General features: G+C 37.6%; 2 protein-coding genes across 4 annotated transcripts; both read right to left on the bottom strand.

Moving 5' to 3' along the window:
* Window positions 1-76,877: 76,877 nt before the first annotated feature.
* NUP35 (nucleoporin 35) lies at window positions 76,878-110,528 on the bottom strand. The gene is made up of 9 exons (XM_040227762.1): window positions 110,407-110,528; window positions 104,975-105,145; window positions 102,675-102,802; window positions 99,095-99,155; window positions 84,394-84,535; window positions 81,591-81,660; window positions 80,711-80,839; window positions 78,535-78,699; window positions 76,878-77,523 (listed from the first exon to the last, which is right to left on the bottom strand). The coding sequence occupies exons 1-9, from the start codon at window positions 110,444-110,446 to the stop codon at window positions 77,446-77,448; spliced, it is 984 nt and encodes a 327-aa protein (XP_040083696.1). The 5' UTR covers window positions 110,447-110,528; the 3' UTR covers window positions 76,878-77,445.
* Window positions 110,529-122,695: 12,167 nt separating this feature from the next.
* DUSP19 (dual specificity phosphatase 19) lies at window positions 122,696-143,951 on the bottom strand. Of its 3 annotated transcripts, none has more exons than XM_040227765.1 (4): window positions 143,530-143,949; window positions 138,275-138,321; window positions 133,958-133,992; window positions 122,696-122,763 (listed from the first exon to the last, which is right to left on the bottom strand). In XM_040227765.1, the coding sequence occupies exons 1-3, from the start codon at window positions 143,753-143,755 to the stop codon at window positions 133,960-133,962; spliced, it is 306 nt and encodes a 101-aa protein (XP_040083699.1). In that variant the 5' UTR covers window positions 143,756-143,949; the 3' UTR covers window positions 122,696-122,763; window positions 133,958-133,959. The 3 variants fall into 3 exon arrangements, with proteins under 3 accessions (XP_040083699.1, XP_040083697.1, XP_040083698.1); XM_040227763.1 differs by lacking the exon at window positions 122,696-122,763 and adding an exon at window positions 125,688-128,638 and having other exon boundaries at window positions 133,958-134,110; window positions 143,530-143,951; XM_040227764.1 differs by lacking the exon at window positions 122,696-122,763 and adding an exon at window positions 125,688-128,638.
* Window positions 143,952-144,179: the final 228 nt, after the last annotated feature.

The following is a 144,179-nucleotide window of genomic DNA, read 5'->3' as shown; positions in this document are numbered from 1 at the left end:
AAAAAGATCTGATGCACCAAATCCATGCTGAATACTCAGATGTGTAATCCAAGAGACACATCAGAAAGTAAAGGGGAGTAGAAAAAGAAGTAAAAGAGGCAAATGAAACAAAAATGGCACAAGAGCATTATTGTAAGGACGTTATTGCTCTAACTGCATCAACAGTCCTCAATCTTGCAAGATCCCAGCACATTAGCAATATGAATCAAATCTATCAGCCTAAGAAACAATACTAAAGGAGAGCATTTTTCCTTATGTTCATTGGTCACAAACAATATATTTAATCAGCTTAAAGGGATGTATCTGTACAAAGAAAAAAAAAACATTTGAACATATTCTAATTAATACTGTCTTGCAGCAACCAATCTCAGAACTTTTATTAACTTTTTTAATATAAATAAATCCTTAGGAGAAGAATTTCACAAACTAGTAATGTGAAAATAAGCCAGTAGCTTAGGGACCTACATGCAAAAACACATTTCTGGCAAGAGATGAATGGGCATTGCAGTCCACTGTAACAGCATAACTATGCTGAGGGCATAGTTGCCTAAGGCCTAAAAATGCTATAGAACTTAGCACTAGACTAATCAACTATTTTCAGAGAGTCTTCTATCCTGAAAGCTCAGTGATGAGTATCATCATGGTCATCATCTTTAATGCATCAGTAAAGGGTTCGGGCCTCAAAGAGGTCAGAACAGATCACAGCTAACTCTCAAGATGGTTTTAAGGATTAAGTAACATCATATACAATGTTTCTATATAAATCACACTTAGAGATACCAACATAATAGCTTAAAATTGTATAGTTTACACCTGGTTCAACACACCATAATGAAGTGAAAGTCACTCAGTGAGTCTGACTTTTTGCAACCCCATGAACTATAGCCCACCAGGATTCTCTGTTCTTAGGATTTTCCAGGTGAGAATACTGGAATGGGTAGCCATTCCCTTCTCCAGGGGATCTTCTCTACCCAAGGATTGGTCCCAGGTCTCCCACACTGTGGGAAGATTCTTTATTATCAAAGCCACCAGGGAAACTCAATATGCCATACGAAACACACATATTCCTCCTTCCTCTCAAATTCTCCTTGAAATAACTAGTAAAAGTAGATTTTTGTAAAAGAAGAAATCCATGGCACTGTAAAGTCAAGAAAGGATGCCTTCTACAGACATGATATACTGATGTACTAATGTTTTCACAAATTTCTGGAAGGTGGAAAGAGAAAGGAATTATATTTACAAACCCAGCCTTAAAAAGCCAAAACAGTTGGGCTTATCCACAGGAGAAGGCTGAATGGGGACGTTGTCTTTCTGTTGAAACTGATACACATTCAGGAGGGCTGTAGCATTCATCTCCAGCTGCAGCCCCAAGAAATTTTCATGAAAAACAGAATAAGATTTGTTTGGGAAGGATTATTAGTGTTAGTGTTTGGGCTGGGAGTACAGGCAGAGCACCCCTACAAGAACTCTGAAATAACTCAACGAATCCGAAGAGTAAAACAGGAATGACAGTTCCTCCGATGAGTAAAACTCACTAAAGATCGGTATTATGGGCCGAATCATGTCTTCCTCAAATTCATATGTTGGAATTCTAATTCCAGCACTTCAGAATGCAACTGTGTTTGGAGGCAGGGTTTTTAAAGATCTAATTAAGTAACAGTGAGGCCGTTAGGGTGGCCCTTCATCCAACATGACTGGTATCCTTATAAGAGGATATTAGGACACATCCATGGAGAAGGAAATGGCAACCCACTCCAGTGTTCTTGCCTGGAGAATCCCAGGGACGGCGGAGCCTGGTGGGCTGCCATCGATGGGGTTGCACAGAGTCGGACACGACTGAAGCGACTTAGCAGCAGTAGCAGCAGCAGCAGCAGCAGCAGGGGGACACATCCATAGAAGGCAAAACCATGTGAAGACTGAGGGGAAAGAATTCCATCCCCCAGCCAAGAGGAGAAGCCTCAGAAGAAATCAGCCTGGCTGACATCTTGATCTCAGAGCCTCCAGGAATGTGAGAAAACATGTTTTTGTTGTTGAAGTCACCCAGTCTGTGGTACTTAGTTATGGTAGCTATAACAAACTAACACAGTCACCTCCAGTAAAATTGCCTGCAATAAAATCTCTCCTACTTTGAAAATTGTGAGCTGTCCAAGCATTAGCCTGTGAAATGACACCAATGGAGCCGAAAGTCTGTGGACAATCATTCCATTCAAGAGAGACCTTTTGTAAAGAAGATTCCAAACTTGGTATTTCTATGAATCTGTAAACTCCCTGTTTCAAACATATGATTGCTCAGCCAAAACTCAACAGATGTCTAGTGAAAACTGACAGTGTGACATGGAAAGACTTACCCTGAACAGACAAAACAGAATACGTGGCAGAGATGCAACCTTAAAAAAAAAAAAGACAATTCTAATTAGTAGCCTCAGAGTGTTTTAAGAATCAGTCTCAGAATGGAGAGCTATCTCATCTGAAATTCCCTTTTCATACCCAGCATGCCAGCTAAGGCAGCCACCTGTTTCTTTAAACTCTAGAGAGTGAGGCACAATTAGTAATTAAGAGAGGAAAATATGATTACAAAAATAACTAGGTGGACAGGTTTTTCTTTGCTACATCATCCCAGAATTTCAAAATATCTGCTGAGAAGGATTTAACTAGTACCAGAACTATGGTATATTCTAATCACAGATAATAGTTGTATATCTGTAAATGAGTCACAAACTTTAAATCTCACTGTAAGGCTAAAGTGCAGAGAAAAAGTAGTTTCTTCATTTCATCTGTAATGACTAGCCTATTTTTACCTGTTGGTAAACAAAAAATATGTACATGGATAATGATGACAAATAGATAGACTTGCCAAATGTCCAGTCTCATTTTAATATATTAAAACAGTTTCTTGGCAGTCAATTCATATGACTGCATCAAACCGCTCTGCCACTGCAGTGCGTGGCTGGTCATCTCAGATGCGGATCCTCCTTGACGGCTTTGTGTTTCTTCATCCCTGGCTGACTACTGGCCCCAAACCCTCTGACTTATCTTCCACCAGGCTCCCGGTCCATGGAGCCACACCACCACAGAGGGTTCTTTGGCAGGCTGGCTAGAATTCCAGAGTCCTCATCACATGGGAAATTTATATTCCAAATCCTCACTCTATTTTAATCCATTTTTTTAATCAAGTTCACTTTCATGTGGCTGCCTCTCAAGTGTTTTGTGGGGGAACTTCAGAGACAGCCTTCCTGTAGAGCCCTAACAAAGAAAGGGAAAGGCAGTGTATTTCTAAGAGGCCCTCTGTCCTTGCTGTTCCCTCACAGATTTAAGCCGCTCCCTCCCTGGGACATCTGAGTTCAGCCATCACTACCCTCTTGCCTGAACCTTCCTTTCTTACCAGGGTGTGAAAGGACAAGCTCTGCCCACTTCCTCTTCCTACCTAAACTTCTTGCATGTAACATCACCTAGAGCAATCCACCAAGCCTAGACCATGATAAGCTAAAAGGAAAGATAATGGGTTTAGAGAATCCTTTCTGAAGACAGTAATCCTTCCGAACATGACCAGTTAAGTATTATCTTTGCTCTTCTTGCATCTATTCCTATTCTTCCAAAGCCAAACCCAGGGCTACAGATGCTCAAGAACAACCAAAATTATACACTCAAGAAAAGAAGGACAGACAGGACTTGGCTGGTGGTCAGTGGTTAAGAATCCACCTTCCAATGCAAGGGACTTGGGTTTGATTCCTGGTCGGGAAACTAAGATCTCACATACTGCAGGGCAATGAAGCCCAGCACACCACTGCCGTTAGCGGTATGCTGATACCACTTGCTGTTCCCCTGTGCTGCAACCCAGACCCGATGTAGCCAAATAGATGAAAGTTTTTTAAAAGAAAGAAAAACATATACAGACAATTTTTTTTAATGACCCCAGTTGTGGCCCATTAACATTGTGGAAATTTTTAAAATAAGCATTAAACATCAGTTTTCTAAAAAATTGTTTTTTGCTTTTCACAAGTTCAGATTCCCACTTTTCTACTCTTTTGTTCAACCATTTCACTCTCTATTCAAACTGCAGCACAACAACTCTAAAAATTTTATCACAGGAAGAATGCATCCTTGTCCAGCACTTACATCCAAATTCATCAACTGATGAATAGATAAATAAAATGTGATCTATCCACACAGTAGAATACTATTTGGCAATGAAAAGGAATGGACTACTAATTCATGCTACAACATACATGACCCTTGAAAACATAAGTTAAAGAAGCCAGTCCTGAGAAGATGACATATTATATGATTCCACTATATGGAACTTCCAGAACAGGCCATCTATAAAGACAGAAGGTAATGAGTAGTTGCCTGGGGCTGGGGAATTGGGAGGAAACGGAGAATGACTTTGGGTACACGGGTAAAGAGTTTCTGTTAAGAGGTAATGAAAATGTTCTGTGCACAACTCTATAATAATAAACTAACAACTGTTAAATTTTACACTTTAAAAGGATAAATTTATGGCATGTAAATTATATCTGAGTAAAGCTGTTGTGAAATGAAGAAGAAAGGACTTGTACACAGCATTCCCTATTGACAATTATAATTAATATTTTTTAATGGTAGACCTTTTTATTTTTTTAATTGAAAGATAATTACTTTACAATATTGTGATAGTTTCTGCCATACATCAACATGAATCAGCCATAGATATATATATGTCCCCTCCCTCTTAAACCTCCCTCCCATCTCCCTCCCCATCTCACCCCTCTAAGTTTAAATAAAGCACTGGCTTTGAGTTCCCATAAACTCAAATGGGAAACTCTTACGGGAAAGAAAATTCCCATAAGGTCAATATTTTGTGGCCATAGCGTGTGTAGCAAGTAAGCAACGCCTCCTACAGAAGGGTTGTGGACAGGGTTGTTTCCTCTTCAGGATTATGATATGCTATCGGGGCTCCCACATTGATTGATAGCTGTGATTTAGTAACATCATCGACCTTCATTTGGTGTACTGATGACACCATTCAGTACCACCTGTTCCCCACTTGTCTCTTGCTGTGACTCCTATTGTTCTGTTCATCCTATTATTAAATAAATCTGTTTTATTTCAGAAAGCTGTGTTTTGGCTCACACTGCACAACAACAAGCCCTTGGAAACTTGGCTCTTCACACATGTTCCTGATATCATTTTAATGGACTTTGGCACACACAGGCAAAGTACAGGTAGGTTATTTTCTAAAAGATTCTTTCTTTGGAATTGATGTAGAGACATTAAAATCTCAGAGAAGACATTTTACAGAGATTAACTTTCTCTTTAAGCTCTTCAAAACTGGAAGATAATGAGTACAAAAAAAAAAAAAAACTGGTAAAGCCAAAATTCTTCATCAGAGCAGTAGTGTCAATTGTTGAAGTAATACTTGAACAAATCTATTTTTTCTTAGTCATGAAAATTATATAATAAATACACTTTCAAACTTATGTCCATCTATGGAGTCTTATTTTGTGGCTGATATGGGCCCATAAGGACAAGGAGGCGGCGCAGGTCTTTGTTCCAGACCAGGGTTGCCAGAAAAGCAGAAATCTGAGTTCATGTGAGCTCAGGAGATAAGGGACAATTCTAGATTGCAGAAAGGGAAAGGACTGCACCTGGAGCAAAGGATCTGCAAAGGACAGGCAAAGTGGATGACTGGGTCCCGAGGCAGAGCCTGAAGAGGTTCCTTATGGGAATAAGATATAGAAGGTGAGACACAGCAGGAAAGAGCTTTATAGGAACAGCTCCTAGAACCAGCCTGTAAACAAGAGAAAATGTGAAGGATACTAGCATTCTGGCTTTTTTCAGCCTTATGTTTCTCTTGAGTTTTAAAAAGGCAGTAGATTCTATGCTCCTGCATATTTTTCAAAATCTTACATGAGATTTGGAAATGAAGCTCCAGCATCTTCAAACCTCCAAAAGGATTTGATCTCAAACCCATATTCATTCCATATACAAAACTTTTACCAGTTTCTTCCTGGGACCTTCATACCACTCAGAGCAGAAGGGAGACTCGAGTATCTCACTCAGACACAATTCACCACAAGTTCCCAAATGAACACTTCACAAATTCATGAAAATAAAACCTAGACAGGAGAAAGAAGAGAGCCAGGTTTAGCAGAGATGAGTATAGGTATTCAGTAAGTGTTTGGTGATTGAATATAGATGACTAAGAATATGCCCAAACTGAGTACCCATAGCAGAGTACATCATGAGAAACACTGGGCTGGAAGAAGCACAAGCTGGAATCAAGATTGCCAGGAGAAATATCAATAACCTCAGATATGCAGATGATACCACCCTTATGGCAGAAAGTGAAGAGGAACTCAAAAGCCTCTTGATGAAAGTGAAAGAAGAGAGTGAAAATTTTGGCTTAAAGCTCAACATTCAGAAAACTAAGATCGTGGCATTTGACCCCATCACTTCATGGGAAATAGATGGGGAAACAGTGGAAACAGTGGCTGCCTTTATTTTTTGGGCTCCAAAATCACTGCAGATGGTGATTGGAGCCATGAAATTAAAAGACGCTTACTCCTTGGAAGAAAAGTTATGACCAACCTAGATAGCATATTCAAAACCAGAGACATTACTTTGCCAAAAAGGTCCATCTAGTCAAGGCTATGGTTTTTCCAGTGGTCAAGTATGGATGTGAGAGTTGGACTGTGAAGAAAGCTGAGTGCAGAAGAATTGATGCTTTTGAACTGTGGTGTTGGAGAAGACTCTTGAGAGTCCCTTGGACTGCAAGGAGATCCAACCAGTCCATACTAAAGGAGATCAGTCCTGGGCGTTCATTGGAAGGACTGATGCTGAAGCTGAAACTCCAGTACTTTGGCCACCAGATGCGAAGAGTTGACTCATTGGAAAAGACTCTGATGCTGGGAGGGATTGGGGGCAGGAGGAGAAAGGGATGATGGAGGATGAGATGGTTGGATGACATCACCGATTTGATGGACGTGAGTCTGAGTGAACTCCAGGAGTTGGTGATGGACAGGGAGGCCTGGCGTGCTGCAATTCATAGGGTGGCAAAGAGTCAGACATGACTGAGCAACTGAACTGAACTGAACTGAAGCACTCTCAAACTCATGTAAGATAGACATTTTCAGACCCATTGGCAAAAGACTGCTGAATACTGTGTAAAGACACTGCTACAAAAACATTCATATTAATCCTTCAACCCCCAGAACAAAGGCCCCAACTGAAAGTCAGACACGCTCTATGCTCATCCTGATTTTCAATAAACTCCAAAGCACTGTAATGGATCACTGTAACCATTTAGTTCATATGCTGACTCTGAAGCTTCCATAGTAGATGGGAAACCAGTCATGATAATTCCATGAACACTCTACAATATTCCATGAAAGTTAAAACTGAGGACTGTTTAACTATGTTAAAGAATATTTGTCTTTCCCATTTTCTACATAGAAGTATTCAATATGTTCAAAACTATGCATGAAATAACAGAATATTTAGAAAAGAGAATTCAGGTACATTAAAAGAAAAGATTTATTAAATGAATGTGAGATAAAAATGCCCTGAAGAAATAGCTAAAATATTAATCCTATCAACAGGATTGAATACTTTATTAATTATTCTCACACAACATTCATTTGCAACATTATTCCAAATTTTAAGTAAATATAAGAAATCTTTGATGGAGGTCAACTTTATTGTGATATTGTCAGTAAAACCTACTACTTTTCTAATAAGCAATTGTTAGTCATGACCAACCTAGACAGCATATTTTAAAAAAGAGACATTACTTTGCCTACAAAGGTCCATTTAGTCAAGGCTATGGTTTTTCTGGTAGTTATCTGAAGGAGATCAACCCTGGGATTTCTTTGGAAGGAATGATGCTAAAGCTGAAGCTCCAGTACTTTGGCCACCTCATGTGAAGAGCTGACTCATTGGAAAAGACCCTGATGCTGAGAGGGATTGGGGGCAGGAGGAGAAGAGGATGATAGAGGATGAGATGGCTGGATGGCATCACGGACTCGATGGACGCGAGTCTGAGTGAACTCCGGGAGATGGTGATGATCAGGGAGGCCTGGCGTGCTGCGATTCATGGGCTCGCAGAGTCGGACGCGACTGAGCGACTGAACTGAACTGTTGTATGGATGTGAGAGCTGGGAGTCCCTTGGACTGCAAGGAGATCCAGCCAGTCCATCCTAAAGGAGATCAGTCCTGACTGTTCATTGGAAGGACTGATGTTGAAGCTGAAACTCCAATACTTTGGCCACCTGATGTGAAGAGCTGACTCACTGGAAAAGACCCTGATGCTGGGAAAGATTGAGGGCACGAGGAGAAGGGGATGACAGAGGATGAGATGGTTGGATGGCATCACCGACTCAATGGACTTGAGTTTGGGTAAACTCTGGGAGTTGGTGATGGACAGGGAAGCCTGGTGTGCTGCAGTCCATGTGGTCGCAAAGAGTCGGACACAACTGAGCGACTGAACTGAACTGAGAAAGAGGCATCTAAACTGCCACAGACCCATGTTCAATTCTTGGGCCAGGAAGGTCCCCTGAAGAATGGAATGGCTACCCACTCCAGCACTCTTGCCTGGAGAATTCCATGGACAGAGGAGCCTAGCAGGCTATAGTCCATGGGGTCACAAAGAATCAGACACAGCTGAGTGAAAAAAAAAAAAAAATCACATATTCTAATAAACAATCGGGTGCTTTATAAGTTCAGTGAATGGGAACAAGATAGTAAAGACAAGATGGAAAACCTTTTAAGCACATGAGAAAATAGAAATATGTAATTCTGAAGTGATTAATTCAAAATCAGATCAGCACTAACAATAAGAGTAATCCTAATCACAAACACAGTGGGAAATTTTTTAAATCACAGACAAAGTTCCAAGTCCATAAAGAAAGATAACTGAAACTCTTGGAGACACAATTTTTTTTAAACTATAGACAATACAATTGACCTACAAGAGCTATTTGAACACTTTGAGAAACTTAAAAAAAAAATCTAATTTTATTAGCTGCTGCTGCCAAGGAATGCATCAAGTTAAAATAAAAATGTCAAACGATGTGTCCTTCAACATAAAATCACCAAAGTGTTCTATGTTATTAACAACAAGCACCTTTATTATTCATAGAGAACTTCATCTCAGTGCCTTTGAATTCACAGGGGTTAACTTAGTGAACAGTGTCTTCCATTTATTGCATACTTTCTCTAAAGCTCTGGACATTTCCAGCTGACAAATACAGACACAGTTTTCATTTTCAGAAACAACATTAGTTTGCTGCACCATTGGGTGAAATCCAAGCATTTAGTCAGGCTTGTTTCCCTCGCTGCCTGGCTTAGCACATGTAATGAGAATTATGTCTTTCACTTCCATGCCAACTTGAATACATTAGAGGCAAAAATAACAGAGTCAGCACTATATCAAGATAGACATGACTGCAGAAAATAATCTAATATGTCCTTACCCGGGTGGCATTCAGCTTCTAAGCATTGTAACTAATGAACCACAGAAAACTAATGACAGGCTACAATTTTATATTAGTCTCATAAAATTTCATAATTTAAACCATTCAACCCATTTGTTCTTTTAAGCAGAATTATCTTGAGACTTACCAATAATCTACCCAAGTATTTTTTTCCCATTTTGAAAATAAGTATACAAGGAACACGAAAATATGACCAGCTTTTTGTTGAGAGGTTAAAAAGGCCTACACACTAAACGGAATATTATTTTCTGAAGAATAGTTAAAACCACGAAAAGTAAATCTGAATAACTGTTGGTTCGGTTTTTTCACTTATTTTTATTTGTACATTTTGGAATTTTTTTCCAGTAAAGTACTAGGTCCTACACTACATCATTTTACATTTTACATGTATTTTCTAGCTGAAGCTTTATATTCATAAATGGGGTTTCCCAGGTGGCACTAGTGGTAAAGAACCCACCTGCCAGTGCAGGAGACATAAGAGGGTTTGATCCGTGGTTTGGGAAGATCCCCTGGAGTAGGAAACGGCCACCAACTCTAGCATTCTTGCCTGGAGGATTCCATGGACAGAGGAGACTGGCGGGCTGCAGTCCATCAGGTCGCAAAGGGTTGGACGTGACTCAGCGCACACACATGACGTGACATGGACTCAGTGAACTCTTTTTGGCTGTGGTGGTGGAGACTATTAGCTAGCTATCCCCATGGCCACTCCCAAGACCCTTCCATGTTGCTTACCTTTGCTATAGCATTTGGATATTCTGAGTATTCACTTTTCAGACTCCCTTTCAGCTAAGAGTGGCCATCTGACATGGTTCTATTCAATGAGATATAAGCAAAAGTCACCTGGGGAATTTATGAACAACTCTGCTGCCTCAAGAAAGTGACAAGTGTTGCTAGTGTCACCTTTTTCCTCTTCATTCAGCCTAGACTCAAAACATAATGCGTGGTCTTCCATCTTGGACCAAGAGTCAAACAATATAAGGGCAAAAGAATCACACACCAAAGATGGCAGCATTGATATGCAGAAAAAGTTCTGAGATGCCACTCCCCCGTAACAGTTATACTGAGGCTTCTTTTAACATATCAGTATAGTTGAGGCTCTCTTGACTGCATTTTCTATAACTCAGAACCAAAACACAATTCAGCCTGGCTAGGTTCCAGGTCTTGGAATACAGCACATTTTTGTGGAACTCACATTCTCATGGAAAAGGCATTTGATAAACAAGAATTTCAAGTGCTGGGAAGAATAGTAAAGCAGGGTAATGGTAGAGACCATGACAAGATGCAGGGAAAGTTTCTCTAAAGAGATAACACCTAACCTAGGTAAAATTTGGAACAAAATTATGTTTTGGAAAAAGAATCATTGCAAGTTCAGGAAATAAAGGCCATGAGACAAGAAAATGCCTGACATACTCAAAAATCCACAAACGGTTGGTATTGCTGAGCCTGAATTAGGAAGAACAGAACATTGCCTCAAAAGTAAGAAATTCTGTTAATAATCATGAACTTCCACTTTGAAGCCTTTTATTTATCTGGTAGCATTTAACTTCTTAAAAAGTCATTCACTTGACTTTTGGCAATTAGCTGCCCAGCATTTAAAAGTTTTTGTAAGACATCGTGTGTGTGTGTGTGTGTGTGTGTGTGTGAGTTGCTCAGTCATGTCTAACTCTGCAATTTCATGCATTGTAGCCTGCCAGGCTCCTCTGTCCATGGAATTCTCCAAGCAAGAATACTGGAGTGGGTGGCCATTCTCTTCTCCAGAGGATCTTCCTAACCCAGGGATCAAACCCAAGTCTCCTGCATTTTTTAGGCAGATTTTTTATCATCTGAGCCCCGAAGGACACCTATGTAAAACATTATCCTATCTCAAATATCATTTATCCAAGGCAGTCTTGGAATGATTTCAAACACATACATTCACCTTTTCTTTTTTCTTTAAATCTATTTTTATCATTTTATTCAAGTTTTTACTTGTTATTTGTCATATTTTCAAACTTACTGATAAGGTGCAAGAATAGTACAAAGAATTTTCTTATATCCCTAATCAAGAGACTTCACTGGAATTTTATCAGCTGTCCAGTTTTATAAAAGGATTTGATCCTGAATCATTGCACTTAGCTGTCATTTCTCTTCAGCATCCCTTACTTTGGAACAGTTCTTTTGACTTTCCTAGATCTTCATGAATTTAACAATTTTAAAAATTTTAGGCCAATTACTTTGTAGAATTTCCTCAATTTGGATTAGTCTGTTTCCCCAAGTATAATTTCAGGTTATGCATTTTCTGCCATTCACCTGTTTTTAAGGATATTGGTGACACCAAGGAATGGGGAAGGTTCTTCAAAATTTGACAGTAGACATGGAAGGGATGAATAATAGCACTTGCTGGGATCATAAAATCAGGTCTCTGAACAGAGGTCTGACATATTTTTCACACTTCTTTCCCTCAGATGTCCTTAATACTATCCTACAACACTTTTTTTTAAAAAACTGAGATAGCACCTAAGAATAGAAAAAAAATGAACAATTTCCTCCCAACACGTTCAGAAATTTTTGACCTCCACATTTAATGATGAACTATGAGATCCTTTCAAGTCACCATCTGTTAACAGAGGTGCTTTAGGAGCAGCAGTGCCTTAAAGATGCTGGACAGTCGCCTCCCAAGGAGACAGCTAGTAAGCAAAACAAAATGATGGATGCTCAGCTAATCCATATATCTGATTTTCCTATCCCTTGGTATAAGCATTATGGCAATAAACTAAGGATAATTGCTTTTTACCTTGCATCTTAGAGGGGAAAAGCAATGGATCTGCAAAAAGTTAGAACAATTCTAAACACAGCATTAGAGGAAAACACCATGTGGCAAGCTGGGTAGCATTTTAATACATATTTCCAATTCTAATGTTAATGTGTAATTGAATGCATGATAAAGCAAGTCTCCAGGACTCCATCATGAGTCTAAATATTGAATCAGAAGATAAATATAGACATTGAAATAAACATCCATATAAATAAAAAATATTAAATTATGTTTTCTTCTCTCCTTGATTGAAATATTCATGAATGGTTGTACTCAGTCAGAAGAGAAATTTTGTCTTTATAGAAGAATTCCAGCAAATACATGTCAAAGAAATGATAACATTAGAATATCACCATTTTGTAACCCAAATGAAATCCCTGATTTAGACAATTTTCATCAATGAATGACACCTTTAAGTAACAAGTTGATGGTGAGCTTTTCAATGGGAGGCATCAGGCTGTCACTACCAGACACTTCCAAAAAAAACTCAGTCTTTCAGCATGTATGGGGCAACCTGACATCATGCATCCAGATGTGGTGTGATAAAATCACATAGATCATCCAGAAATAGTCTGCCCAAAAACAGATGAATGTGAATTTACTTAAACACCAGAACTAACTTTCACTCGCAGTGAATACATGTAAGAAAGGAGGAACAATTGTAACATCAAAAACAAGTGAATAGACAAATTCAGAATCTAGGTGATCAGTCAGGCTCTTAAGAGTCAATAGCAATACAGTATACTAACACATATATATGGAATTTATGTAAGATGGTATTGATAACCCTATATGCAAGACAGCAAAAGAGACACAGATGTAAAGAACAGACTTTTGGACTCTGTGGGAGAGGGAGAGGGTGGGATGATTTGGGAGAATGGCATTGAAACATGTATACTATCATGTAAGAAATGAATCGCTAGTCTAGGTTCGATACAGGATACAGGATGCTTGAGGCTGGTGCACTAGGATGACCCAGAGAGATGATATGGGGAGGGTGGTGGGAGGGGGGTTCAGGGTTGGGAACTCGTGTACACCTGTGGTGGATTCATGTCAATGTATGGCAAAACCAATACAGTATTGTAAAGTAAAAAAATAAAATTTAAATGAAAAAAAAAGGAGTCAATAGCAAAACCAATACAATATTGTAAAGTAATTAGCCTCCAATTAAAAATAATTAAATTTAAATTTTAAAAAAAAGAGTGAATGGCATGGGAGAGAAAGCTAATGAGGGGATTGCTTTATATGAAAAAAGACTGAAGGTAAACAACCATCAAATTTTAAAATGTGTAAAGAGACCTTTAAAAGTTAGAGGAATGTAATTATGAACTGCACAATGGGTGAAATTAATTTTTTAAATTATTGTTAATTTTGAAAATGAAACTATAAGAAAATATCTCTTTTATTTAACAAATGAATATGAAAGTTTATATGTCTCAATTGATATTATAATTGGAATCTGCCTTAAACTAAATTAATAAAGAAATATGGAAAAGATAGGAAAATAAAGTAAATACGACAAAATTCTGGTAATCTAAGTAATGGGTATAGGATTTTATTGAACTATTTTTCCTACTTTTTCATATTTGAAAGTTTTATTAATTTTTAGTATTTATTAATTAGATCATTAAGCAATTCATTTGAAAATGTCTCTTCTAGGACAAATAATAATAGCAAAGGCAATTAAAAAGAAAATATGTGATTACTGAAAGTACAATAACAGATACAAGCTCTTGTATATCCATGGTGTGCCACGTAAAAATAATTTATGTTTATAATAGCCTATTTTCATTATTTCTAAAATCTCTGCTCAGTAGGAAAAATATAAGAAAATTATGGAAAGGGGTTACAAAACTGATTCTGTTCTTACCACTCTTTAAGAAAAAGTCACATCAGAGCCTATATATACAAATACATTTACCAACCTAGGATTTCTCAGAGCCAGCTCAGTTCAGTTCAGTCTCTCAGTCGTGTCCGACCCTTTGCGACCCCATGAATCGCAGCACGCCAGACTTCCCTGACCATCACCAACTCCCGGAGTTCACTCAGACTCACGTCCATCGAGTCCGTGATGCCATCCAGCCATCTCATCCTCTGTCGTCCCCTTCTCCTCCTGCCCCCAATCCCTCCCAGCATCAGAGTCTTTTCCAATGAGTCAACTCTTCGCATGAGGTGTCCAAAGTACCTGAGTTTCAGCTTTAGCATCATTCCTTCCAAAGAAATCCCAGGGCTGATCTCCTTCAGAATGGACTGGTTGGATCTCCTTGCAGTCCAAGGGACTCTCAAGAGTCTTCTCCAACACCATAGTTCAAACCTATCAATTCTTTGGCACTCAGCTTTCTTCACCGTCCAACTCTCACATCCATACATGACCACTGGAAAAACCATAAACTTGACTAGACAGACCTTTGTTGGCAAAGTAATGTCTCTTCTTTTCAATATGCTATCTAGGTTGGTCATAACTTTTCTTCCAAGGAGTAAGCGTCTTTTAATTTCATGGCTTCAGTCACCATCTGCAGTGATTTTGGAGCCCCAGAAAATAAACTCTAACACTGTTTCCACTGTTTCCCCATCTATTTCCCATGAAGTGATGGGACCAGATGCTATGATCTTCGTTTTCTGAATGTTGAGCTTTAAGCCAACTTTTTCACTCTCCACTTTCACTTTCATCAAGAGGCTTTTGAGTTCCTCTTCACTTTCTGCCATAAGGGTGGTATCATCTGCATATCTGAGGTGATTGATATTTCTCCTGGCAATCTTGATTCCAGCTTGTGTTTCTTCCAGCCCAGCGTTTCTCATGATGTACTCTGCATATAAGTTAAATAAGCAGGGTGACAGTATACAGCCTTGACGTACTCCTTTTCCTATTTGGAACCAGTCTCTGTTGTTCCATGTCCAGTTCTAACTGTTGAGCCAATTATGTTTGGACATCTGCAGATTTTAATATCTGTACAAATTTTGCTTATTTAAAATGGATCACTGTAGCTCACTGCAGCCTTTTTTGAGAGTAATCAGACAGTTAATGGCTGTCTTACTTCGGGCTGCTAAACAAACTACCATAAACTAGGTGATTTAAACAAGCATTTACTTCTCTGGAGGCAGGGGTGGTCCTAAGATGGCAGAGGAATAGGAAGGGAAGACCACTTTCTCCCTCACAAATTCCTCAAATGATCATTTCAACGTGGAGCAAACTCCACAAAACAACCTCTGAATGCAGGCAGAGGACATCAGGCAACCAGAAAAGCAGATCATTGTCTTCAAAAACAGCATCCCCCCCTCCCCACAGTGCGACTGAACTAGCGAGCCTAAAAAAAAAAAAAAAAAGTGTCCACCACCACCCCCCTGTGACAGGACGAAATTCAGACACTGAAGAGACCAGCAAACAGAAGAAGTTAAACAGAGGGAACCACCTTGGAAGTGACCCCACACGGCCCACAACATCAGAGAAGGGCCAGATATACCTTCACAATTTTTACAATCATTCCTCATTTTTTTTTCTTTTTTTTTCTTTCTTTTTTTTTTTCCTAACTTTTTTTTTTAATTGTTAAGTCTTCTATTTCTCTACTTTTTATTTCTATAACTATTACTTTTCAAAAAAAAAAAAAGACTCTACTTTTTTAAGGCAAACACCATATATAGTCTTCGAGTGGTTGTTGTTGGTATTTCTTTTTTAATCTTGTGTTGTTTTTTTTCTTTTTTTTTCTTTCTTCCTTCTGCTTTGTCTCTTTAATATTGTATTTTTGAAAATCTAACCTCTACTCTAGGTTTTTAATCTTTGCTTTTTGGTTTTTGTTGTCAATCTTGTACATTTCATAACCCAATTTTACCTGACAGCGAGATTACTGGCTTGACCACTCTCTCCTCCTTTTGGACTCTCCTTTTTCTCCACCAGGTGGCCTCTGTCTCTCCCCCCCCCCCCATCTCTTCTATATCCAACTCTGTGATTCTCTGTGTGTTCTAGATGGTGGAGAACACCTAAGGAACTGATTACTGGCTGGACTTGTCTCTCTCCTTTTCATTCCTCTCTCTTACCCTCCTGGCCACCTCTGTCTACTTCCTCTCTCTCCTCTTCCCTGTATAACTCCGTGAATACCTCTGAGTGGTCCAGACTATGGAGTGCACATAAGGAAGTGACTATTGACTAGCTTGCTCTCTCCTCTTTTGATCTCACCGCATCTCATTCCAGTCACCTCTAACTACCCCCTCCCTCTTCTCTTCTCCATGTAACCCAGTGAACCTCTCTGGGTGCCCCTCAATGTGGAGAAACCTTTCATCTTTAACCTAGATGTTTTATCATCGGTGCTGTATAGATGGAGAAGTCTAGAGACCACCGTAAAAATAAAACCGAAAACCAGAAGCAGGAGGCTTAAGTCCAAAGCTTGAGAACATCAGAGAACTCCTGAATTCAGGGAACATTAAGCAATAGGAGCTCATCAAATGGCTCCATACCTACACTGAAACAAAGCTCTACCCAAGGACCAACAAGTTCCAGAGCAAGACATATCACACAAATTCTCCAGCAACACAGGAACACACCCCTGAGCTTTAATATACAGGCAGCTCAAAATTACTCCAAAACTTTAGACTTCTCATAACCCATTACTGGTCACTCCACTGCACTCCAGAGAGAAGAAATCCAGCTCCACCCACCAGACCTCCAACACAAGCCTCCCTAACCAGGAAACCTTGACAAGCCACTGATACAACCCCACCCACAGTGAGGAAGCTCCACAATAAAGAGAACTCCACAAATTACCAGAATATAAAAAGGCCATCCCAAACGCAGCAATATAATCAAGATGAAGAGAAAGAGGAATACTCAGCAGGTAAAGGAACAGGAGAAATGCTCACCAAACCAAACAAAAGAGGAAGAGATAGGGAATCTACCTGAGAAAGAATTCCGAATATTGATAGTGAAAATAATCCAAAATCTTGAAATCAAAATGGAATCACAGATAAATAGCCTAGAGACAAGGATTGAGAAGATGCAAGAAAGGTTTAACAAGGACCTAGAAGAAATAAAAAAGAGTCAATATACAATGAATAACGCAATAAATGAGATCAGAAACACTCTGGAGGCAACAAATAGTAGAATAACGGAGGCAGAAGATAGGATTAGTGAAATTAGAAGATAGAATGGTAGAAATAAATGAATCAGAGAGAAAAAAAGAAAAACGAATTAAAAGAAATGAGGACAATCTCAGAGACCTCCAGGACAATATGAAATGCTCCAACACTTGAATTATAGGAGTCCCAGAAGAAGAAGACAAAAAGAAAGACCATGAGAAAATCCTTGAGGAGGTAATAGTTGAAAACTTCCCTAAAATGGGGAAGGAAATAATCACCCAAGTCCAAGAAACCCAGAGAGTTCCAAATAGGATAAACCCAAGGCAAAACACCCCAAGACACATATTAATCAAATTAACAAAGATCAAACACAAAGAACAACTATTAAAAGCAGCAAGGGAAAAACAACAAATAACACACAAAGGGATTCCCATAAGGATAACAGCTGATCTCTCAATAGAAACTCTTCAGGCCAGGAGGGAATGGCAAGACATACTTAAAGTGATGAAAGAAAATAACCTACAGCCCAGATTACTATACCCAGCAAGGATCTCATTCAAATACGAAGGAGAAATCAAAAGCTTTACAGACAAGCAAAAGCTGAGAGAATTCAGCACCACCAAACCAGCTCTCCAACAAATTCTAAAGGATATTCTCTAGACAGGAAACACAAAAAGGGAGTATAAACCCGAACCCAAAATAATAAAGTAAATGGCAACGGGATCATACTTATCAATAATTACCTTAAACGTAAATGGATTGAATGCCCCAACCAAAAGGCAAAGACTGGCCGAATGGATACAAAAACAAGAACCCTCTATATGCTGCTTACAAGAGACCCACCTCAAAACAAGGGACACATACAGACTGAAAGTGAAGGGTTGGAAAAAGATATTCCATGCAAATAGAGACCAAAAGAAAGCAGGAGTGGCAATACTCATATCCGATAAAATAGACTTTAAAACAAAGGCTGTGAAAAGAGACAAAGAAGGCCACTACATAATGATCAAAGGATCAATCCAAGAAGAAGATATAACAATTATAAATATATATGCACCCAATATAGGAGCACCGCAATATGTAGGACAAATGCTAACAAGTATGAAAGGGGAAATTAACAACAACACAATAATAGTGGGAGACTTTAATACCCCACTCACACATATGGACAGATCAACTAAACAGAAAATTAACAAAGAAACGCAAACTTTAAATGATACATTAGACCAGTTAGACCTAATTGATATCTATAGGACATTTCACCCCAAAACAATGAATTTCACCTTTTTCTCAAGTGCTCATGGAACCTTCTCCAGGATAGATCACATCCTGGGCCATATATATAACCTTGATAAATACTTCTCTGGAGGCCCTGAGCTCTAAAGTCCAAGATCAAGTGCCAACAGAACTGGTGTCCAGTGAAGGCACTCCTCCTGGTCTACAGAAGACTGTCTTTTCGTATAGTGCCCTCATGTGTTAGAGAGAGAGGGAGCACACTCTCAACGTACTTACTTACAATAGAAAAGCTGGGCAATAACCTATTATCCAACCATTAGAAATATTTAAGTGAGACAACTCTTTGAAATACTATAAAGATAGAGATTATATAGGTGTATACAATAGCATAAATTTATAATATCAAATGGAAAGTGTAGAGTCATTGAGTTTATAGTGATTTTGCCTTAATACTAGTTATAACTTTGGATGTGTTATATAACTCTTCTGAAACTTAGTTTCCTTCAGAGCATTATAATAAACATTTACCAAAAGTATCCAATAAATATTAGTTATTATGATTATCATTATTTTTATATTATTAGAAGGAGTAAAAAACACACAAGAAAATCATATATTTGAAGCAAATGAATACTAGGTATCACTTATGTAAATTTAAACTTCAAACTAAGAAGATAAAACTGAATCACATACTTCTCAAATTTAAGATGATTTCCTTCTATATGTATACATAGGTAGAGCATATATTTGACTGATCTAGGCAGTGTCTGTGTTTGAGATTTCAGTCAATCAAAAATCTGGTAATTAAATTTAACAATACAGTTAACATGATAAATTACAATTAAAGATTTTTCTGTTAACTCACTCTTACATTTCTAAGGGAAAGATGTTTATGACTTATTTATTCATTGTTAAATTATTTTTGCCAATATTGCCATTTAGATATTAGCTTTGTGTTCATAAAGGAAATGGTTCTATTTCTTTTTAATTTTTTTCAGCATTTTTAGTCAAGTTATATTAGCATCATAAAGTGACTTAAAGAATCTTAAATTTAGAAAAGTTTTGAAAAGTTCCTAAAATTAGAGATATTTGTTCTGTGAAAGATGGTTAAAATTTACCTGTTAAACAATATGGACTTAGATGGATGTGCACTGCTGAGTGTAAGTGTGTTGTAAATTTTTAACTACTGATTCTATTTCTTGTTTGACAGTTTATAGGTATGTTTATAATTTTTTTATACTTTTACAAGCAAATTTCCTACAAAATTGCCCTTTTTTTTTTTTTTACCTTTTCCAATTCAGTAGTATATATTTACATATGGTTTTCCCTTGGGTTTTTTTTTTTTTTTTTTTAACTGAAGGCTAATTACTTTACAATATTGTGATGGTTTTGGCCATACATTGACATGAGTCAGCCATGGGTATACATGTGTCCCCCCATCCTGAACCTCCCTCCCACCTCCTTCCCCACTCCATCCCTCGGGGTTGTCCCAGAGCACCAGCTTTGGGTGCCCTGCTTCATGCATCAAACTTGCACTGGTCATCTGTTTCACATACGGTAATATACACGTTTCTGTGCTATTCTCTCAAATCATCCCACCCTCACCTTCTCCCACAGAGTCCGAAAGTCTGTTCTTTACATCTGTCTCTTTTGCTGTCTTGTGTGTAGAGATCGTCGTTACTGTCTTTCTAAATTCCATATATAAGCATTAATATAGTGTATTGGTGTTTCTCTTTCTGGCTTCACTCTGTATAATAGGCTCCAGTTTCATCCACCTCATTAGAACTCACTCAAATGCATTCTTTTTTATAGCTGAGTGATAGTGGCTTGTGTATATGTACCACAACGTCCTCATCCATTCATCTGCCCATGGACATCTAGGCTGCTTGCATGTCCCAGCTACTGTAAACAGTGCTGCAGTGAACACTGGGGTACATGTTCTCTTTCAATTCTGGTTCCCTTCCCTGAGGGCTTTTTCAATCTCTGATAAATCTATAGTTATGCTCTGCTTTTGGTCCTAGTATTACTTCAGCCTTCTCTCTGTTTTCTCAGTTTTGTTGTGCTATAGCTTGTGCAGCTTAATGATTCAGTTATATGTGTGTGTGTGTGTGTGTGTGTATGCATATCCTTTTTCAGATTCTTTTCTCTTGTAGATTATTACAAAACATTGAGTAGAGTTCCCTGTGCCTTACAGTAGGTTCTTGTTGGATCCCTATTTTATAGAAGTATTTATGTTAATCCCAAACTCTTACTATATCCCTCCCCCACTTTCCCCTTTGGTAACATAGTTTGTTTTCTTTGTGAGTCAATTTCTATTTTGTAAATAAGTTCATTTGTATCCTTTTTTAAAAAAATTCCATCTAAAAGTGATATCATAGGATACTTGTCTTTGTCTGACTTATTTCACTCAGTATGACAATTTCCATCCATATTGCTGCAAATGGCATTATTTCATTCTTTTTAATAGCTGAGTAATATTCCAACACATATACATACTGTATCTTCTTTACCATTCCTCTGTCAACAGACATTTAGGTTGCTTCCATGTCTTGGCTATTTACAATGAACACTGCAATGCAAGTATCTTTTAGAATTATGATTTTCTTCAGATACTTGCCCAGGAATGGTACTGCAATATCATATACTAACTATTTCTAGCCTTTTGAGGAAACTCCATACAGTTTTCCATAGAGGCTGCACCAGTTTATATCCACACCAATAGGGTTAATAGGGTTCCCTTTTCTTCACACTCTCCAGCATTTATAATTTGTAGATTTTTTTAAATGATGGCCATTGTGACTGGTGTGAGGTAATACATCATGGTAATTTTGATTTGTATTTCTCTAATAATTAGCAATGTTGAGCATTTTTTTCATGTACCTTTTGGCCATCTGTGTGTCTTCTTTAGAGAAATGTCTATTCATATCTTCTGCCCATTGTTTGGGTTGTTTGTTTTTTTGATATTGAGTTGTAGGAACTATTTGTATATTTTTAGAAATTAATCCCTTGTCAGTTGCATCACTTACAAATATTTTCCCCCATTCTGTAGGTTATCTTTTCATTGTGTTTGTTGTTTCCTTTGCTGGGCAAAAGCTTATGAGTTTAATTAGGTCCCATTTGTTTATTTTTATTTTTATTTCCATTACTCTAGGAGATGGATCCCAAAAGATATTTCTGTGATTTATGTCAGAGAGTGTTCTGCCTATTTCCCTCTAAGAGTTTTATAGTGTCCAGCCTTATATTTAGGTCTTTAATACATTTTGAGTTTATTTTTGTGGGTTAGAGAATGTTCTAACTTCATTCTTTTACATGTAGCTGTCCAGTTTCCCCAGCACCACTTATTGAAGAGACTCTCTTTTCTCTATTGTACATTCTTGCCTCTTTTGTCATAGATTAAATGACCATCAAAGTATGGGTTTATTTCTGGGCTTTCTGTCCTTTCCATTGATATAAATATCTGCTTTTGTACTGGGGATACACTCAGCTTAGAATTTTCTAAACAATCAAGGTACTATAATTTAAATACCAAATCCATTTGAAGGTTAGGCCCAGGTTTAAATTTCTCATAGGAACTTTCTTTCCCAACCAAATAAAGAAGAGGAAATCTTCACTTTTATCTCCTTCAGCCTCCATCCCAATGGATGGATGTTTTAGTCCTTTCTCTTGCCATATAACTTGTCAATAGTCAGGGCATTATGCATAGGTCCTACCTCCAACTCTCTAGCTCCAGAGCCCAGTACCTACCCTCACATCCATGTGTAGGTTTTCATACCCAAGCCTCTAGTTGCTACCTGGCCCTAGACCTCCTCCAGGCTCTCACTGTCCATGTCTCTACCTTTCTCTCTAATGCTTATACTCATATCTCCTCTGGCACCTGAAGATTTCCTCCTTACACTCTTTTAAGTCCATCCAAGCATATTTTTTAAATATTTTGCTCTATTTTCTCAAGCATTTCTAGGCATTTGTAGTGGGAAATTTTTCACCAACATTCTAGAAGCAGAAATAGCAATACTTAACATTTAATGAGTTGATGTCTGGCTGCCATAAAGCTGGCAGGTCTTCATGTGAGAATGAAATCATCCTGCTTTTAACTCTGCATTGAACTAAATTATTTTACTAGTTACAAAGTCAAATTTTATTTTTGTAATGATAATTCACAATTGAAAGAATTTTACACAATTAGAAGATAAAGTATTTGATAAAATGACAGGATTTTGATGTGAAAATACATATTCTAAGGCAGAAAATTTATAGCTTTAGTTGTTACACATCAAAACTACAGGAAAACAAGTGAACATGATATCAAATTAATGCCAAGTGAAGACAAATGGAATCACAAAGTTATATGAATGAAGTTTCTCAGTACACAGAAAAGAAATAGTAGAAGTGAGTCATCAACTATATATGACACTATTGCCATCATTACCAAAATTCTTCTTATAAAATATGATTCAATTTCAGATAAACATCACCCTCTAACATATCACATTAAATAGTATTGCTAATTTGAATTTTATTTGCTTTTATGGATTGATTGATATTTAAAGTATAAATTTATGATTTTGCAGCTGGGTTAGTGCTACAAGAATTGAAAGAGTCTGCCTACTATTACGGAGAAGGCAATGGCACCCCACTCCAGTACTCTTGCCTGGAAAATCCCATGGATGGAGGAGCCTGTGGGCTGCAGTCCATGGTGTCGCTAAGAGTTGGACATGACTGAGCGACTTCACTTTCACTTTTCACTTTCATGCATTGGAGAAGGAAATGGCAACCCATTCCAGTGTTCTTGCCTGGAGAATCCCAGGGATGTGGGAGCCTGGTGGGCTGCCATCTAATGGGTTGCACAGAGCTGGACATGACTGAAGCGACTTAGCAGCAACTTACCAGCAGCCTACTATTATAGATAGAGTACATATTTTTGTAACATTATAGAAATGTAAATAAATACTGGAGGCCAGATACTTTTTTCTCTTTTAAAAGACTAAGAAATAGAAATGCAAGTATTCAGATCCATTTTCAATTGCAAAATATTAAAAATATCCCATATGTCCATACATAGAACATAACTATACTAAACTATGGAACGTTGAAACAAAGAAGTATTATGCAGCTATGAAAATTGGGAAGAGTCTCTATGTGTTGATACAAATGATTCCCAGATATATTGTTAAATGAAAAACGGCACAGTACAAAAGACTATATCGTATGCTACTTTCTTGTAAGAAAGATGAGGAAATAGAAACACACATATATATCTACCCAACTGTGCAAAATAAAACACAGGAAGTTAAACCAGAATCTAACGAGGTTGGCTGCACACAAGGAATAAGTGAAATTGGGGTAAAATGCATTTAAAAATAAAACAGAACGTGTAAGAAAAATGATACTTCCCTGAGTCTATCTATTTTATAGTTTGACTTTTAGAATCACTTCAAATGTTTACATTTCCCAATTAATAAATAATTAAAATCAACAAGTACTAATAATTAAAATTGAATGCAGACAGAAACAGATAATCTTAACTGTATTACCAATGAATAGCATAACCATATGAAACCAGAACAGAAAAAGCTAACATGTAACTTTGGAAAAACAGTATTTTGACCATATACTCTGAAAACAATATCCCAATATCACTCTCAAATAAGTTGCCTTGTTTACACAGGGGTATGGATTAGCAATTCAGAAACTACTTTTAAGTATTTCAGTATTAAGCAAATCCATAAATATATTATGAATAATGAAGGCCATGTTCCTTCCTGAATAGAGAACAGAGCTATAAATAAGGGAAGAGGGAAGGCTAGAATGATCAAATGGTATTATACTGGATCTGGAGGTATCAATATAAATTTATGATTTTTAAGGTAGAAGGGGGCAACAGAGGATGAGATGGTTGGATGGCACCATCGACTCAATGGACATGAGTTTGCAACAACTCCAGCAGGAAGCCTGGCATGCTGCAGTCCATGGGGTTGCCAAGAGTTGTACATGATTTAGCAACTGAACAACACCCATAGATAGGCAGATAGATAAACAAAGATAGATAGATAAACAAGCTTAGGTGTGTATGTATACTTCTCTAACTCTGTCCATTTAGAAGGTCTAAAAGCAATGATATTCCAGTACCAATACACACACCTAGTGCCCAGATCTTGGTTTTTATTGGGCTGACCAAAATTTTCATTTGGGTTTTTCTCTAAGATGGAAATGAAAAACCTGAGTGGATTATTTGGCCAACCCAAATAAATGTTATTCTTCAGAAGAAAGAACCTGGACTCTGGAGAAATAACTGATTTCTAGGGCTGGGTTAGCAAAAGTACTGGCCTAGAATATCTTGATGTTCCAGAAAGTAAGGAACTATACGCATGCGTGCACACATGCAAAAGCAGAAACGACAACATGTCAAGATCTAGGAACCAACTCCCTATGGGTAATGGGTGAATTTTAACAACCTAAATAATGATAGTAAATGGATTATAACCAACAGAATAAAATAAGAATCCACAAGTACAGACATATATAAATAAGTAATGAATAAATAGAATACAAGAGAAAGCCCTTCTTTAAAGTAGAATTCCAGTTACTACAAGTACAAAGAAAAAAGAAAATCACCCTTTGTAAAATACCCACAGTAAAATTTTTTTCAGTCAAGAATTATCAACTGATACTAAAATTGTGGGCAAAAATGCATGCAAAAGAAGATATTTACTGCCAGGAGCCAGCGTGAGGAATCCCACCCGTGACAAGGTCATGTGGCAGAGGCCTTGATGGGCAAGGCGAATCAGGCCTCAGGGTTTCCCCCTGGTATTTCCTGAGCATGTACCCCCCAAAATAAGAATCTGCCTGCCTTATTGTACTTTTCTACTCTTCTGACACTCTCTGGAAAAAGTTAATTCAGGGCTTCAGTCTCCTGCAAAAGAATGTCTTGGCTTAAAACCCTCTCTGATAACTCTCTAGCTTGCCTAACAGGTTCCCCCGGACTTTTTACAGCTTGTGAATTGTTTACAGTCTCCCAACCGGAGAGGCACAAGAAGCTTAAAACATCCTAGGAATGCAGCGGCTTCCGAGGTGTCAAGATCATTAGAATAAAACTGATTAAGTGTTTCATTGTTGAGCCAATACTTGCTGCCAAATTTTCACATCTTTTATTTGTTAATATAGTTGGTATATAGAAAAAACAAGTAGCAACATTAGATCTTTGAGTTAAGTACCTTCTTCGTTATAACCCACTTCGCCTTTGTTCTGTAGAGATGTAAATTTAGTGCTTTAAGGAGATGCAGATTAAAGAAAAACACTTCCGGGGAAATGAGATTTACATTCATTAAGGAAGAGAGGCAAAAAGTGTTAGCAAGCCTCTTGGCCAGAAGATAATGTAAATCACCTGAGACCTTTTGTATTCGAAAAGATATACAGAAAGAGTCAGGACTGCTGCCCCTGCAGGACTCTGTATCTTCCATTATGTAAAATTTAGGGTATATAAACACTTTTTTAAATAATAAAGTTGGAGGGGTTTTTGCACAAGCCTGGCCTCCCCCGTGTCAATTCTTTCTCTTGCTCCCTCTCCCTCCCTCTCCTTTTCAGGCTGATCCCTTGGAACATGGAGGCTCACCGAGTCTACTTACTTGCCCGGGCTTCTGAGACCCACGCAAGAGGGAGCCCAAGACGGGGCACCCTCTGCTATTCAAGTGGGTGCCTGTGGCCCAGCGTAGACGGTGCAAGTTCCTTGTCTGGAACTTTATTGGTTTTCCACATAAACCAAGTTAATCAGCCTCTTTCCTCCACTCATTTTCCTACTACACTATTTTTCCTAATCTAATCTTATATTTCTAATTAAATAAATGTTTTCCTCGCCTATCCGTCTCCCCTTTGAATCACCCTGGATTCACCGCGGCTGGACTCCAGGCAATTTACCTCGTCTCAAAATATCTTTTCAAAAATGGAAACAAAATAGTTACTTTGTGGAGGAGAAAGTTGGCAGACACCACCTTAATTAGGTGATAAAATTTGAGTTCAGGCATAATGGGACAAATTGTCATCATTTGCCTCCTGAGGTGATGCACTAAGAACACCAAAATGTTTCTGTGATACTCTTGCCAAAAATGCATCACTGAATATAATCATGAGGAAGATCAGGACAACCCAACTTGAATGACAATCTATAAAATAACTCACCAATGCTTCAAAACTGTCAAGACCATGATAATACTATTATCTAGTTGACGAAACTTTTCAGAGGCCCTTAACCTTAGATTAGATATTAGTATTATATCAATGTTAATTGTCAGGTTTTATAATTATACAGCAGTATATAAAATGCTAACATTTGGAGTGCCTGGAAAGATATATGGGAATTTTGTGTTCTATTTTTGAAACTTTTTAAAAGTATGAAAGCATTTCAAAATGATTTTTTTTTTTAATTAAAGAGAAAAGAATGTGAATATTCTTCAAACTTGAGAAACATGACTAGCCAGGTACAGTTGGCCAAGGTAGAAATAAAAATGTGCCATACCAAAACTAAGGTGAGAAAGAAAAGACATATTTTCCTGTTCTTTGTAATATATATCAAATGTAAAATGTAGCTATTTAAAATACTGAAATCATTTTATACCATTTGACTCATTGGCTTGAATCTCCAGGCATCTCCCTTAAATCCTCCAACCATTAAACTTCTCTTCTGAGACCCCAAGAACCTCCTATGATGGGAGAATAATGGGTTAATGTTTTGGGCCATATTTGTCCTGACTGCCCAGTGTCCATGCCATAGCAGTTGCTAAATATTTCAACTAACATCACTTATAAATGTTCTTTGAACCAGATATTCCAACATTACTAATAATATAATAACCAACAATTTATGAGTTGTTTTTTCTGTGTGTTAGGCTGTATCACAGTGCTTTACACTGATTATCTCGTTTGATCTTTGCAACGAACACATCAGTTTAATTTAACTAAAAATGAAAATCATACTGACATAATGCAGTAACTGGTATCAAAAAATCAATAACATAAAATATGGGTTACATTACGGTAATGGTTAATGAAATGTGTAAACCTGTAGAGCTAGCCATCCAAGAGTCCTATTAGCCTAATTGTGCACATGGAAATCTAATCTCAGTATCCTTTGGCACTACCTTGCAGGTAGGGATAAACTCATGCTAAATTATGAACAGGGATAGCTCTGACTATCCGGAATTTCCAAGACAGTGGCAGGGATTCAAAGAATCTTCTAGTAAGTTCATGCCCATTCTATCAGTCTATTATGGGGAGAAAACTGGGGACTTGGAAATATCCACCACAATTTCCCAGCCACATTTCCTACTTAGCTTCACACTCCTTCCACCTACAGAAGAAGAACTAGGGCCAGTCACCAACTGGATCTTATTCAAACTTGTATGACTGTGAAGTAGGCTATTGTGACCTTTCACTTTGTTGAGAGTTCAAGAAAGTTGAGACTACCAAACTGGTATTCCTAATAGTTGTACCAGGGTCTTTGGCATTGCAGGCAGATTCTTTACCATCTGAGCTACCAGGGAAGCATAGTACTATTTGTTGTTGTCGTTTTTCAGTTGCTCAGTCATGTCCAACTTTTTGCAACGCCATGGACTGCGGCATACCAGGTTTCCCTGTCCTTCACCATCTCAGAGTTTGCTCAAACTCGTGTCCATTGAGTTGTTGATGCCATCCAACCATCTCATCCTCTGTCATCCCCTTTTCCTGCCTTCAATCTTTCCCAGCATCAGGGTCTTTTCCAGTGAGTCAGCTCTTCATATCAGGTGGCCAAAGTATTGGAGTTTCAGCTTCAGCATCAGTCCTTCCAATAAATATTCAGTGTTGATTTACTTTAGGATTGACTGGTACTATTTATTAGTACTATTAATACTATTTATTGGACATCAAACCACAAAGTACCTTGTGATATTCCTTCTATTAATATTAGTTCCCAGAATTATTATTTTGTCTTTAATTCATTTTTAGGATATTTACACATACTTTTGACAAGATTTTAGTTAATCTGAGAAAAAACTATGTTGTTGTAACCCAAATCTCTCTCATTGCCTTGCATAGAACTGACAGGTATACAGAACATTATTGACTAAAATGTGAGTTTCTGAGTGTAGCATGTTGAATTCAGACAGAGGGAACAGAATGCGCAAAAATTTTTGATAGAGAGCCCATGAGGAGTTTAAGAACTAGAAGATGGTGAAAAAATCAGAAGCTAGAAAATACATAGATTTGGAGGTCCTGGTAAGGATTTTGTTCACAGACGCACGAACAACAGAAAGCTATTAAACATTACTCAGAGCATTGTCAAAATGAAATCTGGTTTTAGGTTGTCCTTTATTAGTCTTCCATCTCCTTTTCATTTTCTCAGGAGGTTTTTGGAAAAGGTACCCTCACTGACTTGGCTTGAATGAAAAACGGTTGAGGATTCAGTTCCCTTATCATTATTTTAGATTGCTTGATTAAAGAGACTGTAAGAGCAAGTGCAACAATATTTTAAGTTAATCTTCTTAGTCCTTTTACAACTCTTCAATCCAATCACACTATTGAAATCCTCACTTGCTAAAAAGAGTCTCAGGTCTCTATGGCTAAATTCTAAAGATCTTAAAATTGCACATAAGTGGATTCTCTCATCAAATTTAGGAGGGTGTATATAAAGGCTCTTAGCTAACTGACACCTCTGAGAAGTTCTTGGAAAGGTTAGGGTCTAGAATGGGAGGTAGAATAAATATGTAAATAACTTCAAAAAACAAGAAGAGATATTTCAAAATAAAGACACAAACCTGGCATTATATAGATTTGAGGGGACCATGTCCAGTTGGTGCCATTAGAAATAGCTTGCTAAAGAAGGAATATTTGAGAAGGATAAATATAAGAGATTAAAGATAGAGTATGTTTCATGGTTTAAAACAGAGTATTGTTTCAGAAAAATATCTATTTCTGCTTTATGAATTACGCCAATGCCTTTGACTGTGTAGATCAAAACAAACTGAAAAATTCTTTAAGAGATGGGAATATCAGACCACCTTACCCGCCCTCCTGAGAAATCTGTATGCAGATCAAGAAGCAACAGTTAGAACTGGATATGGAACAACAGACTGGTTCCAAATTGGGAAAGGAGCACATCAAGGCTGTATATTGTCACCCTGCTTATTTAAGTTATATGCAGAGTACGTCATTGCAAATGCTAGATGAAACACAAGCTAGAATCAAGATTGCTGGGAAAAATATCAATAACCTCAGAAACGCAGATGATACCACCCTTATGGAAGAAAGTGAAGAGGTACCAAAGAGCCTCTTGATGAAAGTGAAAGAGGAGAGTGAAAAAGCTGGCTTGAAAGTCAACATTCAAAAAACTGAGATCATGGCATCTGGTCTCATCAGCTCATGGCAAATAGATGGGAAAACAACGGAAACAGTGAGAGATTTTATTTTCTTGGGCTCCAAAATCACTGCAGTTAGTGAATGCAGCCATGAAATTAAAAGACGCTTGCTCCTTAGAAGAAAAGCTAAGACCAACCTAGACAGCATATTAAAAAGCAGAGACATTATTTTGCCTACCTACAAAGGTCCAAATAGTCAAAGCTATGGTTTTTCCAGTAGTCATGTATGGATGTGAGAGCTGGACTATAAAGAAAGCTGAGCGCCAAAGAATTGATGCTTTTGAACTGTGGTGTTGGAGGAGACTCTTGAGAGTCCCTTGGACTGCAAGGAGATCCAAACAGTCCATCCTAAAGGAAATCAATCCTGAATATTCATTGGAAGGACTGATGCTGAAGCTGAAGCTCCAAAACTTTGGCCCCTTGATGTGAAGAACTGACTCACTGGAAAAGACCCTGATGCTGGGAAAGATTGAAAGAAGGAGGAGAAGGGGACGGCAGAGGATGAGATGGTTGGATGGCATCACCAACTCGATGGACAGGAGTTTGAGCAAGCTCTGGGAGTTGGTGATGGACAGGGAAGACCAGCGTGCTGCAGTCTATGGGGTCACAAAGAGTCAGACATGACTGAGTAACTGGACTGAACTGACTGATGTTTCATGATTACTTGCAAGAAATTTAGAGCCATAGTTTTTTATTCAAAACTTAGCTCTTCCAGTTGTATGAAGTTTCCTACTGTCTAAATAACTAAATTTCTTCATTTCCAACCTAGGGAAATTCATAGATTGTTGTAAAGATTAAATGAGAAATAATGACAGAAGATATTCAGTATTCTGATGAGCTCAGTAAATCCTAATTTCTAGTAGTAGTAGTATTGTATTAATCAACAGATAAACAAAATGAGTTCCATTAAATCATCCAGACCTTGTTTCAGATTTTACATTGCATAGGATCTGTTTAATTCTCCAAATGTCTTCACTGAAGTGTGGTGAAAAAAGCCTTTGCTAGTGATAGAGACAGAATAAAAGAGTCCACATAGGTGATTAAATAGCTAATCCCACTAGGGGATTGTAAGAAGAAAAAATGTGGGAAACTCCTGCAAGTTAAAGATTACTCGAGAAAGCAGCTTTGCTTAACACAAAACCGGGCAAGCTTGCTTAGCAACAAAGCCATGCAACAGGAGCACTGGACAGGCCCCAAAACAATAAAACAAAGGAGGCATAAGACCCACATCCTGCTCGCTGAGTTCAATAAGTTAACAACCCCCCAAACAGACTCTGTGCACAGAAAGAACAATCGTTTATGGAAGGGTGACTTTTCAAAATGAAAGACCCTCAATTATACTGAAACCTGAAAACATTTTTCCGAAGTGCCGTATGACAGTCCTGGCCTGACCATACAGGGTCAGGTAGACTTCCTGGAGGAGGAGCAGATGATAGAAACGTGACTGCTACTTGAGAAAAATAAAGATCTTCTCCTGCACCCCCCCGCCCCTTCCTCTGATCATAAAACTGTAGCCCACTAAGTTCTCCGGGTGCTGGCATTTCTCACACACTTCTAAGCCTCACACGCATCCTGTTCTAATAAATCACTTCTTGTTTACCACTTTGCTCTCGCTGAATTCTTCTCCGTGTTGAGACATAAAGGACTGTGGTGCCAGGGCTCTTTGGAGGCCCCCTGAAATGACACCAATCACTTTCAGTAGTAAAGACAAGAGACATCAATTAAAGTTCTAGTTTGTCTGAACACTACCTTAGGCAAGCCCATTTTTTCACTCTCCATTTCCCAGTGTCTAAAAGGGAAAGTGAAAAGGGAAGTCACTCAGTCGTGTCCAACTCTTTGGGACCCAGTGGACTGTAGCCTACCAGGCTTCTCAGTCCAAGGGATTCTCCAGGCAAGAATAGTGGCTGCCATTTCCTTCTCCAGGGTCTAAAAAGGAAATAGTGCCTAATCACAGGGCTGTGCTGAAGATTGTAAGAGAACATAGAGGGTGAAATTGGAAGGATCAAACAAGCAACTTTGGAAACTTGAGGCTAGCCTCTCCAGGCAGTCTTAGATCAGTGCTTTAAAAGTGAATTCTTCATTATGTGAAACTGAAATGACATTCTCTATTGTGAAAAGCTAATACAAAGATCCCTTTTCAATAATTAAGGAATGAAGGTAACAAGGTGTCAAGAAAGAAAAATTTTTCTATCTTCTAGGTTCTTCTGGCTGGTCTAAGAATTAATTGACAAGAAATAGATGAACAGGAAGAAATCAAACAAAAGTTTAAAATCATGTATACATACAAGAGACCCAGGAAAACAGTTCAGTTCAGTCGCTCAATCGTGTCCGACTCTTTGCGACCCCATGAATCGCAGCATGCCAGGCCTCCCTGTCCATCACCATCTCCTGGAGTCCACTTAGACTCACGTCCATCCAGTCGGTGATGCCATCCAGCCATCTCATCCTCTGTCGTCCCCTTCTCCTCCTGCCTCCAATCCCTCCCAGCATCAGAGTCTTTTCCAATGAGTCAACTCTTTGGCATGAGATGGCCAAAGTACTGGAGTTTCAGCTTTAGCATCATTCCCTCCAAAGAAATCCCAGGGCTGATCTCCTTTAGAATGGACTGGTTGGATCTCCTTGCAGTCCAAGGGACTCTCAAGAGTCTTCTCCAACACCACAGTTCAAAGGTATCAATTCTTCGATGCTCAGCCTTCTTCACAGTCCAACTCTCACATCCATACATGACCACAGGAAAAACCATAGCCTTGACTAGACAGACCTTTGCTGGCAAAGTAATGTCTCTGCTTTTCAATATACTATCTAGGTTGGTCATAACTTTTCTTCCAAAGAGTAAGCGTCTTTTAATTTCATGGCTGCAGTCACTTTGAGTAACTCACCAAAATGACCAAAACTCTTACCTTAAATACCATCTTCAGCTAAAGACAAAAGATGATATTGAGGGTAGTTAGTCTGATACTTCAAAAGGGAAGAAGGTAATTCACACAGAGATGGAAAAGCAAATGTTTGGTAAACAAATGTTTTCTGGACATGCAGACACTATGAAGAGAAATTTCTCACAGAGAGAAATTTTTAAAAATAGACTGCTGGTTCCCTCGGTCTATCCTACCTCACATGTGCGTCTGTACTTGGTAGTGTCTGAGTCTTTGTGATCCCAAGGACTATAGCCCACCAGGCTCCCCTGTCCATGGGATTTTCCAGGCAAGAATTGAACCAGAGTCTCTCTCTTGCATCTCCTGCATTGGCAGGTGGATTCTTTACCAGCTGAGCAACCAGGAAAGCCCCTACCACACCTAGTTGATATTACACTTATCTAAGGTGACAGGCCCTTCCTGAAACAGGTCCTCTATCTACATTCTTTTAGGCAGTTGGGGGGAAGATTAAATGTTTTTCCTGAGTCTTTGTGGTCTTAAAAATAATCAACCTAAATTAGTCATCAGTGCCAAAGAGACACTTCAGGGTGGCAGACTTTGCTCCCCTACAGTATAAAAAGTTGGTATGAGATATACCATGTTCAAATGCTGATTCCACCATTTACTAACTGTGTGACTTTAAGCAAATTTGTTAACTACACTGAACTTCAGTTTTCACCTGTGTAAAATGGAGACAATAATTACCTCAAAGAGCTGTTGAGGTTCATTCTCTAAAGCACAATGACTAACACATAATCCATCTTAACTCAAAGTCAAATCCCTACTCCCATTTTTATTTTATTCTATAATGACAGGCAATAGACTCCTGATTTTCTTAACCCTTAAAGAAGATAGTCATATCCTGTAAAATCTTTATGATGCATCATGGTAATTCAAATGTTTTTAAGGAAACAGCAATGGAAATGAAATAATTCTATTTTCAAAATATCAGATTATACTGAGTATTCAATCAGCTGTGAATTTTCTATTTGTTTGGATAATGTATTTTACACTTCATTATGGGCTTCCCTGGTAGCCAGTTGGTAAAGAATCTGCCTGCAATGCAGGAGACCTGGGTTTGATCCCTGGGTTGGGAAGGTCCCCTGGAGGAGGGCACGGCAACCCACTCCAGTATTCTTGCCTGGAGAATTCTCATGGACAGAGGAGCCTGGTGGACTATAGTCCATAGAATCACAAACAGTCAGAGATGACTGAGTGACTAAGAACACACAGACTTCATTGTAAATATTTAATTTATGACAGATAAATTTGAGTAAATATTTTATCCAAATAAAATATTTTCCTTAGCATAGAATGGCACTGGAGTTAATTATGATTTATTAAGAGTTGTTAATGAATGAACTTGAATTTTTAAAGGAGCTAATTCAGAAAAATTATAATTCACAAATTTAGGAAATATTAGAGATTTTACACAGGATTAATCAGACAGTTAATAGTTTTCTGAACACACAATATAGTGATAATAAATGAATGAATGTAGAAACTAAACAGACAATTCAGCCAATGTAAGCCCTAAAAACAGGGGAGAGAAGAAAGTTTAGGTTGAAAAAACTGTTCCCTGCTAATGAATGTGTTTGGTCCAAAGTTATCCAGATATAAACAAAAGTATTTTTCATTCTTGCATGAGTAGTTAGCTCATGTAGGCATGGCCTAAATACTTAAAAATCCAAGCTGTTATATTTTAAAAGGCTAATAAATAAAAATTAATATCAAAAGCAAATCTATTGAAACTAAGACACATGTTTGGTACCTAAACAATTATATTTATGGTGATATACAGGATATTCACAACTTAGTTTTAATATCAATGTCTTTCACATCATTATGTACATAAATTCAATAAATAAAATGCTTATTAAAGTAGATAATACATGTGCTGTGCTGTGCTGTGTTTAGCTGCTCAGTCATGTCTGACTCTTTGTGACCCCATGGACTATAGCCCACCAGGCTCCTCTGTCTATGCAAGAATACTGGAGTAGGTTGCTGTGCCCTTCTCCAGGGAATCTTCCCAATCCAGGGATCAAACCCAGGTCTCCCACATTGCAGGTAGATTCTTTTACTGTCTGAGCCACCAGAGAAGCCCAAGAATACTAAAGTGCGTAGTTTATCCCTTCTCCAGGGGATCTTCCCAACCCAGGAATCAAACTGGGATCTCCTGCATTGCAGATGGATTCTTTACCAGCTGAGCTATCAGGGAAGCCCAAATAATATATTTTTGTACAAATCAATGTTAATAATTATTAAAGGTTTATTTTGTCCAATGATATAATCACTGATTAAAATCATTTATGATGAGATTAATAATATCTCACATTTTAAACCTAAAAATTGCTATTCAACAATCTATGACCAGGAAGCCATGTATATCTTATTAGTCATTAAATTTAACTTTCTTCCTCCATCAAAGAAGTAACTGAATGAGATAATTTGATGTTCTCTTTGTCTTCCTCTCCCTGAGAGTATTTAGAGGTACAAATATATGACCACAATAAAATGACCACTAGTCCTGACTAACAAAAGATTTTTCCATTGCACACAAGAAGAGTTACTTATGAAGAAGCACAGCACATTTCATATCCAACTATAATAAAAGCTTATCAAGTTATTTAGCCCTCAAAACTTAGCTCAGGAAATCAGATTTACTGAGACATATTCACATACATCAGAAGCACTAAACAGGATTTTTTAACGCAGTATTGAAAATATGGCCCAAACGTTTTAGAAAGAAAAAATATATACACATATAGTTACTGCTAAGTCACTTCAGTCGTGTCCGACTCTGTGCGACAGTCCACCAGGCTCCCCTGTCCCTGAGATTCTCCAGGCAAGAACACTGGAGTGGGTTGCCGTTTCCTTCTCCAAGGCATGAAAGTGAAAAGTGAAAGTGAAGTCGCTCAGTCGTGTCCGACTCCTAGCGACCCCATGGACTGCAGCCCACCAGGCTCCTCCGCCCATGGGATTTGCCAGGCAAGAGTACTGGAGTGGGGTGCCATTGCCTTCTCCAGCTATGTTGCTCTTGTTTTTCAGTCGCTAAGTCTTGTCCCACTCTTTGCAACTCTGTGGACTATAGCCCACCAGGCTCCCTCTATCCATGGAACTTCCAGGTGAGAATACTGGAGGGGGCTGCCATTTCCTACTCCAGGGGATCTTCCCAATCCAGGATCAAACCCACATCTCCTATGTTTCCTGCATTGGCTGGATTCTTTTCACCACTGCACGACTTGGGGAAAAGTTATATACAGTTTTATACTATCTAAATTGCCTTATGTAATTCCAAGAAATAAGATGTTAAAAAACAATGAGATGAGGAATAGCTAAGGGTTTTTCAAAAGTATTTTGGTGCTTTACTAAAGATTATTGAGAAAGAAAATAGCTTAAAGCAAAACTTTTTGTGAATAACATAAAGCAAAGATTTGTGGTAAACAATTTTAAAGGTGGGAGGAAAATAGAATCTCAACCATCTGAATTATTTCATAAATGCTAGTGAATTGCAGCGAGAATAATGTTAATTTAGCAAAGGCTGGTGATACTGCTAGCTCTTGTGGAGCCCATTCAAAGAGGCAGATAGAAAAGCAGAGTGGAAAATTTGACAGCTTTATGGCAAAAGAATCCAACCTAGATAAATATTAGGTAGAAATGATAACAAAACTGTCCAGACTTCTCATTTACAGTGTGGCGCTTCAAACTGCAGGATCTTCTACAGGGCTTAGCAGTCATTACGTGTCCCAATCAAAGTGTTGCTTTTCAAGTACACCTATCCCCTGCTTAGTGATGTTCATTAGTGCTTGAAAACCCTGCCGTTATGAGCTTTTAAACTTTTCTTAAATGTGTTCCCATTAAATTTAATGGGAAAGTTGTGATGTGCTTCATCTCAACACAAGATACTCCATTTTCACAGCTAGAAAAGTATATAAGTTGAATGAAAACAAGTTTATATTAGTAATGAACAGCAACTTGAAGGTAAACAAATACAACTTGTATATAAAATGCAGCGCTACTGTACTTGTCCTTTTCTCTTATTTCTAAAATATTTTCTTCAACAATTTTTCAGATCTGGAGGCTGATGATTATTTTTTTTGCACTTAAACTGCAAAAACCATATGCAAAAAAAAAACCAAAAACACCTTTGGGGCAAAATATAGGCTATGGTTGGGAGGGCATAACAGACTGAAGATGCATAGAAGATACTACATCTTTATCTCCCTCCTTACAGATGCACACGATGGAACTCAGAACACACTACCCCAAAATCAGAGCCTTGGCAGGTTGTTTTAAACTAAAGGAATCTGAGAAATGGCAAGTGCAGAAAGGACTCTCGGATCTTCTTTTCTCTCGGGAGCTAGGTCTTGTAAGCCTCATGTGAGCGGTGTCCCGCCAAACCCTGAGGAAAGAATCGCCACTATCCCTAAAGCTGGAAGGACCTGGAGAGGAATGTGAATGGACAGGCCTTGCTAATTTCCCCATTTATAGCCTTAGCTCATACCCTTTGTCCTAACACATTTTTCATATCTTTCCACTCTTCATCTAACCTAGTATGGGTGTGTAGTCGCTAAGTCATGTCCAACTCCTTGTGACCCCATGGACTGTAGCCCACCAGACTCCTCTGTTCATGAGATTCTCCTGGCAGGAATACTGGAGTAGGTTGCCATTTCCTTCTTCAAATCTAGTATAAAAATATTCAGATTTAACCTTATCTTTAGGTCTTCATATATATCCTTTGATATCATGTATATCCTTTGGCTCAGATGGTAAAGCGTCTGCCTACAATGAGGGAGACCCAGGTTCAATCCTTGGGTCGGGAAGATCTCCTGGCGAAGGAAAAGGCAACCCACTCCAGCATTCTTGCCTGGAAAGTCCCATGCACGAAGAAGCCTGTTAGGCTACAGTCCCTGGGGTCGCAAAGAATCAGACACAACTGAGCGACTTCACTTCACTTAGGTCTTCACATCCTTATGAAGCTTCCTGTATCACACAAAACATGAGTTTTACATGACATGGGAGGCTTCATAAGGAAATTAAACAAACTTGTATGCTTTTCTTTTGTTAATCTGTCTTTCGCCAGTCAGGGCCCCAGCCAGAGAGAACCTAGGAGGTTAGAGGGGAATGATATTTTCCCCTCCCCTACACACACAAAGCAAAATGTTTTGGACTCATCCATTATTGGCAGGCAATTGAAATATGTTTTGTATGATAACCTCTACCCAGAAATTATGTCAAGTAAATTGTTGAATGTGTCTTTGCCTGATACCATAATGTTGAAATGTCACTCTTTATAGTTTTAATGGACTTGCCTTGGGGCTCAGCTGGTAAAGAATCCACCTGCAATGTGGAGGCCTGAGTTTGATCCCTGGGTTGTGAAGATCCCTTGGAGAAGGAACGGCTACCCACTCCAGTGTTCTGGTCTGGAGAATTCCATGGACTGGATAGTCCACGGGGTCACAAAGATACTATAATGTTGAAATGTCACTCTTCATAGTAGATTTATTTAATGTATCTTTTGGTGAACAAGTCATTTTAGCGGGAAAAAAGAAGAATCATTTGATCAAAATGGTATCACTTTTCGAGAGTCATCATGGTGGGTGAAAAGTCATTGGCTGAACATTCATTATGGGGGCAAATCTGAATAGAGTTATAAATGTAAAATAGATTATTCATTTAACAAGAATTGCTTAAATGCTTACTTAAAGCAGGTTGGACTGCTCATGTAATCCAATCCTTAGGATTATTTAACTACCAGATGCTGAAACTGAAACTCCAGTACTTTGGCCACCTCATGCAAAGAATTGACTCATTGGAAAAGACTGTGATGCTGGGAGGGATTAGGGGCAGGAGGAGAAGGGGACGACAGAGGATGAGATGGCTGGATGGCATCACTGACCCGATGGACATGCGTTTGGGTAAACTCCGGGACTTGGTGATGGACAGGGAGGCCTGGCGTGCTGCAGTCCATGGGGTCGCAAAGAGTCGGACACGACTGAGCAACTGAACTGAACTGAACTGACTTTATCTTTCCTTGAGAGTTGGCTAGCGGAAATATAAATACCACAGACTTAAACTTTCTAACCTCAACTATGACTTTTCTCTAAGAAAGCTCTACAAAACAAAAGATATATAATTTTTGCTACATTTAGCCTTATCTATTAGTAATTTCAACTATATCAACCACACAATTCACAGATCAATCTCATACACTGAGCAACTTTTATTATTTCATCTCGGAAATCTCTTTCACTGGGGAGGTCAGGAATGTCATGGGTGGAAAAACACACTCACCTGGCCAGCCAGGGTCAGCCAACTCAACCCTGGCATGACTACAGCTGATTTCCCTTTCCTCTGAACACTACACTAACATCATCTCCTCCTTCTTCATAGCTAAACCAAGTAGCTTCTGTTCCTTAGTGCTTTATACAGGTAGTTAATACTTCACCATTTTCATTATCTTTCAAAAGCATATGACAATTAAATATGGACTATTGCTCCATTAGCTGAGCCTATTTGACTGTAAATTTCATTTAGACGTCAAGAAAGCAATATAGCCAACGGAACACAAGGCTGAGAGGTGATGCTGTTATGTCTACTCACAGTTCAAGTCCTTTAGCAACAAACTAAGGCAGTGCTAGCCAATAGAACTTCCAGCAGTGATGGATGTGTTCAATATCCAGACTGTCCAATAGGATAGCCACTAGCCAATTTCAATTAATTTAGATTTAAATAACCATATGTTCCTGTTAGGCAAAGGAGAGAAGCAAACAGTGAAAGGCTGGAAAGTTCTGGCAAAAGAGTCCAGGTAGCATAGCACAGAAATTTAATGCAAACTGACATCTCAAATTAATGGTTTCAAGCAAGAGGCCAGAGCTGGCAAGCCCTCATCTCTTTATCAAAGAAGCACGAGCCATAACTCTGCTTGTTCATATGGCTAGAGCTCATCTAACACTATTGAAGGGAAGAAAAAAAAATTTCCCTCTACCCTCTTAGGTTCAGTATCTGAGGCCTGTGAATTAAAGTGACAAAAGACAGATTATACATACAGGTAATTCACTTTGTTGTACAGCAGAAATGAATGCAACATTGTAAAACAACTATAATAATTTCTAAAAGTGACTACAAATAGTGGCTCCTACAACAGTATACAAATAATAGCTTTTGTCTACGAGGCCTTCCCTGGTAACTCAGATGGTCAGGAATCTGCCTGCAATGCGGGAGACCCAGGGTTGATCTCTGGGTTGGGAAGATCCCTGGAGAAGGAAATGGCAACCCACTCCAGTATTCTTGCCTGGAGAATCCCATGGACAGAGGAGCCTGGTGAGCTACAGTCCATGGGGTCACAAAGAGTCAGACAAACCATTTTTTGAAATCCAGAAGTGGATTAATAGGAGGATAGGTACTAAAATTTTATCACAAATCCTCTCAGGTCCTCAGAATGATGCCTGACATTTACTAAAGTATTAGACCGTAATATGGTGGTTATTCAGGTGTAGATAGCAAGAACCCCAAAAAAGGAGAAGATAGAACAATATGAAGAAATAATGAAATTATAGTAGTTGGTGAGAGAAGGAGTACAGGGGATGAGAAGAAATCATGAGATACTGGCAATAGGTAACATGACTCAAACCCAAGACCACACAGTTGCCAAGCAGTATTTGTCCATTTGGAGCTCTACATTTTACTTTGCTCACCTAGAAGATGGGTATAGCTAGAGCTTCCAAACCAAGGTACTGTGAGGATTAAAGGGCTAGTAAATACGAGCACTTGGAATGGTGTCTCAAAAAGTGTAGCTGGTTCAGGACACATACAAACTCTGTTGAAATAAATTTAAGTAAAATGTCAGATACCTCACATGTTTTGTTTTGACTTCAAATAATAGCAATTCCATATTGCAATCTAGGAAAATTGAAGTTAATATTTACAAGGTCTTTTCAATATAAATTTTGTTGACTTATATGGTTTAGCTGCCCCATTTTATTAACTTTAATTTTTTGGTTAGTTATTTTATACACACTCAGGTACCTCCTTTAGAAATAAATCTTGTTTGTTCACTTTCTGGCTCCCTATTGAGTTTAATAAGATATTTACTCTAATAATGTAATAATTCTAGGTAAAACAGCATGAGTAGTTTGAAATTTATTTTCTAAGTTAATAATATATTTAAATCTCTAGATAGAACTCTTTGGCAAGGCTAGGATCAACTAAGAAAATAATTGCCTTCAAGGTGATGAATAAAAGTCTGGGGACATCAGACAAAAAAAGTGGCACTGTACTTTGAAACATCTTTGGGAAAGGTCAAAAAAGGAAGTATGTTTATCTGAAAGATGATTCATACTGCTCTTGCAGTGATTACAAACACAGTAGAAACTATTTCATTATATTTCAATACTTAACTGTAAATCAAATAGCTATTTGGGGCCATAAGTATTTACAACATATAATAAAGTTTTCAGTCACAAGTGTTGATAAGAATCAGAAGTAACATTTCTATTCCTTTCTTTGTAAAATGATTAAATGATGAACATAGCTATCACAAAGGAACTTAGGGACTGAAATTGCTTTAATTGTTACTAAATCCTACATCCTGTTCTGAAATCGAATTTCTTCTTCTTTTAAATTTTAAAGCAATAACAGTTTGAACTTAGTCTCCTTTTTATATAAATGCTATTTATTTCTAGCAGCTCTCTTTTAATAATTGTTTTAAGTTATTTAAATGCATGCAGACTTCTTACTGGGTACTGAAATTGTGTACCAGCTCTTACAGGTAAAATTAAACAACTCATTTCTTTTATGATCAAAGCTGCAAAACTTTTCTCGTTATTGTGTTATGAATTAGAGGAAGTAACTCCACATATTGAATTTTCCTCTTTCAGATATTCACATTCCAAGATATTGTATAGTAAGTGAACTGGTGACTTTTTTCAATGTACCTCAAAATTTCATTTTAAATGCCCTGCAGCAAAGACAATACAAGCTATTACCTAGCAGTGGAGTGAGCCAGTTTAGCCTTTCCAGATTTTGACATTCAAAAGAAGTTTAGAATCGTAGATAAAGTACTTCTTAAATTAATGCTGTAGATCAACATCCAGTAAATAACACAGTTGCCATTAACTATTTCTGAACACATTTCCTCCTCTAAAGAAAAAAAAAAACCTTCTTTTCTAAACAAGGTATTCTCTTGTGAATAACCTTGAAATATAATTTCCAAAGTCACAAAGCATCTTTGCTCTTTTTCTATAAATATAACAACTCTTATACCTCTTCTTATATCACAGCATCATCCCACTGAAAAAGATAAAGAATCAGAAACTACAACTACAGCACTAAAACCTGGCAATTGCTAAATGGCCAGTCTCAAGACTCAAGAACAAAACATCAGTATTGAATGTTAAGAATCCTGGTAATTGTTTTTTAAAAAAATCTGTGAAATCTTGATATGACTATCTGCTGGTGGTTCATCACGGTAGCTTTCTAACCTCCTTTAAAATAAACTCTCTTTCCCCCTTTAAAATCTTACTCAATATCAGTTTGCCTGTAGATGGAGAAATATTTTAACTCATCAATCACCAATAAAAACATGATCTTCATATGTCAAGCAAATTGCATTTCTGGTCTTGATGAAGACAACAAGACATCAATCGGTTGACATGCCATTCCAAAAGATCTCTTACGAGACGAATTAGGGCAATGTTATGCGCCCTGTGACTATCACAAATTATCAGGGCGCAGTACAGTGTGGCAGGCATCTTTCACTCTCTCCCTTTTGCTTCTGCATCAGCCTGTCGCCAGTACCGTCACTCTCTCATTGTCATCTTCCTTTCCTTCACTTGGTCTTTCTGCTCCTTTCCCCGGTTCTTATCATCTTATGCCTGAATAATTATGATAGTCTTCTAGCTCAGTAAATCCCAGCCATCAATCTGAGGAGTCACGCAAGTATATGACAAAGACCCACTGGTGAAAGAGGAAATGAGAAAATAAGGACCGATGCAGTTAGTCTTTAATAACACCAAGATTATTCATTTGTAATGTTCTGTCCTTTACTCTGGAAGGACACTCTTGCCCTTCCTACCTATAATTTGCGGTTAAAATTCAATTCTTTTCTGAAATAGTGAAGATAAAAATATGGTGATTTTTAAAAACATCCTTCCATAGGTAAATAAATATTTGACAACTATATGCTAGTCCTCAACAATTCTTTTAGGAACTTCACTAGTCTATGAAACCAAAACTTTGTAAAATAGTAAAAGCTAAGCTTCTTGAGTCTGGTTACTTCCTTCCAAATTCCAAAACTCAAAATCAGGCCCAATAGATGTAATATACAACCTGATGACTATAATTAACAATCCTGAATCCTTTTTTGACAGATGCTAAGAAAATAGATTTTAACAGTTCTCATCACATGAAAAATACTGTGTAACTATGTGAGGTGATGGATGTTACCTGAGCTTATTGTGACAAATATTTTGTTTTATACAACAATGCACATATAAATATCAATTAATCAATACATATACTGATAGATCCATGATATTCTAATATCACTAGTGCTGTATGTCAATTACATCTAAATAAAACAGAGAAATAAATAAATGTCTTTGAACAGAAACAGTTCTTTTCTGCATTCAACATGCATTCTAACACCTACAGCAGCCCCTACAACCTGGCCTTACTGTACCTGCCGACCTCCTGTAGAGAGGCAGGTGCCTTCACTGTTTTCCACATAATATGCTTTTAGCCCCAGGTTTTTGATCCTGCTCTTAGCTCCTGGAAGAAAACCTCTGTCATTCTCAATTTAAACATGCCTGAAACTAAACAATTCTATTTCTTCCAGCAAATCATTGCTCATCCCGTTTCTGTGTTCTGCCTCCCTTCTAGAACCAAATTCTCTGAATTTCTTTTCTTGCTGAGTCAGCGATAAATGTTAATCTTATTGTCTTGTTTCCAGTAGAGTGTGCATATTCTCAAGGAGGCTGCCTTTGAGGCTTTTATCAATATAAATTTGAAGTGGGAAAAGTAAAGCCAGGTTTTTGAATCTAGTGTTCACATATCTATTCCTTTAATTTTTAAAATTATCTTGAGAGCTTATTTGTTAATCATATACATATCAGCCTTACAGACAGAGTATTGTTTTAAAGATTCATAGACACAGATAAAAGAGCCAGAGATGCTGACAAAATTTTGTCATGAATATTTTAGGACAGACCAAAACTTAAATCAACAGTCTGGTGGCTATATTTAAGATAACAATGATATCCAATTACTCTTCTTACTGCTGCTGCTAAGTCACTTCAGCCGTGTCTGACTCTGTGTGACCCCATAGACGGCAGCCCACCAGGCTCCCCCGTCCCTAGGATTCTCCAGGCAAGAACACTGGAGTGGGTTGCCATTTCCTCCTCCAATGCATGAAAGTGAAAAGTGAAAGTGAAGTTGCTCAGTCGTGTCCGACTCATAGCGACCCCATGGACTGCAGCCTACCAGGCTCCTCTTCTTACTAGTTCTACCCAAACTTCTTTAACCTCTTCTTATTGCTGAAGAGTATCAAACAAAAACAAACAAAAAAGAGTATCAAAACATCCATTTCTATGTTAAAGACAGTGTAACCATGTCTGTTCAGAGAAGAATGATACAAAAGAATATCTAATAAAGTGCACAACAGTTCTTTACTGCCAACCTAAATTCACCTAATATCTAAACTCATTCAACATATAAGATCTTGACAAAATAACTTAAATTAGGAGAAATATATGGTCTTGCCAGCTTTGAACGAAAATGTTCATTTAAAAAATTAATTTCCTTTGAAGTGTTACTGTATCTATGTTGTTAATTATATACTTGTACCACATATAAGCAGCTGAGGATAGTAAAACAGCTCTAAATTCAGAATCAGAAAACCCAGACTTAAGCAAACACACACTCATAAGCTGTGGCAATGTAACTATGGTAATTTATCTTCCTCTTTGAGTTTTCATTTCTTCATCTGTAAATAGGGGGAAAATAAAAAACCCTTCAAAAAAGTTGTTTGAGGATTAAATGAAGAAAATCTTTGTAATGTTATTGCATTACTATAGAGAAGTCTCAAATTGAACAAGGCTTCATTATATGTGTGCTCAAGTATCGTGACTGTAAGGCAGGAGGAAAAAAAAAATTAAAAGCAAGCTGCCTGCAATCAAAATCCCAACTAAAATATATAACAGAAAATACCTTGATACTTTCAAAACTTGCAACCAAAGGTAATATTTCAAGTGACACAAAAATACTTTTATTGTACAAGTTTCTGTTTACTGCTAATAAAAATGTTATTTCTTATTCCATACAGTTTGACTGACAGTTTCAATTTTCTCTTTGGCTAAGAGGAGATGAACTACTCAGCAAATAATTGTGTACTGTGTCATAATATAAAATTAAAGAGATTTATGCAGGAAGTGTAAAAACTAATTATATATGGTTTTTATGAAAAATTTCCTTGCCATGAGCCATTTCACTAAATCAATGAGGTCAAAAGTCAATTTGCAATAGGCTGAAGAGGTGAAAAAGTGCCAATTAAAATTATATGTTTCCCTTGTAAGAAGTTCTACTAAGAAATTATGGAGGAAGTTATCACAGAATCTAAAGGGCCCCAACAGAGACAGGTAGAAGGGAAAGACAGAAGGAGGAGCATGGTATGTAAGTTCAAAGAGATCAGGGAAATGGTAAGGAGAAATTGGTAGACTCATAAGTAATTACTGATGTTTGCAAAGTAAATGAGAGGCAAGGAAATGGCGATAGTAAGAGCCTCGCTCTTTCTGCAGTCCAGATCTGGATTTTCTCCCTTTGGTTGTCATGTGAAAGGTACTGTTTCTTTCACATTGCATAACTTACTAAAATTGCAAATGACCTCCTAAATGCCAAATCAAATGAACACTTTTCAATCTCTGTCTTGCGATGAAGCATTTGATGTCTTTATCTTCTTGAAATCTTTTCCTTATTTTTCTTTTTGAATCTCCTTGAAAATCTCTCTTTCTTATGGCCCTCTCTGAATCATTTGGATAGAAAAGGTTATGAGTTGTAACGAACAAAACACTGGTGCTACCCAACAAAAGTGTCTCCCTCGATTACACTGCCAGTCTGGGACCACTCTTAAGGAACTTTGAAAATGATAATTACTCAGGGGATCACGGTGACAGAGGCTTCAGCTCAACGCATTTTATAATCATCAGGACAAGGAAAAAGGAACCAGCTGACTCCGTATTGCCTCTTAAAGCTCCTCCCCAGAAGTGATACACATCATTTCTGTTCACACTCCAGTGACCAAAGCAATAATTTCACAGCGACCTGAGATGCACAATACTACCCAGTGTCCAAAAGGAAAAGAAACATTCCCTATAATTATATTCTTTCCCTCCCGTTATAAATGTTTTACAAAATTAGACTCAATCTCCTTTTTCCACATTCTTCCCGAGTGACCTTATTCACTTCCTATGTGACAATAACACAAACCTCTCTCATAAACTCCAGACCCACTTATCTCTATTTGAATATGCCAAAAGCACCTTTAATTTAACATGTCTAAATCCAAACTAATTACCCACCCTATGCCATCGCTCATAGTGAAGAGAGATGTTTGCTGTCTTTTCCTTTCTATTCAACTGTAATTTTCTTTTAGACTGCAGCTGTTTTATTTATGCTTGTATTCCCAGGACCAAGCAAAATACCTGTCACTTAATATAAACTCAAGAAAAAAATATTTGTCAAATGAATGAATGATGGAGGCCATGTTCATGAAGCTTGCATATATCCTTCAAAAAGTTCAAATTGGTTATACAAGTCTCAGGATTAAGTGCTTTAAATTAAGTGGATGCCTGGTACTAAAGAAAGCACTTAAAAATAAGACTAAGAAAGAGGCTTCCCAGGTGGCACAGTGATAATGAATCCATCTGCCAACACAGGAGATGCCAGAGACATAGGTTTGATCCTTGGATTGGGAAGAACCCCTGGAGAAGGAAATAGCTATCCAGTCCAGTATGCTTGCCTGGAAAATTACATAGACAGAGGAGCCTGGTGGCTACAGTTCGTGGGGTCACAAACAGCACACATGACTGAACAACCATCCTCCCCACCCCACCGCCACACACACACACACACACACACACACACACACACGAAAGAATAAAGGGTAGAAACAGGAGACTGTTAGGAGACTAATGCAGTGAAAGATGATAGTGGGGTAGAACAAGGCGGAGCAATGGTAATAAAAGGATTTGGTGGGATTCTTGATATATTTTGAAAATAGAGTTAGCAGAATTTACTAAGAGATGAATAAAATGAGGACTATAAGAGAATGAGGGAAGTCAAAAGTTGACTACAAGTCGCTTGGCCCGAGCAACCAGGATAGAGTTATCATTCCTTAACATATAGAACTGCAAAGGGAACAGCCTTGGGGGTTAGCATGAGCAGTTCAGTTTAGACATTTTAAGCATGATATATCAAACATCTTCAGGAGAGATGTCAATTAAGCTGTTGAATATTTGAATATGAAGTTCAGGAGAAAAGCTGGAGAGAAGATATAAATTTGAAAGTTGTCAGCAAAAATGATGTTTCAAAGCATGAGAATAGATGAGCTCACCTAAGGAATGAGAGCGGACACAGAGGAGATGGCCTACGATTGAGCACTGGGCACTTCAGCATTAAGAAGACAGAGAGAAAAAGGGACTGAGAAGGAGTAACCAATAAGATAAAATGAAAATTAGGAAGTATGCTGTCCTAGGAGAGAATAAAAGCATGTATCAAGGGGAGAGGAGTGATTGCTCTGCTGTATTAGTTGCTGTTAAATCAAGTAAGCTGGAAGGACTGACGCTGAAACTGAAGCTGCAATACTTTGACCACTGGATGCAAAGAGCTGACTCACTGGAAAAGACCCTGCTGCTGAGAAAAACTGAAGGCAGGAAGAGAAGGTGGCGACAGAGGATGAGATGGTTGGATGGCATCACCAACTCCATGGACATGAGCTTGAGCAAACTCCGGGAGATAGTGAAGGACAGGGAAGCCTGGCATGCTGCAGTCCATGGGGTTGCAAAAAGTTGGACATGACCTGAGCAACTGAACAACAATGACGAAATCAAGTAAGATGAGGACTGAGAACTGACTGTGGAATTGAAAAGGTGCCAGACATTAGTAACCTTGTCTGGTGTAGTTTCAGAGAAGCTGTGGGGACAAACGCCTGGAAAGGAATGAGTTCAGAGAGAATGGAAGGGATAGAAAGATCCATCCTTCACATGAGGAACCAGGGCATGACTACAACTAGAAGGCAACATATATTCTCATCACTGTAACCAGTAATTAAAACCATCTTTATTCAATAAAGAATATGAAGTTTCAGGGATTTCATGCAACCTATTCAAACTGTGGGTTTGATGGGGATAATTTTCTTTCTCATTTGCCTTGCTTTGACCAATAATTAAATTGTCATTAAATAAAAAGTTATAATCTTATTCACGAATTTTACATAGGTCACACTCAAAGGAAACTTTTCATTTCTAGCTTTTAAAATTTTAAGCAACCTGTCTTGTCTCTGTAAATTTTCTCTTCCTTCCCCCCACCCCCCTACCATTTTCTTCTTTCCTGAGCCTCACTTTCAAGTGACGTGCTTAAAAAGTAAAATTCCACTTTTTTTCTATTTTTATCACAGTCTCAATGTATTGATTGATCCCCAGTGATTTAAAGAATTAAAAAGTAAATATAATTGTTTTCAAAGGATTCAATTGTAGATGAGTGAGTGAATGAAAGTCGCTCAGTCATGTCTGACTCTTTGTGACCCCATGGACTATAGAGTCTGTGGAATTCTCCAGGCCAGAATATTTAAGTGGGTAGCCTTTCCCTTCTCCAGGGGATCTTCCTAACCCAGGGATTGAACCCGGGTTTCTTGCATTGCAGGCAGATTCTTTACCAGCTGAGTCACAAGAGGAGCCCCAGAATACTGGAGTGTGTAGCCTATCCCTTCTCCAGCGATCTTCCTGACCCAGGAATCGAACAGGGGTCTCCTGCATTGCAGGGAGATTCTTTACCAACTGAGCTATCAGGGAAGCCCCTCAAATGTGGATATATTTGTATAAAAATGTGAGTTAAAGTAAATGTTAAAAAATTAAATTATCCCTCATATATCTTATAGTTTATTTTCATCTTAAAATATGCAAAACTATTTCTTAAAATTAAAAGGCATCCTGCATTGCAGATGGATTCTTTACCAGCTGAGCTATGAGGGAAGCCCACACTAATGGGTTAATTTTAATAGAAATGATTTAACGTGAATAGATTTAACTTTTAAAACATTTATTAATATTATTAAATACTTTAGAAAAAAAAATAAAAACCATTCCCAACATTAGTCTTCACTAGCCATCTAGTTGTCAATGTGGTAGCAATTTAATACATGTTGTATCTAAACAAAGAAACATACAAATTTAAGAATAAAACAACTTGTTTACCACTGCAAAATATTCCTCAGCCACCATGTGCAACCACTGAGAATCCTAACTCATATGAAACAAATAAATGGTACTATTGCATTCATGCTTTCCACTAGGAAGGATCTGCTAAGCTCATTCGACTCTCTTCTCTTAAGCGTTTCCTCTGTTCACATTCTCTCCATGCCTTGAAGCTGTGTTCTTTCTAATGTGAACAACATCACAACATACAATCTTCCCAGCATTTTGCTTCTAGGACTTTGGGCAAGAGAAATCAGGAAGCTTTCCCAGAGGCCTGAACAGTGAGTCCAGAGAGAATGCTGTCACTGAATTCACCACTGGCCCATCTCTCCCCTTTCCCACCAAGAGAAAGTTCAGAAAGGGTCAGAAATGTTCCCACTTTGTTTCAGCAGTAAACTTGTGTCCCGCTACAAGGCCATGGGATCATATAATCACCAAAGAACAAATGAAGAGCTTTGAGACCCAAGACATGCTGAACAGTTGAAGACTGTCACTTTTAGGTAGAGGACTGAAAGTGGTGTGGCTAATCTCTGAATATTACTGGAAGCATCTCAAGTGATAAAGAATAAAGAACACGGAAATGTCTTTAAATGATATCTCTTCAGTTCAGTTCAGTTGCTCAATCATGTCTAATTCTTTGTGACTCCAAGGACTGCAGCATGCCAGGCCTCCCTGTCCATCACCAACTCCCGGAGCGTATTCAAACTCACGTCCATCGAGTCTGTGATGCGATCCAACCATCTCATCCTCTGTTGCTCCCTTCTCCTCCCACCTTCAATCTTTCCCAGCATCAGGCTCTTTTCCAGTGAGTCAGTTCTTTGCATCAGGTGGCCAAAGGATTGGAGTTTCAGCTTCAGCATCAGTCCTTCCAATGAATATTCAGGACTGATTTCCTTTAGGATGGACTGGTTGGATCTCCTTGCAGTCCAAGGGTCTCTCAAGAGTCTCCTCCAACACCACAGTTCAAAAGCATCAATTCTTCAGTGCTCAGCTTTCTTTATTGTCCAACTCTCACATCCATACATGGCTCCTGGAAAAACCACAGCTTTGACTATTCGGAACTTTGTCGGCAAAGTAATGTCTCTGCTTTTTAATATGCTGTCCAGGTTAGTCATAGCTTTTCTTCTAAGGAGCAAGTGTCTTTTAATTTCATGGCTGCAGTCACCAACTGCAGCGATTTTGGAGCACAAGAAAATAGAGTCTGTCAGTGTTTCCACTGTTTCCCCATCTATTTGCCATGAAGTCATGGGACTGGATGCCATGATCTCAATTTTTTGAATGTTGAGTTTTAAGCCAGCTTTTCAGTTTCCTCTTTCACTTTCATCAGGAGGCTCTTCAGTTCCTCTTCACTTTCTGCCATAAGGGTGGTGTCATCTGCATAACTGAGGTTATTGATATTTCTCCCAGTCATATCCACAACTGGGCGTTGTTTTCACTTTGACTCCGTCTCTTCACTGTCCAGCAATCTTGATTCCAGCTTGTGCTTCATCCAGCCCGGCATTTTGCATGATATACTCTGCATATAAGTTAAATAAGCAGGGTGACAATATACAGCCTTGTATACTCCTTTCCTAATTTGGAACCAGTCCACTGTTCCATGTCTGGTTCTAACTGTTGCTTCTTCATCTGCATACAAATTTCTCAGGAGGCAGTTAAGGTGGTCTGGTCTTCCCATCTCTTGAAGAAGTTTCCAGTTTGTTGTGATCCACACAGATTAAAAGAGTTACTGAACATGTATTAAAGATTTACTGAGCATGACCCCCACCCATCTGAACAAGACCCACTTTTCCCCACAGCCAGTCTCTCCCATCAGGAAGCTTTCATAAGCCTCTTATCCTTATCCCTCAGAGGGCAGACAGACTGAAAACCACAATCAGAGAAAATTAACCAATCTGATCACATGGACCACAGCCTTGTCTAACTCAATGAAACTATGAGCCATGCCGTGTAGGGCCACCCAAGACAGATGGGTCATGGTGGAGAGTTCTGACAAAATGTGGTCCACTGGAGAAGGGAACGGCAAACCACTTCAGCATTCTTGCCTTGAGAACTCCATGAATAGTATGAAAAGGCAAAAAGATATGACTCTGAAAGATGAACTTCCTGGGTCGGTAGGTATCAATATGCTACTGGAGAAGAGTGGAGAAATAACTCCAGAAAGAATGAAGAGACAGAGTCAAAGTGAAAACAGTGCCCAGTTGTGGATGTGACTGCTGATGGAAGTCAAGTCTGATACATAGGAACCTGGAATATTGCATAGGAACCTGGAATGTTCCATGAATCAAGGTAAACTGGAAGTGTTCAAACAGGAGATGGCAAGAGTGAACATCAACATTTAAGAAATCAGTGAACTAAAATGGACTAGAATGGGTAAATTTAATTCAGTTCAGTTCAGTTCAGTCACTCAGTCGTGTCCGACTCTTTGTGACCCCATGAATCACAGCACGCCAGGCCTCCCTGTCCATCACCAACTCCTGGAGTTCACTCAGACTCATGTCCATTGAGTCAGTGATGCCATCCAGCCATCTCATCCTCTGTCATCCCCTTCTCCTCCTGCCCCCAATCCCTCCCAGCATCAAAGTCTTTTCCAATGAGTCAACTCTTCGCATGAGGTGGCCAAAGTACTGGAGTTTCAGCTTCAGCATCATTCCTTCCAAAGAAATCCCAGGGTTGATCTCCTTCAGAATGGACTGGTTGGATCTCCTTGCAGCCCAAGGGACTCTCAAAAGTCTTCTCCAACACCACAGTTCAAAAGCATCAATTCTTTGGCGCTTGGCCTTCTTCACAGTTCAACTCTCACATCCATACATGACCACTGGAAAAACCATAGCCTTGACTAGACGGACCTTAATCAGCAAAGTAATGTCTCTGCTTTTGAATATACTATCTAGGTTGATCATAACTTTCCTTCCAAGGAGTAAGCGTCTTTTAATTTCATGGCTGCAGTCACCATCTGCAGTGATTTTGGAGCCCAAAAAAACAAAGTCTGACACTGTTTCCACTGTTTTCCCATCTATTTCCCATGAAGTGATGGGACCAGATGCCATGATTTTCATTTTCTGAATGTTGAGCTTTAAGCCAATTTTTTCACTCTCCTCTTTCACTTTCATCAAGAGGCTTTTGAGTTCCTCTTCACTTTCTGCCATAAGGGTGGTGTCATCTGCATATCTGAGGTTATTGATATTTCTCCCGGCAACCTTGATTCCAGCTTGTGTTTCTTCCAGTCCAGCGTTTCTCATGATATACTCTGCATATAAGTTAAATAAGCAGGGTGACAATATACAGCCTTGACGTACTCCTTTTCCTATTTGGAACCAGTCTGTTGTTCCATGTCCAGTTCTAACTGTTGCTTCCTGACTTGCATACAGTCAAGTGGGCCTTAGAAAGCATCACTACCAACAAAGCTAGTGGAGGTGATGGAATTCCAGTTGAGCTGTTTCAAATCCTGAAAGATGATGCTGTGAAAGTGCTGCACTCAATATACCAGTAAATTTGGAAAACTCAGCAGTGGCCACAGGACTGGAAAAGGTCCGTTTTCATTCCAATCCCAAAGAAAGGCAATGCCAAAGAATGCTCAAACTACCACACAATTGCACTCATCTCACATGCTAGTAAAGTAATGCTCAAAATTCTCCAAGCCAGGCTTCAGCAATACGTGAACCGTGAACTCCCTGATGTTCAAGCTGGTTTTAGAAAAGGCAGAGGAACCAGAGATCAAATTGCCAACATCCGCTGGATCATGGAAAAAGGAAGAGAGTTCCAGAAAAACATGTATTTCTGCCTTATTGACTATGCCAAAGCCTTTGACTCTGTGGATCACAATAAACTGTGGAAAATTTAATTCAGGTGACCATTATATCTACTACTGTCAGCAAGAATCTCTTAGAAGAAATGGAGTATCCCTCAGAGTCAAAAAAAGAGTTCAAAATGCAGTACTTAGGTGCAATCTCAAAAACAACACAATGATCTCTATCTTTCTTAGCTTCCTAAAATTTCCAACTCATTACTATTAAAAATTTCCAAAGGAAGGTCTAGCCTAAGACAGAAAATCACCTCTAGTTTTGGCAGACAACTGTTCTCTACTTGAAGATCCTTTTATTTTTAAATTCTGTCTTATTTTGTTTAGTTTAACTTTCTTCTAGTTCCTATAAATGGGTTAATTTATGTAATTGCATCATATCAGTTTTCACTCAGGAGAAAGTTCCGTAGTTTTGCATATAGTCTGATGTATGGGTATAATTATGCAGAATTTTTTAAAACAGTGAAGATTTAAATGTTAGCTTTTTTGGAAAAAAGATTCCTTCCAAGAAGGTGGTGTACTTTTTTTAATAGTCACAGTGTTCCATACTTAATTCAATGAAAGGCTTAGTCTTCCATTGAGCACATGATAAAACTGATCCCAGATGCAGTTTTTATTTCACTAAATGCAACCTGAAAATGAACACACTCCTTCATTTGTGAACAAAATTCAATTATAGAGAAACAGAAAAATGCAATCTGAGATCAATAGCCTATTATAGTGCTAGCATGAAGGATAATTTCAGCTCAGTTTAATCTACTGAAATATGTGGCTATATACTGTTTATCTGCTTGTTCATTCCTACATGCAAAGTGACATACATTTAGTTTAATTTTATTGAAATACAAAGGGTATATGTAAAATTGAGGAGTGTTCAAAAGCATAATAGAAAATTCAAACTCAACAAGCTAACAACCTGAGGCCAAAAAATATGTATGTATATATATATATGTATATATATATATATATATGTATTTTGGTAAGGTATAGAGTGCCTCCTTAAAAATACAATTGGAATTTTAATATCCAGTAGTTTCATTCTAAAGAACACTATATATATATATTTTTTTTAAGTTAACTGACAGGAAAACAGAAACACTCTCTGAGCTAGAAGTTAATTTTGAAGAAGCATATTTTAATTTCATAAATTTGTTTTTAAGGTAGGAGTTTTGTATAGATCATGTAATTTACTTCTGTGTTCTCGTGGATAAGAAAACAAGATCCAGAGGGACTGACTTGTTAATTCAACCAGCTAGTTAGTTGGGATAAGAAGTGTGGTCTCCTAATTGGTTAAATGGGATAGAAAGCCTCGAGTTGAAATGTCTCTGACAGGGCTCAGGACATGCTACCCCCAAATATGGCACCTTGATATATTGGATATTTTAAGCTGAAGTTATTTGAGAAACTTCATGTTAAAATAAATACCAAGTTGGTTGCCACATTAGCAAACCAAAACTTAGGTAAGTTTCATGTCCCTGTAAATGTTTCACTTGATCAGAAAAGCCAGTCTCTGCCTGTTTTCTTAGTTATCTGTGTATCCGTTTACATATTTTACTACAAAAGCATTACACACTTGTTGTAAGAATGAACAAAAGCTACTTTATTATTTTTTTCTTTTTTTGCTTTCTTACAAATTTATCAGCCTGGAGAAAAGAATTCAGATATAGGTCTTTTCCACATGTTCTAGAACAAGAACAAACAGGCTTCCACTTTTAACATTCTCCTTTCCTTTGGGGTACTAAATCTAATGCTTAGTCTGAATGGAAGAAGGGTTGTTTTTGCTATTTTATAAAATAAAATGTTATATTAGTCCTCTTTGCACAATTCTAAGTAACAGAAGCCATGGATCAACTTGGAACTAGGGATTACTAAAGATAAAAATACCCTGGTGGTCCAGTGGTTAAGACTCCATGCTACCAGAGCAGGCAGCACAGTTTCCCTCTCTGGTCAAGAAACTAATTACCTGCGTACTGCACAATACAGCCGAAAAACTAAACTAAAATAAAACTATATTGGTTTAATAGCTCCATACCAACAACTATTTTCTACTTGCTCTGTGTAATTTGGAGCCAAGTTGAAAATACTTTGACTTTCCACGATGTCTTTAAAGAGTGACTTTTTCAAACCGGTATTTCATTCTGTGATTGAGTTATTCATATTTTGTTTCATTACTGTCTTTTGCTTTAATTTTAAAATCTGAGGTGATTTCCCAAAGGGAAAAATTTTTTAAACTCACATCAATAGATATGCTTTATTGCAACATAAACTGTAAACCCAAAATATTGCACCAAGTGATTATGGTGAGATTATTTATGCATTCCCTTTTAAAGGTCACTCCTCTAAATTGAAGGCTTTCTATCAAGCTGATATTGCCTTTGTTTTGCTGATCATTGTTTAACCTATGACAATCTATTTTCCTCTTAGGAGAAGAAAACCTGCTTAATTCACATTAATACATCAGGATTTGACAGCCAGTGTTGTTAGGACGTCAGTGCTTATTAATAGTTACGTACCATGACCTTACTGAGAACTTATCAAATAACACACTGAAAACATTATATGAAAATATAGCTTCACCAAAGAGGCTTGCTTGAGAGTTAATGTTGTACCTAATGGATCAAAAATATTTACTCCATTGATTGTTCCTCTTCAATTCAAAGTTTAATAGACTCATTCATTAATCATACAGAGTTATTGTATGAAGGAAGGAGTCAATTCATTTGCACTAAATGTGTTTTTGTGATGCGGGAACATGGACTTTTCTAAGCTAAACTACAAATACATTGAAGGTGAGATAGACGGTATTGAATGGCAAGGTAGAAATACAAATTTTTATAATGAACAAACAACTTTTAAACTGTATAGCAGGAGAAACATAATAATATTGTGGCTATAACAACCCCAGATTTTATATTTTATTGTAGTTTTTTAATGTTATATCTCATTAGTGGAATTTTTCTATTAATTCTCGTGCTTTAAAATCAACTACTAAGAGGAAATGTTTGCAGCCCAAAGAATGGGTCATTTTTTCAAGCAGAAAAGGAAAAATGGAGAAAGGCAGAGGATCAAAGGAAAAGAAAAATCAGATAAGGAGACCTACCAGCAAAGTAAGGACTGTAAATGAAACATATTGTTCAAATTGATTGGTGTTATGTTTATTCTCTCTAAACCCTAGAGAAGAGCATTAAATAATTTCAGAGAAATAAGTTTGTGATGTGCTGAGGTAGTAAAAGGTAGGTAATATTCTGGCAAGTTATAAGTAACCCATTCATTCACTCAAAATCTACTCAATGCTATGTACTCTGTGAGGGACTGAGGATACAGTTAAATAAAACAGTCCCTAAACTAATGACGCTAATTTGAATGCTATTAATAGTCTGCCTATAAAGAAAACTGTCACTTTGTTCAAATTGTGCTTGAATATTTCCTAATAGCTATAACTAAAATGAGGGACAAGAGCAGCCCATATTTCTCATTTTTAGGTACACCTGCTTCAGAAAAGAAAAACATAATACCATTGTATTTGACTTGCCTATTCAGTTTAGAACTAGTGCTGAATCCCAACAAACAGTGAAAGTCCAACTGAAGTGAACTACTCAGCAACTGAAACAGCTATGGGTATGGATGCAGCTGTTTGACTTGGAGGTTAAGGGAATCAGTGAGTATATGACTTAATACAAAATTACTATTATAATTACTTACAATTCCAGAAGTCAGAAGTAGAAAATAGGTCTTCCTGGGCTAAAATCAAGGTGTCAGTAGGACTGTGTTTATTCTGAAATTTCCGGGGGAATATTTGTTTGCCTATTCCAGCCGCTAGAGACCACCTTGCATTGGTCAGGGCCCCTCCTTCCATCTTCAGCGTCAGCTGCACCGCATCTTCAATCTCTGACTCTGACTCTTCACAATCCTGCCTCCCCCTTTCACTTATTACTGCCTTTGCAATCACATTGGGATCAACCAGATAATCCAGAATAATTGAAATCCCTAATTCTATCACACCGGCAAGGTCCCCTTTACAAGGTAGGGTAGCATAATCACAGATTCTAGGGGTTAGGACATGGACATTTGGGGGGCCATTTTCCTGCCTATCACACTCGAGTTTTATTTTATGACTAGTTATCTATGAAACCTTTTCACTTAAAACTTCCCTGGGGTCCAGTGGTTGAAACTCCACCTGGACTAATGCCCCTGCAGGGGACACTAGCTTGATCCCTGGTCTGGGAGGATTCCACATGCCATAGGGTAGCTGGGGCTGTGCACCTCAACTACTGTCCCCACGCACCTTAGAATCCATGTTCTGCAACAAGAGAAGCCGCCTCAATGAGAAGCTCGTGCATTCCCACGAAGACTAACCCTCACTTGCCTCAACTAGAGAAAGCCACGTACGGCAACAAAGGCCCAGAGCACCCATAAATAAATAAACTTTTTCACAAACACTTCCAGGGGATGGGGTTTTATTAGAAGGTTTCAGAAATCAGCTATGTATGGAGGATGCAATATTTAAAGACCTAGCCTATGAGAAAGTCAAAACGAGAAAAGTAACAGTTAAAACCGCCAAGAGGAGCCTATTGTTTGCGGGAGACAGATCTACAAGTAATTGTTGTATTTATCCTCTTCCTACCAATAACGTTTTCAGCTGAGACAGGACTATTTTTTAGTAGTTACTAGGCAGTTAGCTGAATATGTCAGTTAACTAACTGACAGACTGGAATGTTTTTGGTTGTCAAAATAATTGGGAGAGACACTAGTGGCCTTTAGACATGCCAGATACACCACAATATGAGGACCAGGACTGCACAAATTATGAAATGACAAAAAAAAAAAGCAACAACAACAAGATTTTTGTAGGTAAAAACCTGTTTATAATTACTTGGGCCTAGAAACTAATTCCATTTTTATATGTAAATACAAAGTATTTTTTGCTTTCTTTTATCAAAGATCACATAGAAGGCACTAAGAAAATCAAGCAAAACACGTAGTATTTTTATCCGGCACTTAACCAAGAATTGCTTATCATTTTGGAAAATTATACTATCGTCAGGCGTGCTTGCTCAGTTTATCAGTACAATACAATCTGCTTCCTTGGCTACGGCATTCAGCACGCTTCTCTGTGTATGTGCGAGCCCCTCATGGCATCATCATGTCTTCCAGTGTGTTTGTGCTCTTGGATTTACATACTGAAATATGTGTGCATTGTATATTAATATATTTTTTGTTGTTGGCTTCTATCCCACTTTTACAATTAGGGCATTATGTTTATTCTGTAAAGTAAAAGTAAGTAAAAGTGTTAGTCACTCAGTCGTGTCCGATTCTTTGTGACCCCCTGAACTGTGCCCAACCCCCCAGGCTCCTCTGTCCACAGAATTCTCCAGGCAAGAATACTGGAGTGGGTTGCCATTTCCTTCTCCAGGGAGTCTTCCGACCCAGGGATTGAACCCATGTCTCCTGCATTGTAGGCAGGCTCTTTACTGTCTGAGCCACAAGGGAAGCCAAACCGCTGTAAGGGAGGCATAATAAAACATGTTACAGAAAGGGAGCTGTAGGGCTGTACTGGATTTTCAGGGCAATAACTACCACTGATCCTTACTTTGGCATGATTTTAGGTAGCCTTGAAAATTAAGTAAGTAAGAAAGATGCTTCTTACTGTAATTAACAAATAATGATGAAGATTTTGCTTGCCACTTGTTATATTTCAGTTGGCTTCTGAGAGCTTTGTCATACACCATGACTAATAGTCTACAACATGCCTCTCTATTAGACCCCAGAAACTTTTTCTCCAATACTACTCAATTTACAGCTGTGGATGGTGAAGGATATGGATGAGAACATTATTGAACATATTTCATTACACTGGTAAATACAGGGTGATGAAATAGCTCCCACTTTTTTTTAAATAGAGAAGGTTATGATATCAGTTACCTAGAAAACGACAAGAAGAATTTGGTTTGTATAAAGTGTGTTTTATTTCAGTAACAAACAATATGCCCATAAAAACGGGGCTAGATATTGAGTGTTAGGCAGTAGGTATCTATAAGTGACAATGATCTATTCTCTTTTTTAAAAAAATGAATTTATGTTGTATTCTTATCTCCAAATTTTGGATAAAACTTTTTCATTTCCTAGAAAATCTCTGATGTGGATGTTGAGTTTTTAGAGGGAAGAACAGTTCCTTTAAAAGGAAATATTCTGGATAACCCTAGGTAAAAGGTTATAGACACATAAAGTATAATCGGGCTTCCATGAAGCCATGCTTATCAACCAAGAAACAAACAAACAACAACAACAACAAAAAAAAAAAACAAGTATTGCATGAGCCTTGAGAAATTATGTATTTCCCATGATTTTCCTGAAAGGGGCACTCACCGGGTAAGTTTTACATAACACATCACACAGCATGTTGCCTAAAATTCTTAACATTTCTCTCTCCTCCCAAAGTGCCACATACATGGCTATTATTAAACTTTCTTCACAGTGTCTGTATATTTTCAAATTCTGATCCTTCTTACCAACCTCTTAGGATTATGGATTTATATTCCATGATGGCTGCTTAAGAGATCAGTCCTCAAGAATACTCCCAAACAAAATTCTTCTCAACCTTTCAAGTTAACATTTATTAATCATACACCCCAGTTGGTTATAAAGTTTCTGTTCCCTCTCTTAGGCTGTGTCTTACGGACTATTTCAGATGCTCTGAGCCCTCTGTACCTCATCAGTCTATACTACTACTTCCATCCTTACAAATCAGGAGCCAGACCAGAAGTTCCTAAATCTGTGTTACTCTGGTATACTGTGAAACTACGTGGTAGCTGTTATAACAATCTCCAGAGTCTACCGGCATATGTTTTCCTGTGCTTATTTTCTTCAACTTCAAGTGCTTTCTGTCTAGAATTTCAAAATCCTTCCTAGATGGACTTTCACTTCTTCAAGAACTAATCACATTAAACAGATTAGGAAACAATCATTCCAACATTCTTTTTTCCTACAAATTTATTTGCTTTTGATTTCTTAGGCATGAGACCATTTAAACATTCATTTAAAATTTTTCTAAAATATTTACTGTGAAATCATTTATATAGTCTTTATTGAAAGATAAAAATTAAAAGCTTTTTGTGACTCAAGTCTAATTAAATAAATACCCTTTTTTGCTTCAGTTTCTTAGCATATGGAGTAAATTAGCTTCTGTCCAGCACTGCCCTAAGGAGATTTCACATTTGGAAAACATAACTCAGTGCTATAACTAGAAATATGTACACTATACAGATGAGTTCTATACAATCTACATCAAGGAGACCACAGAATTCCTCAAGCCTTTTGCTCTAATTCTATTTCATCCCAAAAAGTAATCAGTGAATTGGAGTTAACTGTATATTAGATAAATATTAACATATGATATGACATTAGATCATACCTATCGATGACTTTCTAGTCCTGAAAATTCTGCTTTGCTTCAACCTCCAAATGGGTCAGCAACTTCTTAGAATATATAGTCTCCTTATTATAAATTTGGTGATATCAACTTTTCTATCACATCTGATTTTCTACTCCATGCAAAAATATTCTTAAACAGAAAAGCAAAGAAAAAGAAAGGAATACACGAAAGGAAGAAACAATTTCCTTTTATGTTCTTCAATTGGTGTTCCCTCTAAATAATTTTCATCCTGTAATAGTATATTTTTAGGTACCTCAAATGCATATTGGAAAGAACCAAAGTACAAGTACAGACATATACCTACAGAACATAGTTATACTATATTTCCTTCTGACCTTTGACAGTGTAATCCCTATAAAAATATTTTTTCACACTTTAGAAAAATCTCTTTAACACAAACTGTGGTTTTAAAAAATAAAAAATTAAAGCAGCGTCTATCAAGCTTAATATAAAATGTAAATAACTATTTTAGGAGCCTCAAATCACTATTTTTAGCAGGAAGAAAAGGGTCTTACAGTTGAATACTAATATAATTAGCATTATGCCCAGCAAAAAAGCCAAAGCTAAAATTTTTAAAATGTTTTTAAAGCTGCAAGGAGTTCAGGGGCTTTTTTTTTTTTTTTAGTAGTCACAGAATTGCTAACCTCAAACTTTTATATTCTAAAATCACTCAAGAAAGACTTCTTTAGAACATTTAACAGAATGTACATTTGCTCTGTGAACTGACCTGTAAGTGCGATTACTTTTCTACTGCCTCCTCCATCTTTCTACCAGCAAGTAAGTCTCAGTAAAATTTCGAGTGCTGTCATTGGGAATAGAATAAAATATTTCAAGCATAGTAGATATATCAAACTTACTAATAAAATTACTCTTGAAGACTGACTTCTTTATGAAGTAATTTAAGTGCATAAGCTTTGTAATTTCCCAGTAACAGGATGTCTGCATTTAATGAAACTAAGAATAACTTGCTTAACATTTACTTTTATAATACAGTTGACCCTCGGGGCTAAGGGCACCAACCCTCCACGCAGTCGATGAGGTATAACTATTCAGTGAAACCTCAGTATCCACAGTTCCGCATCCACAGATTTAGCCAACCCTCAGATGGCATCCTGCTCTAGTATGCATTTAGTGGAAGAAAATTTGAGTATAAGTGGACCAACACAGTATAAGTCCTTCTTGTTCAAGTGTCAGCTGTATTTACTACTTGCCATGCACTCTTCTAAGCACTTGATAAACATTAATTCATTTCACCCTTTCAACAGCTCCATGTGGTAGGCATTAGTATCATCTCTCAAGATCATATAGATCTTGGGTGGGTGGAAGACTCTATCCCCAGAGTGTGCACACTGAATCATTAGACTAAACAGTCTTTCATTTGTTTCTGTCTAAAAGAATTACTGAATAAGATTTTATTTTAAATAGATGCAAGTAATCAAAGGTAGAATGAGGGAGAGATGTGCCTTTGTGAAGAACTATGAAGTTCTGTCACCACAAAAGTTGTAATACTGTAAATCTGAGTCTGTAACTCTTTTTTTACCTGTTTCCATGTAAACATGCTTTGAATAAGTTTAGACTTGGACCATGTGTCAATTATCAATTATCACGTGCATTTTAATAAACTATCCCCCAAACTTAGAATCTTAAATAACAACCTTTCCTGTTTCTCCTGTCAGTCAGCTGGGCAGTCAGGTCTTAGCCCACCTCACTCAGATCCCTGTTATCAGCCAGGGTTAGCCAGGCAGCTCTGCTGATCTGGGCCAAACTTGAGTGGATTCAAAATACGTGGGAGGTCTCAACTTTGTTCCACCTACTCTCTCATGCTCCACTAGGCTAACCTAGGCTTGCTTTTATGGTGATAGCAGGATAATTGCAAGAGAGAGAAAGAAGAGTGCAAGGGTTGGCCTAGACTTGGGACTTTTACACTATCATTTCCATTGACTCCATTGGTCAAAGCAACTCACTATACCATCCCAGATTCAAAGAGTGGAGAGATGGACCTCACTCTGTAATGCAAGAAACTGCAAAGTCACATTCCAAAGGGGATATAAGGTGAATAATTGGGCTCTTTTGTTATCTATCTATCACTGCATATGTCATTTTTTTTATTATTCTGAAACGTTCTAATATATGGTCTATTCCCAATTATTTCCAATGTATATGAAACATACAAGACAGAGCATCTTCAAGGACATAAAACAAATAAGATCTAATCTTAAGAATAGAAATCATAAAATTACATTTTCAAATCGTAACAGAACTATCTAGAAATCAATAGGAAGGAGTTTGGAAAATCCTCAAATATATGGTAAATAAACAAGACAGATCTAAATAAATAAGTCGAAGAAGAAATCTTGAGAGAAATTTTTAAATATTTTGAACTACATGAAAATTAAAATTCAACATTTTTAAATGTATAGAATACCATTAAAGCAATACTTAAAGAAAAGTGTATGGCATCAAGTGCCTAAATTAGAAAAGAAGAAATATCTGAAACCAATGACTTAGGGTCTATGTTAAGAAACTAGGGGAAAAAAAAAAAAAACTAAAGGAAATGGATAAAAAGCTAAATATTAGGGCAGATATCAGTCCAATTAAAAATACAACTGAGAAAAATCTATTAAATCAAAGGTAGCTCACTCTAAATAAAGTTGAAATGAGAACTTCCTTGAGAGACTATAGTGCATTGCTTCTCACACTTTTTAGTCTCAGCACCTCTTCACACTCAGAAAACACTGAGAACTCCCCTGTCACCAAATTTAGAACACAAGAACACACAACCACATATTCCATTAGCCATCATAGAGATATTATCATCACATATCATTTAGCCTCTGAAAAACTCTAGAGTACTCACGTAAGAATGGAAAAGGCAAAATAATGTCTTATTATTATGAAAAAAGTTTTTTGAGTTCATAGATACTAAACAAGGCTCTCAGCAACCCCAAAGGGTCCCCAGATAATACTCTGGAAAATCTGGAAGAGGAAAGATACCAAAGGCTTAGATAGATTGGATGCTAGAATGAATTCATCATGTAGACTTGCTCATCTACCCCCCAATTCTGTATCTCCTGAGGAGTCCAAAGGACACTCCTTTCCCCAAGACCATGTAATAAACACTCATGGGGGGCACCCCGGCATCTTCAAAGCTCTGAGCTGGCTCTTCTTTGCAGGCCAGAAAAGACAGGAACTGCTGCCACTGAACCGGGCTCCTTGAGTTCAGCAGGGGCAGCAGCAGAGTGATAGCGACCAGGTCGCAATACTTAATTGTCGAAAACAGGTTGGTGTGGTTGCCGTAAAGGGTAGTCAAGTCAAAGCATTAGTCAGAATAACTTGAAATAAATCTGTACCTTTGGCACAGGTAATTGATCATTGTGTTCTTAGGACTGAATTAGAAGGGCAACCTAATAATAAAGTCTTAATTTGCAGAAGTGGAATGTTCTAGGTCTGACTAGAGTTTGGGTCCCCCCAAATCTCAGAATGCAGCTGCTTAACTTATTATGAATAAGTTTACATTAAATTTTACATTAAAGCCCTCAGTCTCCTGGCTTTTCAGTAATACAAAGTACGAACTTCTCTTTCCTAGTGAATCATAATACTGATCATTAATATTTCAAATGTTTTAACTTAAATCTGACAATGTTACATTGGAGTTAGGGTTTTTAGTAGGAACAGAAACTTTCTGCCAGGAGAAATTGTATTATGCTAAAGATTCAGTGTGTGACCAGGCTTTATTGACCCTTAAGAAAACCAACTGCCTGATGTTTGGTTTAATTTACAATGCATAAATGAAACTTAGTAAAGTAATTTCATATTTTTTTACTTTATAAAGCTGTGGGAGCAGTAATATCCACTGTGCCCAGCACTTTACCACAAAGAAAGGGGATTAAATTCTTTCTTCTCCAGAGAGATGGGAGTTTGTCCCCAAGAATGTTTACTTATTATAGTTCTACCACTTCAAAATGATTTTTTTAAAGCTAGTGTCCTCCTAGTGCAGTTATTCAATTATTTTGAAACACAAAAGCACAACAGAGGACTAGCTTCCATCAATATGTATACTATTAATATACTGAACACAGATGATTTTGAGGAAATCTCTTTGTAAAAACATTCTCTGAGTAACTGCTGAGTCCCATTTTGGGCCTTTCTGCATGTTGGCCTAGAGGTTTTCCTTAGAACTACAATTTCTTATCCATAGCTGATGGAGAAGCTCTGTGGTTCCAAGCTGAAATGTGGTGCCTCAAATGAACTAGGTTTTAGTAAGTTGTTATTCTATACAAACTTAAAAGAGTTATTTACTGAGAATTGACTCAAAAAACGCATATGCTGCTTCTGCTTGAGACAGCCAAAGCAGAATGCTATGGAAAATACAACCAAATTTTAAGAAATATTGAGACAGCAGTTTAAAGACAATCTTAATAGCTTTTTATTCCTTTAGTAACTTCAGTTTTATTAAGGACTTACTTTATGGGAAGGAAAAAATGTAAAAAAAGGGGCTAAAAAGGAAATGGTAAAGACTGGCTTCAGAGACAATTAAAGCCGGACTTTGCTACAGATAGTGTCATTTTTCCCAAAGAGAATGAAGTAACTTTATTTAAATGTTCCAGATCATATTAATCTGCACTTCTTGGAAAAGAAATATATATTAAAGCTGAAATTAAGAAAATGTAAAAAGGCTTTTCAAACTGTCAAAACAGTATCTGCTGTTAAGGATATAAATTACTCAGCTTTCAACTACCAAAAGTCAGAAGGTGATTGACTTTAGTGAGAGATTAATTGTAAAAAACCACTTGTATTAGGTCAAGAGAGCACAGAAATTTGCATAATTAGTAAAAAGGACGCAAGTCCTACCATAATACTCCTCTGCTAGAAAGGATCCAATTGCTGTCGTGTTTCTGTTACTGCCAAATCAAATTATCACAAATTTAGCAGCTTAAAACAGTGCAAATTTATTAACTCACAGATCCAATAGATCAGAAGTCCAGAGAGCTCAAATGAATCTGAGTCTTAGAAGGCCAAAATCCAGAAGTTAGCAGAGATGTGTTCCTTTTCCAAGGTGTCAGGAGAGAATGTTTTCTTACCAATTCTGGCTGATTCCAGAATTCAGCAGTTGTAGGACTGTCTCCAATTGCTTGCTGTCAGCTGACAGCTCTTCTCAGAAGCTCTACTTCTGACTTGGGAGGAGAGGGGATCCTCTGAGCAGCCTAAGGAGTGATTGATTAAATTGGGTCCACCTGAGTAACCAATATACTCTTCCCAACTCAAGGGCCATACCCTTTTGTTTGCTTGCTTGCTTTTTTTTTTTTTAATTGATTAAAGGGGATGAGATGGTTGGATGGCATCACCAACTTGATGGACATGAGCTTGAGCAAGCTCTGGGAGCTGGTGATCGACAGGGAAGCCTAGCATACTGCATTCCATGGGGTCGCAAGGAGTCGAGCATGACTAAGCAACTGAACTGATGATTAAAGGGGAAAAGGGGAGGGAGGGATATATTAGGAATTTGGGATCCCCTGACGAAGGGAATGGCAACTCACTCTAGTATTCTTGCCTGGAGAATTTCATCGACAGAGGAGCCTGGCAGGCTATAATCCATGGGGTTGCACTGAGTCAAACCAACTGAACGACTAACACACAGACACAATACTATATATACAAAACAGATAACCAACAAGGACCTACTGTCCAGCACAGGGAACTATATTCAATATTTTGTAATAACCTACAAGAATCTGAAAATATATCAGTATCTCTCTCTATATATATATATATCTGAATCGCTTTGTTGTACACCTGGAACTAACACGTTGTAAACACATTGTAAATCACCTACACTTCAATTACATAAATTTTTTTAAATTGAAGATTGACATATAACATTTTATTAGTTTCATGTGTATAACAATGATATCTGTATGTAATAGGAAAGGATCACAATAATAAGCCAAGGTAACATCCATCACTACACATGGTTAAAATCATTTTTCTTGTGGTAACATTTAAGATCTACTCTCAGCAACTTTCATATATGCAACACAGTATTATTAACTCCATGCTGTGCATTACACTCCATGATTTATTTTATAACTGGAAGTTTGTACAGTATCTTGTGACTCCTTTCACTCATTCTGTCCCCCCACACCCCATCTCTGGCAGCCACCAATCTGTTCTCTCAGGCTGTGAGCTTGGTTTTGTTTCGTTTAACATTCCACATGTAAGTGAGATTATACATTATTTGTCTTCCCCATCTGACTTACTTCATTTAGCATACTGCCCTCAAGTTCTATCCATGGTGCCACAAATGGCAAGATTTCACTTTTCATGAAAAGAAAGTGAAAGTCACTCAGTCGTGTCCAACTCTTTGCGACCCCATGGACTATACAGCCCATGGAATTCTCCAGGCCAGAATACCAGAGTGGGTAGCCTTTCCCTTCTCCAGGGGATCTTCCCAACCCAGGGATCAAAGCCAGGCGTGCTGCATTGCAGGCAGATTCTTTACCAGCTGAGCCACATGGCTGAATAATATCCCATCATATACATATATATCCCTCCCTCATTTCTTGACCCATTCATATGTCTAATGGACACACGTTGTTTCCACATCATGGCTATTATAAATAATGCTGCAATAAATAGATGTGCATATATTTCAGGTTATTGTTTTTGTTGTCTTCAAATAAATAACCCTAAGTAGGACTGCTGGATCACGTGGCAGTTCAGTTTTTAATTTGGGGGGAACTCCATACCATTTTCCACAATGGCTGCATCCATTTCCACTCCTCCCAAGGATGCACAAGGATTTTCTTTAATCCACATCCTTGCCAATGCTTGATATTTTTTGTCTTCTTTATAATAGCCATTCTAACAGGTGTGAGGTGGTATCTCACTGTGGTTTTGATTTGCTTTTGATTAGTGATGTTCAGTATCTTTGCATGTTTACCTATTGTCAAGGTCCATATCCTTAATGACATCTGCATAGCTCCCTTGCCATGTAAGTAGCAGACTCCCAGACTCTGGGGACCACTAGTGTCTACCACAAAGAGAAAAGGGAAAGCCCTTACCAAGGTCTCTAAGATCCTATGTTATCCGAGTCTCCACTACCTCTGATCGCTTTTCCTACTAGTCTTCCCCTGCTCATGCAACCCTAGCTTCCTTGAACACACAACTCCTGCCTTTGTCCTTTTTGTTCCCTCTGGCTGAAGCTCTTCCCCAGATTCATCTAGAAATCTCATCCGTCAAGTCTTTGCTCAAATCTCACCTTCTTAATGAGGCCTACCATGAGTGCCAGTGTTTGACTGTGTTTTTACCCCATATAACACCTATTACCCTTCAGGAGTACGTGAAGTAGGCTGTATATTGTCATCCTGTTTATTTAACTTATATGCGGAGTACATTATGAGAAATGCTGGGCTGGATGAAGCACAAGCTGGAATCAAGATTGCCGGGAGAAATATCAGTAACCTCTGATATGCAGATGACACCACCCTTATGGCAGAAAACGAAGAGGAACTAAAGAGCCTCTTGATGAAAGTGAAAGAGGAGAGTGAAAAAGTTAGCTTAAAACTCAACATTCAGAAATCTAAGATCATGGCATCTGGTCCCGTCACTTCATGGGAAATAGATGGGGAAACAATGGAAACAGTGACAGACTACCTTTTTGGGCTCCCCAATCACTGCAGATGATGACTGCAGCCATGAAATTTAAAAAGACACTTGCTCCTTGGAAGAAAAGTTATGACCAACCTAGACAGCATATTAAAAATCAGAGACATTACTTTGCCAACAAATGTCCATCTAGTTAAAGTTATGGTTCTTCCAGTAGTTATGTATGGATGTGAGAATTGGACTATAAACAAAGCTGAGTGCTGAAGAATTGATGCTTTTGAACTGTGGTGTTACAGAAGACTTTTGAAGAGTCCCTTGGACTGCAAGGAGATCCAACCAGTCCATCCTAAAGGAAATCAGTCCTGAATATTCATTGGAAAGACTGATGCTGAAGCTGAAACTCCAATCCTTTGGCCACCTGATGTGAAAAACTGACTCACTGGAAAAGAGTCTGATGCTGGGAAAGACTGAAGGCAGTAGAAAGGGGATGACCAAGGATGAGATGGTTGGATGACATCACCGACTTGATGGACATGAGTTTGAATAAGCTCTGGGAGTTGGTGATGGACAGGGAAGCCTGGCATGCTGCAGTCCACGGGGTCACAGAGTCAGATACAACTGAGGAACTAAACTGTAACTTATTTACTATGATTATTTCCTGTTGTCTCTTTCCACTGAGTATTAGTTCCACAAGAGTATCTTTATCCCTCTGATGTAACCCAAGGCTACTACTGATTAAACACATTGTTGTTTAGTTGCTGAGATGTGTCCAGCTCAACCCCCTCTTTTTGCGACCCCCTGGACTGTAGCCCACCAAACTCCTGTCCATAGGATTTCCCAGGCAAGAATGCTGGAATGGGTTGCCATTCCTACTCCAGATCTTCCCCACCCAGGGATAAAACCTGCAACTCCTGTGCCACCAGGGACGCCCTGTAGCAGACACTGGGAGCTCAATAAGTATTACTTGAATTGGTAGTTGAATGAAGTTTTCGAAATATTGACGGATGGATGGGATTACATGTACATGTTTATGTTCTTTTTGTAAGTCAAGTGAACTGCCATAGAGCTGTCTGAAATAATGAATTATTTCCTTGATCCTTACCAATTTATCCTTTTTAAACCAATGATATTACTCAGTGTTTTCATATTTTAATTCATTAAGATCAATATTTCTTTTATTCTGGCTCAAAAGAAAATTTTGGGAAAAAATGACTTATTTATAACTGTCCATTCCCTTTAAAAAATACTTTTGATCTTTTGTGATAAAAGTAAATATACAGTAAGACTAACACCAAGTACACAAAAAACAAACAAAAAAGGCAAAAAGAATCAAAGATGTAAAAAAGAAGCTGTCATCAGTTCCAAAAACTTGAATACAACAATGCCTTTTTATCTCAGGTTTACTCTAAAACTTTTTCATTTTGGACACTTCAGACAGTCACCACAAGATGGAGGCACATCCGCAGTTTGAGTTAAACATTTTTCTGAAGTAATAGGAACACGAATGGATGTTTTCAACAATAAAAAAATTTAACCAGTTAAATTCCACTTGAAATTACACTTCAAAAACTATTTCTGCTAGACTTAGCTACTTACAAGAAAACAGCCAGGAAGAGACAGCTTAAATTTATAAAAGTATCTTTACTGATTAATCAATAACCTGATCATTTAAGATATGACCCAAAGGCTCCAAAGATACTTATTTCACTGACACATCCCAGAAAAAGGTTTTGAGTCTCTTCCCAGTGTCTATTCCAGCATACACTGCCCTGAGAGTTCTGACTGCAGAAACTTGGAGCTAAACCATCCACATGTGTCCTCTGGGCAAGAGATGCCTTTGTGTCCCCCAATTTCCCTCTGCCTTAATGAATGAATGAATGAATGAAAGTCACTCAGTCATGTCTGAATCTTTGCTACCCCATGGACTACAGAATCCATGGAATTCTCCAGGCCACAATACCGGAGTGGGTAGCCTTTCCCTTCTCCAGGGGATCTTTCCAACACAGGGATCGAACCAAGGTCTTCTGCACTGCAGGTGGATTCTTTACCAGCTGAGCCACAAGGGAAGCCTAACCCTAGATAATAAGTGCTGGCACAAAGAGAATGTAGAATATTTAAATGAAGAATTTATCAAACTTTAATGATGTTTAAATATTCACAATTAAATGTGTGCAGTGATTTATGCTGAGTTGATGCTTTACATATTGTAAATTCTTAAGAAACTTTATAAGACCAAAAATAACTCATGTATAGTTTTTAACACTTTCTTTTTAAATATTCTATTACATAATAGCTACTTTTACAGCCACAATTGGAATCTAGGACATTCGTTAAAACACGTCTCAACTCCAATGCATCTTAATTAAATGATTTAAAAATCAAATAATCTTAAGTTTTAAAGAAAATACACTATAATTCCACAACACTGCACTCTAAAGAATCTGAGTTTCTGTCCAATTGCTATCACTATATATCTATGTGATTTTAGGCAAGACATGTGTAATGTGTTCTTACCTCTGTTTCATCTGCTCCATAACCTACCTCCCTTAAGCTTAGTAGCTTGAAACAACGACCATTTACTCTTATATCTCACGATCTTGTCAATCAGGAATTCATACAAGTCTTGGCTGGGTAATTCTCCTGTTCCACGATATGAATGGGCTCCTGGTGATTCTGAGCTGGCAGCTAGGCTATACTAAGAGTCTGTGACACCCTCAGTGGCATACTTGGTGCCTTGTCAACAGAAGGCTTTGTTGAGAGCTAAGTCCCTCTCCCATTCCATGCAGTCTCGGGCCCTTTCCATATCTCTCCCATGGGATAATGGGTCTTCCCACCTGGGAGATCAGGAGTTCAAGAGACCAAGGTGGAAGTTGCTGATCTTCTAATAGGCTAGTTCTGGGCCTGGCATACCATCACTTACACTGTATTATATCAGGTAAACACATACACACACAGACACACAGGAAGGAGAAATAGATCCTGTGGCTCAATAGGGAGGAATAGCAAAAATTGGCAGCCATCTTTAATCCGTCACATACTCATTTTTTTAATGAGACTAATTAGCAAGCATATTAACTATTAATAGTTAATGTTTAATGGATGCATAGTGCATGCCAGACGCTATTCTAAGTGATTTACATGTAAACCACATTTAATCTTAACAATCCAATGACGAATATACTATCATTATTTTATACATGATGAGGCTGAGGCACAAAAAATGTTAAGTAACTTATCCAAGGTTATATAGCTATCAGACAGACACAGGAGTTAAAAATAGTCTCACTCCAAAATCTATGCTTTTAATCATTATAAAAAGCAAATTCCAGTAACTTTAAACACTACCTTTTAATTAACCAGCTAGAATTATAGTAATTTGAACTGTATAGGTTATCAGCATGTTTACTGAAATTAATATAAGAACACTGAGTCAAGAAAATGAGTATTAGACCAAGATAGTCAGATACCCACTTTGGAGAGCTATTTAAAAATATCAGAGGGATTATTTTCACCTTACATTATTACATTACCTTTTAACAATCTAGTTAAAAATTTTAAGCTAAAATAATTTTGGTTCAACTTATTTACTAACATGAGGTGAACTTCCAAAGCTGAATCTCTGCGTCACAGTACGTACACTTTTGCTTCAATAACATCCAGAAGTCTTACAAGCTTACTAAGAACTTTAAGTTCAATCAGATTTCTACATCACATAGAAATCTCAACCCTTTTCAAGTCTGACTGAACCTACAATGTACTAGTGTATTTTACACTTAGTCTTTTCCTGCATATTGAGATTTTTAAAAAATGTTTGGGAAGTACTTGAGGCTTAAGGGTATTTATATTTAAGGTAATGGCACCCTACTCCAGTACTCTTGCCTGGAAAACCCCATGGACGGAGGAGCCTGGTAGGTTGCAGTCCATGAGGTCGCTAAGAGTCGGACACGACTGAGCAACTTCAATTTCACTTTTCACTTTCATGCATTGGAGAAGGAAATGGGGACCCACTCCAGTGTTCTTGCCTGGAGAATCTTAGGGACGGGGGAGCCTGGTAGCAGGCCGTCTATGGGGTCACACAGAGTCGGACACGACTGAAGCAACTTAGCAGCAGAAGCATATTTAAGGTTAACTGTGTAAATCACAGGAGTGTCTTCAGGCCCTAAATCACACAGCTATTGCCAACCAATTCACAGGATACTGGAGACACAGAGACTCACCTTTCTCCCTAGTGTCATAACATGAGAGTGTCTAGAACTGCGAACAGAAGGAAAGATATATATGGAGGATTTGCCATTTAAGTTATTCTGGACATCTGAGACACAGATGGGCTAGAAAATATGAAACTGAAAAGGGAAAAAAAAATCAAAACACAACGTCATCTAGCTCAAGATTTGTCAATGGCCATAACCTTTATTTTACATGCAAGTTAGAAGATAAGAAAGCTGTACATCAAACTTAAACTTTGATTTAAAAATCACAATGCAACAGTTTGTTTTTTTCTAGTATTCTATTTTTTCTATTATTCTTTCTTCATAGTGTGGGGAAAGATGAGGGGGGTGGAGAACCAATAAAGGTAGTAAGACTAAAGAAGGGTAAACAAGGGTAAACTCTGGGTGTGTGTCTGCGTGCTCAGACTCTTTGCAACTCTATGGATTGTAACCCGCATGTCTCCTCTGTCCATGGAATTTTCCAGGCAAGAATACTGGAGTAGGTTGCCATTTCCTACTCCAGGGGATCTTCCTGGTCCAGGGATGAAACCGCATCTCTTGCTCCTGCGCCACCTGGGAAACCCAAACTTTGGGTAAACAAGACTGAAAATGGCAAAGGAGTGGAGGGAACACTAAATAAATCAATCATCTTGAATCTTGGGGAAAAAGATCGAAGTCCTATGCCTATTGCTGCTCAATCTCCAGCAACTAGCATAATGAATAAGACAAAATAAACACTTTGTAAACATCTGACAAATTAATGGTAAGAACATTAAAAGAGTTAAGATCAGGTAGCAACAGGAGAGATGGAAGGGAAAGTGCTCCTTAGTTTTACAACACTTTATGAAACCTAATTAAGACATTTGGGGAAAAAAGGCAAAAATATTTCAGAAAGGAATGAGGGGATTTAACTGCAAACTTTGAAGCTACAGATTACTATCTTTTTAACTAAGATTGGTTTCTTTGCAAAACTTAAGCTCCTAAACCCATTTCTACATTTCTTCACTCTTATTGTCAAAAAATAGTAATAAAACTATTCCCTTCATGGATCACTGCCTTGTCATGGCAAAGGGGAGGTTTGTGTAACTCAATGAAGCTATGAGCCATGCCATGCAGAGTCAGCCAAGACAGATGGATCATAGTGGAGAGTTCCCACACAGCAGAACTGTACAAAAAAGGGTCTTGATGACCCAGATAACCATGATGGTGCGATCACTCACCTAGAGCCAGACATCCTGGAGTGTGAATTCAAGTGGACCTTAGGAAGCATCACTACCAGTAAAGCTAGTGGAGGTGATGGAATTCCAGCCGAGTTATTTAAAATACTAAAAGATGATGCTATTAAAGTGCTGCACTGAGTATGTGAGCAAATTTGGAAAATACAGCAGTGGTCACAGGGCTGGAAAAGGTCAGTTTTCATCCTAATTCCAAAGAAGGGCAGGGCTAAAGAATGTTCAAACTACCAGACAACTGCACTCACTTCCCATGGTAAGGTTATGCTCAAAATCCTTCAAGCTAGGTTTCAGCAGTACTTGAATGAAGAATGTCCAGGTTTACAAGCTGGGTTTAGAAGAAGGCAGAGGAGCCAGAGATCAAATTGTCAACATTTGCTGGATCATAGAGAAAGCAAGGGAATTCCAGAAAAACATTTGCTTCATTGACTATACGAAAGCCTTTGACTGTGTGGATCACAACAAACTGTGTAAAATTCGTAGAGATGGGAATACCAGACCATCTTACCCATCTCCAGAGAAACCTGTATGCAGGTCAAGTAGCAAAGTGAGAACCTTACATGCAACAACTGACTGGTTCAAAACTGGGAAAGGAGTACGACAAGGCTGTATACTGTCACCCTGTTTATTTAAATGTACATGGAGAGTATGTCACGTGAAATGCAGGGCTGGATGAGTTACAAGGTGGAATCAAGATTGCCAGGGGAAATATCAATAACCTCAGATATGCAAATGATACCACTCTAATGGCAAAGCGAAGAATTAAAGAGCCTCTTGATGAGGGTGAAGGAGAGTCAAAAAACTGGCTTAAAACTCAACATTCAAAAAACTAAAGTCATGGCACCCGGTTCCTTCACTTCATGGCAAACAGATGGGGGAAAAGCGGAAGCAGTGACAGATTTCTCTTCTAGGGCTCCAAAATCACTGTGGATGAAATCACTGCAGCCATGAAATTAGAAGACGCTTGCTGCTTGGAAGGAAGACTGTGACAAACCTAGACAGGGTATTAAAAAGCAAAGACACCACTCTATTGACAAAGGTCCGTAAAGCCAAAGTTATAATTTTTCCAGCAGTCACATACAGATGTGAGAGTTGGACCATGAAGAAGGCTGACCACCGAAGAACTGATGCTTTTGAATTGTGGTGCGGGTGAAGACTCTGGAGAGTCACTTGGATAGCACAGGGATCAACCTGAATACTAACTGGAAGGCCTGATGATGAAGCTGAAGCACCAACACTTTGGCCACCTGATGCGAACAGCCAATTCACTGGAAAAGACCCTGATGCTGGAAAAGACCAAAGGCAAAAAGAGAAGATGAGACGGCTGGACAGCATCACTGATTCAATGGACATGAACTCAGGCAAACTCTGGGATATGGTGAGGGAGAGGAAAGACTGGTGTGCTGCAGTCGATGGGGTCACAAGAAGGTGGACACGACTTAGCAACTAAACAACAATAAAACCACAGTTCATCTGCGAAAACATCCAACAATTCTGCACACACACATACTCATATATGTCATCTATTTCCTGGCTCTCTTTAAATAAATGATGTGATATATACGAAGATAGGTCAGAGACAATACTGGGTAAAAAGAACAATTTCAACCATAGCAAAAAAATATTTTTAGTTAGAAAGCAAAACTTCATGTTCCAGAGAAGTCTATGAAAATAAAATGCCCTCTCAAAACAAAAATCTACAGCTCTTTTACAAAAATGTAACTCAAATACAAATCCAAAAGTTTTAATGGGAGAAGTATCCAGTTCTACCTTGAATAACTGAGTTCTGTATGTAATGAAACAGGATATAAAATACAATCCTATTTTAAGTTGGAAAAGATTCTTAAAGTTTCAGGTAAAATGTACTTTATAAATGTAATGGTAAATGATTTTCATCCATCCCAGTATATTCTTTAGTATCCCTTCATCTCAGAGAACAAGTCTTCACAGTAGTTTGCTGTAATTTAAAAAGGGTATCAAAACCTTCCACACAAGGTGTTATTTTAGTTATTCTTTATAAATAAAGAAATATGCAGACTACCTAGATACATGTTCTGTGGTAAAATATTATGTCGATTACAACCTCCTTTTCACACAAGTGCCAGCTTGAGGAGGTTTTCACTGGCCAAGGATAATTTGAGTAAGACAACATCTGCAAGCAATTGAAACAGTGAATTAAAAAAAAAAAAAAACCTTAAAGCCATAAGTACAGAGTGATACAAAAGGACACAAAAACTTTGTTTTTTTAACTCAGAACAGCAGTGGAGGTTGCCAGGGCACCAAAAAAAAAAAAAAAACTGATAAAGGAAACAAATTAAATATTTATCCTGGCATCCTGGCATGAATGTATTCCATGATAACGAAACAGCCCTAATGGATGGCCCAAAGTTCTTCCGTATGAAAAGAATCACAGCTAATAAGTGCAATAGGAATGAAAGAAAGCATCATTTGACATACCTTAATAACTGATTCATTCAAGTATCATTAATGCATGCTTTTTAAAATGTTATATAGAAAGTTAATGGGGACCTTTCCAATGATAGTGTCCAGCTTTTGCCCACGTGCCCAGTGACCAACCTCAGGATGATTAAAAGTGGGACCACCAGAACTAAATGTCCCCTGGTATAACATAAAGTATCCCATGCTACCATCGAGTATTCTTGCTCAAAAAAATGATATCAGAATCTAATTAACCTTCTCTAGATATAGCTTCTAGGATACGGGACAAATGACAGAATAAGTAAAACAAAAAAACTACTCATCAAATCCTGTCTGTGGGACACTACAGAGGCAACTCACACAGTACTTCCAACAGATCAAGGTGTGCTGACCAGCGGAGAGGAACAGAGAAACTAATTTAGACTTCAAGACACTCCAGAGACAAAACCAAATACACTGTGTAGACATGGTCTCAACAGTGACTCAAACCAACCAACTATAAACTTCAAACAAATTTTGGAAACAACTGAAAAAGTTTTTTAAAGGACTAGATATCAGAACTTAAGAAATTATTCTTCATTTAGTGAGATACTGACATGGTAATTACATATGGAAATATTCTTTCTTTGATATAACCTCAAGTATTTAAAATCACATCTCTGATATACTTTAAACAAAAGAGAGATTAAACTAGCATGGCAAAGTAGTAGTGGTTACATGGTTATTAAAGCTGGATTATAGGCAGATGAAGGTTCATGACATATTTTCTCTATTTCTGCGAAGACTTCAAACTTTTTGTACTAATTAATAAATCACTCTCAAAAACTGCTCAATACATATAATTGACAAGTTTATTATCAAGAAACTTCAGGTTTTTTAAAAGATTTCATTGGCTTTACAAGGCTGAAAGAGGATCATCCAGGACAGGACAAATATAAACAAGGATAATTAAAATATTAAATACTATCTAAATTAATAAAAGACCCTAATTCAAATTGTTAATTATAATCTTTGTGTCTTGTTAGAAGCAGCTGTACAGTTACCCTTCATGAAATTCACCTCACCAACTTATGAAGACTACAAAGGCTCACTACAAACTCAATTATACAATTTACAATAATCAATGAGTTTTTGCAGTTAATCACACACTATCACAGAAAGCCCAAAATCTTCTATACAGGGATTTGTTTCTTTAAAATGTATCTCAAGCATCTTTTAAAGTGCGAGCTACAAGTATGCTATATTCTTAAAGAAAAAAGCTTCCAAAGGAAGTATGAGACAGCTATCCGACACTGTCAAGAGTGGTTATATAACTAACCGAAGAATCCAGCAGTACCCTGCTAACTCTGTTTTAGTGTGGCAGTCTTCTCCTTTGTAGTTGATGTCTCAGCTCTTCCTACACTACCAGCCGAACATGTATTCCATTGCTTTGGATACAAGACTTTCATCTTTCTTTGGTGTTTGTCTGTCAGAAATCACCTATCAAAAAAACACACATATGTAAAACTATATGGTTATGGTTTTAGTGTCAGAGTTCATTCTAGAGTTAACAGCTAATTTTAAAGTACCAAACACTAAAATGGATTTGTAGCACTAAATTGTTTATTTAAAGATTAAAACACAGGCTTAGTTAGAAGATCCATATGCTTTTAAGAATGGCAAAATTATACTCCTTTGGCAAAGCAAAGTGCATCTGCTGCCCAATTAGTAAAATGAACAAACACTAAAGCTACAGGAGATGAGGACTTTAAAATGATGATTAAAAGAAAAAAAAACAACTAAAAGGAAAAATTAAGCCAGTTCTAGAATGATCCCCAAATTTCAAAGGAAGTCCAACTGCTCTATTAAAGTGTCTTATTTGCTGTCTTAGGACTTGTGTCTGTAGCTGGGCAAGTTTAGAACCCCTGGCTAATTAAGCAGGAGACAATTATATACTGAATGAGAGTCATAATATTTCTAGTTTTCTTCAATAAACATAATGAACTTTTCCTTTAAGCTTTTTTGAAATGGTTAGTTTTGAAATGGGAGCTGGGCAATGTTTTCTTTGATCACCAAAACTACTTCCAATCTAAGGTTCTTCATTTGTGATACCATCAGATTTAGTTCTCAACTAATAGAGTTGTTTTTGTTTTTTTTTTTCAACTAATAGAGTTTTAACATTCTCTCATGCCAGAGATGTCCACAAGAAACTTTTTATATATGCGAACATAACTTAGAAAAAAATAAAATAACAACTCTCAAAATGTTTTTTAAAATGACAAAGATTTTTTTTTGAAAATTCAAGATAAATTTCCACTGGCCAAAACTGTAATTTGTAAAACAGAAAATTTAAAAACACAAAGGTTATTGGTTTCATCAAGGTAATCAACTTCAACAGGAAATATTTAATGGCATTTAATTGCATACAAATCAACCCAATGAAAAAGGTAAACGAACACACTATGCACTACAGCCTTTAAAGTATGTTCTTTTATCCAGGCCTTAAAATACCTGATAGTCACTAGTAGAAGCTTTGTATGCTGTAGCAAGAGGTCTCATGGTGGAAATCCGAGGAGCACTTCCAGGCTGGGTTGGTGTACCTAAGGTTTTGATTGGCGGTGTGAAGGCAAGAGATGGAGACGACAAAGCACGCCTGTCACTGTTTTCCATGACGCTCTGGAGAAAGAAAGAACTTCTGTCGATTAACATAATACACCCTATCCACTATTACGTCCAAACAAAACATCATTAAAAGAAGCACACTTTATTTGATCTAATTCACCTTCCAAATAATTTTAGACTTGATAAAATAATACCTGCTTCTTAGCTAGCATGAGATCTAATGCTCAAACAGAAATCTCACTTGAACAACCTCAAACATCTACTATCAACTCTCAAGAGTAAGACTCTCCTAACAAACACTATGTTAAATCAGTAAGAAAGACAAGAGAATTTGGGGGGAAGTTGAGGTGGGTAGGGGATCAAAGTCCAGTGCTATTTTATACCCAGTAACCCCAAATTTTCCTCTAGCCTCTACAATGATCTGTTACAGCACAATGTAATAATTATACAACTACTCAGCAATCGTAGATTATAATAGCAGGAGCCATGTCTAATTCATGCACTAATGTATATATATATAAGTATCAAGAACAGTGCCTGGTAGGCAGAAGTTCACATATATTAAAGAATGATCATGATTTTACAAGCCACAAAGAAAAGTTTAAAGTGTACTCAGTTTATTTAAAAGTATATAAATATATGTCTCTGTGTATCTATGTGAGAGTCAGTCACGTCCAACTCAGCGCAACTCCATGGACTGTAGCCCACCAAGTTCCTCTGTCCATGGAAGTCTCCAGGCAAGAATACAAGAGTGGGTAGCCTTTCCCTTCTCCAGGGGGATCTTCCTGACCCAGAGATCGAACCTGGATCTCCTGCACTGCAGACAGATTGTTTACTAACTGAGCCACAAGGGAAGCCCAATATAAACATTTAGTATTATTTAAATATTTTAAAACAGAAATGACTAATAAAAGAGCTTCACCTTACAACAGCCAAGACATGGAAGCAAACTAAACATCCACTGACAGAAGAATGGATAGAGATGTGACATATATATACAATGGAGTATTATCAGCCATTAAAAATGATGAAATAATGCCATTTACAGCAACACAGACAGCCCTTGAGATTGTCATACTAAGTAAGTCACATAGAGAAAGATAAATATCATACATATCACCTATAAATGGAATTTTAAAAGATACAAATGAACTTAGAAAGATACTCACAGACTTAGAGAATCAACTTATGGTTGCTGGGATAAGGATGGGCAGAAGGGATCGTTACAGGGACTGACATGAACACACTGATATATTTAAAATGGACAATCAACATGGGCAGACCTACTATATAACATAGGGAACGCTGCTCAATATTATGTAACAATTTAAATGTGGAAAGAATTTTAAAAAGAATACATGTATATGTAAAACTGAATCACTTTGCTGTATACCTGAAACTATCACAATATTGTTAATCAACTATATTTCAATATAAAACAAAAAGTTAGGAACTTCCCTGGTGGTTCAGTGGCTATACGCTGCACTGCCAATGCAGAAGACTCAGGTTCAATCTCTGGTCAGGCAACAAGATCCTACGTGCTGCGACCAAGACTTGGCACAGCCAAATAAATAAATGCATTTTTTAGGAAGTTTTAAAAAATATACACGTAAATAAATCTATTTGATATTACATTTAAAAAAAAAAGCTTCAGTCTTTCAAAAGGTAACCCTCAGTTACCATTCATATGGAATAGTTCATTTTGAAATAGCACCACTCCTTTAAAGTACTTGAATCTGACACTGCTTTGCACAAAAAAGGGAATGGATTAAAAGTTAAAAGACCTAGAATGTAGGCCTCACCTTAACAACCCTGGGTAAGTTACCTAAGACCTCTTGACCTCTGTACCTATAGAGTGAAGGGGTTAGGATACATTATGTCTGGAGTATTGTGACTAAATATCTTTGACTTATCATAAAAGAGTGCTATAACATCATCCATCACATTTTTAAAAAGTAAGCAAAAGCACCACAGTGAAGCAAAGTGACACGCCACCAATGTTAGTACTTAGTTCTGTGTTCTTCATATAAATTAAGCTGTTTTCCTTACATCAGCAATAACTTACTTTATCTATACATGGTTTTACACCAATCATGATAGATTCTCCAAAAATTCTTCCATCTTTGCTTAAGGCTTTCCGGGCCTGCAGTTTAGATTGATAACGAATATGCATCCAATTTCCTGTGTTAGACATCTGCAAAAAATGAAGTTTTCTCTTAAATTAAAATATAAAGTATATAAAATTCAAATTTTCTATTAGAAAACAGAAACATACAAAAATAAATCTGCTTCTACTTTTTATCTGATGCCCTGTAAAAAGCTGTATACTAGAATTCAACAAAAATTCTATTTAAACAATCTCAGTATCTCTAATTCTTAAATCTCTTATATATAGAACATGTGGCAAATATTCTCTACAAGCAAAGTAATTCTCAAAAGATAACTGTTTCTTACACAAAGGTCTTATTTACACTTGCTATGAAATTTTTTTAAAACTGTATACATCGATCTGATTTTTTGTAGGAATTAAACAAGTCAATCTCTAGCAATAGAAAAAAGATTTGTTATTTATAATTTACTGTGCAAGGTAATTAAAAAAAAAAAAAGCTCTCTGTAAAACTAAAGAAACTCTAAGAACTCCAAGTCAGAAATATCCTTTCGTTTGCCCCAATAAAAACAAGCTCAAATTGGAAAATTCGTCATAATCTTTTTCAAGAGACTGTTAACTATTTTTAAAGGGGGGGGGGAAGCCTGAAACTCTCACTTATTTATCTTCTCTATCTCTTTTTATCAAATACCATGCAACTTCCAGCCTGTCAGACTCCAAGAGATACATCCTTTGAAAATTTTAAAAAAGAAAGAAAAACTTTTAAGACATTCAGCAGCAAATTCACAGGTTATCTTTCCTCAGCTTAAATCTTGAATTGAAAAGAATTAAAACTTACCACATGTTTTAAGATATTCCCATATTGTGCAAATTGTAATAGTATATAGGAAGCAGATGCCTGAGGAAACCTGGGGAAAAAAACTTGCCCAATCAACTTCAGTAATGACGAATACAAATTAACTTACAAGCGCTTCAAGATAAACTCCCCCCAGCTGTCTAGTACATTAATAAGAGACCCTTGATCATTCTGCTTTCCTCTATTATTAGTTAAATCTATTTGTTTGCCCATCACCCAAAAGCAAATTATGTTAAAATTAGTTCTGACTCAGCTGCTTCTTTCCATCTCCAAATTCCACCCCTGAAATTTCTAAATTTTAAGTCACAGTTCTGCATATAACTTACTTTATGTGGGTATGTGTATGGGCATATATGCTTGTGTGTTGTGGGGGTGGGGTGGAGATATACTACTATGGTTATTATAGAGCAAAGAACATTACATTACACAGAGTCATATCAATATATATTGAGCACCACCTGAAAATTCAAAAATGTGTTCCTGAAACAAAAACTCAGAACCAGAATCAACGGTAAACAATCAATTAAAAAGATGGCTACCAAAATTTTAAATGGCTGTATCTCTGTATGGAAAATTCTAAGTGATTTTTACTTTCTTCTTCATAAAGTTCTGAAGGCCTTGACTATCACAATGAGATATAACTTTGATAGTTCAAATAATAAAGCTATTTTCAACTTGAAAATCTGGAGTTTCCTTAACCTAACTTCAGTTATCTGGAGCTTGAATTAGAAACTTAAAGGAAAAAAATGTGACTCACAAAAATAAATAAGAAACTTCATATATTAAAATCTATGTGACTAAAATACTGCATTCAAGACTGGAAATTTGTTTTATGTTATGTAAGTTTGGATGTAAGGTTTCTAACTCCAACGAAAACAACAAAAAAGTCGGGGTGACTGCAAAGCAGAACTAAAAAATATCAAAACCAGAGAGAGAAATAATGTCTGCACTTGAGGGAGGCGCTTGAGAAATAAAACATAAATCCAGGAGTCTAGGACGACTCCAAGGAGAAACAGTCCAATATCCTGTCAAAGAATCACCCTACTCAAGAGGGATGGGATATATGTATACTTATGGCTGATTCACCCGTTGTACGGCAGAAACAAACACAACAGTTAAGAAACCGTCCTCCGATTATAAATTTTTAAAAAATCATTACCCTAAAACAATAAATGTCATTTCATGATGACCCTGAGTCAGAAGGAAAAAGTCAAATTATCAAAGGAAGAACATATATAATGCATTTTTGCTGTACTTTTTAGCTGTACTTCCCTATAATCAAAAGATGATATTTTATCCCTTCGAAGAAAATGTTTCCGTTCTTGCAATTAAACTCATAAGCAGGGTTACTAAAATATAAAACCAACAGAAAATACATGGGTGGGAAAGGATAAGTCTTAAAAATGAAGGACTAACAGAAGTATAATACTTCAATTAATTTATCCAACTACTGAGGAAGCTTTAAAGTGACATCATTACTAAACTTGAAAAACACACTTGAGTGGACGGATACATTGAAAAACAGACAGACAAGCACTTCATGAGAGACTACAAAAATTTAAACACAAACACAGAAAAAAAAAGCAGCAGCAGTCACCCAGCGGCTATGGACGTAGGGCTGAGTGTGGGCTTTCTGAAGAACAAGGAAAAGCAATATGACCCCGCTTTTTACCTAAACAGAATCAGCAACAACGACTCTCTCTGGAAGGTGACACAAAAAACAGGTGGCAATAACTACCTTACAAGGAGAAAAATTGTGGCTGTTGGGGAAAAGGTGAGAAGGAAAACTTCACTATAATCTTACACATCCCTCTGAATTTGAATAAATTGAATAAAGTACACTAATACTTACTGTGTGCATTGTTCTTCCTTCAAGCTCTTATGTTTTTGTATTTTTCACCCCAAAACTAAGTAAGGTCCAGCAACAGTATGACATCACACTTTCAGAAACGAACCTTATGTAGTATTGTATAAACAATCATAGCCTGAAAATAAAAAACCTGGGTTTTTGCTGAAGTTTTACTGATAACTAGATATAGGTCTCTGAGTAAACCACTTAATCTGTCTACCCCTTCAGTTTTTCATCTGCGAGTGATGCAGTATGATTTCTAAGATGCCTTAAAGTACTTTTTTTTGGATCTAAAAACCTATTCAAACGCATCTAGGACTGTCATGCACAGTTTCTATTAATGTTCAATATTCTATAGTTAGTAAGTACCAATCCTGTGACACAGTATGCATATATATACAAATACAATTCAACTTGTTAGTTCAAAACTGGTAAAGTCCAATATAAGCATAGACACAGTTCCAACAAAGGAAGGGGCTTCCTAAGTCTAGTGGTTCAACCCTCTTCCAATATTTAGCAAATATGCTGAACAGAAAATAATTTAAGAAAAGGCAAACAGAAAAATGATGGAAAAACTATTAAAAATCAAAAAGTAATATACATGCTGAAATGTCAAGGGCTTCCCTTGTGGCTCAGCTGGTAAAGAACCTGCCTGCAATGCAGGAGACCTGGGTTCGAGGCCTGGGTTGGGAAGATCCCTCGGAGAAGGGAAAGAAATGTCAAGAGAAGAAGAGACGAAATTTCAAGGTGATATATTTTGATGTCTGCAACTTACCCTGAAATGTACCAACAATAACAAAAAAGATGAATTTAGGTGAATCTAGGTGGATAAATGAATGTCTGCTGTGTAACTATTTTAGTTTTTTTTAAAATATATTTGATAATATTCATTAGAAAACGTTGTTGCTTTAAAGGTAAATTATCTAGAAACCTTACCCGAAAACAGTCACCCAAGTGTCATCAAGGTGATCTTCAGATGTCAGAGAATCTCCTTGAGTATAAAAAGGATCCAACTGGGCAGGAGATAATGTTGTCTTTCGGGGTTGACCAATGTTTGCTGGACTAAACATACTCTGCCCTATATTAGTATATTTAGTAAGTTAGTTACCAATATAAACATCTTGGTTTATTTTAAATGAAAGCTTTAGTTCTAAATGGAAAAGTATATTAAAAGTTGGCAATTCCATAAATAATTCAAAATATACACTGTAACCAAATCATAATTATATACTACTATACAATGAGAGGAAACCATTAAAATTTGAGTGTAATTTATGACTCTGCAAATTCATCTTTTATTACAAATTTCTAAAGGTTTCATTAATTTCCAGTTAAACCTACACCAGAAGGATGTCCAGTCAACCTCAAGGACTTCTGTTGGACTCATCTTCCAAACCCACCACTTACATGATGGCACCTCTACCTTAAAAATACTCAATTACTTCTCATTAGACACTACAAAATCCAAATGCCTTAGTCTCCACAATATCAGTTCAGTTCAGTCACTCAGTCATGTCTGACTCTTTGCGACCCCATGAAGGAGGCATGTCAGGCCTCCCTGTCTATCACCAACTCCCGGAGTCCACCCAAACCCATGTCCATCGAGTCGGTGATGCCATCCAACCATCTCATCCTCTGTCGTCCCCTTCTCTTTCTGCCCTCAATCTTTCCCAGCATCAGGGTCTTTTTGAGTGAGTCAGCTCTTCGCATCAGGTGGCCAAAGTACTGCAGTTTCAGCTTCAACATCAGTCCTCCAATGAACACTCAGGACCGATGTCCCTTAGGATGGACTGGTTGGATCTCCTTGCAGTCCAAGGGACTCTCAAAGGTCTTCTCTAACACCACAATTCAAAAGCATCAATATACTTCCAACCTTATTTTTCCAGTGTGCCCCTAAACAGTACTACCCTAGTCCCTAAGATGTGAATGCAGTTTTCTCTTATTCAGGATATTTCTATCTGAAATGTCTGATTCTATTTTTTCTTTTCTTATCCTTCAACAACTACAATTAATGAGTGCTTCATGTCCAACATGCCAAGCTAAACACTTTACATGTTCATGTTATCTCAGAAGCTCTGTCCTATTGAGACCACATTATTTCTGAGAAGCAGAGATTTTAAATGTACACTAAGGATCATTCCAGGTATTAAAGATACAAAAAGTGACCAAGTTAGACCAAAGGGAGGAAAAAAAATCTCTAACAGAGCTTAAATTCTCATGGAAGAGAGACAAGCAAATGCCCAGAATGTTAGAAAACAAAATCCTGTAGGAAAAAAAAATCATAATGCAGAGACGAGTGATAAGGAATACATATGCAGATAGGAGTTAATATCCAAAATACATAAGGACTCATACAATTCAACAGCAAAAAAACAAAACAAAACCAATCCAATTTAAAAAAAAAAAATGGAAAGAGGAACTCAACAGACATTTTCCCAAAGAACATACAAATGTCCACAGGTACAAAGACAGGTGCTCAATATCACCAATCATTAGGAAAATGCAAATCAAAACCAGAATGAAATATCTCAGGGCTATTCATCAATGGCTATCATTTAAAAAAAACAAACAAACAAATAAGGGTTGATAAGGATTTGGAGAAAAGGGAATCCTTATACACTGCTGGTGGGAATATAAGTTGGTACACACACTATGAAAAACAGTACAGAGGGTTCTCAAAAAAATTAAAAATAGAGCTACATATGATCCAGCAATCCCACTTCTGAGCATATAGCCCAAGAAAATGAAAGCGGGATCTCAGATATCTACACTCCCATGTTCACAACAGCCAAATATGGATACAAAATAAAGGTCCATCAGTAGACAGATAAAGAAGATGTGCTACGTAAGTCCAACGAAATGTCAGTCAGCCATTTGAAAGAATGAAGTCCTGCCATTTGTGACAATATGGATGGACCTTGAATGCATGACGTTCAAGATGGTAAGTGAACGAAGTCAGACCAGTACTGTGTCACCTCATTTATATGTGGAGTGTAAAAAAGCAGAACTCACCGCAGTGGTTACCAGGGACCTGGGGATAGGGGATAAGGGGAGTTGTTCTGGTCAAAGGGTACAGATGAATAAGCTCCGGGGATTTAAGTACAGCCTGCTGATTATCACTAACAATACCAGATTACATACTTAAAAGCTGCTAAGAGAGTAGTTTTCTCACCATAAAAAAAAAAAAAGAAAGAAATGGTAATTAAGTAATATGATGAGAAGTGTCAGGGAACACTAGGATCATTTTGTAATATATCAGTGTAGCAAATCAGCACACAGTATACAATTTAAACTAGACTGTCAATTACCGCTCAATAACTCTATAATGTTAGTTTCCATCTATTTTATTATATCCATAAATTAACCTGTAACAGCAGACTTACACGTTACTTCAAGATTCAAATGGAACTTTAGATAGATAAGAACTCACAAAAGTTAACTATTTTAACAAGATATAACTTCAATACTATGAATGATGCATTTGGTACAATTATTATTTTGCATCAACAGCACAAATATATTCAGAGTCAAATCTAAAATAAAAGACTTCCAAGAATGATCTCCATTCTCTTGCCTCCAAGCAGTATCAAACCAAAACTACAGCCTCAACAGAATTAAAAGTCAAACGCATCAATAAAGTAAAAACTGCAATGTAACAATGTGATTCTAACTAAAAAGGAAAAATATGATCATTTACAAATTTCAAAGTTCTTAATTCTTTATTCCACACAATTTGAATTTTCTTACATCATCTGGACTCAAGTTTAGAAATCAGAATTAATCTAACACATTAATATAGCCTTTCCTTATGGAAAAAAATAAATAATTTCAGATCACCTCAGATCTGCTAGGCTAAATAAGAAATCTACTTAATTCAGAACACTATCCTAGCCCCTACTAGAAAATAAGAGAAGATGCTCAAAACTGATTTTTTTATGTTCAGTTGTCAAGAAATCGGGCTAAAAACAATCTAGCAACCAGAAACTTGACAGACAAATATTTAAATATTTTTACAACAGTAATCAAGCAAAAGAAGGTATGGAAAGTTATTAACTCTACAGAAAACAAAAGGATATCCAAGACAGACATGGAATTCTAGTATATTACATGGTTCAGTCTATAAGATGCACCTAATTTTAAAATTAAATTAACGCTTAAGAGAGACTACAAAGTAAGTAACTTAAAGAATGTTAAACTGCACAGAATGCTATAATACATTTGGCCACTTTTCTTTTCCTAGCAATTATTCTTTTCTTCATCATCACCGAGGCACTTAATAGGTATAAAATATTTCTAAAATAAGCCTGATTGAAAATGAAACACCCTACTTTAATAAGTGAGCTAATCAACTTATCAACTTTCCTGCTAGGAAATATGGAGAAGCACACAAAAGATAACCTTAAATAAGTTTAGTTCTTACTACAAAGACATGCCTTTAACACAATAAAAGAGATGGTAAAAGGCATTTTAGTATAAAATCTAAAGCCAATTCAAAAATCTTATGTCCTGTATTACCATTAAGAAGGTACAATTTAGCTTTGCTATATCATGTAATAACCTTCAAGGAAGAAATTAAATGAAGGATTAAAATAAGACAACCAATATGACCTTTAAAAATAAAACAAATCAAAATTAAGTCTCAAATAAGCAATCTAATTTTTGCCCCCTCAACTACTCTGAAAAACATAAATCACTAATACATAACCTAAAACTATGTACATGACTTTAGCATAATTGCTCCCCACCTTGTTACTGTTTCATTGGTCCAGTAATTTTACTTCCTTTCAATCAGACTTCTGGTACCTGTAAGCAATGCTTTGTAAAATGAAAAAGTATGCCTATCATACCACATCCAATTGTGTCTCCCTTGGTAAATCATTACTCAAACAGTCTTAAGATCGACTGGAAGTGGAGGGCAAAAGAACTTACTACCTTTTACGAAAATGTCTTTAATTAAAGACCAGATTCAATTATTTCAAAACAGACCACTAACCTAAATGAAAATAAGAGACAAAAAGAATGGGAAATTTTAAATAGATACATGGCATATGAAACTGGGGAGAAAAAGAGGTTCCTGGCAGTGCTGTTACCTTCTTAGCATGAAACAATGTAGCACAAAGTATAAAAAAGAATTTGCTTTCAATCCAAAGAGATGTTTGGCCTTTCCAGGTTCCTGGGAGATAACCCCTATACCCTAGGAATTTCCCCAGCCAGGAGTGTTTCTGTTATTTGTGGCAGGCCCCTCAACCTCAAGTGAGCCTGACAGTTCATGCTAACAAGGTGACTTCTAGTGAAACAGGTCGTGCCGTAATGACCACCCATAAAGACCATTCATGTTATTAAAAAAGGTCACCTCTGGGCAGAAGAAGGGATGGAGACTGAGTTTAGCCACTTGATCAATGATGCAATCATTATTATGTGATGAAACTCCGATGGCAACTCAAGGCACGGAGGCTCCGTGAGCTTCCCTGCTTGCCGATACTCTGTGCGTAGTGCCGTGTGTCAACGGCCAGAGGATAACACGTCACAGCTCTTGCTTGGAACAGTCCCAGACTTCAGCCTACATAGCTCTTTCTTTAGAAGGTTCTAATCTGTATCTTTTCTATAATAAACTAACTGTAAGCATTGCACTTTCAGTGGATCCTCAATCTGTCCAGTGAATTATCAGATCTTAGACTAGGCTTGGGAAAGCCTGAACTTGCAGCCAGCAAGTATGAAACGAAAGTGGCCCTGGGGACCCCTAAACTTCCTGCATGGACTGTATGCTCAGACTTGCAGTTTGATAAACGCATTGTACCCAGATGAATATAACAATATCCAAAACAGTACGACGAACTGAATACCAGTATTCATCTCCAGCGTTTGTCAGGTAACTAATAACAATCATTCTGGAAAGTCCAAGGTTTTGGAGACCACAGATGGTGTGAAACAGACTCCTGGTTGAAATCAAGGAAAACTAGTTTGAGAGAGTATATAATAAGAGATGAAAAGGCAAGCCCTTTCTCATCTTGTGCAGCTTACTCCACCCCAAAAAAACCAAGGTGTTAATCCCCAAGGTAAAGAAACGTCAATAGCTCAGGACTCAGTGGGTCCCAGTCACAGTGGAGAATAACTATGTAAGAGACTAAGTGAAAATCTGGATATTGAAAAGAAGACTTCTCCCTTTCTACATTCAGAACAGCCTAGACATTAATACCAAATATTAAAGAATTTTTCTTTGGGAAATTTAAGAGAAAGGACCTATATATGCTGAAATCAGATAAATTTTTGTTGGAAAAATCTCTAACTGTCCAGTGCTCTTACAGCAAAGGCCAAAAAGAGAGAATAACCTCTCTCCACGAATTTCCCCCTTCCTACCATTGTCAACACACACACACACAGACTCCAAGTAGCTATTTAGTGCCTCATTCAATATATATGCCTTCACTAAGAAAAGGTATAAGAGTAAAAAAAAAAAAAAAAGAAAAGAAAAAAGAGAGAGGGAAAAAAAAAAGATCTAGAAGGAAACAGACGGTATGAACAGGAATAAAAGTCCAACGTGAACTTCACTGGTAAGTTATTTTAACTATGAAACAAGAGAGGATGCTACATTTTAAATACTTTAAGAGAACAGCAGCAAAAAAGATCACTGAATATTAAAATATCAAAATAAATTATTAGATGCACTGGAAATTGAGATTATGGACTTCTTTCAGAAAGTATAATACAGATATAAAAGACACTCTAACACAGAAAAAGTAGAAACTTAGAAATCTCTGCAGCACTCACAAACAGAAGAATTTCCAGAGAGCTAGAGAACACAGAAAACAGTGGGAAAGCTATTATCAAATACAAGGAAGTTTGCCAAAACCCAGGCCAAGTGTCTTGATTTAAAGGATCCACCAATTCCCCAGAAAAATAAAGTCCGAGACACCAAGGCAGATTTGTGACACTGACAACACTAACCCTACAGAGACCTTAGTCTTTTCGGAACCAAGCCCCTCGAACAGCTTAGGAGCCGTCACTGAGTATGGCTTCCTCAGAACTCTGGAAGCCAGAAGACAGAGGAATGGTGCCTCCAAAAGTCCAATCTAGAACTCTACGCTTGGCCAAACAAGCAGCCCGCTTATAAGGAAGAGAAAAAGCATTGCAAACTCAAGGTCTTAAAGTTTATTTCCCATGTTAACTTTTCCTAGAAAGGTACTCAAATATGTCCTTCACCAAAGGAGAAAACAAACTAAGAAAACATGTTAACTAGGAAAAATAGAGCAACTCTAGAAACTTGCTAAGGCAAATCCTGAGATAGCTGTACATCAAGCTAATATAGGAAACAGCTAGAAGAGAAGCTGAGAATGAGAAGTTCTCAGTTTAAAACAAAACATACAAAAATGAATCTATGAGCATTTTTTAAAAAGACACAGCAGCAGAACAGTTGCTTAAAGGAAGCAAATGGCACATAGAAAATCAGACAAATGGAAAAAAGAAACAATTATTAACTGAAGAAAAATTAAAATTTTACAGGAAGGATAAATTATAATATACTACTTGATGCAACACTGAACAGCACTTCTATAATCATAGTAATATAAAACACTGACAAAGGAATAAAGTTTGATATAATTCAAGTATATTCAGATAATGCAAGGGAGATAATTATATTCAATTACCTTACGGTAAATATAGCAACTTTAAAAATGAAAATCAAGAATTAGCAATATAATTATATACAGCCGACTAAGTAATGGCCCTCCAGGATGGCTACATCCTAATCCCCAGAACCTGTGAATGTTACTTTACATAGCAAAAGAGATTATGCATTTAGGATTAAGGATCCTGAGATGGGAAGACTATCAAGGATTATTCAGGTGGACCCCCAATACATCCACCAGTGTCCTCACAAGAGATGTGATGTGATGATGGAAAAAGACTGGAGTGATACACTATACTTTTAAGTTGAAAGAAGGGACCACAAACCAAATATAGGTAACCACTAGAAACTGGAAAATACAAAACCAAAAAGCAGGGGAATGGATCCTCTCTAGGGCCTCCAGAAGGTAACCAGTCTTACCAACGCCTTGACTGTGGCCCAATGAAACTGACTTTGGACTTTTGACTTCTGGAATTACAAGAAAATAAATCCAAACTGTTTTAAGTCACTGAACCTGTGGTAATATGTCATAGTGATAACAGATAGCTAATACAGCAACTTATTCAGGTAAGGGAAGCTAAATTCCAAAAGGAATAGCTCTAAGATCTGGACTGGCTAGTTCTGGAGGAATAAAACTAAAGATAGTAGCATTTCATTATAGTACTGCATTTAAGTACTATGTGCTATTTTTATTTATTTATTTATTTATTTTTTAATTTTACTTTACAATTCTGTATTGGTTTTGCCATAGATTGACATGAATCCACCACGGGTGTACATGCGTTCCCAAACATGAACCCCCCTCCCACCCCCCTCCCACAACATCTCTCTGGGTCATCCCCGCGTACCAGCCCCAAGCGTGCCGTATCCTGCATCGGACATAGACTGGCAATTCGATTCTTACATGACATTATACATGTTTCAATGCCATTCTCCCAAATCATCTCACCCTCTCCCTCTCCCTCTGAGTCCAAAAGTCCGCTATACACATCTGTGTCTTTTTTGCTGTCCTGCATACTGGGTCATCATTGCCATCTTTCTAAATTCCATATATATGTGTTAGTATACTGTATTGTTTTTCTTTCTGGCTTACTTCACTCTGTATAATCGGCTCCAGTTTCATCCATCTCATCAGAACTGATTCAAATGTATTCTTTTTAACGGCTGAGTAATACTCCATTGTGTATATGTACCACTATGTGCTATTTTTAAACAATTTGCAATTATTACTTTGACTAAAACATAAGATATTATCCCACCAAAATTAAAGACCAATCAATGGTACTATGGCTACTTGGCATGAAACTAAATAAATTTTGGTGATTAATTTTAAAAAGTTAATGCCACAGGCAGAAAAATGGTCCCCCAAAGATATCTATGTCCTAATACCCAGGAGTTGTGAATATGTCACATTACATGGTAAAGAGAAATTAAGGATGCTATGGAATTAAAATTGCTAATCATCTCATCTTACACAAGATTATGCTGGACTAATAGAGTGAACCCAACAGAAGTCACAAAGGTCCTTAAATGGCGAGGGGAAACAAATGATGTGAAATAAAGGCTCAACTAACCACTGCAGGCTTTGAAGTTGGTAAGAATGCATGAGCCAAGAAATATGGGGAGTTCTAAAAGTTGGAAAAGAGAAGAAAACAAGATTCTCCCCTAGCACCACCACAAAAGAATGGAGTCCTACTAATACTCTGACTTTAGCCCACTGAGACCTATTCCAGACTTCTGACTTCCAGAATTTTAAAATAATAAATGAGTAAAATAAATATATATTATAAAATAAATAATTGAAACCACTATAATCTGTGATAATCTGTGTCAGCAGCAATAAGAAACTAATATAATCTAGATTAAGGCTAATTTTACTCAATATATTAAAGAAAAACTATGCCATGCCAAGTTGGACAGAAATATTCCAATCATCAGTGTTGGGATATCATTGTCTCAAAACGCTATATACATATAGGAGTTTCCTCTGTCTGCTGTAACAAACTACCACAAACCGAGTGGCTTAGAACAACAGAAATTTATTCTACCACAGTTCTGGAAACCAGAAGTCTAAGAACAAGTTTTCAGCAGAGTCTGACACCTGCTGAAGGCCAGCAATCAAAGAATTCCTTGCTTGCTGGCTCCTATAGCTTCCAGAGACCCTGGTGACTTTTCTGTTAGAGAACACAAAGGTCCTTGCCATTTAAGAACCTTTGTGATTCTGTTGGGTTCATTCTATTAGTCCAGCATAATCTTCTTGTGTAAAATGAGATGATTAGCAATCTTAATTCCATAGCATCCTTAATTTCTCTTTTATCATGTAATGTAACATATTCACAACTCCTGCGTATCAGGACACAGACATCTTTGGGGGACCATTTTTCTGCCTGTGGCATTAACTTTTTAAAATTAATCACCAAAATTTATTTAGTTTCATGCTACAATACTTCAATGTTTGCCTCACTTCATATCACCTTCTCTATCTCTCCTGTCTGTGCCAAATTTCTCTGTGCCTCTAAGAACACTTGTGATTGGATTTAGGGTGGACTTGCATCCAGGTAATAACCAGGATTATCTTCCCCTCTTTTCCTCTCTCCTTAACTGTCCACCCTCCTTGAGAGATACCTCTCTCAAGATCCTTAACTTAGTATGTTTTGGCCACAGAAAGCAGTACTCGGTTCCAGGAGTTAGAATGTGAACATGTCATTTTGGAGGCCACCATTCAACTGACTACAACTTACATCCATCAGTCCATTCAGTCAACCAACATTTTCTGACGTCCCTTTATACCCAGCTCTGTGATAGGTAAACAATGAAGGTATACAGAAGGAATCTCTGTCCTAAAGATCATAACCCAGTAATGGAGTAAGATAAGAGCCTAGCAGAGAGAGTTCCATAGGTGTACACACAAGGAACAGCTAACCCAGCTCAGAAAAAGAAGTGTCTGGGAGAAGTTGCTCACAGAAAAATCAGTCCTTTATCTGCTCTTCTGGGAACACTATTAGAATTCTGAGTTCCTGGTATCAGCAAAAGCAGCCAAAAATGGCTATAATCTAAATATCATACTTAACCTGTTAACAGTATGCTAACACAAATAAGGATTCTAGCTCAGGACAAGTAAATGCTATACTACCTGCAAAGGGTGACAAGTAAAAAAAAACTTCTCAAGAAAAAAAAATGTAATTAAAAATAGGATGAAAAACAGAGGAATACTTAAATAGCAGCAGCAGAAAACTGATCAGTGAGGATGGGGAAAGATAGGGCAAACATTCAGTATTCTTTACCAGAGGCAATAATGATTAAAAAGTTTCTGAAATTCTTTAATCTTGATTACCTACTTTGTTGTATGACCAAGGTTTTCCTGCACCAGAAATAAGATTTTAAGAGATTTTTAACCTCAGTTAAAGAATTAAAAACTAACCAAAATCTCCTTATTAAATACAAGTTCAGTTCAGTTCAGTCGTTCAGTCGTGTCCAACTCTTTGCAACCTCACGGACTGCAGCACGCCAGGCATCCCTATCCATCACCAACTCCCGGAGCTTTAAACTCATGGGTACAAAGACCTCAGCATAAATCAGTAATTCATACCATTAAGTCCTGTGATGTCTCTTTATAAAAGCTGTCAACCTCCAAAAGTTAAAATTTACAAATTATAGAAGTTTTCATGTATTTAACATTAAATGTAAGAGTTTAAAAAAATGAAAAGTCTACATATTCTCCCTCAATTTTCTCAACTCTTTTATTCAATTTCTTGTTTAGTATCGACCACACATCACAGTCCTCATACCTACAACATGTTTTCAAAAGTATTCTTTTTCAAGAAGAAGCATTCTTTTTCACTTATGTCCCATTAAGACTTTCTATACATAAATTCTTTAAACCTAAAGGAGAAGCAGCACTGGCTCCCAGTGGCCAATTTTATGACAGGGATATTTTCCTATCACAGTTTTTATATTTTCACATATGGTTTCTAAAATTATAAGAACCTCATACAAGTTACAGTATTAGAAAAAATAGATTAACAAAGGAACAGAGAAGGCAATGGCAACCCACTCTGGTACTCTTGCCTGGAAAATCTCATGGATGGAGGAGCCTGGTAGGCTGCAGTCCATGGGGTCATGAAGAGTAGGACAGGACTTCACTTTCACGTTTCACTTTCATGCATTGGAGAAGGAAATGGCAACTCACTCCAGTGTTCTTGCCTGGAGGATCCCAGGGACAGGGGAGCCTGGTGGGCTGCCATCAACTGAAGCGACTCATAGACGGCAGCCCACAGCAGCAGTGAAATGGCAGGGCTGCAGAAAGCACTTCTGCTGCAAAGAAGTCTGGTGGAATAGCACTTGTGGAATTGAGTTGTGATCTCAAATTAGCTGCTTTTTTTCACGAAGCACCATTCTTACTTGAAAGAATGATGGACAGACCAACAGGGATATTGATATTTTCTCAAAAATGAAAGGAGGGAAGCTTTCTCTTCAAGGAAAACAACCGACATTATTTGTTGCCCATGCTTTAGAGTGGAAATTAGAGTTTGAGAAACTGATATCTACTACTGTGTGTTTGACAGTTTCTCAGTATTAATGTAATTTTTTGATAACGTGGTATTGTGATAGTTTATAATAAATTATGTTGGTATTTGAAGGTCTGCATGTCTCTGAAATAGTGTTTTACAGATAGTTGATGCATGGCATTACAAAATCATGCATGAAAACATTCCATTCAAAATGCAGAATGGACTAATGGATTTTAGGGTAACTGTGTATGAAGAGTTCATTGCCATGGTTTCAGAATCTACATTGCCTCTAACCTTGAAGAAACTAGTACTTGTCAAGTTTTGATGTAGTATTAAATAGTGTCCAAAGTTATCTGCAAAGATTCTTAATATAGTGTCCTTTCTTTTCCAGTGAGTGTGAGGCCAAAATTTCTTCCTACATTTCAACCAGAACAACATACTGCAACAGGTTGAATGCAAAAACAGAGCTGTGAGAATCCAGCTGTCTTCTAAGCCAGAGATTAGAGAAATCATTAGAGAAGCTTCCAAAACTTTAAGATGTCACTCTTCTAAATTTTTTTTAAATAAGTTGTTTTTCATAAAGATGTTATTTATGTAATAGGTTTATTTTTAAATAAATTAATAAATATAAAAAAAAAAAAAAAAAAAAAGATTAACAAAGGAAGTTTAATTAGCTTTAACTCTGTACTCTTCTACTTGACAGCAATAAGAATATTATAACACTTTTTAGAGAACTAAGAAATGCTCCAAAACATAACATATTACTTAAATTACATGCTTTTCCATTTCCAAAGTCTCTGGAATCACTTACTGACTCAGCCAAACAGTCACTATTATAGCAAACAGTCAAGTAGCAAGGTATTATCACACAACAAAGCACTGTCACCTATTTGTTTGATCAGATTAAGATGGCTAAAACTTGAACTAATTCTCCTAGAACATTTCACCTCAAGTATGTAGAGGTGACATCCTAGATTTTTCACCATGATATGTGACAGTCAGAAATCTAAAGACATCACCCCAAGGTTTCTGTCCCCCAGTTTGATTGATTGGTAATTCAACCAAACTCTAATCCAAGTATTGCTGTGAAGGGATTTTACAGATAGAATTAGGTTATTTATCAGCTGATCTTAAAATAAAGAACTACCATGGACTACTTCAGTGAACCAAAAGAATCAAATGATCCCTTAACAGCAGCAGATGGCAGAAAAGTCAAATCAGAACTACAAGAGAACAGAGAGGTCAGAGAGACTCAAAGCATATATAAAGACTTGATCTGCCATTGCGGCTTTTGAAGACAGAAAGAAAACTAGAAGCCAAAGAGTGAGGGGAGCCTCCAGACACTAAAAACAACCTCTGGCGACAGAGACCTTGGTCCTCCAACTGAATGCAACTGAATGTCCAATGACCTGGACGCAGATTCATCCAGTTTCCAGAAAAGAACAGAGCCCTGCTAACATCTGAGCTCTAAAGAACCAAGCTCTGCCCAAGATATCTGACCACAGAAACTATGAGATAATAAATGTGTGTTGTTTTAAGCCATTAAGTTTGTGATAATTTGTTACAGCAGAAGTTTTTTAAAAATACAGATTTTGGTACCAAGTAGAATGCTGCTGTAGTACCTCTAAGTGTGGACATGCCGTTAGAATAGGGCAGTGGGTGGAGGCTGGAAGAACTTTGAGGAACATGATAGAAATAGCATTGAAGAAGCCAGTAGCAGAAACCTACACTTTAAAGAGCACTGCCAGTGATGGCTCACACACTGCTTGAAGAAATCAAGATTTGGAGGATAAAATGATCTGTTTGTCACTGGTATTATTTTGTCATCCATTTTGCCTTTAAACAGGAGTGTTTGGCACATTTTGTTTATATAATTGTCCATTCAGTTCATTTAAATCTACTGTCTTGCTATTGCTTCTTGCATTTCATCCGTTTTTGCTATTGCTTCTTTTCCTCCTTTCCTGTCCTGTTTTATGTCTAAGCCACCCTCATCTCTCACCTGGGTTAAGGTAGCAGCCAACTACCTGATCTCCTTGCTTCCACCCTGTCCCTTACTCCCTTACTCACAGGGCAGTCTTGTCCTGTTTTTTTCTACCTTTTCTGGGTAAAGACCAAGTGCTATTAATACAATAACCGCCATTACCTCTCTGGCCTCATCTCCTAGTATTCACCCCCTCCCTCACTCCATTTCACACTAACTTCTTGACACGTATTTGAACACTCCAGACACAATCCCACCTCAGTGCCTTTGTACTTGCTTCTTCCTCTGTTTAGCAAACTTTCTCTAAACATTTTTGAGCAAATGTTAGTTTTCCATAACTATTTGTAGTAGGCAGAATAACGCCCTCCCACCCCAAATGTTCATGTCCTTATCCCTAAAACCTAGGAATCTTACATTACATGGTAAAGGAAAATTAAGACTGCAGATGTTAGTATTGCTAATCAGATGACATTAAAATAGGAAGATTATCCTGACTATCCAGAAGGGCTGGAAGTCTTCACAGGGGTCCTTAAAAGAGAAAGAAGCAGAATAATCAGAAAGATACAATGTTGCTGGCTTTCAAGATGGAGGAAGAAGACCAGAAAGAATTGTGGCCAGCCTCTACAAGATGAAAAAGGCAGAAAACGGATTCTTCCCCAGAGCCTCCATAAATTAGCATGGGCTACCAATGCCTTGATTTTAGCCCACTGGGACCCATTTCAGATTTCTCACCTCCAGAACTATACAAATAATACATGGAATTGTTCAAGCCACTTTTAAGTTTATGGTAATATGTTACGGCAGCAAAAGAAAACTAATATGCTACCTTAGTTATATGAGCCCTTATTTCCTACTTCCCTTTGCTGCTTAATTTTCCTCCACAAAATATATTACCTTCTAACAAACTATTTACTTTACTTATAAATGTAAATTTCATAAGTAAATGTAAGCTCCATAAAGGCAAAGATTCTATTTTGTTCAGTTTCCCAGGGCCTGGTACATGACTGTATGTCAAGTATTTGCTGAATGAACATTTGATAGATTATAAATATAAATACATAAATATGTCGGAAAAGCTGTGCTTATGACGCTGACAGTGACAGAAATACCATTAACCTTAAAGAAAAACAAGATACAATCAATGGCTGTTTGTAGTCAATGACATTCAGATTTACAGCTATGCATTCATATCTTTCGAAACACCTTTATTATTCAGTCTACATTCCTCCTCTTCTCAATTGCAACTTTTTTTTTTAATTACAGTTTTAACAATTCAGGAGACACAAACATATAATTTTTTAAACTCTTAACGCTTTTCAGTACAATATCATAACCTTATCTGTAAGTTCAAAAAAGAACCAATATACAAATATTTCCTTCCTAAAGAAAGTTACTGACATTTGAGAAAGTCTCCAAGTTTGAAAAATAAGACAAAATTTTGGCAATTACAAACAAAGGTCTTACTATCTTCATTCAAAGAGTAAAAAATTGTCACTGGTATTGAAAGGCATTGCTTACCTGTTCCAGGAGTAGTTGTCACAACTCCAACGAGAGGACTCTGCATTACTGAAATGTTTGCCTACACGAAAACAGAAGAAAGTGTTCAGGTCAAATGCAAAGTTCTAACCATAAAATAAACACAATAAATGCTGAAGAACTTCATTCAACAGACAACTGAATGTCTACCAGGTACTGGCAATACCTCTTATTAGCTCACAATTGAAGAGTACTTTCTAAGTTTGCTTGTTTTGTTGTTGTTTTTTTTTTAAGTTGAACACTACTAATCTAAAAAGGCAGACTCGTTAGCATATCATAATGTTTAAAGTAAGAAAAGCTGCACTAGGTAAAAAGACACTATTTTTATTAACAGTAACACTGCTATTTTAGTACCTAAAATACAGTATTTGAAATAACAGATATAATGGTGATTCTTCAAATCATCGAAGTTCAAACTGAAAAACAGAAAGTTAGCAAAATTGTATTTTTAAATTGACATTTACAAACCATGAAATAGTATAGATTCAAATCAGTCTACACAGTAAACAACAGCATATCTCTGCCTCTTACTAGTAAAAAGTAACAAAAACTAGCTCCTTTAAATCTGAGAAAATTAAAGATTCAAGTAGTTAAAAATCTTTCTATAAATAAAATAGAAAACAATAATAGCTAATCAACAATGAGAAAGACTCTCTAGAAGTAAACAGAGAGAAAATTTTTTTAACCGATTTTGATTAAACTAAGAAAATCTAAAATCTGGTTACTACCCAGCAACCAGACCAAATGTCAACAGATTATTAAAGGAGGATACAAATTCACTGTTCAATTCTTAATGAGAACTTATGAGTAGAGAGAGGCTGACCAAAGTCTCAGGGGGTAAAACTAATTTGGACTTTAATAATATTCTTAGCAACTTTCAAGTCAAAAGCTTTCTCTACAAATTATGGCTCACAAGATTTTTAAACATTTTGAACATAGCAGTAACTATAAACTCCCTTTCTTTCCGGGTATTATCAGAGGAGTAATGAAAGGTGGCATAAACTTATAAGCCAGAGGTCCTCATACCAAATTAAACATCAGATTTACCTATCAACCTTTAGAAAAATATAACAGAATATTCGGGACTTAGTTAAGTTTAGCCACACAAGTAATTGTTTTAGAGTAGGCATGTATATCTGTTAGGGAAATTATAAATAAAATGGAGGGAGTCTTGTTCCGGCTTCAGAAGCTGGAGAGCAGGCCTCTGACTGACTCCTCACCATGCCAAACTATGTGCTTGCTGGCAAGCACACCAACTGTTACCAGCAAATCAAGTGGCACTTTAGATAAGAAAGGTTGTGGCGTCTGTAATTTCTTGAGCCCCTGGCGGCCTAGCCAGCCTCCCAGGGTCTAAGAAGTCTTATGACTCATAAGGTAAAAGAAACAGCCATGTAAAACTTAAAAACCAGAGCTGCATTTTTGCACACAAACTGATGATGGTATTGTTTTGCAGCTTGGAACTATAAGCAGGAGTCCCCAAAAACCTTACCCGTGGAGTAGACACACCGCCCAGGACTCTTTTCCCTAAAAGGGACTCCAGACTGCTGTTACTCTGGACTTCCCAGCACTATTCAAGTCTGGATGTGGGTTTCAGCACAATTTGGTGATGTGTATGCCGCAGTTCTATTGTTTCTCCAGTTATATTGTTTCTACTTCTTTTCTCTTAGTGGCAGTATATTGAAATTAATCAAATAAGCCTTTATTAAGAATTGAAACTGTTTACTGTGTGTGTAATGAATGGCTTTTGTTAACCAATACTTCTAACCTAAAATGAAGGATTTAAAACTTTCCACAAAACAACATCTCAGTTAATTATAGGACTAGCCACATTTCAAGTATAGACAGCCACACTTGACAAGTAGTACTACACTGGACAGGAGGGCAGGTGTACAAGTGTTGGTAAGAGAAAGTATTCTGTTTAACACAATGAATTAATTTTGCTTTGCTTTACAAATAGGCCCAGTAGGCCAGGTGTATCAAGTCTATAATCAAAATTTACTGAAAGATTTTTCTACTTTTCTTAAACTTGCCAGTAAATATACTATATTTGATTTAAAGAAAGGTCTTTAATATTCCTCCAAATCAAACAGCATAAATATCTTTATACAACGAACTTACCAGTTTAGCAGAAACACTTTGTTTCTGTATACTACTAAGCATAACAGTAATAGGAGAGAAAACTATAAAAGCTCCTAAACTTGCTACTTAAAAGAAAAATCCATACTACCTTTCAACTGACAACCAAGACTAATCATAGTAGTATTAGCACAACATTGTTCTTGTAAACACTGGCTCTAGAGTCAATATTCCCTGGGTTTAAAATCTGGCTCAACCAGACTAATTGCCTTGGGCTCTTGGTGTCCTAGTTTCCTCAGTGATAAGATAAAGCTCCTAAGAGATTCATTCATCCCAGAGTCATTGTGAGGATTAAATGAAACAATACATGAGATCAGGGCATGTACAGTACAGGCACTTCATAAGTATTAGACACTTTTTTGTGCTATCAGACCCATCAAAACAGAGAATCTCTACCTTGCAATCCATAACTGAAAGTAACACTGGCAGAACACCTACATCCACACCAGCCACGATTTAACATCACCATCAGAACACCTACACCAGGAACGTACTAAGCCATCACTCATAAACATGCAGAAGGAAGCATTTTTAGTAAAATAAGTAAACAATGAATAGTTCTAAAAGAGCATTCAGTTCAGTTCAGTCACTCAGTCATATCAGACTCTTTGCGACCCCATGAATCACAGCACGCCAGGCCTCCCTGTCCATCACCGACTCCCGGAGTTCACTCAGACTCAGGTCCATTGAGTCAGTGATGCCATCCAGCCATCTCATCCTCTGTCGCCCCCTTCTCCTCCTGCCCCCAATCCCTCCCAGCATCAAAGTCTTTTCCAATGAGTCAACTCTTCGCATGAGGTGGCCAAAGTACTGGAGTTTCAGCTTTAGCATCATTCCCTCCAAAGAAATCCCAGGGCTGATCTCCTTTAGAATGGACTGGTTGGATCTCCTTGCAGTCCAAAGGACTCTCAAGAGTCTTCTCCAACACCACAGTTCAAAAGCATCAATTCTTCGGTGCTCATTCTTCTTCACAGTCCAACTCTCACATCTATACACGACCACTGGAAAAACCATAGCCTTGACTAGATGGACCTTAGTCGGCAAAGTAATGTCTCTGCTTTTGAATATGCTGTCTAGGTTGGTCATAACTTTCCTTCCAAAGAGCATTAGTCTTATACTAATAAAACCATCCCTAAAAATAATGACCTCAAATCATCACAAGGTACCTGAGATCTGGATAAAACCCTGGATCTTCATTTGTTAACTCACAAAACTATGTATATTGAACTTTTAAACAACCGCCGACTGTTTACCACAGAGTAAACAGTAGATGCTATGGTAACTGTCCCTAATGCTTATTCCTATGCAACAGAGTTACACTAAAACAGACTTCAGGGAAACATTTCAGATTACTGACCCTCACTGTATAACGACATGAAAACATGAAATGAGTATGCATGGTCATCAATGAGGATGTGTACATCACCTGTCTTCTTGAAGTTAAAGGTGTTGATCCAAGTCCTGGGCTGGAAATGTCATCATATATGCTTCTAACTGGCGGCGCTCCACTTTTATCTTTATGAGCTGGCACAACTGGCTGTGGTGGTGATCCACCTAACAATGTACAAGAGACACAGTCAGGTGAGAAAACAAAGAAATCTTCCATCTATCTGTTAAGATCCTTTAATATTTTTAAAATAATGGCTTAAACTCCTGTCTCCCAATGTTTCTCAAACCTTAATACACAGAGTCACTTGGGCATCTTGTTAAAATTCGGGTTCTGTCTCAGACCATGTGGGATGGAGCCTGAGATTATGAATTTCTAACAAGCTGCCAGTGATGCCAATATTGGTGATTCATAGACTGCCCTTTGAAGAAAAGCTTCCAGAAGAAGGACTATATAGAAATTTTAGTTTTTAGTGAATGCATACAACTTTTGTCTTCTCTACAAAATGCTTAATAATTCAATACCAAATTTAATCCTATTTCTCACTTGAAAGTAGAATATTAAACAGCTCCAGTTTGTATATACCTGAAAAAATATAATATTTTAATGTGGAATTTGACTGTCAAATTCCCATGTTTCTCACAGTAAAAATTTATTAAAGTACATAATAAACATACAGGAAAAGGACCAACTTTGGGGGCTACAAAGAGGCCTTCTCAAGTCAGAGAATCATCACTGCCAACTGGCAGAGCAGCCCACACAGTCTGTAAGACTAATGTCTGAGTCAAGACAGTGCGGCAAAAGCCGTTCACACCAGGGCACAGGCTATGGCACGAGACCGGCCCGACCTTTAGCCGCCTGTGGTCCCTAACCAGCGAGCTCCAGCAAGCTCACACCGCACTTAGCCCCAGTTCACTCCTTTAAGAAACAGAGACAGTGCCAACTACTCATTAAGACTGGTAAAAGAACAGGATAACATAGAAAATGCTTAGGATACTCCCTGGCTCATAAATACTTAATATATGGTAGCTACAACAATAAAATAATACACTTGAAATATGTAAAAATAAATAATCTGTCCAAGATAATGTTTCTAAGTGAATCGCTTCAGTTATAACTTATGATAATTCTCCCTGATAAATCTTAAAATATATATATATATAAACCACTTTAACACAAGTAACACCGCACATGCATGCGTGCTAAGTTGCTTCAGTAGTGTCTGACTCTTTGCCACCTTATGGACTGTAGGGCACCAGGCTCCTCTGTCCATGGGATCCTACAGGCAAGAATACTGGAGTGGGTTGCCATGCCCTCCTCCAGCGGATCTTCCCTACCCAGGGATCAAACCCAAGTCTCTTACATCTCCTGCACTGGCAGGTGGGTTCTTTACCACTAGCGCCACCTGGGAAGCCCAATAATACCTTAAGGACAATCAAAGAAAGAAGAATTTCCATTTAAACATCTATTAAAACACTTATTAGCTCACATTTGGAATTCAACCATGTCTGTAAGCTCTTACTACTCATGGTCAAAATTTCCAAACTATCTTAAAATATCTGTTTGCTAAAAAGAGTCCTGTATTAGATGTTTCGTTTACGTAACAATATTTTGTGCTGGCAACTGCAAAGCATAATTTGTGGACTAAGTCCTTTCACTAAACACACTGAGTGAGAATCTTAACTCACTAAGACAAGAAGTCAAATTCATATCTACAAATTTATAAACTATACTTTTGACTGAATATTTGCTGTTACTATATTAAGACAATTTTTTTAAACTGAATCCAGCTGAAGCTGAATGACCATATTCCCCTCCCCCACCCAAACCCATTTTAACATCTCTGAAATAGGAATAATTTACAAAAAATGGCAAATGGTGTATCATATTTAGTGTTTTTCTTTCCTAGTGGTGCTTAATGCTGAGTGTTATAATCTATGCTAGACTGAATAAAATGCAGTATGCATATTTTTAGAGATTCTTAGAATTAAATTACATTGCTTATACCTGCTTCAATAATTTTAGTTGATGAAGGTGAAAGCTGTATCACTACTCTTTTTAAAATTCTAGTACATGTACTGATAGTACTTAAAACTACACTAAGCAATTTACCTTTGTTGTCATCTAGTTACTAAGTCATGCCCAACTCTTTTGAGACCCCATGGACAGTAGGCTGCCAGACTCCTGTCCACGGGATTTCCGAGGCAAGAATACTGGAGCGGGTTGCCACTTCCTCCTCCAGGGGATCTTGCCCACCCAGGGATCCAACCTGCATCTCCTGCATCGGCAGGCAGTTTCTTTATGGCTAAGCCACCAGGGAAGCCCAAGCATTTACCTACCTGCAAGTAAAGGTGACCTCATTTCCATTACTCCTATAGAAGGGCCACTAATTGATCGAGGCTGTGGAGTCACTGGAGCTGGCAAATCCCCCATTAAAAATCCAGGTAAGAATTGGGCATTAACCCCTGGCTTTGGAGACGTGGGTGAACCCAGCATCATTGGTTCAGATCCTAAATGAAATCAGAAAATAAAATACAGAGAAAGGACTTCGATGTAATAATAGGTAACAAAAAGATACAAGGACCAGTATACACAATTTTGAGAATTTAATAAAAATTGTTAAATATTATAGAACTACAGTTAAATTATTTTTAAAACCATTAAAAATTTTTCCAGAAAACTATGAAAATATTTTGCATTAACAAAATAATATTTGATAGCTGTTTACATTATTTCATAGATTTAAGAATCAACGTTTATTTTTTAATTTTTGCTTATTGACTAAAAAAAAAAAATCCCTAATACATACAGAACAACTTCTTTCCATTTCTGGCAGTTTCTACTATGTAACAACCAAAAACAAGGACAGGATGCACTAGCAACATAAAGTCTAAGCAAATTAGACACAACAGGTTTAGCTGTATGTCCCATTTTCTTTCCCCATACACAAAAACCATGTCATTTCTGTAATAAAAGTGTAATTATGCACACATTAAAGCACATATGAAATAACAGTGATGACAGCATACCAACTAAGAAATATGCTCTGGGTAATTTTTTAAAACCATTCATTTTAAAGTTAAGAATAATCAATAAATCTCCCTAACAGAAAACCAATTAAGAGGAGAACTGATACTTCATGATGATCCATTCAAAATTATTTTTCACAATTTATAGGATAGGTAATATTATTATTCCAACTATGAAAATAAGCTATAACTTCCTCTAATTTCAAAACAAAATAGCACAGTAAGGAAAACATGAGCTCTGGAGTCAAAAGACCTGGTTTCAAGTCTTTCAGAAAGATGGACATAATCACAGCTCCCAGCTTTGATTAGAAAGATAGCAAATAAAGCACTTAACTCAAGTGCCTAATATACAATTAGTACTCACAAATATTAGTTATTATTATTATTCTAACAGTACCTTACAATAGCCAAAACTTACTGTGTACGTGTAGAATTTGCAATTTCTGCTTATGAAAATTTAATTTTTCAATTATCTGACAAGGCTGATTTGTGATTTATGGAACTCAGAAAGTTCAAACACTTGATATTTTATACAGCCTTTATTAACTACACCATAACTTTTAACTGCCTCAAAATTGTGTCTAATGCTATCCAAATGCTGTCTATTAATTACTCTTCCTCTTATTTCTCATTATAGCAGACCTTGATAGTAACATGTGGATCACAATAAACTGTGGAAAATTCTGAAAGAGATGGGACTACCAGACCATCTGACCTGCCTCTTGAGAAAACTATATGCAGGTCAGGAGGCAACAGTTAGAACTGGACATGGAACAACAGACTGGTTCCAAATAGGAAAAGGAGTACATCAAGGCTGTATATTGTCACCCTGCTTATTTAACTTATATGCAGAGTACATCATGAGAAACGCTGGGCTGGAAGAAGCAGAAGCTGGAATCAAGACTGCCGGGAGAAATATCAATAACCTCAGATATGCAGATGACACCACCCTTATGGCAGAAAGTGAAGAGGAACTAAAAAGCCTCTTGATGAAAGTGAAAGTGGAGAGTGAAAAAGTTGGCTTAAAGGTCAACATTCACAAAACGAAGATCATGGCATCTGGTCCCATCACTTCATGGCAAATAGATGGGGAAACAGTGGAAACAGTGTCAGACTTTATATTTTTGGGCTCCAAAATCACTGCAGATGAGAGACTGCAGCCATGAAATTAAAAGACGCTTACTTCTTGGAAGGAAAGTTATGACCAACCTAGATAGCATATTGAAAAGCAGAGACATTACTTTGCCAACTAAGGTCTGTCTAGTCAAGGCTATGGTTTTTCCAGTGGTCATGTATGGATGTGACAGTTGGACTGTGAAGAAAGCTGAGTGCAGAAGAATTGATGCTTTTGAACTGTGGTGTTGGAGAAGACTCTTGAGAGTCCCTTGGACTGCAAGGAGATCCAACCAGTCCATTCTGAAGGAGATCAGCCCTGATGTTCTTTGGACAGAATGATGCTAAAGCTGAAACTCCAGTACTTTGGCCACCTCATGCGAAGAGTTGACTCATTGGAAAAGACTCTGATGCTGGGAGGGATTGGGGGCAGGAGGAGAAAGGGACGACAGAGGATGAGATGGCTGGATGGCATCACCGACTCGATGGACCTGAGTCTGAGTGAACTCCGGGAGATGGTGATGGACAGGGAGGCCTGGCGTGCTGCAATCATAGGGTCGCAAAGAGGACTGAACTGAACTTGACAGTAAAAATGCAAGCACATGAAAAAGGAAAATAAAGCAAATACTGAAATAGGTGTGAACAGCTATATTACACTGTAATTACTTCAAAGTGCTAATTAATTACCATGTTACCATGGTACTACTACATATTTCCAAAGAACATAATACTAAAATCAAATCAAAAGTCTAAACTAAAGCATATTATGAACATATATTTATAAACTCAAAGTACAAAGTTTTAGGTACCATCTCACAGCCCCAAAAGAAAAAAAAAAAACATATATGGGCTTCCTAGGTGGCGAAGTGGTAAAGAATTGCCTGCCAAGGCAGGAAATACAGGATCAATCCCTGAGTCGGGAAAATTCCCCAGAGGAGGAAATGGAGATCCACTCTAGGACTCTTGCCTGGGAAATCCTACGGATAGAAGAACCTTCCATGGGGTCAAAAAAGAGTCAGACATGACTTAGTGACTAAACAACAACAACAGCAAGTATACTAAAAGTTAAGTCAAAAAAATTTTGACACATCTAAATACATATTGTGATACAACAGAAATAACCAGAGTAAGGAGAGCCAAAGGACTCTTAACTAAACTGTCACTAACCACTGAGCCATCAGACTAATTTTCCTTAGAAAGTTATATTGGTGGATCCTCAAGTCTTAAATTTCCATTTCTGAGTCTCTACTCCTAAACTGTTAAGTGGTGTACTCAGCTAGCATTGTTTGTCAAAGTAACCATTCGTTTTAGTGTTCCATTAGGTGCTAGGAATGCTCAACTACCACACAACTGCACTCATCTCACACGCTAGCAAAGTAATGCTCAAAAGTCTCCAAGCCAGGCTTCAACAGTAGATAAACCGTGAACTTCCAGTCAAGATGGATTTAGAAAAGGCAGAGGAACCAGAGATCAAATTGCCAACATCTGTTGGATAATCGAAAAAGCAAGAGAGTTCCTGAAAAATATCTACTTCTGCTTTGACTATGCCAAAGTCTTTGTGTAGATCACAACAAACTGTGGAAAATTCTTAAAGGGACGGGACTACCAAGAGCACCTGACCGGCCTCCTGAGAAATCTGTATGCAGGTCAGGAAGCAACAGTTAGAACTGGACATGGAACAACAGACTGGTTCCAAATAGGGAAAGGAGTACATCAAGGCTGTATACTGTCACTCTGCTTATTTAACTTATACACAGAATACACCATAAGAAATGCTAGATGAAGCACAGAAATACCATAAGAAGGGCTGGATGAAGCACAAGCTGGAATCAAGATTGCCGGGAGAAATATTAACCTCAGATACACCAATGACACCACACTTATGGCAGAAAGTGAAGAAGAACTAAAGAGTCTCTTGATGAAAGAGGAGAGTGGAAAAAGTTGGCTTAAAACTCAACATTCAAAAAACGAAGATCATGGCATCTGGACTATAAAGAAAGCTGAGCGCCGAAGAATTGATACCTTTGAACTGTGCTGTTAGAGAAGACTTTTGAAGAGTCCCTTGGACTGCAAGGAGATCCAGTCAATCCTAAAGGAAATGAGTCCTGAATATTCATTGGAAGGACTGATGCTGAAGCTGAAACTCCAATCCTTTGGCCACCTGATGCGAAGAACTGACTCACGTGAAAAGACCCTGATGCTGGGAAAGATTGAAGCCAGGAGAAGGGGACAACAGAGCAGGAGATGGTTGGATGGTATCACCGACTCGATGGACATGCGTTTGAGTAAACTCCAGGAGTTGGTGATGGCAGGCTTGGCATACTGCAGCCCATGGGGTCACAAAGAGTCAGAAACGACTGAGCGACTGAACTGAACTGAGGTGCTGGGGAAATGTTTATACCTCGTCTGAAATAAGGATTTAAACAGTATCAGCTAATGTCAGATTTTGGACCAGGGGTTTATTCATAATTGTAACCCCAAGAAATAGATACACCAGAATGCTTTTGTTAAGCAGAAGACTTTCATACTGGAAATGAAAAGTTTTCTGACCTCTAAAATAATACAAGACATAAATACCTAGGCCATCTTTAAACCTGAGTATCTTCACTGATATTATACATTTAGAATTGTATAACTAATAGTAAAACAGTTCAAGTACTCTATTGTCAAAAGAAACTGATTTTGTACAAAACATGGCCAACATCATATATCCTTCAATTCTAATAAAACTCATTCTACACAGACATATGGTGCTGCTCTCCTTTCCAAACTCAGAAAGTTGTAATCGAATTTTCAAATACGTCTCTATTATAGTAGACCGTTTATTTTCTGTTTTAAGCTATTCCACGGTTCTCACAAAACCCATAATTCAACCGACACATACACACAATAACCGACATCCAAGGTTGACATGCAAGATTTTTTTGAACGCCCCCATTATATAACGGAAATGATTTTTAAAATTACGTGACCATAATGTAGAGGAATGTACTGTAGAGGAAAGGATCCTCTACAATAGAGTCATTTTCCCAAGATAAAGAAAATGAAGCGAACTCATGGCTTCCCGTTAAGGGAATATCTCAATGGCTGGCATCACCTGGTTAATTAAATATCGAACAACTCAAGTTTCCATTAAAAACACATTCCTTTTGCGAATCCCGGGAGGAGGTGGAATCAAGCAGTAATGAGAAGCCTAGATGATCGAACAGCGGTGAAAGGTGACCGCGCTCCAGGGCACCGCCCACCCACATGCTCACAGGTGAGGCCCTTCCCACCGCTTCACAGGATCCGGGAATCCAGCACAGCGTCTGCCGCGCCGGCGGAGTCTCAAGTATGGACAGGTCTAGCTCTGGCTTGCGGGGAGGATACAAAGCGGCTTAGTCACCACAAGACCGCCGTTTCTTCGACTTCCTCGGAGCCCGCAGCGTCCCGGAGCCCCCTTGGTAGCTACAGGGTGGCGACGCCTAGAGAAGGGGGCGGACTTGGAACCTGGGGGCGAGCCAAAGGGCTAGCTCTTTGCTGCTTGAAATTAGCAGACAAGACCCTACGATTACTGTCTCGCACGTGCCCGCTTCCAAGCTGACAGTGTGCATCGCAGTGCTAGCGAGGAAAAGCAGTTTTTTACTCACCCAACGTGGGCGCCTGGGGTTCCACGGCAAAGGCTGCCATCACAGCAGCAGCGGTACTCACGCCCGGACCTTCCTGATTTTCAAAAATGGCGGAAACTCTCCCCACGGGTAGGGCCGCGCTACCTTATGGGATTGCGTAACTTCCGGACATGCGCTGTACCTGTTGTGGCGCCGGCGCTGCCTTTTTGGCATAGGGCTGCAGTCTTTGCTCAGACTACTTGCGCGGGAAGAATTTCTCTGGTAAAGTGATGAAGTAACGTGGAAGTTGTGATTTCGGGACTTCATTGCTCACCTGTGAGCCTCCTGATTTGTTAGTGCTTGAGTCGTATAGTAACACAAGTTACTGTAATGCTTTCATAGTTAGCGAGAGTTTACCCAGTGCTCTTTCTCAAGTACCGCCTGGAAAAGTTGCCTTTGAGAAACAGATGGTGCCGCTTTCCAGTGTCAATTTCTGGGCCTAGCTGCATGAAACCATTCTCAAAGCATATTTTCTACAATCTCTATGCCTTTTTTTTTAGGTTATATAGGCACAGTTTTACTTAACTTAAAGTGAAAATCGCTCAGTCGTGTACAAATTCTCCAGGCCAGATACTGGAATGGGTAGTCTTTCCCGTCTCCAGCGGAATTTCCCAACCCAGGAACCGAACCGGGGTCTCCTGCATTGCAGGCTGATTCTTTACCAGCTGAGCTATCAGGGAAGCCCATTTTACTTAAAGCGTAATTTATACTTGCTGTTTTATTATATGTTAATATAAACAAAAGATTAAATAACGAAGTCTAATGCTACACACCCGTGAACTCACCACATTGCAGAAGCTTGTGTGTTCCTCCCTATGCCATCCCTGCTGTCTGCCTTTCCCTGCTGCTGCTGCTGCTGCTGTTGCTGCTGAATCGCTTCAGTCCTTTCCGACTCTGTGCGACCCCATGGATGGCAGCCCACCAGGCTCCCCTGTCCCTGGGATTCTCCAGGCAAGAACATTGGAGTGGCTGTGCTGCTTTTCTTTAGATATTATTTGAAGAGCGCGCACACAAACACATTGTATTTATCAATATGTGTGTGTGAAGGTAAGTTGTTTAGCCATTTGCAGCAACATGAATGGACCTGGAGATTATCATAGTGAGTGAAGTAAATCAGACCAAGAAAGACAAATATGATATAGCTTATATGCAGAATCAAAAAAAATGATTCTAATGAACTCATTTACAAAACAAAAATAAAGAACTTATGATTAACAAGGGGAGAGGATAGGGAGGAGGGATAAATTGGGAATTTAGGACTGACACGTCACACTGCTAGTTTTAAAACAGATAACCAACAAGAACCTGCTGTATAACACAGGGAATTCTGCTCAACACTGTAATAACTGAAATGAGAAAAGAATTTGAAAAGGAATTCATGTATGTACATGTATAACTGAATCACTTGACTGTACATCTGAAATTAACACAACATTGTTAACTATAGTATAAAATAAAAATTAAAAAATAAAAGGAAAAAAATGTGTTGTTTAGTTTTGCTCACTTACTAATTTTATTACATGGGTATATTCTGAGATGTTGTCTGATCCATACCAAACTCACTATCCTGCAAATACCATCCTCCCTATTTCCTCTGGGGTTTTCCTGAAATCCCAAATCCAGCCAAGATTTTTCTAATTTGGGTGAAGTAATAACAATTCCAGCATTAGATGACAAGTTTCCAGAAATCAAAGCTTAAAACCACTTACAGATGAAGTGACTTTTTCTTAACAGATGTTATGTATGGGTTGAACTCTCTCCCCCAAAATAAATGTTAAGATCCTAACCTCCAAAATATAGGAATGTGACCTTATTTGGAAATAGGGTCTTTGTAGATGTGATCATGTTCAGATGCAGTCATACTGAATTACTACAAACTTTGTGGCTTAAACCAACACAAATTTATATTTTATAGTTCTAGTGGCCAGAGATCCAAAATGACTGTTATAGGACTAAAACCAAAGTGTCAACAAGACTGCTTTCTTCAAGAGGCTCCAAGGGAGAAACTGTTTCCTTGCTTCTCTAACTTCTGAAGGCTAACCACATATTATGTATGCACTTAGCTTTTGGCCCTGTCCTCCTGCTTCAGAGACAGTGGCATGGCATCTTCCGCCTCTGACACTGCTTCTCTCTGCTTCTGTCGTCCTGTGGTCTCTTCCTCGTATAGTAAAATCCCCCTCTGTGTCCATTTTATCAGGACCTCTGTAATCACATTTAGGGCCTACTCAGACAATCCAGGATAATCTTCCCACGGTGGTAACCAGGTGTGGTGATTAAGCTAATAATGATGTCTAAAAAGTAACATTCATAGATTCCAGAGATTAAAATGTGAATATCTTTGGAGGCTCTATTCAGGCCACCACACCCAGCGATTCCCTTTCTAGAAATAAGGTACCAAGAAAAGTTCATCAATGAAGGGGTTTCAATATAAATTATGATCTAGCAAAATAAAAGAACATCATGCACCTGTTAAAAAGAATAAAATGGATTGGATATGTGACTGTGTATTGATCTAGAAAAATCTCCATGGTTGATGTGAAAGAAGCAATTTGAAAACATTTTATAGCATCATTTCATTTTAACTTAACAAAAAGTATACATTTGAGAACAGATGCAAAGAGACAGAGACAGAGATGCTTATTTAAATAAAGGAAAAATCTAGAAAATATTCCTTCCAAACTATTAACAGGGAAGGTAGAATGGGAGAGCGGTTTGTAAATCAGGGGGCTTAAGAAGGGCCCTTATTTTACCTTATATAACTTTAAATAGTTGATTATAGACATTATTTACTATTTTTAGTATTCTTCAAATTAAAACACTTTCTTTACTTTAAGAAAGCCATTTTCCTTCAGTTGCTTTTCAGTCTTCTACCCTTTAATTGTCTCTTTCCTTACCAAGTTATAAAGATGCCTACTTGTCCCTCTCACAGAAACTTTCCTATATCTTGTTCTTTCTCTGAGCTGCTGCTGCTGCTGCTAAGTCGCTTCAGTCATGTCCGACTCTGTGCGACCCCATAGACGGCAGCCCACCAGGCTCCCCCGTCCCTGGGATTCTCCAGCTACCATGCACTACTTTTTCTCACATTTTCTCTCCTTTTCTCAAGATCTCAAAATAAGAGCCTACAGATTTTCGCAGATGATCTATTTCCCTAACTTCACCATCTTATTGTTTAATTCATTACATACCGGCTACTATGTAACTCTTAGGAAACTACTGATCCCCAGCTATTTTTCTCCTTGTGGCCAGATGAAGCCTGTCTTCTTGATATCTGCAGTAGTCAGCAGCTTTGACCATCTTTTTGTCTAGACAGTGTTTTCCATGTTTTTGGTGAGGCTACACTTCCTATTTTATCCCATAACTTTCTAATCTTTTTCTGGTTTTTCTATACCTGATCCTACTTTATTCTAACCTGCACATATTATTAATAGTCAAGACTTTGTCCTCCTCCTCCTTAAATTCTTTATGTTCTTTCTGGGAGTCCTCGTGAATTGTCATGTCTATGCCAAAAAAAAAAAAAAAAAAACCACTCCAATATTGTAAGCCCCACCTCTCTCTAAAGCCAACTGATACTTTCCCAGATGCCTGATGAACAATCTACCAGCACATCAAGCCTAAAAAATAAAATCATCTTACCTTAAAACCAGCCCCATTCCAGTTGTCCCTTTTTCTATTGACTTCTTAGAAATTCAAAATCACAGTATGTTAGAGTCTAAAATGATACAGACATTTATTCAAAGTCCAGCTCATACACTTAAATCCTGTATTACTTCAATTTGTATTAAATCTCTTTAGATTGTAAAATAGAAACAATACCTACTCTGAAAGGTGGTTATGCTTAGTACAGGCTTCCCTGTTGGCTCAATGGGAAAGAATCTGCCTGACAAGGCAAGAGACATAAGAGAGGTGGGTTTAATCTGTGGGTCAGGAAGATCTCCTGGAGAAGGAAATGGCAACCCACTCCAGTATTCTTGCCTGGGAAATCCCATGGACAGAGGAGCCCGGTAGGCTCCACGGGAGTGCAAACAATTCGAACGACTTAGTGACTTAACAATTACAATATGCTTAGTACAGTGCCTGGTCCGTTTTGCTTTTTCTGGCTTCCATTTTCCCTTGCATCAAACGTTCAGATACCAAGTCCTCTTCTTTCTCTCTCCTCAATGCCTAGACAATTGCAGTCAACTCTTAACAACGCCACGGCGTCAATCTCTCCCACCAAACACCACTATCCAATGCTCCCTTCCTTGTACACACTAGTCGGCTGTCCAAAACTCTCACTGACTTCCCACTCCCTACGGTGGCCTCATTTTCAACTTCACAAGCTTCACGTGTGCAGCACATGCCAACCAATAGTGTCTCCCATTACACTGTATACATTCTCACCCAGGCAACAAGAGAGAGGAAAATCAGAATCCTTTGGGGGTGGAAGTTGCTATAGACTGAATATTTGTGTTCATTTGTTGGAAATCCTAACACCCAGCATGATGTTATTTGGGAGTTGGGAACTTTGGGAAGTGATTAGGTCATGAGGGTTAAGTCCTCATGAATGAGATTAGCGCTTTTATAAAAGAAACCATCCAGAGAGCTCCCCAATCCCTTTGCTCATGTGAGCATAGAGCAATAAGATGCTGTCTGTAAGCCAGGAAGCAGGCTCCCACTTGACACCAGATCTGCCATATCTTGATCTTGGACTTCCCAGCCTCCAGAACTTTGAAGAAATAAATTTCTGTTGTTTATACGCTCCCCCTAGTCTACGGTATTCTGCTGTGTGTGTGCTCAGTCACTTCAGGCATGTCCGACTCTTTGCAGCCCCATGGACTGTAGCCTGCCAGGCTCCTCTGTCCTTGGAATTTTTCAGACAAGAATACTGGAGTGGGTAGCCATTCCCTTCTCCAGGGGACCTTCCCAGCCCAGGGATTAAATCCATGCCTCCTGTACTGCAGGCAGATTCTTTACCATCGAGCCACCAGGGAAGCAAAGAGCCCAAACAAACTGAGAGAGGACAGTAGGAGCATCTCTTTCGCTGATTCAACAGGCACCCTAAAAGGAATATATATTGTCACCCTACCTTCACCAGAGTTGGCTGAGAACCTCAGTTTCAAAACAGTCTCTTCACTCTCTCACCCTAGCTTTCTGCTCCAGTCAGTTCTCCCATTATTCCCCTTTGCAACTGTTCCAACATTTTGTGAAAGATCTTCACATTATACTCCTTGCTCACAGCAGTACCCCTGTTTAGCATCTCTTTGCTTTCCCCTACAATTTACAAATTAAATAACAGGAATTCCTGTTATTGCAAGTGGCAGCTCTCTTCCACCATGAAACTTGCTCCAGCCCTGCCAGCCTTTAATAATCATTTTATCTCAAAATGTACAACACATCATTTCTGCAACTCATTTGCTACAAGATACTTTTTTTTTTTTAAGTTTTCTTTTCAGCCCTACTAGATGAATTTTCTTGAGGACAGGATCGTAATATTTTCTATTCTGTTTTTCTCACTTTCCAACAAAACTATGTTGAAAAAGTAAATGAATAAACAAATTTTAATGACAAACTCTATATAAACATTGAATAAGTATAATTATCTGATATAACTTATTTGATGCAATTTTCATGTTTTAAAATGTTTAAAATAATAATTTTACACATTAATTCTATTAGAAGTGCTTATTATACATATTATAAATTGAAGACCTATTTGTAGTTGTTTATCCTTTTTCAGTAAAATGAAATTTCTATAAAATCAGATAAAATGGGTTATCTTGAATGAATACCATTGTATACCACAATTTTACTTTTTATGTTTCTTGTTAAACTACAATCTTTAGAAATACTACATGTTCATCATAGTCTTCTGTACATGGATATTATCTTAATTGCAATACTTGCTTTCCTACTTTCTTTTCTGAACATGGTAAATAAAATGTCAAAGTGGAACACCTGTTCCTTATTTCTATTCTGGATTTGTAGTTCTCTGAATGCTGCCTTCCAGTGACATATGATTCCATCAAAGTGTTATTTTTGTAGATCATTGATTTTCAGACTTATATGGAATAATCTTTCATTTAACAAGGTTTTGTGCAGATACTTAATACCTACAACAGACCTACTCTGGTTGAGGGGAAGAAAAATAAACAGGAAACGTGCAAGCCCCGATAACTCAGGATTCTTACCCCCTCAGCTGTCAGTGATCACCTTCAAATGACCCCTGAAGCACTTGCGTGAAATCCCTACGCTACAGAGAGTCCAATCTGAAGATTAGTTTCTGGATATATACATTTCAACTTTCTTCTAAACACAAATTTTTAAAAAGTCAGAAATGTATTTGAGACATGAAGTCTCAAAATGTATTAATTTTCAATATATTTGATGTATTTGCAGCCAAACTACTGTGTGTCTATTACACTGGATACTCACTGACCTATTTATAAATGTCTATTAATATGCAATGTTTGTATATAAACCTAAATTATTAAATCCCACTCCTAGTCTACTTTAAAAAAAAAAAAAAAGAATTTTGACACTGAAGCAAAGAAAAATGATATCCATCTTTGGTAAGAATTTAGGGAAAGAATAGAGTTTGTCACCTTTGAAAAGAGAGCCAAGAGAGGCAACATTGTCGCACCCATGGTCCCATCATCTGAGCTTTTGGCAGCTGGTGTAGCATGGACAGGCCATGACATAGACTGTGATGTCACATAAAGCATATGGAGAGATCATGATTTCATAGGGCCCAGGGACAAGTGATCTCCAAAAGAGCTTCATGGTGTTTAAGACGTAGGGATTTTGTCCAGAAAAAATGCAAATCAATTAGTTGTTATCTGCATTGTCTGATCACTATAAACAGTAATGGCCAAAGCTACATCTTTATAAACTAAAATCAATATCATATTTGGAAACTTACCAGTGTTTTCTGATTTCATTATAGCAAACAACTGGCAGAAAGAGGGTAGCCAAACATCCAAAGATATATCAGTTTAGCTGACTCACTTGTCTTTTAACCGATTAGATGGTTCTTAACACCTGTTGGGGCTTCCCTCGTGGCTCAGCTGGTAAAGAATCCACCTGCAATGTGAGAAAACTAGGTTCGATCCCTGGGTTGGGAAGATCCCCTGGAGAAGGGAATAGCTCCCCACTCCAGTCTTCTGGCCTGGAGAATTCCATGGACTGTATAGTCCATGAGGTCACAAAGAGTTGGACACAACTAAGAGACTTTCACTCACTCACTCACTAACACCTGTTGGAAGTAAAAAGACATCAGAACTTACATATAACTGTAGGAGAGAGTGGTGAATAGGCAGAACACAGAATTTTTTAGTGCAGTGAGGCTATTTTGTATGATATTATCATGGTAGACAGATGTTATTATAAATTTGTCAAACCCAAAGAATGTAGAACACCACACGTGAATCCAAAGTAATGTAAACTATTGATTCAGGGGGTGATAATGATGTTTCAATGTAGTTTCACCACTTCCAACAAATGCACCATTCTGGTGGGAGATGTGATAAAAAAAGGAGGCTAAACGTGTGTGAGGGCAGAAGGTATGTGGGACATCTCCATACCTATTGTTCAGTTTTGCTATGAATGTAAAACTGTTCTAAAAAATGTAACTCTCAGGTGTTATAAATTATTTTTTATAAATTAAATATATTATAAATAAGATTTCATTTCCTGCTTTTATATGTGAACTATTAGATAGGTTTAATCAGATACTTAAAAGCCCCATGGAAGACAATACTGAAAAAAATAGGATTTACTTCACAGAAAGCTTTGTCTGGGAGTTTCCTTAAAATAATCCTCTGTAATAAGTGAGGGCAGAAGCAGTGGAGGAAAAGGATAGTTGAGCACATCCTTTAAACAAGAAAAGCCATGAGTTGATCATTGTTGATGGCCAACTGATTATAGTATTCTCTAATTTTGTATATTTTGACATTTTCCCAAGTTAAATTCTTTTTTTAAAGCAATAAGGAGAAGGGATAGGCTACCCACTCCAGTATTCTTGGGCTTCCCTGGTGGCTCAGAGGGTAAAGAATCCGTCTGCAATGCAGGAGACCCCAGTTCGATTCCTGGGTTGGGAAGATCCACTGGAGAAGGGAAAAGCTACCCACTCCAGTATTCTGCCCTGGAGAATCCCCATGGACAGATGAAGCCTGGTGGGCTACAGTCCATGGCAGTTGCAAAGAGTTGGACACAACTGAGCGACTAAGCACAAGCACAGTACTAGGGTGTTCAAAGATCATACATTCTCTCCCAGTTTATGTGAATAAATGAGAGCGAAAAATCAATGAAAAAATTACTCTTTTCCTACTTGATAATGTCTTCATTTAGAGAAGTAGCATTCTGTTGAGGAGAGGTGCAAATCTTGACTAAATAAAAATACTTAATAGTTATATGTTGGAGAAGGCAATGGCACTCCACTCCAGTACTCTTGCCTGGAAAATCCCATGGACAGAGGAGCCTGGTGGGCTGCAGTCCATGAGGTCACTAAGAGTCGGACACAACTGAGCGACTTCACTTTCACTTTTCACTTTCATGCGTTGGAGAAGGAAATGGCAGCCCACTCCAGTGTTCTTGCCTGGAGAATCCTAGGGACGAGGGATCCTGGTGGGCTGCCATCTATGGGATTACACAGAGTCGGACACGACTGAAGCGACTTAGCAGCAGCAATAGTTGTATGATACTAACAACTCTAGGACTTAATTTTTTAATCTGAATAGTGGAAATTATAGTCGCTACAATGTATTGACTTATTCACTCAGTGATATATAATATCATTTAATATTCAATTCAATATTCAATATATAATATATATTCAATAACAAATTTATCCTAATGCTCTTCTATGTCACTCTGCCTACTACATAGCTTTTAATAAGCTTATTTGGCTTCTTCCTCCATTAATTCACCAAACTCTTGCCAACATCACCAAAGACCTCCATAAGGCTAAATCCAAGACATTGTCATTTTATATCTCATATAACTTTTAGCAGCATTAGTTCACAGTAAACATTCTTTGAAATTCCCCCTAATTGACTCTCTTGCTTTCTCTCTTACCTCTCTGACCATGTGGCTAAGTCTCTTTTCTTAGCTTATCCTTCCCTATCTACCCCAGAAATGTTCCCAAGGCTCAATCTCATGGTCTGGTCTTACTCTAAACTCTTTCTCTGTATAATAGTATTCACATCCATTGTCCTAATGACTCTCAATTCATATCACCAACCCAAATCATTTTCTGACATCCAAAATTACATATACAATTGCCTGTAGGACATCTAGACTTCAATATCTCAAAGGCACTTCAAAATAAAATATAAAAAGCCAAACTTACTATCTTTTCTGTAAAATTTAATTACTTATCTCAGAGAATGACCCCACCAGCTATCTAGTTGCTAAAGAATGAAATCTTGACATGGTCTTTAAATACCAACCCTTTCAACACCAATCCAATCCTGTGAATAATAACTCCTAAATACCTTTCAAATGCATCTACTTTGCATTTTCACTGCCTTCACCAAATCCTGGCTTTACCATCTGATACCTGGATTTAGCTTCCTGGTTAGTCTTACCCTCCCTAATCCACACTCCACAGCACAACTGAAGTGAGCTTTTAAAAATAATGTTCTGAGCAAGTTGTTCTCCTGATCAAAATCTTTCCATCCCATCTACGGCTCTAAAAGACGAAAATTCTAATGTGTCATGCCCTTTCTCACCCCTGGGTCTTTACATGCCTTGTTTTCTCAGTTCTGGAAGATCTTCAACACCCTACTTATCTTTCAGCACTTATCTCAAACATCGCTCAGAAGAGCGTTCCCTTATAACGTGACAAATTACGACTTGAAATATATACTTCTATAATTCTAAAATTATCTATTCCCCCCAGCTAAGTTGTAAGCTTCATAAAGTCGGGTACTTGGAGGTTTCTGTTAATGGTTTTATTAAATTAAACTTTGTTATCTTGAGATGCTTGTGGATTCACAGGAAGTAAAAAGTAAGGTAGAGAGATGCTATGTACCCTTTACCTGGTTTCCCCCAGTGGTAACATCTTGCCAAACTATAGTACAATGTCACAACCAGGATACTCAACTTTGATACATTTACATTTTGACCAGGATCTTTCCTGTTGCCTTTTTGTAACCACACCTACTTCCCTAGGCTGCAACCACCTTCCTAACCCCTAGAAAACACTAATCTGGTTTTCGTTTCTATAATTTTGTAGATACACATGTAATACTGACGTGCCCTGAACTATGGGCTAGGAGAGGGCTATTATTCTCTTTGCTACAGAATCAGGGAAGGCTGTGTTATAGAGGAGGATCAACATATCCTGTACTGCCAACAAATATTTTACAGAAAAAGCACAGCAGCATCTGAAGAATGTCCAGAATGACTAAAAAATGTTTCCTAATTCGAAGTAACAACACAATAATACTACTAATATAGCACTTTACAGTTTTAGAAAACATATTTTCATACAATTCAATTGTAGAGCCATTGATTAGGGGAGATGACATCAAGTTAACAGGTAATAAAAGAGAACGTCTTGACTCTCAGTTTGCTCCAGGCTCCTTTGACCAAAGTTTTGCAAAGTGAAGTCGCTCAGTCGTGTCTGACTCTTTGTGACCCCATGGACTGTAGCCTACAAGGTTCCTCTGTCCATGGGACTTTCCAGGTAAGAATACCGGAGTGGGTTGCCGTTTCCTTCTCCAGGAGATCTTCCCGGCCCAAGGATTGAACCCAGGTCTCCCGCATTGTAGGCAGATGCTTTACCATCTGAGCCACCAGGGAAGTCTCTAAAGTTTTGCAAGGGAAGACCAATTGTTAACTGATCTGAGTGGAGTTAACCTCAACAGCACCAAGAATATGAAATGTCAAGGAGCCACTGCAGCAGTTGGTTGGCTTGTCGTATTACTTGTGAACAAGGTCCACAGCTATTCTTTCTCGTTGAATAGGAAAAGACCACAGAATTGAATTCTATTGATTTCTCAATTTCTTAACTCTACCGAAAAGAAAATGTTCTTCTTAAACAAAGTTTTAACAAATGCTTCTTTTGTCTGGAATTAATGAGAATTGTAGAAAATATTAGTACTTACTGAAAAAGAAATCCTTCTTAAGATACAAATAAGTGCTTAATCTATCCTAAGGATATGGACTATATAGTGAGAAAATTTTATTTCTAAATCCACTTCAATTTTTTATTTAAATTGAACTTACTATTAAGCTAGGTGCTATTACTGCAACTTCTTTAGTATTGTAAAAATAATTGCAATATCTTCCAAAGAAACAAAAAAAGTTTATAAACATCAAATTGCTAATTCTTTCAACTTTCTTGTGAGGACGGTTAATTAACAGTTTCAGTTCAGTTTAGTTCAGTCGCTCAGTCGTGTCCGACTCTTTACGACCTCATGAACCACAGCACGCCAGGCCTCCCTGTCCATCACCAACTCTCAGAGTCTACCCAAACCCATGTCCATCCAGCCTTCTCATCCTCTGTCGTCCCCTTCTCCTCCTGCCCCCAATCCCTCCCAGCATCAGGGTCTTTTCCAATGAGTCAACTCTTCGCATGAGGTGGCCAAAGTATGGCAGTTTCAGCTTCAGCATCAGTCCTTCCAATAAACACCCAGGACTGATTTCCTTTAGGATGGACTGGTTGGATCTCCTTGCAGTCCAAGGGACTCTCAAGAGTCTTCTCCAACACCACAGTTCAAAAGCATCAATTCTTCTGCACTCAGCTTTCTTCACAGTCCAACTCTCACATCCATACATGACCACTGGAAAACACATAGCCTAGACTATGGACTTTTGTTGGCAAAGTAATGTCTCTGCTTTTCAATATGCTATCTAGGTTGGTCATAACTTTCCTTGGAGTAAGCATCTTTTAATTTCATGCCTGCAATCACCATCTGCAGTGAGTTTGGAGCCCAAAAATATAAAGTCTGACACTGTTTCCACTGTTTCCCCATCTATTTCCCATGAAGTGATGGGATCGAATGCCATGATCTTCGTTTTCTGAATGTTGAGCTTTAAGCCAACTTTTTCACTTTCATCAAGAGGTTTTTTAGTTCCTCTTCACTTTCTGCCATAAGGGTGGTGTCATCTGCATATCTGAGGTTATTGATATTTCTCCCGGCAATCTTCATTCCAGCTTGTGCTTCTTCCAGTCCAGCGTTTCTCATGATATACTCCACATATAAGTTAAATAAGCAGGGTGACAATATACAGCCTTGATGTACTCCTTTTCCTATTTGGAACCAGTCTGTTGTTCCATGTCCAGTTCTAACTGTTGCTTCCTGACCTGCGTATAGGTTTCTCCCATACAGATATGGTCATCCAAGGACTCCATACCTTGACAGAACAGAAGAGTATCAACTCTTATTTCCATAATTATCAGCTTGATTAATATTTTAAAAGATTATAGGTGTTTTGAAAGTCAGTTATAAAACACATTCACTGCCTGTAAAGGAATATGTATGTTTCTGTAGCTTGATCAAGACTGCACATTAGGTAAGAAAGTTTTTATAATATTTTAATTATAATATTTATAATTCAAAGAATATAATATCCTTTCTGTAACAGAAAGAATATATAATTGATATCTATAGACAATTTTTCTCTGGTGATTACTAGGAATTTGTTCTCCTTAAACTTTGGTAATTATTATTAATTAATGTTATTAGTGTAGGTAGATGGTGGTGAGGAGTTTTTGTGTTTCTTCTTAAGGCTACTATTTATTTTAGTAGAACCAGGAGTGGTTGTGTTGGGAGATCCTTGGAAAATTCTGGCCTTGGTAATCTGCCCACCTCTCCTTAGTAAAGAAAGACCTCCATGGTTCAGAAATGTCAAAACAGAAAAAAATCTAACCAGCATAAGGCTGAGTGATCAATGAAGATGTGTCTGCTTTTTATACAGTGGTGTTACTTTGAATGCAAGCTCCATGGGGGCAAGGATTTTTGACTGTTTTGCTTATCATCATATCCTTAGCACCTAGCACAGTATTTGACATGCAGGGGAGTCCCTGAATGTGAAAAAAAATCATTTTTTTGTATTGAAGAAATACTAGGAAAATCTGCTAGTGATATTCTCAAAGCAAGATCAGTTATGTTTAAGACATGCTGTGAGAGTGTCATAAAATTGAAGATAGGCAATTATTATACCAGATTTTTTTTAAGAGGAAAGGGAGAATGCTATAACTTATACATAGTAATGCTATAACTTATACATAGTAAGCTGTATGCCAATTCTAGAGAAAATGTAGGGAACTTTTTGTTTGTGAGCACTTATACAAGCATTTGCTATTACAAAAATATATATATATATGTGTGTGTATAGACATCACACACACACACATCACTAGTGGTGAGACATTAGGTGTCTTCATTTACTCCACGAGTTCATGAAGTTGCATTAGCAGTAATTGCAACTATTAGTAAGTGGATTCACAAATTTAGTAGCACAATTGGCCTATGCAAAGAGGGCAGTGAGAATTCAGTTCAAGCACTGAAAGCAATTTCCTCTCCTCCTGGTATGATATACAAATGGGAAGAGTGGGTGAAAACATAAGAGCAATAGCAAATTACCCTATTTATGTGCTTTCTTTTTAACTTTGAAGAATTCACCACTCTGTAGACAAGAAGCATTAGCAAAATCAGGTCATTGTGCTTATACCCTTACTTTCTTACACAGAACACTGTTTATATTCATAGAATTATTCTCTCAAAAAATATTCCTACAACATTAATTGCCATTTGAGCCTTTATTATCATAAGGTGCATGGGTATAACATAGCTTGACCTGCTGCTAGAAACACTCCGCAAGGACAATTATAAAATAATTGACTGTAAATTATAGGCTAGACAGCCTGGGTCCATCAGGAGATAAATCACACAATAAGAGTGGGAAAGTTTAATATAAAAGTTTATTAATTATAAAAGGGTTGGAGTAATGAGGACTAACTAGGTGGCGGAGAAGCTGTGAGCACTATTGGAGGCTATCTGAACTGCAGCAGCCTGCCTTGGAAGCACACCAAGCCCAGTAGAAATGACCCTTCCTCCTGAAAGGGCTCTCCAACACACAGCACCTTCTACTAAGAAAGCTCAACATCACAGCCACTGTCAAGAGAAAGGTATGTAAATTGCCCATCTTCCTTTTTATAGACACAATTATGAGTGGAGTTGGAGCTGAGATAATAAATGGGTAATTGGCACATAAGCCATTATTCTTTCCTATCTTGAGTGAAAGCAAAATACCATATCCTGGATACTCTTGCTGAATGTTTGATCAACTTTTTAATTTCTAAATAACTTTTAGAGAATTATTGTGGGAATTTCCTGGTGGTCCAGTGTAGAAAATCATTGTGGGAATTTCCTGGTGGTCCAGTAGCCAGGACTCCATTCTTCTACTGCAGGGGGCACAGGTTCAATCCCTGATCGGGGAACTAAGAGCCTGTAAGCTTTGGGCATGGCCAAAAAAGAGAAAGCAAATTATTCAGAAATTAAAAAGGACGCTAGTGTTTTCTGTTGTGTAGGGTCCTATGCGGTCCTGTTTCAGACCTATTACTAGTGTTCCCTGCTGTCGCTCTCATGCACTGTCTGCCAGGGCTGCAGATGTACACTGCAGCTCACTTGCCAGAGCATGAATTATGACCTGCAGTGGGTACTGTTAAGCTGGCACAGCAACATGCATCAATTCTTTTCCTCCCTTCCCCCCTCCCTCTCTTTCTGACAAGAAATGTTTGAGTGCCTGTTATGGGGTACACACTGGTACAGATAAACAACATGGTAAAAATCTCTGCTCTCCCGGGGAGCCCAAGTTTTGATGGGAAAAGCAACAAAATAAATAAAAATACATACAATTTTGGTGACAATTAGGGAGATGCAGTAAATAAAACAGGGAAACGTAGATATAAGTGCTAAGGATGGGAGCTGCTTGAAATAAGGTGGTCAGAGAAGGTTTTACTCAGAACATAAATCTCAGTTTAATCTGAGAGTAATTTAGTATCTTCTCTTGATTTAAAGTACTAAGATATGCTATTGAATTTTCACTGCCAATTTATCCACAGTAATGCCAATTACAAGAATTGACTTTAGCTTTTCACTTCTTGAGGTGGCTGGAGCATCAAATTTCCACAGACCTTTAAACTAATTTGTATTCTAAAACGTATAACTCAGTGTTTTGCCAACAAGATTTTTTTTAATCCAGAAGTTGATGGCAAATAAGTCTTTTAAAACAAATAATCGCAAAGAAATAAAGATAACTAATGGGAGAAATAGTAAATTTATTATTTTTATTAAAGTATATCAATACCCAGAAACAATAAAGGGCACATTATAAATATGGATACAAAACAGTAAGTCAGAGTTTCACTTGAAGTAGAAAAGTTTAAACTGTTTTAAGTATATCAATGAAGACAAACCAAAAATGTGTTCATTGTAAATACCATTGCATGTAACATAAGAACATAAAACCTTAAAATCTTCTGCTTTAAACTCTTAAATAACTACAGGTAATTAAATATGTTCAGGAGGCTTTGGGCAGAAAAATCAACTACTTAGGGTCAGCTGGAAAAGTCAAATAATTCCTTATGCTACATTTCTGTTTTTTTTTTTTTTAATGTATTGTGGGTTTGCTTGTAAAGGTGTTAACTCACCCAGTTTATTGTGTAAGGTAAAAGGACAATACTATGATTTATAGTTGCTACATTCCAGAGTCTTTGGAGAATTTACCTTTGAAGGAGACTTTCTAAAATAGGAAAATCTGTTTTAAAATAGAGGCACAAAGTCCTTGAAATAGTTTTGTCACTCCCTCAAAACAGATGTATATTTGAGATCTGTTCATAATATGTGAGGGATTCCCTCGTGGCTCAGATGGTAAAAAATCTGCCTGCAGTGCAGGAGACCCAAGGCTGATCCCTGTGTTGGGAATATCCCCCGGAAAGGAAATGGTTACCCACTCCAGTATTCTTGCCTGGAGAATTCCACAGGCAGAGGAGCCTAGGGAGCTACAGTCCACATGGTCACAAAGAGTCGGACATGACTGAGCAACTAACACTTTCATTTTTTCTATAATATGTAGAATAGAGAATCATAGTAATAAAGCTCCTTTTTTGTAAATAACTAGGTATGACAGAGTGACATACTCATGGGAAGCCAAATAAACATGTTACATGTATAACCTATCATTGCCTTACATAATACCCCTCATTTAAAAGACTGAATTCCCTTCACTGATTTATTTTAGATACAGCAAACTACTACCATTTAAAAGAAAACAAAATTGATGCTCAATGCCCTTCTGTAGATGTGCCAGAATATACATGTTTGCACTGTAACCAGATCACTACAGGCAACAACATATAACTACAGACAAAAATAAACTATCCATAAGGAATAAGTTCTATTTAAGGCTTCATGTTCACAACATTTAATGGCTGAAAACTAAATAACAATAACAAAGGAAAATGTATTTAAATAAATACTTACACGTGACCAGACAAGGTTTACCCAGCAAATCCTCAGCAATATTAACTATAAAGACAATATCATACACCAGTCTCATATTTAAGAGGATTCTGTCTGCAGGCTTCAGACAGCTCACTGTAGGTTGATTATACTTATGCTGCTTCTTAACAGATGGAAAGTTCATAGCTTTGCACACGATGACATCTTGTCAGGCTACAAGCAATGTTAAAACATAATTTGCATTTATCGCTTCTACTTTTTGCTCCTGCCAGCATAAGAAAGCCTGCTTTTTCAAATGCACAGATGTGCTCAATGTGCACTTTCCAACTTATCTATAGGAAAATGCTTGCTTTCTATAATGTGTATCTAAGGAGAGCTCAGGATTTTCTTACTAAAATCTACAGGGCAATGATATTTTCTAAGTCATGCAAGTCTACTTGAAAGCTCTTAAATTCTATCTTAATTATTATAATTAATTTTAAGTGGATTTTATTCTGAATAATTCAAAGCATATCTTTAAGCAAATTCATAATGAACAGAGTTTAGCCTTGCCAACAAGGAGACTTAATAAAAAAAAAGAAACCATTCAAAGCCTCTGGCCAAAAATAAAATTGTAAATGATTTTGGGCTTTCTAAAAATGTATTCAAAATTTCTTACAAAACCATAAGTGTTCTTTCCTTAAAAATATGTTCCCTTGTAGAATACCAAACTAGAAAACAGACCACATTTTAAAAGTGATTCTTCAGTTTGAAACACTTTCCTACAGATTCAAGGAGATCAGATAATTATGACAAGGAATCCAAAAACAGAATGCTAGGAACCCAAAATAAAAAGTACACAATTTAAGAGACTAGCAACTAATTAAAGAACCATACGCTCACAATAATGTAAGAGAGCACAGCTACACAAAAATGTTTAAAAAAAACAGAATATAATTTAAAAATCAAAATGAAAAGCGGGTGCATTTTCATAAAAGGACATAAAAATTTTGTGAATAATGTAACTACTACATAGATATTGTGTAAATCTTCAGATTTTGGTTACCTTTTTGGGGAGGTTTAAGGTATCATTTTTTAATCTTAAACTCTTTACAAAGAAATTTGCCTTCTTCTGAAGTAGTAAATCAAATAGCACTTCACGTTATTTCTTTCATGGAAATGGTTGCTGGCATAGAAAACTACCAGAAGTTTTAATCAACTAATTTAATCTTTCACGCTTTAATATAGATGTTAAATGTAAACCTTCTCTTTCTACAGAAGTCAATTATTGGTAATACATTGTTATTTTCCCTTAGCAAATCAAAGCATTTAATCCCACGTTATAATACTAAAGAAAACATGATATAATTTAAAAATTTATTTATACCCTAGTTTAGGACGATCAATTGACCTCTATTTCCACTTGAAAAAAAAGCATGAGGAAAGGAGGTTTCTACTAGTTTACTCTCCAAAAAAGGAGGGAAGGTGGTGGCTCTAGAGACCAACTCAGAAAGTACAGTTGTCCGTCATTGGCTAGAATGTAACTCAGGAACTGTTGCTTCTTCTAATTCCTGTAGTTTGTCACATTTATTCCTTTCTTTGCCCCCTTGATATGTACGAAGCTGCTCCAGAAAGCCAGCGTTGGGACATATAGAAGGTCTTGCATTTTTCACCAAAGAAAAAGCACTGGTAAATGAGATTTCTTCAGAATTCATTAGGAAGCCTATTATAATTGCAGCAGCCCTGGAAACTCCTGCATTACAATGAACAAGAACCACTCCATCCTATAATAAAACCAAACAAAAATCTTCATTATTTATTTAAGAAGAGTTGTACTGAAAACTTATACTATTTAAAAATTATAAGATAAAAATATTCACTTTATCAATGTATTTGACTCAATTTATTCTGATACAGTGCATCAGAAACCAATGCACTGTAGGGAATGAATGGGGAAAAAAATCAATCAATTAATCAACACCTTCTTTTCCCACCTCCCAGGTTTGAAATGCTTTGATGATATATTTGGAATTCTGAAATTATCTTTTACTACCCTGAAGTAATCTAGTAAAGTACACACACAAGTCTAGTAACTTAGTAGCCAAAGGCCTATAAATAAGAGAAAAATCAGAGAAAATATATGTGGAAATATAAATAAAACCACAATCATAAACTATACAGAAAGCTCATATCCTAGGTACATACACTGTTCCTATAAAGAACTAGTATCACTGGCTTAGAAATCTATCTATAAAATGATCAGTAAGGAAAAAATGTTCTTCCTTTGGATCTATTTTATTCTGGAGGGAAATGACCTAAAAAAATAGTTAAACTTATGAGGCAGTAAAATGTTGACTCAAATAGCTCAGGACAACATGAAGTGGAAAAGGTAATTTAGACACCAGCATGAGGTCAATAAATGCAAAACGTTTCAGGTAACTTGCAAATGATACTTTACAAGTGAAAAGGGACACAGTGCAAGACCAATGCTGATGGGGGTAATATTGCATTAATAATGAATGGGATATATCTGATGGATCAGCACTGATACAGGTTGGCTTATCTCAGGCCTTTTAAAAGTTAATGATCTTAATGAAACATAGTGAATGGTGAGCACACCCTGCAGAACCAGACATTTTAGTTACTGCATTTCTTGATTTTTCCTTTCATACAACACAAACAACATAGGAACAGGGAAGGGGAGAAAAAACCTGACAACTGAAAACTCTCTGCCCAAAGCATACATCAACAATGCTATATTCATGGCTTATTAGATTTTACAAGGTAGTTCTTAGATGCATAAATCCGTTGCAAAATTCCTTTCCTAAGTCTATTATAACAAGTGTAGCAAGTGTATCTCACTTCAAGAAAGACAAGATTAGTTAATATTTTTAAAATTCTCACATCAAAAAGACAATTTCAATTGTTTGTATTTATATATCTCAGAGTCATTTCCAGATATTGTTTCTACACAAGAAAAGCAAAACAAAAATATTCACTATGCATATACAGAACTTTTCTCACTTTGTACAATGGCTCTTTTTAATAAGACTTAAGACATTTTAAAATCATATTACAATAACCAATGGACACTGCTGATGAACTTTTAAAAAAATAATATTTATTTATTTATTTATTTGACTGTACCATGTCTTATTTGCAGCTGGCAATGTCTTTAATCATTTCTTGTGGTATGTGGGCTCCAGTTCCCTGACCAGGGATCAAACCAGGGACCCTTGCAGTGGGAGCTCAGAGTCTTAGCTACTGGATCACCAGGGAAGTCCCACTATTAATGAACTTTTAACGCAAAACAAATTAGATTTTCCAAAGAAACTTGGGCTCATAACATTAATAAGAGATAGCTTCCAGTGTAATTTTTAATGTTTCCTGACTATGTATCAGTTATCACTATTTTATGATCTACACATATGCTTTTGAAAATGAAACTAGCTTTATTTTTAGTCTTACAGTGTAATCAGTTTTAGCTATTATTTAACAATGTTAGTATTTTCTTCTCTCTTACATTCTTTATGTAACAGATACTTTTCTGTTAGTTTCTACAGCCTTTGAATTTACTTATTTACCTCTTATTCCTTGAGTATCATACTGCCCTTGAAAGTATTTCCAAAGAAACTACTAGCTTCATATTCCCTTTCAAGAATTCAAAATAATGACAATTAAATAATTTATAAAGCAATTTTTCTTTTGCATTTGCTGTTGTCCTATGTTTAAAAGGCTTTTTCCTCTCATTGGTCCAGCTAACCATGGCTTCTAAGAAGCCTGTCTCTCTGCTTGAGAGGAGGACAGGAGGACTATCCAAGACATCTTTTTATGCCTAGTATTTAGTGCAATTTTTTGGCACATAGTAGGTGTTCCATAAATGTCTGCTAAGGAAAAAAATTTTGCTATCCATTTTGAGAAAACATTCTCTTAAAAAAAATCATGTCACCATTTTGCAATGGGCATTTAGGAATTATAGTATTTCCATTTTATGTAGCTTGCTTTGTTTTCATGTTGTTATTCATAGCTTTTCAATTAGATTGCTAGCTCCTTAAAGGCAGCAATATACATCCCTTCCACCTTCTCAGAATAAGTAACTCATATTTTTTGACAGATCAAGTTCAGATCTTTTTTAAAAAATAAGTCTTTTGATATATAGAAAAACACATTAAAATACTACAAATGGTTATATGTATTGGTGAAAATTCATGATCTCAATTTTTACTTATCTATATTTTTCCAATGTTATAAAGTACTTACATGTTTTAAAAATCACATTTATAAATAATAAAGTAAATGTGGAATATCAAATACACATTTTGTACTAACAAAATCTTCTGCACATGAAAAAGGGGATCAAGTAAATACTCAAGTAAAAGAACTCTTGAACATATGGAAGTTATCTTACTACTACATGTCATGTGTATTTCTGTCCCTTTGGGCATAAGCCCGGCAGATAACACATTAGGTGGAGATACAGGAAGGACAGAGAAACCAAACAAACAGGGTTTTATAACTATAGAGAAAAATGAGGAAAGACATGGGGAAATGAAAGACATTCTATTTGGCAGCTGTATGTGAAAAGACGAAAACAACAAACTAAGGCCTAGAATGGTAGTTCTGAAATAGGCAATTCACAGAGTAATTGCATTTAATAATACCTGAATATACAACAGACAAAATCATGAAGAGATTTCTAGGGGGAAAAAAAAAAAAGAATGAAGAAAATTAAAAAATTCTATTGCTAAAGTTAAACGTGCATTATCTAAACAATAAAGAGTTTCCAGGGTAAGGAAATAATCACTGAGGCTCAGGTTCCAGTAAAACACATAAGGCTTGAGAAATCAGAACATATTATATATATCTCACAGCAGAAACACTTCAGGCATCTCCTCAGATTCCCTTAATCTCACGGACCCTCAGCTTGTTCCACCTCAGCTGCCACCTCTGTGGCTGACTACTTCCCGTAGGCCTACTGAGTTCTGCTTGCCTAAGAATACCTGGCTCTTCCCCCATGTCAGTCTCTGCATAGACCGGTACACCCTGAGTTCTGGATCCTCTTGCTGCTTCTGAACTTGGATGGCAAGTCATACCACAGGGCTTCAAGGTGGGTGCTGAAAAAGTGGGGTGCTGTAACCTGGAATTGTAGGGTTAGTTACCTCTCCATGCCTAAACTCTGACCAACGGGAAACAGGAGCTGACAGAGAGCCCAGCAGATAAATTCTCTCTCTTCTCTCTTTCCCAAAATCTGTATTGAGGTACAGTTTCTTTGGATTCCCTGCCTGGGGATGTCTTGGGTACCACCTTGCCAAGGAACCAGCTATTTTGCTATCAGCTCATTGGGAAGCTGTGCTCAGCAAGGTGAAAACATCATCTTATATTGGTTCTCATCCTTTTCTGAATCACTTCCCTTTCTTCTCACTCTCACTGCCTAGGGACTGCACCTCTCAAATGAAGCATCAGCTCTAAATCCTTGCCTCAGGTTCTGTTTTCTGAGAAACCCAAACTAAGGACCACTTTAATTAACTATTATCTCTTTCACTTTTTACTTGAAACATCTATATGTTTAATGTCTAATATGACATGTCTAATATGCCTAATATGAATGTAAATATGAATAATGTTTACATTTTTCCATTACCATCTAAGACATATTATACATCTCCTTAGAAAAGCAGCTAACACAGAAACATTATCACTTTTATTCCTAAGACTATTAGCTGGTACACTGGCATCTGACAATCTAGAATCTATATAATTTTTCACAAGCTAAAAGTGTGGCCAATATTAGGCTTTGAATTAGAAAACCTCTTTCTTTTTTCTTATCCAAATATCTACTATTAAATAAGGTTGAATAGTTTAATATTTTTCCAGCAATCTAGAGGAAGGTATCTAGAACAGTGCTGGGCACATAAGGCACTCAATAAATATTACTAAATGAAAGGAAGAAACAGAGAGAGGCAAGGAGAGAAGGTAGAAGGAAAGTCATTAGAAGTTAATTAAGCTATAATGTTAACTATCGTTTATTGCCAAGTGCTCCATGACAGTTAACTTTTCTCTATAAGTGCTTCTACATTCCCATCTATTTATCTCACATAAATTTTATAAGAATTATATATTGACTAAAAATGATATAATTTCAAGGCATAATAATTGGTAAAGGCAACCTAGAAGCCCTGCCAGTCAGAGTGTTCCCTTGGATCTAGTACCAAGATTAAAGTATTGTATTTTCTGTGGGTCTTCTAAAGTCAGAGAACCAATGGACAGCTTTTGATCAGCATTTTCAAACAATCTTAGTAATATTCATCTTCATAAATACACTAAGGACCAGAGCAGCCTCTGTTCCATAGTTCACCTGATTACCTTGCAAAGTGGTCAGAGGGCAGATGGTTAGAGATGATCAAAAGGAACCTTAGTATTGGGCTGGCCAAAAAGGTCATTCGGATTTTTCTATAAGATGTTACGGAAAAACCCAAACAAACTTTTTAGCCAACCCAGTTGAGCAGAAAATTTTAAATCCTAACACTTCTTAGGAAGGCATACGAAGATGAGAAATTAAAGTTAAAAAATAGAGACTTCCCTGGTGGTCCAGTAGCTAAGAATCTACCTTCCACTGCAGGATATGTGGGTTCGATCCACATATCTTTGTTACAACAAAGATCCCACATGCTGTGAGGCCACGAAGCCCAGGTGCCCAAACTAGTGAGCCTGCGTTCCTCAACTAGAGAGTCTGAGTGCCACAAACCAGAGAGTGTATGCGCTCTGGAGCCTGCACACAACTGCAGAGCCCATGCACTCTGGAGCCCAAGTGCCACAGCTAGAGGGAAGCCCACAGGCTGCAAGAAAGAACCCGATGCCACAGTCACGACCCGATGCAGTCAAAATAGTAGTAGTAAATAAATTCAAGAAAATAAAGTTAAAAGTAAGTACCTCACTGGAAGAAGAGCAACTGGAGGACTAAATAATTATAGGGATTAATGAAATATTGTTGAAAGGGAAACTTAATAATAGTTCTTACATATTCATTACAGAAAGAAGTGGAGGATGGACCAATATTTTAAAATTTCTGTTCTTGAGGAACTGTGAATCAGTACCAAACTTACCTTCATTTTTGCTTGTTCAATAAATTCAAAACATTCTGGAAAATAAGACAGGATATTGGTCTCAGGCAGATCCAATATAGAAATATTCTTATAAATAAAGTCATTGAGGAAAGCGTTTTCAACTCCATATGCAACATTGAGAATATGAGTCACCTTAAAGAGAAAAAAAAGATAATTTTTAAAAATTCACATGAATTAGGTTAATTAAACCTAAAAAGTTATGTTTTAAATAAAATTAAACCTAATTAGGTTACTTAGGTTAATTAATTAGGTTAATTAAATTGAGGTGTTGAGATCTGTAACAATACATAATTTAAGCATAACTCACTTGGGCTTCTCAGGGTGCTCAGTGGTAAAGGATCTGCCTGCAAAAGGAAATGCCAGAGACATAGGTTCGATCCCTGGGTCGGGAAGAGCCCCTGGAGGAGGAAATGGCAGCCCACTCCAGTATTCCTGCCTGGAAAATTCCATGGACAAAGGAGTCGACAGTCCAAAGACACACACAAGTCAGACACGACTGAACACACGCACACTTGAATAACACGTCCTTCAGGGAGCCTTCTCTGCCTGCCTCCTCCCTTACCAGAAGTGCAATTTCTACACACTCATATTTGTTGTTATTGTTGTTTAGTCGCCATGCCATGTCTGATTCTTTTGTGACCCCTGTGGACGGTAGCCCACCAGGCTCCTCTGTTCATGGGATGTCCCAGACAAGAAGACGAGAGTAGGTTACCATTTCCTTCTCTAAGGGATCTTCCCAACCTAGGGATCAAACCCACATCTGCTTGGCAGGCAGGTTCTTTAACACTGAGCCTCCAGGGAAGCCCATATACTCCTATAGTACCCTCTATGTGCCTTACAATAGCCCTTATCACCTAGAGTTCGTCTCCCATATTGTACTGGAAACTCCACCCGGATAGGGACCATATTTAGCCTACTCACTTTTATAAGTAAGCACTATGAATGAGCAGGAAACTTCGCACAGAAAGTACTTAAAATATCTATTGAATAAATCAATTAATGTCTATTAAAAAATTAAAGTAAGGGACATGCATTAGTAGCAATAACTTCCCTTTCAATAATTATTTCCCTACTTTCCTTTTGTATTCTTTGTAAGTACAGTCATTCTCAAGTGTGGCTACACACCAGAACTACCCAGTGAGCTTTTTAAAAGTTCAATAGGTACACCCTGAATTTTGGATTCTCTTGCTGCTTCTGAACTTGGACGGCAAGTCACACCACAGGGCGCTGCGTTTGGTTTCAAGGTGACTGGTCACCCAATGAGGTTTTAAAAAGCACCAATGCCACAGGGTCTCAATCCCAGAAATTCTGATGAATTAGTCTGGTTAAAAGGTGGGATGGTCGTGAAAGATTTGCTTTCAAATGGCACATGTGAGCAACCTCCTCCTCCATCTACACATTCAAGCTCCTTTCCTGGAGTCCTCCAAGCAAATGCAAGAAGCTATGTGAGAAGTTCCTTAAGAGAATCCAAAGGCTAAATGGATCGGATTCTGCCTCTCCTGCCCCTACTATACTAGGGGTACTGAAACTACCTAGACATTGGATAATTTAATAGCCCACAATATTTGTAAAGCACTTTTACCTTTCAGCAAGTTTTCCCAAGATTCTCATTTTGTCATCTTCATAATCCTGTGATAGATAGGAAAGGGTACTATAGGAGTATATGGGCTTCCCTGGAGGCTCAGTGTTAAAGAACCTGCCTGCCAAGCAGATGTGGGTTTGACCCCTAGGTTGGGAAGATCCCCTAGAGAAGGAAATGGTAACCCACTCCCGTAGGTGTGGCTCTGGCAGTGCCTCGCTCCTTCCCCCAAGACAGCTAATTGGATTCTGGTGGACACCTGACTTAAGCTAGATTGACTTAAGAAATTTAGAAAGAGGTGTACGAGACAGAGTAATTCACAAACTCAAGAGCTTTAAGACAGTCATTCTGTACTAAGTGAAAGATCCCTGCTTCCAAATGAGAAGAGCAGATGTGCAGAGAGGGACCAGGTGCCAGCGGATGGCCTTCTGTTCTCTGGGACAGCCACTCTCCTCCCAGGTTCCAAAGAGCTCCCCCTGCCCTCATCTCCCCACCCTGAGATCATCATATGCATTCTCTCTCCTTGCTCAGGTTTCTGTGGTCCACAGCCAAAAGAGTATTGATTAAGATATTCAGGGAACTAGACCTCATGAAGAGAGGGCCATAAGCTACTTACAAACCTAACTGCCTTGTGGAGGAAAACAACAGAAAAAAAACCTCTAATCTGCTCAAGAGGAGAGATGGGAGAATTCCAGACAGAAGGGAAGAACACTTTTAGAAGATACTGTCTGAAATGTCCTTCTGCTTTCCCTGTGATGGCCTCTCAGGCTGTGCCAAGTTACCCTCCCACTCCAAGAGTACCTCTGGCCAGGGTTGTATGACTCTGCCTTTAATTACATGATAGATATTCCAATGTTGTATGATACTGATGTGTTTGCCCTGTCTTTAGAACTATATTTTACATCCCCCAAAGACCAAAAATGAGGTCTGACCACTTATAGAATGTATCTGTATCTATACAGCTTTCCTATCTATCACAGGATTATGAAGATGACAAAATGAGAATCTTGGGGAAACTTGCTGAAAGGTAAAAGTGCTTTACAAATATTGTGGGCTATTAAATTACCCAATGTCTAGGTTGTTTCAGTTCAGTTCAGTTCAGTCGCTCAGTCGTGTCCGACTCTTTGTCACCCCATGAATTGCAGCACACCAGGCCTCCCTGTCCATCACCAACTCCCGGAGTTCACTCAGACTCACGTCCATCGAGTCGGTGATGCCATCCAGCCATCTCATCCTCTGTCGTCCCCTGCTCCTCCTGACCCCAATCCCTCCCAGCATCAGAGTCTTTTCCAATGAGTCAACTCTCCGCATGAGGTGTCCAAAGTATTGGAGTTTCAGCTTTAGCATCAGTCCTTCCAAAGAACCCCCAGGACTGATCTTTAGAATGGATTGGCTGGATCTCCTTGCAGTCCAAGGGACTCTCAAGAGTCTTCTCCAACACCACAGTTCAAAAGCATCAATTCTTTGGCACTCAGCTTTCTTCATAGTCCAACTCTCACATCCATACATGACCACTGGAAAAACCATAGTCTTGACTAGACGGACCTTTGTTGGCAAAGTAATGTCTCGGCTTTTGAATATGCTATCTAGGTTGGTCATAACTTTCCTTCCAAGGAGTAAGTGTCTTTTAATTCCATGGCTGCAGTCACCATCTGCAGTGAGTTTGGAGCCCAAAAAAATAAAGTCTGACACTGTTTCCACTGTTCCCCCATCTATTTGCCATGATGTGATGGGACCAGATGCCATGATCTTTGTTTTCTGAATGTTTAGCCGCTTGGAAATGCAATTTATATGTGTATTGATTCAATGATCCTGCTTGAAAAGAACTGTACTAAGTCACAGGTCACAGTGGTGGTGCTGGAAGTGTGAGTCACTCAGTCAGGTCCCAGTCTTTGTGACCCCATGGACTGTAGCCTGCCAGACTCCACTGTCCAAAGAATTCTACAGGCAAGAATACTGGAGTGGGTTGCCATGCCCTCCACCACAGGATCTTCCAACCCAGGGATCAAACCCAGGTCTCCTGCACTGCAGCAGATTCTTTGCCATCTGAGCCACCAGGGAAGCCCAAGACGGTAGTGGTGGGGACCTAACCTAAAACCTTGCTAGGAATGAAGCATACTTCTAAAATGCAGTTTCAGAGGTCCTTTCAATTGTTGACCTTGGGATGCCCTTTAAAATAGGGATAATAAGAACAGCTCCTTCATTGAGTACTTAGTATGTGCTAAGCACATAGGTTAACTCACTTAAACCTTACATTTAGGCAATATCAAAATTTTATTTTTTGAAGTCGTTCAAAAATCAAAACCTTATTTAAAAAATTAAGAGGTCTTGCTCTTCAACCTGTCCTTCTCCACTCCATTATTGCCCACCTATATAGTAACTACCTTTATCCATTTCTTATATATTCTTTTAGAGTATCTTTAAAAGATATTTATATCTTATAAGATAGATATTTATATCAAATATTTTATTTATTCTTTTTCTTACACAAAGGCAACACTGGGGATTTTTGGCCCCGTTTAAAAATGTCCTTCAGATCCTTTCATATCAGTATTTAAAGACTGTTGTGTGTGTGTTTTAAAAGCTATATAGCATTCTGTCATTGTTCATTTAACCAACTCCCTACTGATGGAAATGTGGGTTGCTTTCAATAATTTGCTATTATAAACAGTGCTGCAGTAAATAACTTGGAACACTCCTGAAGCATTTCTTTTTACCTTGAGTCTTTTCAGTGTATCCAGATCATGAGCAGCATCTTGTGACCCTATAAGAAATAAATCACATCACCTTGAACATAAAAATAATTATCCTGACTTTTAATCTGAATTTTGTAACAATTCTGTTAGTTATTCATTTATTTTAAGAAATATACCTTGGGAGGACCTGAGTCCAACTCTTTGAAAGATAATTCAGGAATATTCATCAAAAAATATTCATCCTGTAAATACTTTTGGACTCTGAAATCCCACTTCTAGGAATTGTTCCTAGAAAAATTGGGCCATTGATGGGGCATTGGGTTTGGGTGGATTTTTGTTTGTTTTCTTTTTGTGGGGTTTATTTTGTATTACCAACAATACTGTGAAGAACATCCTAATAGCTAATCTTTGCAATATCCAGAACTTTTAGGAAAAATTCCTAGAAGTGGGATTTCAGAGTCCAAAAGTATTTACAGGATGAATATTTTTGATGACTATCCCGTGAAAATATATACGGCCCCTTGAAATGAGAAATGTAGAAGAATATTTATTGCATGGAAATGTATTTTCAATATATTAGGTGATAAAAGCAGGTTATAAAACATCAATCATTTTTGTAAAAACAAAAACAATGTACATGCTTAAAAATGGGCAGGAAGTATATAGAACAAAATGTTACAGTAAGATTATAGGTGACTTTATTCTTCATGCTCACGATTTCTTTTGTAACTGAAGAAAAGAATACTAAAAAAGACACCCACAAAATGAGTTAGTGCCAGCTTGTCTGGGAACACTCAGTAGCTTAGAGCAAACACTGTTGGTCTACAGAGTTCCACCCACGTTCCATACACAGCTAGGACTATACCCTTTTCCAGTTGCTCCCTCTGCAAGTTGGCTTTCCAGACCTCCTACATTTGAAAAATGACTCTAGTCAATAAGCAAGTTTATACAGGAGAATAACTAGTTAAACTAAAGCGAGTTACACAACTGAAAAAATAGGGCATTTATTATTTAAAGATTTCAAGTATTTTACTTTCCTGAATTAGGTTCCATTTCTACAGAAAACATTTTTTTTCACCTTAACTGTCTGGGAAATCTGCCAACTTCTACCATGTGATTTTAGGTAGCTGGAAGGTCAGCAATATGCTGGTTGGCCAATATTCTCTTGGTAATACGAAGCTCACAGGCTCCTTACTGAATCTACATTCAACTTTATTCTACTTAAAACACAGCCTGTCAAAATATTAACATTTGTTAATGGTAGATATGTAATTGCTATAATCTGTAGTTTTATACACATTTGAAGTACCTCATAATTTAAAAATAAAAATAATTTCTCAGTTTTCTGTAGGAAGTCCTATTCATCTCCAGGAGGAGAAATGGGTTCAAGTAAGTTAACTGAAATTTGGTGGTTTTATATGCATGGCATCTTTTAAATAATAATTCCACTCTATTTCTTACAATAGAAAAAAGACAAGAAAAGAAAGAAACATGCATGAATGAAACTCTTTTTTTTCTACCCTCAACTGTCATTATTGTATTTCTCGAAGCTGGATATTTTCATTATTTCCATTAAATACATATACACCCCAAACAGAATGAGTTAGTCATTTTCCAGAGTTGGTTGTTACATTTTGAAAATGATTTCCAGATAATGAATACATTGATTCAAATTTAGTGTTCTTGAGACCAAAGCAACTGACTCTTCAAACACAAGGAGAGTGTTAATAGTATAGCCGGATAATTTTAGTCAGTACAAATGGACTTTAGGTAATTGTCCTGTGTGTTTCATCTAATGTTTGGTAGTATTCAGTTCATGTTACTTCTCTCTAAATTCTAGATATAAACATTAGCTTTTCTCCAAATTAAATGGTAGCTATGTGTTGCAGTCTTCCATTAAGCTTTTGTTGGAAAAACACTTATTATTAAAAGAAATACTCTAAATCATTATAAAAGTGTATTATTTAAACCTTTGTTTTGAAAAAGTAGAATGTATCCTTTTATAAACTACCTTGATTAACATTTTAAAACAAATATCAATTTTAAGAATTTTATGATTTTAACAGTGGCAACATGAATCTATGATTGTGTTAAATTTAATAGAACTGAATAGCAAATCAATTTTAACTGTATGGTAATTTTAAATAACAGAAAAAGAAGTTGATGAATAGGACTACAACTAAACAAATAAGTTTAATAAAAAAAAAAGAAATAAGTTTAATAATAATAATGTACAGTTAGTTATATTTTACATTGACACAACCCAATAATATTCATGACCCTGGCCAAAAATTATTATGGAAATATTACAGATGAAATAACTGATTTAGAAAGCATATTACATGCTATTGGAGCTGGGACTTCTAACAAGTTCAGTGTTTTGCAATCATATGTATCGTAAAAAATAGGCTATGTAAGATCTCTAAAATTGTTTCTGTTTTTAATGAAAATACCAAATATTGCATAAATTCTGATGTAGCATGTCTTAATTTACAAATCTCTATTTTCATCATCACGGAAATAGGCCAAAAAAGTTATTACTGAAACAAACCAAAAAGATGCTCTTACATTACTGAAAAGGGAAAGAAATAATATTCTAAAGAGAAATATTTTGGGGAAATTTGTAGGACTGAATTTTCATAAATGGATAGAAATAGGAGCATAAATTTCTATAATGATAAGCTAAAATAAAACTCATTAAAGAATTTTACAAAATAAAGAGCATTACAAATTTAATGTATTATCTGCCTTCTAAAAATATTGAGTTTTCTAGATATCAGAAATCCTCTATAATCTTATGTGTTAGTCGCTCAGTCATGTCCATCTCTTTGCAACCCCATGGACTGTAGCAAGAAAACTGGAGTGGATTGTATATCCTTCTCCAGAGGATCTTTCCGAACCAGGGATTGAACCGGGTCTCTCACACGGCAGGTAGATTCTTTACCATCTGACCCACCAGGGAAACCCTTATAAACTTGTAAAGGATTCCCAAATTTTCACCTAGAATTGAAGCAAAGATCTCAAGATGTCACCGATTGGGACTCTGTAACAAGACAGACATAGCAAGAAGTGTACCTTTTAAAACTACCCAAGAGAAAAGGAATTTTCCACTTTTACAAATCAAGCTGGATTTAAGAAAAGTCCTAGTGAGATTTGTTGTAAAAATATAATTTGCAAAACCAAGGACAAAAATACTAACTATGATCTTTTATCAACCTGTTAGGTATTTCAAGGGCCTATGTAAGATTTTTGAAATGCAGGAGCTTGGGTGAATTTATGAGCAAACTGAAACGGACAGATCATATTTGTACAGCTTTCCACCTTCTTTATCCATCACCCAAAACAACATTTAACTTCATGTAGTGCTAGGTGGGAGCTGTGTTGCTTTGAAGAGATAAGGAAGTTTTCTGAAGCAACCTAGAAACAACCCCTGTATCATTCACCTGGAAAAACTTTAAATGTAACCATCCATAAGTCCCTTGGGAATAAGTTATTTGTAACCATCTCCCTCTCTTGTAACCATCTCTTTCTCCCAAGAAAGGAGGTTGTACCTAATAAAAATATCTCATGTCCTGATTCAAAGAGGAGACCATGTAAGGACTAGTTTCAGAAGTCCCTCCCACCACGCATTCAAGATCCTGGTAAGGTTCCAATGCCAGTCAGAATACTACCTTGATCAGCCCACTTTGGATAAGTCTAGATTTAAAAAATAAGCAAAGTTCATGAAGACTCTGAAAGAGTGAATAATATTTTTAAATTCTACCATAATTATTTTAAACCATTATTACTACAATAGAAGCCAAATAACCAAAAAACATGCCTGGATATATTTCCTTTCCTAGAAACGGTGTGCAAATCCTGGGTGAAATTTTCAGACTAACTAAATGACCCACTAAATTTTTCACTGGGCTGCAGAAACTAACTGGACATAATTATTTGGTGAATTTAAAGACAGATCATGTAACAATGCACACAATACATACTACAATAAATAACTCAAATGTATACTGCAACTGATACGTTTCAAAAAACTTTTGCAACAACTTTAGGACAACCCTATAAGATAAGCAGATATCCTTACTTCATCTTTACAGATGGTCTCTTGGAGGGCTAGAGAGAAAGTTTCAAAAAACTTTTGCAACAACTTTAGGACAACCCTATAAGATAAGCAGATATCCTTACTTCAGCTTTACAGATGGTCTCTTGGAGGGCTAGAGAGAATTAATAACTTGCACTAGCTCATCTACTATAAGTAGAGTAGGAAGATTGAGGCTGAAAGCCTGGACTCTCTGAAGCAGTATACGTTAATGATGGAGAGCAGGAGTGTTATCAGACTTGAGCTGTGCAAGTTATTTAACCAATTGTTAAATTCAATTCCAATCTGAAAAACAGAGCTATTGATCTCTGTTTCACAGAGCTTTTAAAAGGAGTGTGCACATCACACAGCATCTCACTGGCTATTTCTGTCTCCCAATTCAGTGTTCTTTTTACACAAGAGAGGCTTGGCTATATAAATATTGAAAAATCATTGATTTTTCCAAGTCTTAATTTCTCTATTCATAAATGAAAAATTATTCAAACCTACTTAAAACACTGTAGACTATTTTTTAAGAACACTGCATCATATTTGTGCCAAGTCAACAAGTTTGCACATTCATATCTGTGCTTCATTTGCTATTTGTAAATTATGCGTTGTGCAGGGAATCTCTATTTATCATAATACAAGAAATCATAAACCATCAGACTCAAAGCTATAAAATAACAATCCACCTTCTTAACAGTCCAAAAACAGACACCAAGAATAGATGTGGCCACAGGAGGCATGCACTGCATACAGCTGCAACCCCAGAGCAGGCAAACAAGCACTTGTCTTTTCAAGCATTAACTTTTCTACAACTTTAACCCTCATCACTTGTAGTTTGCCTAATAAAAGCATTATTTTTACTTTGATAATCTTTTAAGGCTATATCCTTTCATAATCCAATAAAATACACCATCAATGTGTTGTCCTCCAGACAAGTTAGAAAAACAGGAAAAACGCTTTTCTAAAATTCAAATACCAGGTGCTATGTGCTACTAGAATCTATGCCTCTTAGTTTCATAGTGTGGCAGAAACAGTCCCAGGCAGCTAGTGGAAGTTCCAAATCCAGAAAAGGAAACATTTCAATTTTCTGGCGTTTTTAGCTGGTAGCACAGACTACTATATACTAGGAAGAAAAAAGAAGTAGTATGGTTAAAAGAACTCAACAATTTAGCGGCAAATCAAATATACTCACCCAGGAGCAACCATGGCTTAATAACACCAACTTGCAAGTCCAAGCTAATGTCCTGCACATAACCACAACCTCCCCCGCCGCTTGGCTCTACTTCTTCCACAACATGAATTCTGGCATCTTTCCATGTTTCTATAATTTTCTTTCCAGTTAGCGTTGTCACCCTGGTGCACTGCTTCCTGAGATTATTCCGGGAGAATGCCTTAATTTCCTGGTTAAGGGAGTGCATTACCTGAGGAGTGGCTAGGAACAAATACAAGCAAATCCAGCTAGCACAGTGATGGACCGAACTGAACGTCCCTTAATGTTCAGGTAACAAAAACAACCTCATGGGCACACGGCCCCGCAGGTAACACTAGCTGACACACTCGCCGGGAGACGAGACAGCCCGGCTCCGTTTTTCCCAGCGCCGCAATGTAAGGAGAAGTTTGATTGGCCATTGCGAAAGGCACGCCGATTGGATGCTGTTTCTCCTTCCTGTTTAGTGGAAAACAATGCTATCCAGGCAGAGGTCTTCCTTATTGTTGCTTCTGCTGCTGCTAAATCGCTTCAGTCGTGTCCGACTCTGTGCGACCCCATAGACGGCAGCCCCCCAGGCTCCCCCGTCCGTGGGATTCTCCAGTCAAGAACCCTGGAGTGGGTTGCCATTTCCT

The sequence above is a fragment of the Oryx dammah genome, unplaced genomic scaffold (genome assembly GCF_014754425.2).
Source record: "Oryx dammah isolate SB20612 unplaced genomic scaffold, SCBI_Odam_1.1 HiC_scaffold_27, whole genome shotgun sequence".
Taxonomy (NCBI): Eukaryota; Metazoa; Chordata; class Mammalia; order Artiodactyla; family Bovidae; genus Oryx; species Oryx dammah.
This window is presented reverse-complemented; position numbering and strand designations above follow the sequence as displayed.

What these genes read in the sequence shown, in the direction of transcription:
- NUP35 (XM_040227762.1), bottom strand. Translation starts at nt 110,446, where the DNA reads ATGGCAGCCTTTGCCGTGGAACCCCAGGCGCCCACGTTGG. An exon ending in ACCCCAGGCGCCCACGTTGG is followed by an intron (nt 105,146 to 110,406) that starts GTGAGTAAAAAA and finishes GATTTCATTTAG; the next exon opens with GATCTGAACCAATGATGCTG. An exon ending in TAAAACCATGTATAGATAAA is followed by an intron (nt 78,700 to 80,710) that starts GTAAGTTATTGC and finishes TTCTTTCTCCAG; the next exon opens with AGCGTCATGGAAAACAGTGA.
- DUSP19 (XM_040227763.1), bottom strand. Translation starts at nt 143,755, where the DNA reads ATGCACTCCCTTAACCAGGAAATTAAGGCATTCTCCCGGAATAATCTC. An exon ending in TAAGCCATGGTTGCTCCTGG is followed by an intron (nt 138,322 to 143,529) that starts GTGAGTATATTT and finishes TATTTCTTATAG; the next exon opens with GGTCACAAGATGCTGCTCAT. An exon ending in TTGAACAAGCAAAAATGAAG is followed by an intron (nt 128,639 to 133,957) that starts GTAAGTTTGGTA and finishes GTTTTATTATAG; the next exon opens with GATGGAGTGGTTCTTGTTCA.